At 38.5% G+C, this 121,896-nt stretch overlaps 1 protein-coding gene, 1 long non-coding RNA gene and 1 pseudogene across 3 annotated transcripts; 2 read left to right on the plus strand and 1 right to left on the minus strand.

Annotated features, from left to right (window-relative positions):
- The first annotated feature begins 45,554 nt into the window (after nt 1–45,554).
- LOC123833301 lies at nt 45,555–49,980 on the plus strand. Its single transcript, XR_006788199.1, has 3 exons — nt 45,555–45,602; nt 49,624–49,708; nt 49,793–49,980. It is a non-coding gene; the product is annotated as an uncharacterized LOC123833301 (long non-coding RNA).
- A 14,074-nt stretch (nt 49,981–64,054) lies between these two features.
- Nucleotides 64,055–64,287, minus strand: LOC123833378 (annotated as a pseudogene).
- Nucleotides 64,288–82,476: 18,189 nt separating this feature from the next.
- On the plus strand, nt 82,477–116,694 carry UBXN2B (UBX domain protein 2B). 2 transcript variants are annotated; one of them, XM_045861252.1, is made up of 8 exons: nt 82,477–82,570; nt 88,611–88,714; nt 95,086–95,236; nt 97,084–97,167; nt 97,981–98,090; nt 100,550–100,687; nt 107,762–107,923; nt 112,220–116,694. In XM_045861252.1, exons 1-8 carry the CDS (start codon nt 82,490–82,492, stop codon nt 112,380–112,382), a joined length of 993 nt encoding a protein of 330 aa, XP_045717208.1. In that variant the 5' UTR covers nt 82,477–82,489; the 3' UTR covers nt 112,383–116,694. The 2 variants fall into 2 exon arrangements, with proteins under 2 accessions (XP_045717208.1, XP_045717209.1); XM_045861253.1 differs by lacking the exons at nt 107,762–107,923; nt 112,220–116,694 and adding an exon at nt 98,417–98,507 and having other exon boundaries at nt 100,550–100,682.
- Nucleotides 116,695–121,896: the final 5,202 nt, after the last annotated feature.

Raw genomic sequence — 121,896 nt, forward strand, 5'->3', positions numbered from 1 at the left:
ATAAGAAAGTTTTGAAGAATGACTGGCAGTGTGGAGTAAGATGGCGACTGTCCTACCATATTTAAACAATTATTATAAAGCTATAGTAATTAAGAGATCATAATATTTGTAGTAGGATAAAAAAACACAAGCAAATAGGATAGAAATTTCCCTAAATGACACGCAGTAACAAAATTTAAGTGTTATTTAAACTGACAGATATGGAGTCCACACTAAACTCCTGATGATGTTGAGTTCCTGCTTGCCAGATCACACAGTTTTAACATTAATAAAACAAAGGCAAGGCAGGGAAACAGGCAGGAAACACAGTAGTGAGAGACAGGATTCAGCTTAACTAAATTTATTTTTGTTAGATGGGCACAACCAAAGGCATATAAGGTAAAAATATGTAGCTCTAATGTACTTGTGTATATAAATGTATATACAGGTATACACATATATATAACAAAAGGGAATTCTTTTTATAATATGTTTTATCTTTCTATAGATATATTTTTCTATATATTATATATTGAAATACTTATATATTGAATACATGTGTTGTAAAATATGTACATTATGTACTGAAAAGACAATTCTTACACCTGATAATACAATAAAACCAAAAGCAATTACAAAACTAGAGAACTAACAATCCAAAATGGATAATTTCCAGGAATAAGATAATTTACTAAAACTAATCTCATGATATATGGCAAAATATAAACCACTATTTTTTATAGAAGAATAAAGGAAATTTTCAAAGGGTTCCTCCCACCAGAAAATGCCAGGTTTGGATGTGTTCACAAGGCAATTTTTCAAACCCCATAGGTAATTGTAATGTGATTTTAAACTGCTTCTTCATATAATGTAAAAAATACTATTTCAGCTGTTTTAAGGAAAATATTTTTCTCAAATCTTGATACCTAAATTCAAAAAAAACAACACTGGATAAGAAATCTAGAAATCAAATTCTCCTACAAAGATTTATGAAAGAAATATCGATAAAATCTATTTCTCCAACAGAATCCATGCATACAATAAGAGAATATCACATCTGATTAGGTAGAGTTTATGCTAGTAATGGAAGGGTAGGTTAACAGTAGAAATCACCTCGATAGATCTTGGCCGTGAAATCATTTTTAAATTTAATATCCATTTTTAATTTTTTAAAAAGTCTTAATATCAATGAATATTTATTTAAAATAAATAACTGTTTCCAAAATGGCTGCAGAGTAGGTGGAAGCTACACTCACCTGCTCCAGGCCCCAAACTGGATTTACAGCTAAATTATAGAGCAATCAACCAGAACAACCGACTGAAGGCTAGCTGAACTGAAATATAATAACCAAGGATTTACAGAAGAAGTCACAGAAACTGGTCAGGAGGGTGGAGAAACTGAAAGGGCTGCCCCCACTCCTACCCCCCCCCCCTCCACACACCCAGGTACAACAGCTGAGAAGCTGGAGTGATATCATCGCTGCAAAACCCCCTCCCCCAGGAGCCTGGCTTCTCAACTCCACATAGGAATCCCCAACCCAGAGCGACAGAGATGGGGTGAGGAGCTGGTATAGCATCTGGTGTGGAAAATCAGTGAGGATTCAGTCTGCATGGGAGACCCAGATGCCACTTTCCCAGGGACAAGCACTTCCAAGATTACAGCACCAGCTTGGTGAGTGCCCTGCCAGGTTTCCCACTGCTGGTGAGGCCTCACCACCACACTGGACCTGCAGGGATGTCTGCTGGATGCTCCCAAAAGTGACTTTAAGGGGCCCTCTTTTTCTGGAGAGGCTTTCCATGGAGGCTCAGACAATAACTAAACTGTCTGGCTTGGGAAAAAGGGACAAACTCCCCCACCACGAGCACCCAGCTGGTGCCCATCCCCGACTTGTTGAATCACTGGGCAGGCCCTGACCCTGCCTACTGGGTTCAGCAGCACTGGAAACCAGAGTGCCCTGCAGTGGGACTTGGGGACAATGTCTCCCAAGGAAGCTTTTGTCTGAGAACCAAATGGGCAGGCACTATGGGGTGTGACTACCTCACGTGCAAATTTTCCTATTTTCCTAGTGAGCTCAGAGTTCCACACACTAGGAAGAGGAAGAAATGTCCAATACCCCCTCCTACAGGCTTGGAGGTACCACCCCCAACAGTAGACTGTTTAGATCTACCAAGTCAAGTCCTGGATACCAAACCCTCCCCTTAGTTCTGTGGGGGAAGGGAGAGAGGCTCAGAGCTGGGACATTCAAAGTGAGGCCCTTGAGAGCTATTGTCTGGGACCAGGTACTTAGCCCCCTCCTATGGGCTGGGCTGGCAACTCCCCCAAAGGGAGAGTCTTTAGATTTGCCCCCCAGAGCCTGGGGTGGCTGAGCTTGCTCCTGCAGAGGAAACTGACTGCTGGCTCCTGCAGAGGAAACTGAACCTGCAGCAAATCCCTCCAGGGGGAACTAGACTTGGAGACTTTGGTAGTGACTGGGTGGGTTAGCTCTAGAGCAGCGGCCATTTCCCCCTATCAAGTGCCTGACTTTGTGATCTCCAAGTAGGGGGCCCCCTAGCACTACCCTAAAAATCCTGAAACACTGATTTGAAAGAATATATGCACCCCTCTGTTCATTGCAATGCTATTTACAATAACCAAGATCTGGAAACAGCCCAAGGGCCCATCAGTAGATGAGTGAATAAAAAAGCTGTGGTATATCTACAGAATGGAATATTATGTGACCATAAAAAAGGAGATCTTACCTTTCATGACAGCATGGATGGACTTGGAGATTTTTAAGCTAAGTGAAATAAACCAGTCAGAGAAAGACAAATACCATATCATCTCACTTATATGTAGAATTTAATCAAGATAACCTGATAAACAAAATAGAAACAGAGAAGGAGAGGTATGGATACATGGAACAGACTGTCAGAGGGGAGGGGGTGGGGGGAATGGATGAAAGAAAGTGAAGGGATTAGCCAAAACACACACACACACACACACACACACACACACACACACACACACACACATATATATATATATATATATATATGTATATATATATATATATATATATATATATAACTCATAGACACAGACAACAGTGTGGGGATAGCAGAGTGATGGGGGCTGGGTGGAAGTGGGCAAAGTTGGGGGGAAGGAGACAGAGGATATCTGTAGTAGTGTCAATAATAAAAATAAAGTTTAAAAAAGTAAAATGAATAAATATATGTATATGAACATACACACAAATCTACAAAATGCTTACTGGAGAATAGCAGATACATTTTTATTACATCAGAAACAAGACTGAGGTGTCTACTACCTCATTAGTTAATATTGCTAGTAGATACTAGCTAAAGCAATAAAAAAGAAAACATATAAGATGTATAAAAACTGCAAAAAAGTAAATAAAAGTATCATTAGTTATACATGATGTGGTTGTATTAATGGAAAATACTAGAGAATAACTTTAAAACTATTACAAGTAATAAAAAAGTATGGCATCAGGGTACATAGTACGTGAAAATCAAGAACTGTCACATGTAAAAACAAAAATTAGAGGATCTAACAGAAGAAAGGATCTAATTTACAAAACTCTAGGGATAGGTTTAATAAGAATTATACAAGAACTGTATAAAAACATTCTAAAACACAACTAAAAGACAAAAAAAAAAAGAAAATGAATGAATAGAAAGGTCTACCATGATTTTGAATAGGAGAAACTCAACTAGACCTAAATTCTCTCTAAAGTTATGTGAAATTTTAATGTGATCTCCACAAATTAGTAATTGTTTCTTTTTTTATGTACATAAACTCATTCAAAAACCCGTACAATGATTCATTCAAATATGTCATGGAGATATTAATGAGTGAAACTATCGATAACTAGGTAAATCATGAACAAGAGAAGCATCTAGGGGAAACCAGCCCTATTGAATAATAAAACATATTACACATGAGTAAACAGATTGAGGTAACACAATAACAAGACCAGTAATACAACCAAAGTCATGTAGAAATTGAGCATATGATAAAGGTTGCATTTTACATTGCTGGTAAAAAAGATAAATTAGTCAATAAAGGACAATGGACAATTAGGCACCTGAAAAACTTTATGTTGAGTCAATATCTCACACTTTACCTCCCCCCACAAAGTCCAGATAAATAACACCTCATTGTTAAATATTTTAAAATACAACAAATACTAGAAAAGGATGATGAAAGATTTTTTTGTTCATTTTTCTTGTTTCTGTGTCTGTTTTGTTTGCAATGACTTTGAAATTAGAAAAGTCTGACACAAAAGCCAGAAACCATAAAATCAAAATTAAGATTAATCAAAAATTAATCAAAAATCAAAGTTAAACTCCATAAAAATAAAAAGATGTCTTCAAACAAAAAAATATGCAAAGTTAAAAGATAACAAACTGAGGATAACATTATATCTAATATAACAATTCAATTGTATTATATCAATAAGAAAAAGCCTAAAAATCCAGAGGAAAAGTAAAATTAGACTAACTAACATTTTTCTCTGAACAGACCAGCAGTAATCAACACGCTGGACCAGCTAGCACATTGGTAAGGTTATGGGGAATGGGCACTCCCACACTGTGCTGGTGGGAGTGGAAACTGGTACAATTTCTGCACATAAGAATTCGGTAACAGTTACTAAAGTTTAAATGTCGATGACCTTTGACCCAGAACTTTTGCTTCTGGAAATTTGTCCCTCAAATATCCAGGACATGTAGAAGGTTGTTCATTGATGAATTATTTGTGATGGTAAAACTTTGAAAGTAACTTAAGTATCCAATAATAGGGGATTATTGAAATAACCTTGCAAAGTTATAAAATAGACTATTTCAACCACTTAAAAGAATGAAATAGCTCTATATATTTTGTAATGGAACAGTCCCCAGGATATATTGTTAAGTTAAAAACCAAATGCTAGTTATTTGTGTAAAGTGAACAGAATACATTTGTAAAGGCTTGTATAAGCATTGACTATCTTAGAACAATATAAAAATTGACAGCCATAAATGGATCTAGAGAAGGATCCTGTGAGCTGGGGGTATGAGGGAGACGTTCTTTTTACCTTGTAAATTTTCACCATTCATAACACAGATATGTTGATAATCATGTTGGTGTAAGAAAGGACCACATATCTCAGTGATAATCACCACAAGTTGTTACAGTAAATGCTCTTGGTTCATCCAACTGGAAAAGAGCTAGAAAAAAATATCACTGAACTGTGAGAAATAGGATTATATTTTCCATGGATGCAAATTTTTACTTTTTGAATATAGTTTTTGGATTCTCTCACCAAAGGTACCAAACAAAAATATATTAAGAGAACAAAAATCTCTCTGTTATCCAAAATTATGATTAATGCAATGGTATTAGCAAACATTTAGTTTAATAATAAAAGATTTTTATAAAAGTATTAATAAAAGTATTAAATAAAAGTATTTAATATGAAATAAAATTAAGTACAGCAAACAGATACTGACCCACTGCTTAAGGGCCTTTGCTTTTCGATTACACAGAAAATGGAGCACACTTCTGTAAGAAAATGAATCATGGAGATGATAGGGGACTCAAAACTTGGGAAATTTTAATTTAAGGTAAAAAGCTGTAAGTCTAGCAAGTAATGTGTATGTTAAGCTTTTGTTTCAGAAACTAAAGATAAGGCCCATCCTGACTCCTGAGAAAAGCAGCCGACCTCCTGGGGCACTGGCTAGAGATTACCGCCTGGGGACATGTTGTAGGCATCTGGGCCTTTTGTGTGACCACCCCCGCCTCCTTGGGAACAGCTAACTGCAGAGAACAGGAAGGCTGCAGCTTCCTCACCTAATCCTGAATTTCAAAGCCCTCACCACACCTTGCTTATCTTCACCCCACCCACTTATAAAAGATCTGGCCAGGAAAGAGAAGGCAAGATGGCTTGGTAGGGTATGAACCGGCCATCTTCTCGGATCACCGGCCATCTGAATAAAGTGCCCATAAAAGAGTCAATCACTGTCATTGCTTATTGGATTTGGTAGTGACAGGCAGCCCGAACACCAGTGTCTTTTCCCGTTACAGAGAGAGTGGAGAATACGGTCCTGGACAGACCACACAACCAAAGACTTTGGGCCTCCATATATTCAAGTAAATACTCTCCGGTGTGTCTTATCGATCAGTTTGGAGTGGATAATCTGTTTCTATGGCCCAGTAAAGCTAATGAGATTGTGCCATTACAATACACAGGCTTTCACTAAAACTTCATGTGACACCATCTTCTGCCAAGTTTATGAAACCTGCAAACGCCCTATGCTAGGTAAATGCTCATCCTCCAGACATGAAGCCTCAGGGTTGAAAAAAGTTACACAGGAAGAAAAAATAAATTAAAAACCCCAACACATTAATCTTTTTATTTCATAAACAAGTGATAAATCCCAAATAACATTCAGTTACAAAACTCAGCCCTGGCCAAAGTCTCCTGCTTGCTGAGCCCTCCCACAGAGGTATTCTGCTAACAGCACACCACTCACAGCCAGACCATGGGGTTCTTTCTTCAACCATAAACAGTTTCACAGAACATCAACATCAGACAAGGTCACTTGATGACCATGACAAAGTAGTCAGAAAACAAGACTTCCCAATTTTGTCTAAGGACAGACAGAAACAAGGTCACTTGTTCCAACCACGGAACTATCAAACACACCCTCTCCTGACTAAAATAAGCAACTGTGACTTCATGACTAATTACAGCATTCACCTCACTTCCTGCCCTGTCAGTAAGATTTATTAAGACAGCCAGTTATCATTCCTGCTTCCAGGAAGCTTCCAATCAGAACAAAGATCCCACCAGTCTCACCTATGGACTTCTCAGGGGTCATCCTATTCACCAAGCCTCTGCCACAGCTTCCCAGAGACATGAGCAAATCCTCACCAGGTTAACTTCCAGGGTTTCATGTTTAATAGCTCCTTTGCCCCAAGACTTAATCTAGAAATCTTGAAATAAAATTTGCCAAGCAAAGCTTTCTATTTATTTAACAATGTCAGTTAAAAAAACAAGAATGATAAAGAATTGCAAACTGTTAGAACTTTGAGACAAGGTCTTAGATACTCTCTAGCACAAGGTTTTCTGTAAAGGGCCAGATAGAAACTACTTTAGGCTTTTGGGCCACACAGTGTCTACTGTACTATCTCAGCACTGCTGGTGTAGAGAAAAAAGAGCCACAGAACAGATGTTAAAAAATGAGTGTGGCTTTATTCAAATAAAACTTTATTTACAAAAATATGCATCAGGCTGAATATGGCCTATAGGCTATCAATTGCAGACCCTTGACCTAATTCCCACTCAGTCATTCATAAATGTAAACAACCAAGTAACTTGACACAAAGAGTAAACAGCGTGACCCGTGCACATACTGACCCAGACAGAGTCCTGTTGTCTTGGTATAATTATTAATATGCCCCGTTTCATTCCCAAATGCATCTGGGTTTTGATAATAAATTATATGGTCACCCTTCATAATGCCATGTCCTTTAACTTACATAAGTCCTTATATTTCTGGTGTATTAATAGTGACTCATGAATAATTCAAAATTGAGTAAATACATAGCACAGATGGCATTAATGTTTAAAAACTACCAAAGTTAGTTGAAGAGGACTATAATGTTACTTAAATTTTTAATAGCCCAATAGTAATCCATTTTCTAAAATTCAGTAAGTAATACTGGGTAATGAAACAAAAGATTCAACATATTGTTAGTTATATAAATATAACCCAATTATAATTATTGAAGAAAAACACTGAATAGTGTTCTTGTATATACAAGTAATCTCAAAAACACTAATAGCATGAAATATTTAGAAAACTGTAGTCCCAATATTTGCCAAGTTTTCCTAAGTTGTAACTTTGAAGTCTCTCCTTTGACATACTGCAAAAGTTTACTTCTTCCAAATTGGGTACTTTTCCTTGATGTTCTAACATTGTCTCAATGTCAGGCATAACCACATATAGATGGAAGTATTTTCTAGCCTTGAATGTTAAAACCAAGCAGCTAGCTCTGAGCATTAGAGGGAAGCAGGAGTCATCAGCCTGCACTTCTCTCTTGTGTCCCTGACTCTTCCTCCAGTCTGAGTCACGCCTTTAGATTGGCATCAGAGTCCCAAACACTCATGGGTAGTGATGCCTATACTCAACACAAGATGTGGTCAACCCACTGTTATAAATTGAATGTTTGTGGACCCCAGAATTTATATGTTGGTGCTCTACCTCAAATGTAATGTCATTGTAATGTCATTTACATTTGACATTATGAAATGTCAATGTAATGTCATTTCAAGATAGGAATTGGGGGAGTTAGTTGAGTTTAGATAACGTCACAAGGGTGGGGTCCTCATAATGGGATTAGTGCTCTTACAAAGAGATGCCAGAAAACCTCTCTCTTCTCTCTCTCACTCCCTCTCTCCTGCCAACCATGTCCATGTTAGGATACAACAAAAAGGAAGCAAGCACAGCAGAGAGCCCTCATCAAAAATCTGCTGCCACCTTGATCTTGGATTTCCCAGCCTCCAAAGCTGTGAAAAATAAATGTTTGCCACTTAAGCCCACCAGTCTATGGTATTTCGTTATGGCCACCTGAGCTGGCTGAGATACCCAGCATCGCACCAGCAGCATCTATGAATGAGTTTGCCGCAACCTGTTCTCCAGCAGAAATTGGATGGATTTGGCCCTTTACTGATGAAGCATAAGGTTTTAGTTGAGACTTTCAGTGATAACATGCCTGTGGGCATTTTTTTAATGTCAAGAGGATTTGCAGTTTTAAATAGCTTTGAAAAGTTTTGCTGAGTGTTAGATTTATGATTTTTAAAGCAATTATACTTGGGAAGTAATTTTACACCTAGATAAAAATTTTTTATTTTCATAACAGAGATGCTTGGAATAAGCTTAGGGGACCATTCCAAATGAAATGATAAAAGTTTATTGCCCAGTAAAAAAATATTGTCAACATTTTTAGCCTATCCTCTGAAACTTGAGCCTGAGGATTACAAGTCATTCAGCTGTCATGTGATCTGCCTGAAATGAAATCTTATCTTTTGAGACATCTGTGTAAGTGGCTGAAATGCTGAAGGACATACAATTATTCAGCACTATTGTTCCCAGTTTGAAAAGGAAAGTAGGAGCAAAATAGCCTTGATTAAGATCATCAAGCAGGATCAAATTATAGAATGTATAATTTTTTAAACAGGTTGTTTTTTTTTACATTTTCCATAGGTAACTTATTGTAGCTTAGACTTTAAGCTACTTGAGAAAAGGATCGGGATTTTGTTTAAAAGGTTTATAACAATCACATGGTTATTCCAAGAATCCTGGTGGGAATTGACTGTCCAGCACAGCTCTTAAAAATTCTTAACTATCCTAGTACACTGTTGGTGGGATTGCAGACTGGTACAACCACTGTGGAAAACAGTATGGAATTTTCTCAGAAAACTAAAAATGCATCTGCCTTTTGACCCAGCAATTCCACTGCTAGGATTATATCCTAAGAACCCTGAAACACCAATCCAAAAGAACCTATGCACCCCAATGTTAATAGCAGCACAATTTACAATAGCCAAGTGTTGAAAGCAACCTAGGTGCCCAACAGTAAATGAATGGATCAAAAAACTATGGTACATTCACACAATGGAATTCTATGCAGCAGAAAGAAAGAAGGAGCTCTTACCCTTTGCAACAGCATGGTTGGAACTGGAAAGCATTATGCTAAGTGAAATAAGCCAGACGGTGAAAGACAAATACCATATGATCTCACCTTTAACAGGAACATAATCAACAAAACAAACAAACAAGCAAAATATGGTCAAAGACACTGAAATAGAGGACAGGCTGACAGTGACAGAGGGGAGAGGGGAGGGAATTTCAGGGGAAAAGGGAAGGTTTACAGGAACAGGTATAAAGGACACATGGACAAAAACATTGGGGGGTTGGAAATGGGAGGGCCATGGGGAGGGCTGGGGGGTGGGCTGGGATGGGAGTAAAAGGCAGAAAACAGTACTTGAACAACAATTAAAATAAAAAAAATAAATTTTAAAAAATAATAAAAACTAGATGCAATCAGAAAAAAAATTCTTAACTACCAAAGGTTTCACCTAAATTATCTATCAGCACACGTGTTAGCATGCCTCAGTAAGCCAATGCACAATTCTCAGGACCTCCAGGAATTTTCATACCAAACAAATATGTCACAGACTAACTGCTAGGGGGCAGATGCAAATCTCTGAACACTTCTAGAGCACAGGTTGTGGGTCAAGGGGTAGAAAAACAAGAAAGGGCTTGCAGGCCAGTCAAATAAAACCTTTCACCTTCTAGCTCTAGACAGTAAAACAGGGCCATGATGCAGCAACAGCATGCTCCGGGTTACCTCATCCCCAGCCTAGAAGCAGCACGGACTCTATCTGAGACCCTGAGGATGAAAAAGCTGAAACATATTCTCTCCTAAATATATCTACTTACATGACTACCTTTTGTTTGATCTTTTTAGGCTGTTTCCAGGTCGCTTCACTGTCATAAATAATGCTGTAAGGACATCCTTGGACATGAACTGTTTTGTTTCTTCTCCCTGAATCCCCACTCTTGAGCAGGGAGTACTTACTGAAGGGAAATTCAGGAATGTAAATCAATGCTTTGAAAGGAAGGATGGAATCCACATTAAAGAGATGGAGACAGCTGAGCTCCCCCAAACCTGTTCTCACTGTAAGCACTTGGCCAGACTATATTATTGAGTCTCCCTCTCAGTTTCACGTGACATGTGACACCTCTGACAAAGTTCTCAACAGTTCAGCTGGAGAAAGTGAGATCTGCATTTCTACAGAGCTCAAGTCTCCTTCAGACAGGGCCCTGGCTTCCAGCACTCCCTTATTTTCTTTCTTGAAAACTGAAACCTACAGAAAGGATTACTGTGAGTGGAAGAAGAAATCAACCCCCACCTCAGCCCATAGACTTGGGACTTCTCCTTCGTGAGCTGTTAAAAAGGAAGCATCCACTCTGTCTCCACTTTGTCTCAGAAATTATTCCAAATGGAAGGAAGGTGATTTTGATTGTTGAAATTAAGCACAAGATTCACTCTTCACATCGGGCCTGTTCTGGTGGCCCTCATCTAACTACCATCTTGCGTTTAAGATGTACATCTCCTTTCTCATCACTTCTGCCCCTTGCTATAAATTTACCTGGAATCAGAGGTCAGGTTGACCTTTTGGGGGCAGATCTGGATTCTGTAAGTGCCCTTGCAAAATCTGCCTTTATAGCAGCAGGTCCCAGTCCAGATTGGGAGAGGGGGAGATAGTTAAAATCTCTTTTTTTACATCAGGCCCAATATAGTCTCTGTTCAAATCACCAGACTTACTGTATCATGATTCTTACCTGACTTCTGAGTGTATCTCTCAGTTTGCTTCAGAACCTTCAGAGAAAGAAGGACATAGCTGTTTGGCACCTTTATACCTAAATGAGACAGCAACACCACAAGGAGATACCATCACAAGGCCCAGTACATGTTTATTTAATTACAACAACTCTGCTTTGAGAAATGTGAATTTGGATTTATTAAGTAGAGCCTTTCTGGAGGATTGTTTGGCATAATCTATCAACAGTATTTAAACTGGGCTTTAGCTGAGACAGCTATAGGTGCTCCAACTGTCTATGCTTCCTCTCTAGTAGAGGACAGTGACTAAGCTGGCTGGGGTCACTTCCCAGCTCACCCACCATCAAAGTGAGGCCATGTGACTCATCCTCACCAGTGAAATAGGAGCAGCTGGAGGGGCATCATTTCTGTGCCACAGAGTTTAAGGGATATGCTTTCCTCACCCTTTGTTTCTCCTTCCACTGGCAGGATAAGCCTGAAGCAGACTGGTAGGATAAGCCCGGAGACCGAATCTTGGTGGTGGCAGAGCTCAGGACTGCCAGAGAAGAGGAGGTTAGCAGTGCCTGCCTTGCAACTGAAGAAATTAATCCTTGCTGTATTTGAGCCATTATACATTTTAAGTCTATTTGGTTACAGTAGTTTGCCCACCCTAATAATAGAAATGTGTAGAATTTTAACCATAATTCTATTTACAGGCATTGGTTCAAAGAAATAATTACAGGTAACAAAAAAGGTTATGTCTAGGAAAGTTATTACAGCATTATTGATGATAGTGAAGCAACCTGGAAACAATCTAAAGATCAAACAAAAGGTAGTTAGGTAAGTAAATACATTTATGATAGAATATTTTTAAACATTCAAAATAAATTTTTATTTTAAATCAAGGGATATAATCATAATTTTTAAAACATCTAGTTAACACTTGTGAACTAGTTATCACATTCCAAGCAATATTTTAACCACTTTTATCTTCACAATAACCCCATTTGCTGCATTTTATGGCTAAGAAAACTGAGGCCTAGAGGTTAAATAACTTACCAAATGTCACACAGCCAATAAATGGCAAAGCTCAGAAATGCAAATACAATGACATGTAAAAATGACTACTAGATCTGAAGATTAAAAGGAGAGTGCAAAATAGATACACATTCTTATCTCTTATTTTGCATGAGCGGGTCAGCTCCATCGGGAGTCATTCATGCAGTCATTCACTAATTTGCTCATCCAATCAAAAACATTTAGAGTGCTTCCTACATGGCAGACACTGCTGTTAAGAAGTAAAGAAGATCGACCCCAGAAGCCTTCTGTTTAAGTCAGAGAAACATTAAACACAAGTAAATATGTAACAAAATGTTGGCTTGAGAAGCTATGTAGTAAAGCCTTGTAAGGGACTAGAAATTGATGAAGGGCTGAGGGGGAAATACACCTCTGAAAGATCATCAGAAAAGGCCTTTGTAAGGTGGTGATGTTTGGACAGAGACAGGAAGCAGATCATGCTGAGTTCTGGGGAAGGATTCTGTCCCTGGCAGAGCCAAGTGCTTAAGCCATGAGGTAGGTGCAAGCTTGGAGTGTTTGTGGAACCAGCAGAAAAGCAGGATATCTGTGAAGGAATGCATGGAGGGGAGAGAGTGGGGTGACCAGGTTGGAAACAAGCAGGCCCAGTCCACAGGTTGACTTCCCTGGGACAGACTCTGAGGTGGAAATTTGTGGGCAAGAAGTCCCTGGGAAGGGTCTTCAGCATCTACTAAAGAATGAAAAAAGCAGGAGTAGGCAGAGGGAGGAGCTGAACTGTGATGTAGCATATGCATCTGGGAGCTCCAACACTAGAATGGCCAAGACAATGCAAACTCCATACTGCTGCATGACCCATCCATGGATGCAGGCTGCCAGGAGAATGGCCTTCATTTAGACAACTCTATTAAGCAGGATTTCTAAAGAGAGACTCATCTGAGGGCTGGTAACCCTCTCAGCATCTGGGGAAATTTGTGCTTCAGTCCCAGGGAGGGGTACCTGGGCAGTGCACCAGAGCATTCCTTACAGGAAGCTGTTAGAGGGTGTTGAGCAAGGAAGTGACATGACGGAAATCATGTATTTGATATCACACTGGCTGCTGTGTTGAGAAATTGCTGTGGGAACAACAGCAAAAGCAGACCAGTTTGAAGGTGAAGGGCCACTGTGGGCATCTGGCCTTGCACTGTTTAGAAAATAAGTCAGGGAGCACCATGGAGCATGGTAGGTATCCAGAGCAGTTTCTTGTTAGTCATATCAGAAAATCAGATAGTCTGCAGAGAATTTAATTTATTCTTTTAACATGAGCATGAATGTCTGCAGAAGGTTACATAGGTCCCAGAAGGCATCACCAGTCCCAATTCAGAAGAGACGTCATGATCACTTTCTACAATTACAAAAATAAATTGGTCTAATAAACTCATGATCTTAAAAAGAAGGACCTATCCTGGCTGATGTGGGTCAGTGGATTAAGTATCATCCTACAAACCAAAGTGTCACTGGTTCCATTCCCATCCAGGGCACATGTCTGGGTTACAGGCCAGGTCCCCAGTTAGGGGTGCACAAGAGGCAACCACCCATTGAAATTTCTCTCCTCCTTTCCTTCCCTCTCCCTCTCTCTAAAAATAAATAAATAAAATCTTAAAAAAAAAACAAACAAACTAGAAAGACCTGAACCATAGAGGCAACTCTGCTATCATCTCCCACTAAGAAAGGTGGGAAACAGTGGGTCTATTAATGGAAATGGACAATACAAATAAAACAAGAAATGCCAATTTTCCCACCCTGTGAGGAGCCATCTTTGACCCAGGCTACAGAAAACTTTAATGCAAGAAGCACAGCAATAGGTATACAGTCAAAATTCTATACCAAAAATTAACCCTAAAGCATCTGGCACATGAACTCGTGAGCTCATGGATTTAACTAGTAAATAGTTTGCCAGTTCAAATCTTAAAATATCTCCCTTCAAGAAAGTGGTTCTGAAACTTTTCTGTGGGATTCACCTTGAATGCTTATTTAAAATGCAGGTTCCAGGATACACTGAACTTCCAGCCAAGATGGAGGCATAGGTAGACACACTGTGCCTCCTTGCACAATCAAGATAGGGACAACAAGTTAGAAACAGAATAACAACCAGAACTGACAGAAAATTGAACTGTATGGAAGTCAGACAACCAAGGAGTTAAAATAGACGTGTTCATCCAGACCAGTAGGAGGGGCGGAGTCTGGCAGCTGGGCAGAGGAAGGTTGTGGAACAAAGAGCATTGGGACCAGGCGCATAAGATGGCTGCGGGCAGACCCTGGGCATGCAAGTGGGTGGCTGGCAGACCCCGACCAAGGAGTGGCAACTGACAGACCTAGCGAGGCAGCGAGTGTGAAACAAAGCACTACTCTCAACCCCAGATCCCAGCGCTGGGAAATAGAGCCTTGGGGCACTGATTGAAAACACCTGTGGGGGTTGAGGCACAGGGAGAGACTCCCAGCCTCACAGGAGAGGTTGTTGGAAAGTCCCACGGGGAGCACAAGCCCACCCACACAGGAATTGGCACCAGAGGGGCCCAGTTTGCTTGGGGGAAGTGGCAGAAGGGACTGAAATCTGACAGAGAGCAGAGCAAGTGCCATTGTTTCCTCTCAGACCATGCCCCCACATACAGCATCACAACCCAGCAACTGGGGTGCCCCGCCCTGGTGAACACCTAAGTCTCTGCCCCTCATACATATGCAACAGGCACGATCAGACCAAAAAAAGAAAAAAAAAAGAAAAAGAAAAAGAAAAAAAAGATGGCTCAAACAGAAGAACAAATGAAAGCCCCAGAACTAATCCTTTAAAGTGACTGAGAGATAGCCAACCTATCAGATGCACAGTTCAAAACACTGGTGATCAGGAAGGTCACAGAACTGGCTGATTTTTCTCGCAAATTAGATGAAAAAATGAAGGCTAAAATAAGTGAAATGAAGAAAATGCACATGGAACAAATAGTGATGGAAAGAAAGCTGGGTCTTACATCAATGGAGTGGACCAGAAGGAAGAAAGAAACATACAATCAGAAAAGAATGAAGAAATAAGAATTCAAAAAAATGAAGAGAGGCTTAGAAACCTCCAGGACATCTTGAAATGTTCCAACATCCGAATTATAGGGGTACCAGAAGGAGAAGAGGAAGAGCAACCAGTGGAAAACTTATTTGAACAAATAATAAAGGAGAACTTCCCCAATCTGGCAAAGGAAATAGACTTCCAGGAAGTCCAGGAAGCTCAGAGTCCCAAAGAAGTTGGACCCAAGGAGGAACACATCAAGGTACATCATAATTACATTAGCCAAGGTAAAAATGAAGGAGAGAATCCTAGAAGCAGCAAGAGATGAGGAGACAGTAACCTACAAAGGAGTTCCCATCAGACTGTCAGCTGATTTCTCAAAAGAGACCTTACAGGCAAGAAGGGGTTGGAAAGAAGTATTCCAAGTCATGAAAGGCAAGGACCTACATCTCAGATTGCTCTATCCAGCAAAGCTTTCATTTAGAATGGAAGGGCAGATAAAGCGCTTCTCAAATAAAGTCAAGTTAAAGGAGTTCATCATCACCAAGCCCTTATTATATGAAATGTTAAAGGGACTCATCTAAGAAAAAGAAGAAAAAAAACAGGTATAGTAAAATGACAGCAAAGTCATAATTATTAACAACCACATCTAAAGCAAAAACAAACTAAGCAAACAACTAGAACAGGAACAGAACCACAGAAATGGAGATCACATGGAGGGTTAGCAACAGGGGAGTGGGGCGGGGAAGAGGGGAAAATGTTGTGGAGAATAAGTAGCATAGATGGTAGGTAGAAAATAGGCAGGGGGAGGGTAAGAATAGTATGGGAAAGGTAGAAGCTAAAGAACTTATGACACATGGACATGAACTAAAGGTGGGGAATGTGGGTAGGAGAGGTAGTGCAGGGTGGAGGGGGATAGAGGAGGGTAATGGGATAACTGTAATAGCATAATCAATAAAATATATTTTTTTAAAAAGGATATGCTCAACAAATGTAGTTTGTGGACTTCTAGGAGAAAGGTAGAGTGAGAGACTGTGAACCTTCAAATTTTAAGTTCCATTTAAATGCCAAATAAATGAGTCTGAAGCAGAAGTTTCAGAAGTAGCAGTCTAATCATCATAAGAAACTCTGGGAAAGATGAATGTGGATGAAAAAAGGAGTTCTATGGAAAGTAACCTCACAGGGTGATCTGATCATAAATTGCTAACTGGGCAGGTCATGGTGGATAGTCATGCCCAGGAATATAACTGGGTTACTAAGTGGTTTATCTTTAAGCAAATCCTGCCCATTGTTTCAGTGCATCTAAATAAACACACATTGAAATCAGCTGTAACCACCCTCAACAGAGCATATAATCTTGTTAACCATCCTGTGATCCAGTCCCTGCCTTGCTTTCTCCCACCTCCATTATAATCTTCCTTCTTTTCACTCCTTAATTTCCAATGCATAAAAGAAGCTGCAAAACTGTTATTTTATGGGAACACTTGAGATTATACTCCCTGGCATATGTTATTAGTTTGACTCAAATAAACTGTTACAAAAATTCTCAAAAAATAAAATAAAATAAAATAAAATGCAGGTTCCAGGCCTCAACCACAAAGACTTGCTACAGGTCCAGCAGAGTGTGGCCCAAACCCTAGGAGAACTCTGATGGAGGTGGTTGATAAACAACCTTTCAGAAAGGTTATCAGCTGTCTGAGGGAACACTCCCCAGAAGCAAAGGGCAATTTGCACTCTAGCCGTGGACAACTGGTTATCTTGGGCAGTGAGCAATGCTATGCAATTGTGAGTGAATCTGTGGTGGTTTGTCACCATAAATTGCCTCTGCCCAATACAGTTGTGTGTTGCCTTTCAACACACCCAAGTTTAAAATATTCGTCATTCACAAAGGCCTGTAAATGCAAGTTCATAATGTTAGTGCTAGAAAAGAACTCAGCTGAAAGTGATTAATTGAAGAAAGTGCCACAGATGAAGTCACAGGAAGACAGGTAATCACTTGAACTTATTGCCACATCTGCTACATTGCATAAGAAAGTTTTGGTTTCACACCCAAAGTGAAAGAATAACTTAAAATCCCATAAATAATACATTGAAGTTGTTCTAATGCAGTATCTGGAGAGGCCCTGCTAAGATAAAAGGCTCTGTTCACTGTTTATCTTGCTGGCAGAGAACAAGGCAGGCAGTGAGGCAGACTTGTAATTGACCCAAAAGCATCTATAAGAAATGAATCAAGGGGAGTTTGGCTTTAAAAGCCTCATAACGGAAAGAGTACAGTAAGGTAAAAGTTGAGCAAATCTGCAATTCAAGTGGTATAAAAAAACATGTTTGATTCAATATACTCTGATGCACTGAATTTGTATGAAATTCAACCTTTCATTCTAATACATTTGGCAAGGTACAAAAATAAACTTGAGATTAAAACTTTAACATCCTGTCTCTCTTAAACACACAAAAAGACACAATTAACCAGAACAGCTGGTTACAAAGCTTTATTGAAATCTCTAGGAAACCAGTGCATTTCACTACTAAGCCTAGAAGATGAAATCTACAATAAATATTGAATTTGTAATCCAAGATTCTTATTAATTCTGATCAAGACAAAGTCTAGTCTTCTTAAAGGACCCACACAGTTAGTGTTAGGGCATTCATTTGATGCTTCTTACAGGAGCAGACATTTAAAACTGCCTTCTGACTAAAATGCTATCATCAAACATAAAAAGAGACAGAGATTGTCATTGGATAAAAGGCCTGACATTGAAAATTATATTTAGTATTGAAATAGTCAATTCTTAATTATCTCAAGAGCCAGGAAATAAAACAGACCAAGATAGTTAATACCTGACTTCAATATTTATAATATTTCATAGATTTGTTTTATCAACTGTTTTTCTTGGAAAACTACTGCATCTAAGATATTTTTTACTTTAGTATTCTGAGCACATTCACAATGAACGGGGCTGGGCTTGGCCCACAGAAGAAGGTGTCAGGATAAATCATTTTGAGATTTAAAGCTTACCCTTGATAGTCTGGAATCAGAATATGAAAGTTAAATATAGAACTTCCACTTTCATCTTTGATAGGGTAACTAGGAGACTGGCCCTCCCACCAAAAACAACTATAAAGCTAGACAAAATATATGAGGCAATTGCTTTCAGGAAATGAAAAAATATATAGTCAACACAGAACTATGATCTTGAGAGGAGGAAAACACACAAAATAAGTCCCACAGTAATCCCAATTATCTGCCTAGGGGCATATTCCTTCAGAGGCAGGGAGGTAGAGCCCAAGGAAAAAGCAGTTTCAATGAACTGAAAAGAACAGAACAGAGTTCTAGACTGATGAGGCAACAGGAATTTGCAGCGCAGGCTATTAGAGAAGCGGGCTTAGAGACACACAGAGGGTCACCCCATAAATCTGCATAAACCCTGATTCCTTGGCGAGGGGTTATTACATGATGCATCTGCAAGGTGTATCTGTGAGAAAGCCTAGTGAAGATCACAGGCCTCAGGGCCAAACCTGCACCGTGAGAGCAGAGGTTACAGAGTCCTGACTACACTGGAGCTCTAGCCCAGATAGATTTTGCTCATTAAGCAGCTACACCCTTGAATAAGAGTCAGCCCCCAAGACTACACCAAAATAGATTCTCCTAGTAAAGAATATAAAGAAGACTAACAGCACAAAAAGGACTGACCATTAATTTAACTGGCTAACAAAATAAAATTCAATACCCTTTAAACTCACTGTATGAGCTTAACAGCAGATTGTAAATGGCAAAAATAAGTACTTAAATTTATGACCGATCAATAGAACTTTTACAATATGAAGACAAAGAAAATTGGAAAAAGTAAATTTAGAGTCAGTGACCTGCAACAGCAAGCAGTCTAAATGTAATCAGAGTTTCAAAAAAAGAGAGAGAGGGAAAATGGGGCAGAAATATATTTGAAGAAATCAGAGTCACATGTATTTGGTGCAGAACATAAGCTTCCAGGTTGAAGAAGCGAGGGAATCCTACACAGAATGAAGATAAAGAACACACTTGGGCACATTGTATTCAAATTACTGAACACAGCAACAACAACAACAACAACAAATCTGAAAGTATTTAGAGTGAAAAAAGGCAGTTTTCTTAAGAGAAATAAAAATAAGAATCTACACAGACTTGTCAACAGAAATGATGAATGTCAGAAGAATTTTATGTATTCATAGTGCTTAAAAAACTGCTGATCTAGAAATCAACATTCAGTGAAAATATCCCTCAAAAGTGAAGACTACATAGAAATATTTTCAGAAAGAAAATAGCTGAAAGAACTAATTAGCAGCAGACCTGTGCTGCAACAATGAAATTGCTACCAAAGGGAATTATGATCTTCACCAAGAATGAAGAACACTGGAAATGGTAAACATGCATACGTGGGTAAACATAAACTCATGTTCTTTTCTTTCAACTTTTTCAAAGATAATTGAGGAAAATAAAAATAATAATAAACATGGATATATACCATGTAGAAATATAATGTGTGACAAAAATGGCAAAAACAATACAGTTGGAAAAATCGAAGTATAGCGTACTGTAATACACCCACTACATTATACATGTATGTGACACAATATATGTGACGTGATATACAAAGTTGGATGGTAATGTTAATGATGCATATTGTAAGCCTAGAGCAACCACTGGGAGAAAAAAACAGTGAGACTTAGTTAATATTCTAATAAAACAAATGAAATACATTATTGTCATTGCATGTTTACTATATGCTAGCCCCTTATGCTAAGTACTCTACATATAATACCTTATCTGTACTAAAAAAAAAAGCAATCCATGCCCATTTCAAAACTGAGCCTTAGAGAGATTTATTGCCTTTCCCATGATAACCTGAGGTGATCGCCATAAGTGGAACCTGAGTAGCTCTAAAAACAGAATATCCAACATCAGAGCCTGTACCATTTATAGCTTTATCTTCATTCTTACTTCTCTCATGCTGCTTCATTCTTTAGGAAGGGTTTCTATGAATATGGCCCTCCGAAATATATGGATTGTGAAACTAACAGGTTAGGTTTCAGCAAAAAGGGAAGTCTGTCACCCAAAGATTGAAATTAGGCTAAAAATTTGACAATGGAAGCACCACATGTTATTCTAATGACGCCTCTTTTGCCAAACTTAGGCCACAGGTGACCACCCAAAGCACCTTGGGAAGAAATGAATCAGGACGCAGAATATAATTTGCTGTTGTGCAGAATATCAGTTTTGGCAACTTCTTGTCTAAATGAGCTGTGTATCAAAGAAGTGCATTCACTGTTACATAAGTATTTTCTGTCATTTGTGTCTGTCCAAGCGTCCACCAACCTTGCTTGTTGAACAGAATGCCTCTCACAAGATCATCAGCAAAGTGTCCCTTAAGTGATTGGGCACAGGTGATTAGTATATAAGTCCTCCTGGCTGCCTGTGCAAATGCTGGAGGCTGGTGCACAATAAACAGTCTTAGAGACTGGATGCTTACAAATAGAAAATAATACCACATTTGTCCTATTGAGCAATCATTTTGTTGCCAACAGAATACATTTATCACCAGCCCAATAAAAATATTCTTGGAGAAGACAAGAATTACATTATAATTTCTTGCTTCTAACTACACTTTGATGATTCCATATTAGGGACTCAAACTAATGATCATACAGCTGTTCTCTGAATTAATACAGGTAGAATATAATCACATTTCCTTTAGAGTTACTTGATCACTGTGCAAGTAAGTGAAGCATGGATACACAATATAATTAACTGGCAAACAATTGTTATTTGAGTCTAAAAATATTATTTGTGAGAGTTTGAGGTATCCAAACAAAAATAATCACTTGCATTACATCATTTCACATATAACAAGTGGGAAAGGAACAAAGAAACTGTGATTCCTCAGTTTTTCAGCAGAGCTGACTGTGAACCACTCTTAGGAAATGCTTGCTGCATAAGAAATGCCAGCTTTGAAACTTCACTTCAAGGAATGAAAATGTTCTTTTGGTATCTATGGGACTCCGTTCTTCCAACTCACTAATCTCTAGTACTCAAGAGAATTCAGTGTCTACTCTTACTTGGAGAGGTGTAAAAGGAGTTGAGGACTAAAGTAACATTGTTTTTTTTCTCCCCATTATTTTTCAAGTTTGGCTTTCCTAAAAGGGTGGCACTTTCCTAAAAACAGGTGATCTACTTTCTCTATGCAGAATTGTTTTTGGGGAATTTATAAAAATGGAATCCAAAGTGTGCAGTCTCTTGAGTCTAGATTTCTTTACTTTGTATGATGTTTTTGGGTCCATCCCTATTGCAGCATGTATAAGTCGTTTGTTCCTTTTATTGGTAAATAGTATTCCACTGTATAAACATACCACATTTTGTTCTTCTAGTCACCAGTTGACAGACATTTGGATTTTCTCCACTTTGAGGCTTTTGTGGATAATGCTGCTATGAACACCGACACAAGACTTTCTGTGGACGTTAGTTTTCAGGTCTGTTGGGTAGACACGCAGGTGTGGAGTTGCTGGGTTGTATGGTAAATTTATGGTTCATTTTTGGGAAATATGTCAAAATGTTTTCTAGTTTGGTTATACAGTTTTCCATGCCCATTAGAAATATATGAAGGTTCTATATTTCCACATTTTCAGCAAGTGTTGTTATTGTTAGTCTTTCTTACTATAGCCATTTGTGGGGGTGTATGGTGATATCACAGTGTTGTTTAAAAGTGCAATTCCCTAATGACAAATGACACTGAGCATTTTTTCATATGCTTTTCCACCATTCATATATCTTCTATTGTAAAGTATCTGTTGGCATCTTTTGCCTTTTTGAAAAAATTGGATTCTATTACTGAGATGGTGAAAGTGAATGTACTTATCTTTATATATTCTGGGTATAAACCATTTGTTTGATATATGATATACAAATATTTTCTCTCAGTCTGTGGCTTGTCTTTTCACTTTCTTCATGGGAACTTTTAAAGAGCAAAAGGTTTTACTGTAATGAAGTCCAACATATCCATTTCCTTGTTTATGGATTTAGCTTTTGATATTATAACTAAGATATCTTTGCCTAGTCTGAAACCACAAAAATTTTCTCTGATATTTTCTTCTGGAACCTTTTGTTTTAGATATTTCATTTAGGTCTAGGGTCCATTTTAAGTTAAACTTCATGTATGATATGAGATAAAAGTCTAAGTTCATTTTTTTGCATACATATATCCAATTGTCACAGACCCATTTGTTGAAAATGCCATTTTTCCTCATTAAAGCACCTTTCCATTTCACAAACAGTAACTGACCAGCACCAAAGTAGCTAAAACAAATATTGAAAAAAAACCAGAATGAATTGGGAGAGATGAAAATATCCATCATTAACGCTTAGTACATGGTTATAATAATTAAGATAGGGTATATTAGTGTGCCAGACTCCAGCCAGCAGTCTGCACGTTATGGCTGAAGATGAGAACAAATGCACCCCGACTACAGCAGTCCTGTGGAAAAAATGGGACAGGACGGTACTCTCTCAAGATGAGAGACCTGCAGCCACTTCTTTCAAGGGGAGAGTGCACCAACACTCGCCTGGACAAGTTTGTATTGTTTTTGTCGGGTCCTACATCAAAGAAGGATTTATTATCAATTACATAGAATATTGTTGTCTACATTTTAGGTACCATAAAGAAAATGAAAATAACAAATGCAGAAGGGAAAGGTGGTGACCTGATTAACTCCATCCTTGGGAAAATTCACACAGGCTTTGGAAATTACCTTGAAGACAGGCAATAAACATCTACTGTTTCAGACCAGAGTGAGGGAGTTTTAGCAAGAGCAAGCCATAATGGTCTGAATGCATTTTCTAGGCTTGATCCCCACAGGAAAACTGTTTGAGGGTCTGGCTCCTGCCTACCACTTTGCCCCCGTAGGTTTTCCAGACAGGACTGAGTCACATTTGCCAGACTGAAACAAAACAGTTTCCTACATATTAGTATAGCCAGCAAGGAAGTGCAAATTAACACCACATTGAGATATCACTACATACCTTTCAGAATGGCTAAAATAAAAAATTGTGGGACATTAAATATTGACAAGCATGTAGAGAAGTTGGATCATTCATACGCTGCTGGCGGGACTGGAAAATTGTTCAATCAACTGTGGAAATGAAGGATACCACATATGACATTAAGAATAAACTGGAAGGAATAAAAAGTGGGTTGAGTGAAGCAGAGGATCAAATCAGTGATTTGGAAGGAAAAGTAGAATAAAACACCAAATCAGGGCAGAAAAAATAATAATTAGAATAAAGGAGGATAGGTTATGGAAACTTTGGGACAATACAAAATGTAAAAACATCTCCATCATAAAGGTACCAGAAGGAGAAGACACACAGCAATGGATTGAGAACCTATTTGAAGAAACAATGGCCAAAAACTTCCCTAACTTGGGAAAGGAAAAAGACATACAAGTCCAGAAAGCACAGAGAGTCCCAAACAAGATGATCCCAAAATGACCCATACCAAAACACATCATAATAAAAATGGAAAAGGTTAAAGACAAAGAGAGGATCTTAAAAGCAGCAAGAGAAAAGTAGTTAATTATCTACAAGAGAGCTCCCATAAGACTGTAAACTGATTTCTCAACTGAAACATTTCAGGCCAGAAGGAATTAGCATGAAATATTCAAAGTGATGAAAAGCAAGGACCTACAGTCAAGACTATTTCACCTTGCTATGTTATACTTATACTTGAAGGAGAAATAAAGAGCTTCCCAGATGAAGAAGAAGAAGGGGGAGGAGGAGAACGAGAACAAGAACAAGAACAAGAACAAGACCAACCAAACAAAAAAAGAGTTAAAAGAATAAAATGGCAATAAAATTGGTACATCTCAATAATCATTTTAATGTAAATGCCTTAAAATGCTCCAATCAAAAGACACAGGGTACCTGAAAATATAGAAAGTAAGACCCATATACATGCTGTCTTCAGGAAACCCATCTCAGAATAAAGGATACACACAGACTAAAATTAAAAATATGCAAAAAGATATTTTTTTGCAAATGGCAATGAAAAAAAAACTGGGGTAGCAATATTTAAATCTGACAATATAGACTTTTAAGCAAAGGCTTCAGTAAGAGACAAAAAGGACACTACATAATGACAAAAGGAGCAATCCAACAAGAAAATGTAACTCTGGTAAACATTTATGCTCAGAACATTGGATGACCTAAATACATAAAGCATATCATGACCCACATAAAGGGAAAGATTGATAGTAATAGTCATAGTAGGGGATTTTAATACCCAATTGACATCATTGGATAGATCTTCTAGGCAGAACATCAACAAGAAAATGGTAGCCTTAAATGACATACTAGATCAGATAGATTTAATTGATATCTTCACAGCATTTCACCTCAAGGGAGCATATATGGGACAATTTTTAGGATAGACAACATGTTAGGACACAAAACAGGAAGTCTCAACAAATTTGAAAATGTTGAAATCATATCAAGCATCTTCTCTAACCACAATGGTATAAAACTAGAAATCAACTACAAGAAACAAACTGAAAAACATGCAGAGTCATGGAGGCTAAATAACATGTTACTAAACAATGGATGGACTAACAATGGGATAATGGAATCAAGGAAAAAAATAAAAAGGTACTGTAAAACAAATGAAACAAATGAAACAGGGAAATTTATCATATTACAGGCCTACCTCAGGAAACAAGAAAAAATTCAAACAATGTAAATTTACACTTAAAGGAACTGGAAAAAAACAACAAACAAAGTCAAAAGCAAGTAGAAGGAAAGAAGAAATAACAGCTACAGCAGAAATAAATAAAATAGAATCTAAAAAAATTAATACAAAAGATCAATGGCTCTTTGAAAATATAAACAGGACTGACAAACCTTTAACCAGACTCATTAAGAAAAAAAGAGAGAGGACCAAAATAAATAAAATCAGAAACAGAAGTAACAACTGACACCAAAGAAATACAAAGGATTGTAAAAAAAATATTATGAACAAATTGAACAATCTGAAACAAATGGGTAAATTCCTAGAAAAATACAGTCTTCCAAAACTGAATCAAGAAGAATCAGAGAATCTGAATAGATGGATTAAAACTAGTACAATTGAAGCAGTAGCCAAAAAAGTCCCAACATATAAAAGCCTTGGACCAGTGCTGGCTGGTATGGGTCAGTGAATTGAGCACTGGCCTGCAAACCAAAAGGTCACTGGTTTGATTCCCAGTTAGGGCACATGCCTGGGTTGCAGGCCTACTCACAACCCATCGATGTTTACCTCATACATTGATGCTTCTCTACCTCTTTTACTTTCTCCTTTCCACTCTCTCTAAAAATAAACAAACAAAATCTTTTAAAAAACAGTCCTGGACCAGATACCTTCACAGGTGAATTTTACCAAACATTAAAGAAGCAATAACACCTATCCTTTGTTTGAAGATCATAGATGCTACAATCAACAACAAAATATTAGCAAACTGGATCCAACAATACATCTAAAAGATCATACAGCATGATCAACTGGGAATTATAACAAGGATGCAAGGTTGGTACAATATGTGCAAATCAATAAATATATACAACAAAGAAATGAAATGAAGGATAAAAAGTACATGACTACATCAATGGATGCAGAAAAAGCATTTGATAAAACCCAGTACACATTTATGACAAAAACACTCAGCAAAGTAGAAATAGAGGAAACATACCTCAATGCAATAAAGGCCATATGTGTAACAAGCACACAGCCAACATCATACCCAATGGCAAAGCCTAAAAGCATTCCCCTTAAGATCAGGAACAAGACAGGCTGTCCACTTTTACCACTCCCGTTGAACATAGTACTGGAAGTCCTAGCCACAGCAATCAGACAAGAAGAAATAAAGGCATCCAAATTGGAAAAGAAGAAGTAAAGCTGTTATTATTTGGACAAAGTTATATAATATTGGACATAGAAAATCCTAAAAACTTCACCAAAAAGCTACTACTTCAAATAAATGAATCTGGCAGAGTAGCAGTATACAAAATTAACATTCAGAAATAGGTGGCATGTCTGGCCAAGATGGAGAATTAGTAGACATCACTTCATCACACAACCAAAAGAAGGATAACAACAAATTTAAAAACAGAAAACAACCAGAAATGCCATAAAATCTAATTGTATGGAAGTCCAATATCCAAGGAGTTAAAAAAGAAATATTCATCCAGACTGGTAAGAGGGGCAGAGATGGGCAGCCAGAGAAGAGAGGATATGCAACAAAGCAGTAGCAGCTGGATCAGGCAGTCCCATATACATTTGCGGATAAGCTGGGAAGAACAACTGGGGAGTGAAACAAACTACACAATCCACAGTTCCATCCAATGCAGGGAAATAAAGCCTCAAAAACTCTGGCTGTGAAGACCTGTGTGGGTTGCAACAGCAGGAGGAATTCCCAGTCTCACAGGAGAGACCATTGGAGAGGTCCACAGGGTTGTACAACATACACAAAACTACCCACCTGGGAATCAGCAGCAGAAGGGCCCAATTTGCTTGTGGATAGCGGAGGAAATGACCAAAAGCCAACAAAGAGCCGAGCAAGCAGCATCATTCCCTCTCTGTCCCCTCCCCCACATGCAGCACAACAATGCAGTAAAGTGGATTGCTCCACCCTGGCATTTACATAAGGCTCTACCCCTTACAACATAACAAGTGCACCAAGACAAAGAAATATGACCCAAATGAAAGAACAGAGCAAAACTCTAGAAAAAGAACTAAGCAATGAAGAGATAGCCAGCCAATCAGATGCAGAGTTCAAAACACTGGTGATCACGATGCTCACAGATATGATTGAGTACATTCCCAAAATAAAGGGAGAAGCTATACAAAGTGAAATGAAAGAAAATATACAGGGAACCAACAGTGAAGGGAAGGAAGTCAAACTTCAAATCAATGATTTTGATCAAAAGGAAGAAATAAACATCCAACTGGAACAGAATGAAGAAACAAGAATTCAAAAAAATGAGGATAGACTGAGGAATCTCTGGGACAACTTGAAACATTCCAATATATGACTCATAGGGTGACAGAAGGAAAAGAGAAAAGGCAAGAAATTGAAAACTTATTTGAAAAAATAATGAAGGAAAACTTCCCCAATCTGGTGAAGGAACTAGACATTCAAGTCCAGGAAGCTCAGAGAGTCCCAAAGAAGTTGAATACAAGGAGAAGCACAGCAAGACGCATCATAATTAAGTTACACAAGATTAAAGATAATGAGAGAAACTTAAAAGCAGGAAAAGAAACGGAGACAATTACTCACAAAGGAGTTCCCATAAGACTGTCAGCTGATTTCTCAAAAGAAACCTTGCACAAAAGAAGGGGCTGGAAAGAAGTGTTCAAAGTCATGAAAGGCAAGGACCTACATCCAAGATTGCTTTATCCAGCAAAGCTATCATTTAGAATGGAGGTGCAGATAAAGTGTTCCCCAGATAAGATCAAGTTAAAAGAGTTCATCATCACCAAGCCCTTATTATAGGAAATGTTGAAGGGACTTATCAACAACAAAGAAGAAGAAAAAGAAGAAGATCAAAACTGTGAAGAGTAAAATGACAACAAACTCACAACTATCAACAATTGGATCCAAAAACAAAAACAAAAAGTACAAACAACTAGAACAGAAAGAGAATCACAGAAATGGAAATCACATAGAGGGTTATCAGTGGAGAAGGGTAGGAGAAGAATGAGGGGAAAATATACAGAGAATAAGAAGCATAAATGGTAGGCACAAAATAGACAGGGGGAGGTTAAGAATAGTACAGGAAATGGAGAAGCCAAAGGACTTACATGTATGACCCATGGACATGAACTAAGGCGGGCGCGGGGGGGTGCTGGTGGGAGGAGTTGTGCAGGGTGGAGGGGAATGAAGGGGGGGGGTGAGACAACTATAATAGCATAATCAATAAAATATACTTAAAAATAAAATACTATAACAGTAGAAAAGGAAATAGGTGGCATTTCTATACAACAATAATGAACTATCAGAAAAGAAAATTAAGAAAAAATCCCATTCACAACTGCAACAACAAAAAAATAAGGTAACTAGGAATAACTTTAACCAAAGAGACAAAAGATCTATACTCAGAAAACTATAGGACACTGAAGAAAGAAACTGAGGAAGATACAAATAAGTGGAAGTGTATACATGTTCATGGATTGGAAGAATTAACATTATTAAAATGTCTATACTACCCAAAGCAATCTATATATTCAATGCAATTCATATTTAAAATATCAATGACATATTTCACAGATCTAGATAAAGTACTCCAAAAATTTATATGGAACCAAAAATGACACTGAATAGCCTCAGCAATCTTGAGAAAGAACAGTGGAAGGGATCACAATACCTGGTATCAAACTATATTACAAGGCCACTGTAATCAAAACAGCCTGGTTCTAGCATAAGATCAGGCATATTGATCAGGATCACAATAGAGAACACAGAAATCAACCCACATTTTTATGGTCAATTAATATTTGACAAAAAAAGCAAAAATATACCATGGAGTAAAAACAGTCTCTTCAATAAATGGTGTTGGGAGAACTGAACTGAACTGGTATATGGTCCTTTTTTTTTTTAATGAAACTAGACCACCAACTTACACCATATACAAGAATAAATTCAAAATGGATAAAAAATTTAACTGTAAACCATGAACCACAAAAATCCTAGAAGAAAACATAGGCAGTAAAATCTCAGAAATCTTTCATAGCAATATTTTTGCTGATATGTTTTCTAAGGCAAGAAAAACAAAGGGAAAAATAAGCAAGTAAAACTGTATCAAACTGAAAAGCTTTTGCACAGCAAAAGAAACCATCAACAAAATGAAATGGCAATCCACTGCATGAGAGAAAATATTTGCCAATGATACATCTGATAAGTGGTTAATTTTCAGTATACACCTCTTATAAAGAACATATACAACTCAACCCCAGGTTGATTGTATATTCAAACAATCCAATTTAAAAATGGGTAAAGGACCTGAATAGACACCCCTCCACAGATGGCCAATAGACATATGAAAAAAATACTCAACGTCACTAAACATAAGAGACATGCAAATTAAAACCACAATGAGATACCACATCACACATGCCAGAATGGCTACCATCAGTAAATCAACAAACAAGTGCTGGGGAGGGTGTGGAGAAAAGGGAACTCTAGTACACTGTTGGTAGGAACTCAGACTGTTGCAGCTACTGTGGAAAATAGTAGGAGCTTCCTCAAAAAATTAAAAATGGAACTGCCTTTTGACCCAGTGATCCCACTTCAGGTTTGCTAAGAATCCCGAAACACAAATTAAAAAGACTATATGCACCCCTATGTTTATAGCAGCATTATTTACAATAGCCGAGATCTGGAAACAGCCCAAGTGCCCATCAGTAGATGAGTGGGTAAAAAATTATGAGGTACATTACACAATGGAATACTACACAGCCATAATAAATGAAGGAAATCTCACCTTTCAGAACAGTATGGATGGGTCAGAGACTATTATGCTAAGTGAAATAAGCTAGTTAGAGAAAGACAAATACCGTATGATCTCACTTATATGTGGAATCTAATGAGTAAAATAAACTTTGATGAACAAAATAGAGACAGAGCGTGGACACATGGAACAGACTGACAGCTGTCAGAGGGAAGGGGAGAGGGGGGACTGGGTGAAAGAAGGTGAACAGACTGGCCAGAGAACAGATGTGTATAACCCATGGACACAGAAACCCATGAACAGTGTGGTGAAGGCCAGAGGAAAGGGGGGGGTTGGGAGTTGGTAGGAAGGGGTCAAAAGGAAGGAAAATGAAGACATCTGCAGTAGTGTCAATAATAAAAATAAAGAAAAAATAAATAATAAACTGGATAAATTTAATTGCTGTATCTGCAACGTCAGTGATCCCTCCTTTCGCCATCTTAATTTTGCTGTTGACAGTATTTAGTGGCTTTTTAAAATTTCGATTAATACATTTTAGCTTTGGAATTTTCACTTGCTTCTTTTTTAAAAGTTTCCATTTTTATTGATCTTTGTTATTTGTTGAGACATTGCCTCATATTTTTAAATTCCTTAAGCATGGCTTTTTTTAGGGTTTTGAACATCTATATGATAGCTGCTTTGACATCTTGGTCTTCTAAATACAACGTGTGCGTCTACTCAAAGGTAATTTATGCAGCTTTCTTCCATGAGTGTGGGTTACACTTTCCTGTTTCTCTGTGTGACTCTGCATAATACTTTCTTGAATACTGAGCATTTTAGATAATATATTGTAGTAGGTATGAATTCTGATTTGTGGGGGTGGGGGACTGTGTAGAGATGGGTGTTGCTGGAATTTTATTTTCTGGTTTGGTTGGCTTGGTTTGTTTTTAGTAATTTTCTCCGGACTAAATCTGCCAGATCTGTACTCCCATGATGTGCATCTGCTGATGTCTCTGATTATTGTTTATGCTCTTGTTTTTACTTTTAGCTTGACTCTGCAGTGTTTGCGTGACTTAGTAGACAGCCAATGATTAAAGGCTGTGCTCAAACTTCTTACGCCCATTAGGTTTCTCCCTTGGGCCAGTGGATCCATGTGTGGTTTGAAAACATTCAAAGCTCAGGCAAGACTATGAAGTCTGTTGACCTCTACTTTCTGCTGGGCTTCTCACGTCTTCCCAGAGCATGCATGCAGCCTTCCAGTGAGTGAGGTGTGTATGGAGGGTATGCACTGTCTGGAGTCACTCTTGCACATGAATGCAGCCAGGTAGTAAGGAGAGCTTATCTACCACCTTTATGGCTCTTTGAGTTTTAAGATCTTCCTGTTAAGTTTCTGGAGAATCTATCAGTCTGCAGCTCCTGCAACTGGGACTGCAACCTTAAATATGCCTTGTTTATTTCTTACTAAGTTTACTACTTTTACTGACAATGCCACTGAGTGTGGATTTTTCTCCTTCCATTCAAAATCAAATCAGCCCCCACCAGTGGAGCTGCTGGTGTTCATGGTCAGCCCCATCCTGGTAGAACTGCTACCCCAACAGAGCTGGAGGAATGGGGGAAGAAGGCACCCTCCCTAGACAAGAATGCTGCAGACTTTTACTCTTCATGCATAATATTCACAAGTTGTTTATTTTTTAATCATAAAATGCATTTCAATGTATTATTTGCTCTTGGTCAATTTCCTAAGCCAAAAGTGGTTTTGACAATTCAGTCCAGTTTTGTAATTGCTTTTGTGGAAAGGATTTGCCAGCCACTTCAGTGGACCACTCATGTCAATTTATTTCAATTCACTATTATCTCCTCTTCATCCCTTCCCTTATCAACTTCCTACTTCTCAGCTTTTGTTTTGTTAATGTTTTCTAACCTCTTAGTTATATTTTCAGCTATTTACTGCATGTCTTTGGAAAAGCTGAAATGAAGGGAAGAGCGCCATCCATGGATGTTATACTACAATTATGATGACATAAAATGCGTAGTAAGAGAATGCACACAGGTAATATTCATATTAGTCATGGGATTACAGATAATTTCTTCCTAATTTTATTAATATTATCACATTATTCTTCTTGATAAATGGCTGCTATTGGGATATTATCTTCCACTAGAACTTGGAAATACAAAGAATCAGGCCACCACTCAAAAATTAAATGTACAATCAATGTGTAGTGGGTCAAAACCAAGATATGTAAAGTTAATATAAATGAGAGGTCAGTTCCCAGACCAGCTAGTTTGATGGTAACTGAATGGATGTGCCACTGTCTCCAAGGGGCAACTGATGAGAGCTGGGAACCAGGGAGGCATAGAAGTATGAGGACCACAGAGGCAGTGTTAGCAGTGTCCATCCAAGCACAGTCCAGAAAGAGGGATTCCTGGGACAAGGAGTACATCCGAGTAGTACATCTATTTTCTTTGCGGAGACAGCTGTATCCAGCTAACATCCCTTCATACTACAGGACAGCCCAATTCTGTGATGAAGGTCTCTGCCCTGCTGCCACACACACCAGTCATCCTTCGGATTACAATTTCACTCCTGCTGAAATATTTCCCAAGTTAGACTAGAACTGATCTCCAAAAAAAGACAGGGCAGAGATACCAAAGAAAGAGGCTGACAACTCCAAAATTAAACAAAGAGTTTATTAAGGAAATTTATAGACAGAAGCGGAGCTGCAGCAACAGCAGACAGTGGAACTTTTAGATCTCTACACCTGAAATGGGCCAGGGCTTTCTACCTGCAGCCTGTAGGAACACAGGTGGCTTCAGAGCTGTGTGGCACCTCCTTGTTAAGAACTGTATATCCCAACATACTAAACAACCAAACAGGCCCACTTATCTCTCTGTAAAAACATTCCTCTGGGGTAACACGGGCCCACCCATCCAGAGGTGAACTGGTGGTCACTGAGAGCAACTTACGTCTAAAGATGGTGTTGGTCACAGCCAGCACTAGAAACTATTTTGCCTAAGAGCTTGCCAAGTAGCTTGTCTTAAAGAAGTCTATTAGCTGGCCACAGTATGTGAGTGCCCCCTTGATAGAGAGCTTTCTCCTTTGAAATTAGAATGTTAGCACCCTGGTAAAAATGAAGCAGTAGGAGAGTGTGGGATAAATTTGAGTGGAGAGTCTGAATTCAGGGAGAGAAGGCAGACAGCTATGGCAGCTGTTATGATAAGTAAAAAGGACCTTACCGGTGCAATGGCAGTGAGATAGTAAGAATAAGAGATACAAGAGATGCTATGCAGAGAGAATTAGCAGGACAGTATCTTGTTGGACATAAGACAGAAAAGAGGTGGGAATCAAGGGTGACACTGAGATTTTTAACCCAGATGAATAAGAAAATTATAGTCATAAGTAGAAGCCACAGAGCCGAGGAGGGGAGCCAGTCTGGGGATACAGTAACCGGTGAGTTCATTTGAACAGGTTGAACTTGAGTGATGGTAAAACATACAGGAAAAAGCAGAAGTGAAGTCCAGGAAGTAAGATGATAACAAAGATCAGGTTCTGGATATGAGCCAATAATTGGGTCATGAAGCAGGGGCCTTAATATTTAGGTGGTTGCTGGGTGGGCTCTAGAAGAGAGCAGGGAGGGAGAGAAGTTCGAGGGCTGGGAGAGTGTAGCACAAGGAGGGTCAACATTATGTAAAAGAGACAGATGGGAAAATAGAGCTGCAAGTTCTGTAGCCCCGTGTTAAGCAACATGACTGACATTAAGTGCCTTGTTAAAATTATTCCTTGGTTCCAGCCCAAACATAATATACCGGAAACTTCCAAAGATGGACTCAGGAATTGACATTGTAACAGGTTCCTTTCCTTCCTTCCTTCCTTCCTTCCTTCCTCTCTTTCTCTCTTTCTCTCTTTTTTATTCTTGTGAACAGGTGAGTTTCATCAAAAATATCTAACAGTGGATTAAGTGTTTCTGGAAACTGCTGAAGGAGAAATGAGTGAGCGGATAGGAAGAAAAAGAACAGAAACTGGAATTGCTAAATGGGGCATCAGGGATAAGCAAAAAAAAAAATTTAATAGGAAAAATGTTAAGGCAGGGAGGGGAGAAGGGGTTAAAAAGGAAGTAAAAATGGAAACACTGGTATGGGTGATGATTGGAAGAATAATGTGCCAGGCAAGACCAGTAGCTCCACGGGGTGTGGGACCACCCCAAATTACTCACATTTGCCCTTTGCTTTCCAGCAAATCCCTAGCACATCCTAGGCTCCTTACAAATCATTGATAAATAAGTGATTCAGGCATGGGACCCAGTTTAACCCTTTTCTAAGGGTTAACCTTAGAATGGAAGATGGCAGTTTCTTACTCTCCTGCTACAGGAAAAGAGGAGAGGATATATGTAAATAGTTTAAAGGACAGGAACAAAATGAAGCTGATATTTAATGGACAAGATTTTTTTCAGTAATTGAAAAGGAGGGCCATGCGCTGAGAGAGACATGTAGGGAAAACGTGATGATACAACTGTAGACAAACATGTACATTTGTATTCCTTTTACATGTGGCTGGCTGCTCTCTCTCATACACTGTTTATATTTTTAAATGGTCGAAGTGGTAATTTTTTTTTACAAACAAAATCTTTGCCCAATCAGTAAAGGATTTCAGAGCCACAAATCAAATACTGGAACATTCTAAACCATGACTCCCTTGAGAGAGGGGAGGAATAATAGTACCTTGGCTGAAAGCAAGCATCAGCTGAGTCTGTGGAAAGAGAAGTAAATTCTGGCAATGATTAGGAGATAAATATCATGGAGTTGGATCAGGCTTCCCAACTTCCTTTTCTGACTAGAAAGAAAACCTGAGGGAAGTTCTGGTTCTTTGCCAGTGGTAGGGAGAACAGAAGGCAATATGAATTAAGGGTTGGCTGGAGCTGGCATTTCATTCAGGATGCGATGCCCAGAGAGAGAAGAAAGGAGCACTCCGGCATTTTAGGCGCGATGGAACAAGCCAGGATGGACAGCGGTGCTGAGCAGCCAGGGTTCCCAGGACGCCGAGTGAGAACAGCTGGCGGATACCTACTGTCAAAGCTGCAGAGGGAGCAGCGGAGGCAGCTGTGGCTCCTCAGCGCACACCGGAAGCGGCCAGCAGCTCAGACTCTAGAGTCCTAGCCCAGCTGGAATACATCCTAAAGGGGATTTGGCCCAGGAGAAAACGGATGGGGAAAATCATAACACATTGGGATATAGCTGCAGTTGGGCCTTGAGGGAGATAGGCTGCAATTTGAGGCAATGCTCTGGGTACCTATGTTACATATTTGTTACCAGTTTAAATGGGTTATCAATAAGCACAGCATTTTATGTTAGCTCATATACTTATATTTTCCCATTATAGCACCACAACCCCCTCCTGAAAAGAGAAGCATGTCACCATTGATTTATCTTCTGAGGAAACAAGAACAGCAGGGGTTCCTGAAAGCTGAAACAACTCAAAAGAAAAACAGTAGGGTGTCTTCTAAGTGTGTGGCTCCTAAGCAATTTCAGCTAATGGCAGAAAATATTACATTTTATTTATATGGTAATTAAGGTTATTGTGGTGGATCAGACACCCCCAAACAATTGTCACCCATCTCACAAAAGTATAACGTACAGCATAGCAAATATGTCAATTAATATTGTAATAACTTTGCATATAACAGATGGTCAGTAGACTTACCGTGATGATAACATTGTAAAGTATGTAAATGTCGAATCATTGTGTTGTACACTTGAAACTAATATAATATTGTATGCCAACTATACTTTAATATTTAAAAATTTAGAAAGTATAATAAATGTAAGCATGTTAGGCAGAAGGGAAGAAGGAAGGGAGGAAGGGAGGGAGGGAGAGAGAGAGAGAGAGAAAAGAAAGAGAGACATCCCCACCACTGCTCTTTAAAACTCAAAAAATATGCCATTTTGTTTGTAGATCATCTTTTCACATGAAAATAGAGATTGTTCTAGTTAATTATCCTCAGCACACTAAACCACTAGATATAATCCTCCACTTCATGTCAGAATTTTCCATTTTAGATGAGAGAGGAGATAAGTCATTTATTCTACTTTAAAAAAATAAGTATTTTATTTAGTGTAATATAGATATAACTGTTCTACATATGCCAAAGCAGGTATCATTCATCATTCAACCTAAATAATAATAATTTTTGAAGCATGTGATCATAGAAATGTGATTTCACACAGTGTATTTCTGAAAATTTTTATATTAATTAAATTTTTGTTAATCAAATTATGCTTAAAATGATGAGGAAATGTCTATGATGAACTTTTTTAGAAGTGAAAAACTGCTTTTGAAGAAAAATATTTGTTCCCTAATCAGTCTTTTATAAACATGAAAGTCTTGTAGACAGTGTATTTAAATCAGGGAAACATACGTTTTTGCCAAATGTTATTCCCTGGAGCTTTATCAAGTGTGGGCCACTAGTCCCCCACAGACTCTGCCAGTGGAGGCTGGCTTTCCTTGGCAGCCAGAAAGCACTGAAAGGTGAGGGTAGGTGTGAGAGATAGTTAAATGGGAGGAAGAGGCCTCAAGCTTCAGGTCTAAGGAACAAGCACAAGCTACAATAAGGAGAAAAAGCAAATGGTCAAGATGGAAGGAGCCCTGAGATATTTGGGAACAGAAACACAGGCAGGTCAAGCAAACAATTCCACATGTGGAGTATAATCCACATGAAGGTCTCTGTGTGTGTGCACACATTGTGTGTCATGGCCATAGGGAAGAAGATAGTATATATTTATGTACCAACATTAGACCACAGGAACTGAGTGGCTTATAAAGCTCAGAGATGGAACAAAGTTTGAACATTTTGACATTTTGACGTATTCCTGGAGGGTGAAAACAGTTGTTATAGATAACTTTGATAGGTTCTCCTACCAAACACCATCAGAATCTGGCATACTGAAACATGAAAGCCAGAAGTTTAACGTATCCCTAAAATGTTTGATAGAAACTCTATGATTATATCCAGATGATACTTAGATTGACTTTATCATTAACAAACATTGTGGCCATATAAAATTCTTGGAATACATGGGAGATAAAAGCTAACTTTCTAACTAGATAGAGCATTTTAAAAATGAAAACATGGGCTCAGCAATCACAAGGCATTCCTGACCAACCATCAGAAAAGAGCCTAAACAAGAAAGAAGTTATAGGGTGTAGGCATTGGGGTGCTGACAGTTGAGAAACAGTGTGGGAGCAAGGCTGGGAGCTGCCAGAGTTCCCCCCAAGCTGATGAGTCTGCAAACAGCCTCAGGAAGAAAGAGGATCCTTCCAGGAAGCCTGGTGCAGTGTTGGTGTTATGATTCAGGACCCACCCACGACCAACCCACCCACCAGAGCAAATGGCCATAGCCTCTTCCTACTTAAGGAAAATCCATGACAAAAAATATTTGGACTTTGAAGCCTGTCCTGACCAACCAAACTCAAGTTGTCCCCACTCTACTCACTATCTTGTTCCTCTTAATTATCTTTACAGCCTGTATTACAATCTAAAAATGTGGATTTGTTTTGTAAGTTTCTTTCTCATGTTCCTGAGGTGACATCTATTTGGCTTGCAATGTCTCAACTGTTTCCCCCATTCACCACTTTCACATAGTCCTCACTACAGGCTGTTTCTGGGGAGCCCCACACCCACATAGGAAGCCCTGTGAGGGTACCTAGGACTTGCTCACCACTGGGACCCCCCAGCCTAGTGTTTACTTCATGCTCCACAAATGTCTGACAAATGAACAAATTCTATCAACATTTGAGTGGGTTTCTCATAAAAGGCTTTGTTTTCTATGCCTTCTTTCAGAAGTTCAATAGACTATTTGTTTGTTCTGTTCTTTTTTTTCAAATAAAAGAAAAAAAATAGAATGAGAATAAAGCACTCTATTCTAGCCAAGTCAGTGGATGACATAATAGGAAACGATCAGCAGTCGTTTATTTTAACAGGACATATTACACTTCTGACTTTAGACTGGAACAAGAGGCCCGGAAACAGACAAGCCCAGGGTCGGAAGGGATGTTTGAACCGATATGAGAGAACAAAAGGCTTTCTTGAATATTGATAGAAAATGGGCTAAATTTCAAAATTTTATACCACAAGGAAAATATCCCAACGTCTTAAACCATGAGGGGAGTGCTGGGCAAGGCTAGTGGAGGACACGCAACTTGAGCACTGCACAGAGCACACTGTTCCTGAAACAGGGCTCCTAAAACCCTTGGAGTTTCCTCAGTGGTGAAAGGGACAAAGGTGCATTTTGTTGTGTTAATGAAGTGACTTTTACACTGGCCCCGGGTCACCTAAGGGTGGAGCTGACCACCAGAGGATCACAGGGCTGGAACTTTGTGTCTCGCCCCACCCGACCTCTGTGGAGTGGAAAGGTTGGAGAGTAAGCTCAATCACCAATGGCCAGTGACTTCATCAACAGTGCTTTTCTGAGGAAACCTCCGTAAAAACCTGAAAGGACAAGGTTCGGAGAGCTCCAGGTCAGCAGAGGTGCTATGCTCTGAGAGAAGGCATGGAAAGGTCAAACACTGTCTCCATACCTTGCCCTGTGTATCTCTTCATCTGGCTCCGGATTCATGTGCTTTAATATCCTTTGTTAAAAACCAGTAATCTAGTGAGGAAACAGATTTCCTAAGTTCTGTGAGCCACTGTAACAAATTCATCAAACTCTAAGAGGGGATTGGGGGAACCTCTAATCTGTAGTCAGTGGGTCAGAAGCACAAGCAAAAACCTGAACTTGTGCTTGGCATCTGAAGTGGAGATGATACTGAGCCCTTCAGCTGTGGGATCTGCTGCTATGTCTTGGTAGATAGTGTCAGAATTGAGCTGAATTGTAGGACACCCAGCTGGTGACAGAGAATTGTTTGGGACACCCCTGCCCACATTGGAGTTGATCAAAAAAACACATTTTAATTAGAATTTCTTTTTAAGGCTGCATAATAATCCATTGTGTATATATACAGCATTTTGTTTATCCATTCATCCATCGATCAAGAATTGGAGTGTTTCCAGCAACTTTTACTATTTCAGGCCATTTATTTTACTCCTTAGAAGTACATCTCCATCCTGACCCCATAACCTCAAACATGCGGTATGCCCACAGCTCCCGTTCCCCTGGGGTGTGTCTTCACCCCTCTTAGTCACCGGGCTGCTCCTGAAGGACTTTGAAGGCCCTCAGCACATCTATGTTCCTTCTCAACTCTGAATTTTGACTATGGCCTTGGTTATGGCAATACATTTCTCACACTTAAATATTAGATTCTCTCTGAAACTCTCTCTCTCTCTTCCCAGGGCTCTGCTGCTGTTCATAACGCCTGTGAGCACTGCAGTAGCCCCAGCTGTGATCAGCCGTGAGAGTTTTAGTTATGTGTATGTCTTCTCCAGCCTAGACTCCTTCTAAATATATCTTCAGGCCTCTGAAGATATATTAGCTCCAGGGCTTAATTCAGTAAATGCTACATACTTAGCATTCAGTAAATGTTCTTTGAATAAAGGAATAAAAATATAAATTCTTTCCAAAATTGAAAATAGTATATTGTGTGACTAATTTTCATTATCTGTCCTCTAAAATGGCCTATTATTTTTTTGTTTTGTTTTTTTCATGCATTATAATATAAACCTGTCAGTTAACATGACATACTAATCTCAAGTAAGGATTAGATTATTTAACAAAAGAAACATTTGAAAGAGATGTAAAAAGAGCATGACAGACTGGCATAGCAACATTGTCTTTTCATAATGCTGTCTGCTTCCTTCTGTCATCTGAAGGGGCACATGGGTATGCGCCTTCAACTCAGAGAATTGTAATGATTAGATATTTATGCACAGCTGGTCCACCAGGAGAATGTGTCACTTACTTTGCTGACTTCCAACTCCCAGTGGCTTCCAGTACAAACAGCATCTATCTGGAAAGATGGAGTTGGCATGATAACACATAGTAGCAGCATATCTAGAAATGGCTTCTGTCAAGCCATTTCTGTCACATTCTGTCAAGTGCTGCAAGGGAATGCTGCACTTTGAAATTCATAAAAATCCTGCAACTTATTTTGTGGAGAAAGCCTGGTAGCAACATATAATGAAGACTAAATAGAACTTTCAGCCTGTTGGTTACTGTAGAAACTCCTTCAGAGTTTTAATTGCTACTGGAAAATATTGCTGGTGTGCATACAATTTGCCATTCATAGTAAGAATCATGTATTAGAAGTGTTTAAAAAACAAATGAAATGCACTGGCATAAAAATATGGAGAAAGCACATACCATACCATGTCAATAATTTTCTTGTTTTATTTTCCTAAGTGACCAAATTTGCTTAGATATTGGAAAAAACTTTTTTATCATCAAACCACATGCAAATGTGTTTATAAGAATATGCATTTGCAACAACATGGATGGAACTGGAAGGCATCGTGCTCAGTGAAATAAGTCAGACAGAGAAAGACAAATACTGTATGACCTCACTTATATGTGTAATCTAAAACACACACACACACACACACACACACACACACACCCCAGACTTTTCCCCATTTCTGCAGAACTCTGGGTTACAAGAAGTGTCTTGGCTGCTCCTACTTGGGACAGAAAAGATAATTAAGATTCTAGCTCCTCAAACCTCTCCTGATATGGCAAGTCCAGCTTTCCCTGGTTTTGTAATCTGCATAAGGGACATGAGAGATTAATGAACATGATAAAGTTTGGAAAAAAACTATATTTAAAAACATAGAAATCCAAGGGCAGCATGGAAAGGACCCAGGGCTCAGGTTCAGAACAACCAGAATCCAGCCCAGGCTCAGCATTCACTAGACCTGTAAACCTGGACAAACCACAGAGACCTAATGGGCCTCGACTTCCGCCCTGAAAACTGATGCAATGGGTGAGAATCTATTGTCCATTTCAACTCAAAGTTTCTGAAATACAAATGAATTTTTTTGAATGATATCAATAATCACTTGTGGATATGTAAACACAGTCTTTGCTTCCAGTGTTTTAAAGGAATTTATTTCTTAATGCGGTGACATTTTATATAATAAACATAATGTGTGGGAGTCATCTATCTTTAGACTGTGTTTCCCATAACAAATACTTAGTCTCCATCCTTTCCTCGAAATTCCATCCCAGTTGTTTTTGGTTGCCTGCCTGGAAACTCTAAAATCTGAACCAGACCTGCTATTCAATGTTCTCAACTTATTAATTATGCAAATTATGTGGTTCAATTAAACTGAAACATCAATCCCTAGCACCCCAAGGTGATTAGAGAATATGAGTTCCATAATTCAAAAATTATAGAGATATGATTAGGTGAAAGACTCCTGCCCAGGAGCTCAAGGCTGCCCCATATGTCACAGCCAGTGTTTCTTGGTGACACCTAGAAAGTCGTGAATCTGCTGCTAAGCATGGACATACCCTACATAAGCCAGAGAAGCAAACATTACAAACCAACATATGCAGGATTTTTAGGTTTATTGTCCTTTGGTTTTCACAGCCCAGGAAGTTAACTACACTACCTAAGGTCACGCCTACTAAGGATTACAGATCTAGAATTAAACACAGGTTTTGAAATCTCCCTTGTTGTTCTATCCACTATGCTGTTCACCTGGGCAATAGAATGTTCCATCTAGGGTAGTGGCAATGGTCAGGCATTATAAAGTGTAATGCAAGTGCATTGTGGGAGAAGGCAAGTCCTTACCTGCAGGGCCCTGTCAAGCTGGTGAACAGACATGGGAGCACCACATGGCAAAGGTGGCATATACTGAAAAGCCCAATGAGCAGAACAACCCACAGGTGCTATGAAGACTCAGGGAAGGGGAAGCTATGGGATGCATGAAGAAAATAGTGCCTGACTGTTGCAGAACAACAAGGGGTCAAGGGAGGGTGGTGAAAGAGGTATACTATTACCCAAAAGGAACCCCCCAGGTTTGTTATGTCCGCCGCCTATAGGAAATATGTCTCTCAATGCCAGAGATTCATGAAAAGGAAAGGAAATGTTTATTTAATGCTGTACAGACTTAAAGTAGTGACCTAATGTCTTCATCAAAATCCCAAAGTCCCTTAAAACACCCACAAACACACACAGTCCTTCCTTCACCCTTTGCCCAGTCTGGGGTACCATATCTCAGGAAAAGAAATAGAGGTCTACGGCTCAGGCAGCCCCCAGTTCTTCCCAGAAATCTGTGCTTGGCTGGTAGGCCTCCCTCAGTTCCCGGCACCATCAGCTGTGTCCCCGGCATCTCTGCTAAAGCCGGGTGGTGGTTCCCCCTTCTAAAGCTGCGGGAGTCCCCCCTCTGGCAAAGCTATGAGGTTCTCTCTCCACTGCCCCAGCTGTGTGGTCCTCTCTGCACAATGGCTGCAGGAGTCCCCACTCTGCCAAAGTCGTGTGGTTCTCCCCACAGTGGATTCCACGTCTGGGTTTAAATCCCTGCGCCAATCTTCCTCTGCAACCCCATTCCAACTCCTCTTGTTACAGGGTGCAGCCAAGAGGGGGACCCCAAATGGGAATTTGAAATGGGGTCCAGAACTCAAGGTATCCAGGAGATTTTAAGATGTCTTCACCCCTTCCCCCACAGGTGTGAGTTGGGGGAAGGGGCACACAGAGCAAGAACATGCAGGGCAGCTTTGCAGCTAATCCATGGCATAGTCATTTAACATACCCATAGCCTTCAGCTAGTCACTTAGATATGCTAAATAACTATGGCCGTGCTCTGGGCCAGGGGGATAGAAAGGGACTGTCCCACCCAAGATGTGACTAGGGGGGCAGGTCCCCTGAGTTACAGTGCCTGCATGGGAGCTTGGAGATGATTGGTTCCATGACATGGGCCACACCTGCCCAGACTCATGATGGCAGCCCAGTAAAGCTGGAAGGATATGAGTTCTGTCATGTGAAGCTGAGTGTGGGAGGAGTCGGAAATGGGGCTGCAGAGGAAGATTGGCACAGGGATTTAAACCCAGACATGGCAGCCATTGGAGGGAGAACCACATGGCTTTGGCAGAGTAGAGACTCCCGAAGCCCTGCAAGAGAGAATCACCATGCGGCTTTAGCAGAGAACCACCACTCAGCTTTGGCAGTGTGGCGACCCTTCTTTCTGCAGTCATTGAGGGGAGAAGCACGTGGTTTTGGCTGAGTGGGGCTCCTGTGGCCCTGAGAGAGAGGACCATGTGGCTGGATCAGAGATCCTGGTGACACAGCTGAGGGTGCCGGGAACCGAGGGAGGTCTACCAGCCGAGATGGATTGCTGGGAAGAACTGGGGGCTGCCTGAGCCGTGGACTTCTATTTCCTTTCCTGAGATAACGTACCGCAGACTGGGCAAAAGGTGAAGGAAGGACTGTGTTTTTGGGTGTTTTAAGGGACTTTGGGATTTTGATGAAGACATTAGGTCACTACTTTAAGTCTGTACAGCATTAAATAAACATTTCCTTTCCTTTTCATGAATCTCTGGCATTGAGAGACATATTTCCTATAGGCGGCGGACATAACGGACCTGGGGGTTCTTTTCAGTAATAGTATATCGTCCCAGGCCCCCCTTGTATTGTTCTGTAACACTCTCACCATCAGCTACACTTGCTAGCCCTCTCATATCCCTCCACCTTTACTGGGCTGCCATCCTGAGTCTGGGCAGGTGTGGCCCCATATCATTGAGCCTATCTTCTCCAAGCTCCCACACAGGCGCTGTAACTCGGAGAACCTGCCCCCCAGTTACAGCTTGGTGGGGAAGTTACTTCCATTCCCCTGGCTCAGAGCATGGCTAAAGCTATTTAACATATCTATGCAACCAGTTAAAGGTTATAGATATGTTAAATGACCATGCCAGAGGTTAGCTGCAAGGCTGTTGCTGTGCAAAACAGCTCTCAATGGCCCTGCTCCATTTGTCCCTTCCCCCAACCCACACCTGTGGGGTGGGGGGGTGAGGACATCCTAACATTTCCTGAACACCTTGAGTTCTGGACCCCATTTCAAATCCCTATTTGGGGCTCCCCTCTTGACTGCACCCTGTTACATGACCAGAGCTTTGAAGGGTGAAGTCTTGAGAACAGAGGAGCAGGAGGCATTCCAGGCAGGGAGAGAGAGAACAACAAACAAAAGCTGAGAAACAAGAATGGAAAAGCAACAAACAGGTAGGGGCAATGGTAATGTTGTGAGGGAAAGGAGGAGAATCACTGTTCATTTTATTGTTATGCTTCAAAACACATACATATTATATATATATTTTATGTATGCAAATGTTACACAATAAAACTTGAGAAGATTTAGCAAGGCTTACAGGCAGGGAAAAATTAGTAGAGTCTTCTGGGAATATAGTGCCTTTAGATTGAGGGGATAGGGAGATTTGGCAGAAGGATTGAGGTCAAAATGAGAACTGACTTCAGTACAACATGGAAACAATGAACCTTTAAGGACAATTTTTACCATTGGGAAAAATAATACATTGCATGTAATAAAGTCATTTTTATAACTTTGCAAACATGAAAATGCTCTTTTGTTCACTGACTGCCACAAATATACTTAATGACTATTGCTGCGTAATCTTATATACCCCTCCAGTTCTTGTTCACACAGCTGTCACCAGCGGTGCCCATTAGATGGTGCTAACATTGTGGAAGCTCAGGTCAGGGGTTAGGGTGTATTTATGTGCCATCGACCATCTTAGCTCCAGATTGCCAGATACCTAAATCTCAGAGACACATAATCATCTAGCACACAAAGTGATTTAAACTACTTGATGTTTTAGAGGCTAGATATGCTGTTTGTCTACTTCACTACCATCTGCCTAGAGTGTAGGACATACACTGATGTATAGCTGTCACTCACTTAATGTTTATTGAATACAGAGATGAAAAAGAGAGCAAGGGAGGGGAAAAAGGAGAAGCTGTAACAGGGTGCAGCCAAGGGGGGACCCCTAAATGGGGATTTGTAATGGAGTCCAGAACTCAAGGTGTCTAGGAAATATTAGAAAAAATATATATAAGATGTCCTCACCCCCACTAGTGTGACCTGGGGGATGGGACACATGGAGCAGGGTCCTTCAGAGCTGTTTTGAATAGCAACAGTTTTGCAGATAACCTCTAGAATGGTCATTTAACCTTTAACTGGTTTCATAGATATGTTAAACAGCTGTGACCTTGCTTTGAGCCAGCTGGCTGGGAGTGACTTCAACCCAAGACATAACTGGGAGGCAACTCCCTCTGGGTATAGCACCTGCATGACAGCTTGGAGATGATTGGCTCCACACCATGGGGCCACACCTGCCCAGACTTACCTTGACAGTCTCTTAAAGCTGAAAGAAAAGGGGAATGCTGGCAGGTGTGACTGATTGTGGGAGGAGTCGGAAATGGGGCTGCAGAGGAAGTTTGGTGCTGGGATTTAAACCCAGGTGCAGCATCTCTGCCTGGTTTGGACCCTGAAAGCTTTGGTGAAAGTTGGGACTGTGCAGCTTCAGGGTGTGCCCTTTTTGCCACATGGCTTAGAAAGCAGGAGAAACTTTGCCTGGAAGAAAAGGGGTGAAAGGATTCTTGCTGGTGGGCCATGAGAAGGTGCCACATGGTTTTGGATTAACTGGAGATCGCAGCGGTGACACAGCTGATGGTGCCAGAACCGAGGGGCTGCCTGAACCACGGACTTCTTTTCCTGAAATACGGTACCCCGGACTGGGCAAAGGAAAGAAGGAAGGACTGTGCATTTGTAAGTATTCCAAAGGACTTGAGTATTTTTAATGAAGACATTAAGTCATTACTCTAAGGCTGTATAACCTTTAAATAAATAATCCCTTTCTTTTTTACCAATCTCTGGCATTGAGAGACATCTTCCCCTGGCAGAGGGCAAGGCGAATCTAGTACAAGGTGGGGGACTTCCTGGAGCATAAGGGTGGGTCCATTTGGTAATAGTATATTATTTGCCCCTCCCCCTAGGTCTGTTCTGTGACAAGGCCACTTACCTCCTCTCTCCTCTTTCCAAGTACATCTTTTCATTTTTTACTTAAGAAGTCATTCAACAAGTGTTTATTGAGTGCCTTTTATGAGCTAGTCACTACTGTACTTGCTGTGGATAAAGCAGTGATCAAAATAGATGAAAAAAAAATCTGCTCTTAATGGAATAGTTTCTAAGAATGCACACTCAGGAAAAAGCTCTTTTTCTTTCTGGGAGAAGATGGTTTCCATGTAATAGGCTTTAATTTTAATTATACAATGTGTGTGTAAAAGAATTTTAGTAGTTTTCAGTTAATAGGTATTTTAAAAATTCTATCAAGTTTATTAGATCTTCCTAAACTTTTGATTTGAAAATCTATACACCTAGATAATATTGCTCTAGTGTAGGAGTGGTATGTTTAAGGAAAGTAATAAAGAAATAAACTCAATTTGTAAAAATGATATATTCACTTTTTGCAAGGTAACTCTTCAAAATAATTGAAAATGATGTAAAAAAGTTACAGCCTAACAAGACTGGATGGAAACTAAGTCTCAGCCCTAATTTCATGTTTCTGGCTGAGGTTTATTTGTGTAAACCTTGGGTTTCTCTCCAACATGAATCAATTGGGAAGAGGTAATTGCAGTTGTACTTAATAATCTGACTCAGTCTTTCACCAATCAGTCAAAATTTTTTATTGATTAAAAAAAAGGAATCTCAGAGAGAGTGATTCAAAGTTACATGCTAATGTAAAACAAACTCCAATGAATTCCCCATGCACATACCAAACACTATTCAGAACTCTAGTTGCAGATATGTTTTACGTAACTCTAGTGCCAAGATAGCATTTCATTAATCTTAGTTTTTTCTCCACTGTAAGGGATCATTGTGTTGTAATAGAAGCCAGTCCCCATGCAAGATTAAGTCTCCAAAGCAAAGTCAATAATATTAGCATCCTGTAATCCTCAGGCAGCTTTTATCTCACAGCCACACACATGCACACACACACTTCATCAGAAGCCCCACAGCTTAGCTTGGGCTTTTTAATTAAACTGCTCTCTTCAAAATCCTGGCTGGGTTTTCATTCCTAGATCTGTTTTCCTTTTGCTAGATTACAAAGAAGAAAGTAATTTGTTACTATATTTGTCTTAATTTCTAAAATAATTTCATTAGTAATCTAATGGGTGTGTTACAGTTCAAACACAAGCACTCAGATAGGACCCCCAGACGACCATGAGATATTGGCTTACATTCCAAATTCCCACTGTCTCATATTAGAGAATTCTTCCTAGGGGCACAAAGGATAAATGCTTAAAAACTCACTCAATGCTAGTCTTGAAGTACAAGACAAAAACGTATTTTAATCACACAAAAAGGTCCAAATTATTTTCTTTTTAAAATATATTTTATTAATTATACTATTACAGTTGTCCCATTTTCCACCTTCATTCCCCTTCATCCTACACACCCTCTCCCACCCACATTCCTCCCCTTTAGTTCATGTCCATGTGTCATATTTATAAGTTCTTCGGCTTCTACATTTCCCATACTATTCTTATCCTCCCCCTGTCTATTTTCTACGAACCATCTATGCTACTTATTTTCCATACCTTTTCCCCCTCTCTCCTCCAAATTATTTTCTAACCAGAACTGTCTTGTACCTCCCCATCCTATTATTAATCACACATTATAGTAAACTTTGTAAATTGACCACTTCTGTGACACAGTTAAGGTCTATAATAATACAGAATGTGCCTGTCCTGCCTCCATGTCCCAAAACCACCAATGTGGGGCAGTTAGTGGATGCCGAGTAAATGTGCACACACAAATTAGCGTTTTACTGACTTGGGTTGAAAGCATAATTTCTAGTAAAAGACTTATGAATACATAAATATAAGCACACATACAACTTAATATCTAGGTGCAAATGTGTACATATATACACATATATATGTGTACATATATAATAGAAGACAGAATGGGTGTTATTCTGCTGAAAAAACAAACAGGAATCTCACATATATTTGAAACATTTCACTGTTTGACATGGCTGTGCATGTTTTGCAGGCATCAAAAAAATACGGTTTATTTTGTTGAAGAAAGGAATTCCAATGCACTATGGCAGGGAAGGAGCACAAAGCAAGCAAAATAGCTGTTTTCTAGGACTTGGTTGGCATAAGACCTTTCTACGTTAAAGTACAAAGCAGGAGGGGCGAGACATCTTCCTGCCATTTTGTCTCAGGGGAGGAAGGGGCTGCCTCTCTCGAGCCTCTTTGTTGTGGATTGGAAAGGGGAGGTAGGTCCCTACCACGGTGTTGCCAGATTTAGCAAAGAACAGTAGAAGTGTCTAGATAAATTAGAATTTTAGATAAAAGACAACATTTTTAAATCTATGTTCCAACTGTTATATTTGGGAGTCCTGTGTTTTCTTTGGCATTTCTACCCTGGTTGCAGGGTAATTTCCCAAGAAGGAAATTTCAAATCGATTGCAGGCTTCCTGGAGTTCCATTTTTTTTTTTTATGCTGTACCTGTCCCATCATGCCTCTCTCCATGCTGAGTCAATGACAACATAGGGGATTGTTTTAATTTCAGGATTTTGCATTTGATTTTGTTATGGTCACTTCCCAGCTTTTCCAAAGAGGGAAAGGTCCACTCAGGAACCAGCACCGTGAACTCTTGACAAAAGATTCAATTTCCTGGATATCGGCATAAATGGGAACCCCTGTTGACACCATTTCTCAGACAACAACAAATAGACTTCCTACTCTGAAAAAAGTCTGCATGGCCTCATGTCATTTGACATGAGAATGTGGCAACAGGGAGCTTGGGGAAACCTGGACTTCATTGCCAGAAGTGGACTCTGCACAGACAAGAAAGCAAGTCTTTTCAAGACTTTTGTGGCCCTGGCATTTCACCAGTTAGGGGCTGACAATTCCATCATCCCCTAACTGAAAACAATATGACAAGACTAAAATTAAAACTCTTTGAACAAACTGATATCTTATGGAAAAACGATACATCACTTGCTTAAAAAAATGCTTACTTCTCAGAATGATGCAGGACAGCATAGACTATGTATAAATATGAACTCTTTTTTTGAATAAAGTAATGTCTCATTTCCCTGGCATTTTCAGAGAGCGTTCCACAATAAGGCAAGACTTTAGAAAAATATTTCTAAATCTTGCATCTCTAAGCATTCTGAAGAAAAATTTGCATTTTCTTGATGAGCCTGAGGCAAGATTAAAAACCTTGGTTATTGTGTTGTCTGTGTTTGGTGAAACAAGAGAACAGGAAACAAATGCATAAAAAGAGTTTATACTTCAAGGACTTCCAGAGTCGTTGCAACGTGGAGCACAGTTTGCATTTACGCTAAATGGCCTGGCTGCTGGCTTTCACGGTCTCAGGCGGCAGTTGTTCCTCATCTCCGTCACAGGCAATCATTTCTCCTCGGGGCTGTTTCCCATCTTCTCCCTCACTTTCAATGAAATTGTATTGGGAAAGGCACATCTCCTATGACAAAGCCTTCGGAATTTGCCACTAAGAGGCATTTTTGCTTACCTCTGTGTCGCTGCCAAGTTTCCAAGTGGTTGAGATTGGCAGTTTCTGGAAAACTCTAACAGAAAGGTTCATGTCAAGCACAGGTCCTGAGTACACACAATCCTTGATATTTATATTAATTCTATTCTATTCTATTCTATTCTATTCTATTCTATTCTATTCTATTGAAATATTGAATGGTTAATATACCTCTAGATATATTAGTAATTTTGTGTTATTAAACCATATATCTATTACCAGAAAGGAATGAAATGCTATGCCTGGCAGCTGCTACACCCTCTCAGCCAGCTGAATTACCATACTCCTTCATTTGGAGCACACTTAAGTAAGCATTTTAATGTTTCTGACGTTGAGATAAGTCTTACCATTGATACGTGTTTTTAATGTGATAATGTTCTTTTGGTTCCAGAAAAGTTGCTATTAAGAACAATGCATTGTCAACTGACAAATTCATAAATTAGAGATATAGGAATCTTTTTTAGAGTTTTTCCATACACTATGCAAAGAAGCTAATGGTGCACGCTGTCAGAAAAGAAGTAACACTACGGATACTACTAATACAGCCTTTAATCAGTATCACACCTTCCCCCCATATGATTATCTCCTACCACACTCCAAAGGCAAGTATAACTCTGATGTATATCCATCTAGTCCATTTTCCACTTCAATATACAGAAATAATTCAAAATATCTGTTATTATATTGTATGTTTTTATACTATAGAATGATGTGACAATATTATCAGGTGATTTATTTGTATCACTCCACATTATGTTTTGAGAACTATCCCAATATGAGTAGACACAATTCTATAGTAATATATGTAGAAATATTGCAACTCAGCTTTTGACTGTAATACGATTTTATCACAAATGCTCACAATTCATATAATTATTCATCTACTGTTGGGTATTGAGTTTGCTTTAGATTTTTTTCTGCTACCGATGATCTTCAGTGAATATGCTTACTCATGTATCTTGTGCTCTTGCTCCAGAATGTGTCCTCACGGTGCACTGGGCCCAGCGCCAGTGATTCCTGAGAGCCAATGATGCACATCTTTCCTACTCTGCCTTCTGTCATGACCACAGCAGAAGCATTTACACCATGGAAAATGGCAAACCTACAAATCAAACTCCCTGTGCCCCAACCGGAAAGCCACTTATTAAACCTTTACCGGCACAGCACTGGATATACACTTCCTGAAGTAAAATTATGAAATATTAGGGTATGCTTCTTTTCATTTTTGTCTGGATGCAACCAAAATCTACTCCCACCTGACGGCATATTAATATATGGCCTTAAAATATCTTTAAAAAAGCTTGAGACTGTCACATCTGTTCCTTTATGCCTACTTGACAGATAAAAACTGCCATCTTAATTTGTCTCATTTGCATTTTTCTCCTAGTCAGTGATGTTGAGCATATTTTCATATGCATAGTAGACATTTGTGTTTCCTTGACTTTAAATTGCTTTGCTCCTTTTTGAATCAGCCAGTACTTTTCTTATTGAACTATAGGAGTTTTTTTTATACAGACTGCAAAATTAATTCTTGTCTGCACAATCTACAAATACCCTTTGTCCATCTGTTTCTTGTCTTTCAACCTTGCTTATGGTGTCTGCCATGGACTAACCACATAACCTCAAGGAAGTTACTTAACATCTGTATATGTCATATTTCCCATCTGTGAGACTGGAACAATCATTGAACCCACCTTACTGATTGGGTTGATACATGCTTATCAGTGCCTAGCAATTCTTCTTATTGTTGTTATCATTACATTGCTCTGTGAAAGTTCTTAGTTTTGATAGTTTTTTTTTCTTTATGGTTACTTATTGAAGAAGTTTTTTTCTAAATCCAAGAGGTAGGAAAAGAGACTGCTCTAATTTTTTTAGGTTTAGGTTATTTATACACTTGACTCTGCTTTTTCTCCCCTTTACTCTAAGCCCCTAGCCAGAATCCCTGGAGCCAGTGGGTGCTTAATACATGTTTACAGAAAGAAGAAAGGGAAGGAGGGAGACGGAAATTCACATTAATTTTTTAACTGACCCTGCTAAGAAATTCAAAGGGGAGAGAGATGAAAGGAGAGCGGGTAGGACAAATTACTATTAACTATACTTACAACCTTTTAGAATGGAAATCTCTTAATCCCTTGTCATATTTATGTCAAATCTTATGGAAGCTTTAAAAATTGATAGCTTCCAAGACAAGCAAGGGCACTCAGTACTCAGGCCTTGAGATGTTTTATCTTATACACAATAATGAACTCTCCCCTTATTTCTTTTCCAGATAATACCTAGGTAATTCTTAGACACTAAATTGTCTCTCCTTGAATCATGCATTTTCTCTACATGTATGGAGGAGATCCAGTTTCACTTTGCAGTCAAAAAGTAAGAGGAGGACACACTGGCTCTCAGGCCACTGCTCTTCTCATTGTGCACAGGTCATGGAATTAGCACACAAAACACTCGGATCCAGTATATCTATACCAGGTAGTGTCTACAGACTGAAGAGCCAAGGGTACCACCACTAGCAAATGAGAAATCCCATACTCAGAAGTTTGGGGACCACCAAACTAAATGACAGGCAATAGGACACAGGTGGCAAACACAAGGCCTGTGGACGGAATCCAGCCTAGCACCTTGTTTCTACCCAGCGGTAGCGCCAATCTCCTTGCCCCTAGTTAAGGAGTAGTTACATTTACACAGTCCTAAAATTACATTCGGCCCTTTGAAGGCAACTGTAAGACTGATGTGGCCTCCAGTGAAAATGAGTTTGACACCTCTGCAATAAGAAATATTGACTTCCAAATGCTTATGTGGAGCTGAGAATTTTTAATTCATGCCAAGTGGAAAAGCCTCAAAATTCATTATCAGGTGATTTTACTTTATTAGTGTGTTCTATTTGCACACCTTTTTATTAAATCATCAACCAATTAAATTATTCAGTTGTTAAATTCTATGAGATTATGGATTTTATTGTTTTTAATAACTTTCCCAATTCCATGAGCTATGCAACACACATTTCTAATGTCTACCTTACCACATTGGACAAATTAAAATGATCTAGTTTATAGGTGGTCCTCAACTCCACATTGTAAGCCTTTCTTACAACCAGAATTTTTGTAATTAATCATTGTGCCTAAAGCACTTTTTTTGCACCAATCTGGGTTTAAATGTATCTGCTCAAATGCACCATTCACTTCACAGTGCCGTGTATAATCTCTTGGACAACACTCCCACTTTTGTACAATTACCAGCTTCATGACTCAGCAGTCTGTGATGCAGTTACTAGAATATAGCTAAGGAGTTAATAAAAATAGGTGGGAATGGAGAAATAAGACTAATGGTACTAAAGTCAACTATACTTGAACAACAATAAAGAAAAAACAAAAAAATTAAAAATTAAAGTCTTTTTAAAAAGAGTAATGATACTAAGAAAATGGTAATTGTAACAAGAGTGAAGGGACTATCATGCTAAAATTAAACTATTCAAAGGTGATATGTAATGAATTTGAAGAAAGTATTTTATATGCAATTGGAGGATGGCGTTCTGGCTGCATCTGTCCTGTGGTCCTTATGAGGGAAGCTCTGTTTGATGGAGCTTTATGCCCAGCACCAAACACAGTGCTATACTATTTTTTAAAAAATTGAATTTATTTGGTAACATTGGTTAATAACATTGTATAAATTTCAGCTACAGAGGAGCAGGGTCCAGTGCACCACTATGACACATTCTGGTACAATAGCACAATTTTATAATACAACATCTGTATCCTTGCTCCTTTGGATGCTCCCCACCCAAAGTTTAGTCTCCTTCCATCACCATGTATTTGACCCTCTTCACCCTCTCCATCATTTTCCCACCTTCCTTTTGAGGCAACATCATAATGGCCAAGACATGGAAACAACCTAAGTGTCCTCTGACAGGTGATTTTGTATATCATCCATTACATTCCATTATCCTATATAATGGAATACTACTCAGCCATAAAAGAGATGAAATATTACAATCTGTGACAACATGGGTGCTAAGTAAGGATCATGTTAAGTAAAATAAACCAGACAAGAAGGGACAAGAACCATATGATTCCATTCACACATGGGATATAGAACAAAAAGCAATAAGCAAAACAAACTCACAGATAAGGACAAAAGAATGGTGGCTCTCAATGGCACTCAAGAGACATGTATGTTGAACCCTTTCATTTAATTGTGTGCAAGCCTCTCCAGTAAATTGTGTGCATTTACTCCAGATATCCGAGACTGCTCTCATTCTATAAAAATTTAAAGTACTTAGTGGTTCGAGTTTCCCTTGGTTTCTGTTCACCCACAAGAAAGCATTCCCCTCTACACTCCATGTATGACCATCACCAAGATTAAGCCTCTCATATGGTCTAAACAGATGCTGACTCATATAGAAGTGCCAAAATGCAGCTTTACACCATTCCTACTTCTTATCTCTCCACTATTTCCTTAACCAGCCATCTCATGACAAAAATAAATGCATGCCACATTTACATATGTGCAAAATGACTCTGTTTAAATGAATTACAGTCCTTCTGCCCTTTTGTGAAGCATTTCACAGCTGCCAGTGAGAACTTGGCTAAATAAAGCCTGAAGGGATTGGTCTGCTATTGGAGAATGGAGAGAAAGCAGCATTTTATGAGAATGGGGTCATTATAATGCTTCCCATTAAAATATTTTCAGTGTTTGCATTTCAAATTCAACACAGTCTACCCTGTAAGTTGGCAATATCCCAGACCTAAAAATCGATTAGCCACTCAGTGCTTCCTGAGATTTCTCTAGCAATGAAGCAGGCAGCTCTCTTTTCTCGTCACCATCAAAAGAATAAATTACTAAACAATAGACAATCCTGCTTTATTTAAAACATATGAAACACTTAACAATAGTATTGCTGCCTTTTTCGGTCAAATGGAACAGCTGTTTTAAAGGCATAGTATTAGACTTTAAAGATTATGAATCCAACTTAGAATGATTTAATTCATTAAAACACACACTTCACAGTAAGTGCAGGCTGTCAATTTCAATGAAGTTATAAAATTGCCTTACAAAATGGTCTTAGAAGAATCTATTTTTTGAGACATCATGATAAGATCTTTCAGAATATCAAAGACCTTGCTTAACAATTAGGTTTTTAAAGCTAACAGATCTTCATTTTTTAAACAAGAATGAATAGAGACTCCCTATAAAAGTAATCCTACTCCGAATTCTTATGAGGCTGTTGTCTGACCCCGCAGTTTTTCTCTGTTGGTAAGTCATGCATTCAATCAGAACTTTGCTTTGTCATCTTTACTACCTGTGTATTTTTTGCTGATACCACTGAGTTGAACATTGTCAGTCGGTGTAATGTGAGCTAAATTTATCTTCTGTTTCTGAAGTTTCATTTATTCTGCAATCTTGAAAAACAGAATGATGAATTTAGCTTTATCCTTGTTACTAAGCTAGTGGTTAGCAATTTCTAGAAATTTAAAAAGAGGTTGGAACCAATGGTTTCAAATTCAGATTAATATATGGTTATTTAAGCCACAAAGGAAATAACAACATCTAATCAGGATATTCTTGAAGTCAGTAGAGCCGTCTGCTTCCAATCAGTAATCCTATATGCCAAAACATTTTCTGAGAAGTGCATTTACAGATGTATTTTTGAACTTCCTGTGTGTCTTGCTATGAGAAGAAACATCCCTACAAGTGCAATCCTGCAAAACAAAAAGGTAAGAGAGCTGTGAGGCTAATGCATGCCATTCGTGACCCTCTGAGACTTCCATTTAGACTGTAGTTAGCAATATTGTGTCACATATGAGCTGGCAAAACAGGGAGTCACAAAATCTAATGTGTCAGCAAAGAAATCTGACATGAAAACAAAAAAAAAGATGTGTGTCTAGATGCATGTGTGTGTATCTGAGGACTCAAAAAAGTACAGTTTATTGTTAAAAATTTTACACTGTGGGATTCTATGATCAAAAGTTATTGACTAAGTTACAGCCAATATTTTTGAGCTACTACTTTTGGTGAAGAATTGATATAGACACCATAAAACATGCAAGAGAAGGAACTTATTAGGGACCCAACTTCAAGGAGCTTATTGCTTAATTAGACCAAAAAGACTAACACATAGAAAAATGACAACTTCAGAGGCAGAATATAAATGACCATGAAGTGACAGAAATAATAAACTTTCTGAAGTGCCTCAGAAAGATTACTTTGAGCCAAGGAGGTCAGTAAATATTTCCAAGAAGGGGGAGACATAAGTGACCCTCAGAATTGTTAGTCAAAAGCAATCCTTTACATTCTAGTGTTTGCCCTTGGGTAAATTCCTTGATCAAAAATATGTCTCTTTATTTTTTAACAGTTTATTTATATTGTATTTTTTTCCATTAACATTTATTCCCCTGATACTCTCCTTGCCCCCTCAATTACCACACTGTTGTCTGTGCCCATGAGTCCTTTTTCTTTTTCCCTCCGTCCCTCCCCTCCTCAACAAGCCCCCAGAACTGTCAGTCTGCTCTCCAACTATGACTCTGTCTCCATTTTGCTTGTTAGTTCAGTTTGTTCATTAAATTCCACAAATGAGTGAGATCATATGGTATTTGTCTTTCTCTGAATGGCTTATTTTACTTAGCACAATGTTCTCCAGGTCCATCCATACTGTCACAAAGAGTAAAATTTGGATCTTTGAAAACATAAACAAGATTGACAAACCTTTAACAAGACTCATCAAGAAAAAAGAGAGAGGAATCACCTAAATAAAATCAGAAATGAAAGAAGAGAACTAACAACTGACACCAAAGAAATACAAAGGATTGTTAGAAAATATTACAAACCACTATATGCCAACAAATTGGATAACCTGGACAAAATGGATAAATTCCTAGAAATATAATATCTTCCAAACTAAATCAAGAAGAATCAGAGGATCTGAATAGACATATTACACCTAGTGAATTGAAGCATTAATCAAAATTCCCCCCAAACTAAAGCCCTGGACCAGATGGCTTCACAGGTGAATTTAACCAAACATTCTGAGAACTAACAACTTTCCTTCTCAAACTATTACAAAAAAATTTAAGACAAGGGAAACCTCCCAAGTTCATTATCCAGGCCAGCATTATCCTAATTTCAAAACCAGATAAAGACACCACAAAAAAAGAAAATTACAGTCCAATATCCTTGATGAACAGAGATGCTAAAATCCTCCACAAAATATTAGCAAGCCAAGTACAGCAATACATCATAAAGGTCATACACCATGATCAAGTGGTATTTATTCTTGGGATGCAAGGTTGGTACAACATTCACAAATCAAATCAATGTATGTAATACACCACATTAAAAAATGAAGGGAAAAAAAACACATGATCATATCAATAGATGCAGAAAAAGTATCTGATAAAATCCAGCACCCATTTATGATAAAAAATCTCAGCTAAGTGGAAATAGAGAGAACATATCCAAACATTAAAAAAAGCCATATATGACAAACCCACAGCTAACACCATACTCAGTAGTCAAAAACTACAAACATTCCCCTTAAGATCAGGAACAAAACAGGGATATCTGCTTTCACCACTTTTATTCAACATAGTGCTAGAAGTCCTAGCCATAGAAATCAGACAAGAAGAAACAAAAAGCATCCAAATTGGAAAGGAAGAAGTAAAACTGCCATTATTTGCAGATGACATGATACTGTATATAGAAAACCCTAAATATTCCACCAAGAAACTAATAGAACTAATAAATGAAATCAGTAAAGTAGGAGACAAAATTAATGTCCAGAAATCAGTTGCATTTTTATATGCCAATAATGAACAGAAAGGGAAATTAAGAAAACAATCCCATTCACAATTGGCTCAGGAAGAATAAAATACCTAAGAATAAATTTAACCAAGGATGTAAAAGACCTTTACTTGAAAAATTATATAAGACACTGAAGAAAAAAAGTGAAGAAGAGAGAAATAAGTGAAAGCACATACTGCAGTCATGGACAGAAAGAATAACAATATTAAAATACCCATGTTACCCAAAGCAATCTATACATCCAATGCAATTCCTATCAAGATCCCAATGACTTATTTCACAGAACTAGAACATATATTTCAAAAATTTATATGAAACCTCAAAAGATCCCAAATAGCAACAGAGATCTTGAGGAAAGAACACGTTGGAGGAATCATTCTACCTAATATAAAACTATACTGTAAGGCCATAGAAATCAAAACAGTATAGCACTGGCATAACAACAGACACACAGATCAATGGAACAGAATAGAGTCCAGAAATAAACCCATGCCTTTATAGTCCATTAATATTTGACAGAGGAAACAAGCACATACAATGGACTAAAGCTAGCTCATTCAATAAATGGTGTTGGGGAAATTAGATAGATACATGCAGAAACATAAAACTAGGCCACCTTTCTTTTTAAACATTTTTTATTCATTATTTTTAGAGAGAGGGAAAGGGAAGGGAGAAAGAGAAGGAGAGAAACATCAATGTGTGGTTGCCTCTCAAGTGTGCCCTTACTGGTGACCTGGACCACAGCCCAGGCTTGTGTGCTGACTGGGAATCGAATCATAGAACACCACCTTTTAACACCACACACAAGAATAAACTCAAAAGGGATTAAAGACTTAAATTTTATATTTGAAATCATAAAAATCCTAGAAGAAAACATAGGCAGTAAACTCTTGGACACTGCTCATTGCAATATTTTTTCTGATATATCTCCTCATGCAAAGGAAATAAAATAAAAAATAAATTAATTGGACTACATCAAACTAAAAAGTTTTTGTATAGCAAAGGAAACCATCAACAAAATAAACAGACAACTCACTAAATGGGAAAAAATATTCACCAATACATCTGATAAGAGGTTAATACCCACAATCTATAAATATGATTCATTAAAAATCAATTAACAAACCACTCTACTCACATGACTTCAACATCTCCCATTTATTTTGCAAGGACCAAATGAAAACCTAATTCAATAACACACAGTAGCCATACTTCTGAACAGATTTTGAATTAATACTCATAGTGCTTATTCTGAGCTAAATACAATTAAAAGGAATAAAATCTAAATGTTTTATCAAACCATGACTACTTAAAAAGCAAACCAAGATTACATTAAAATCTTTGCCTTCCTGTCATAAAAAGATCAAAAAAGAGTAAAAGATTAGGAAATGAGTGAAGATCCTCTGATTGGTAGTATTTAGAATAGTGTTTAAGGTATACTAGCACAACCAAGTGAACTTTCAGCTGAATGACAAAAGCAGATATGACTCTGTGTGTGTGTGTGTGTGTGTGTGTGTGTGTGTGTGTGTGTGTGTGTGAGAGAGAGAGAGAGAGAGAGAGAGATGGAGCAATCCAACCATCAAGTAATAGAGATATTAGAGGAACTAGAGCCAGCAATACTAAAACAATACTCAAGGAATGAAGTTCAACAGGACACAAAGAGAATCCCAGTGTAGACATTCGAGAAGAAGCACCAGTTTCTATGAGAATAAGGCAGGCCTTGAGAGAATAGATGACATGAACCATTAGCTGCACTAACAAATATAGCAAGGCCAATGAGAGAAAAATTACTGGCAATGAAATGTCTGGAGTATTGGATATTGTTATGAAGAAGAAATAAATTAGATCCAAATGTCACATCATACACCATAATAAATGAAAGCGTAAAACACATACTCAAAACTATATATGTCAGAAAAAATAGAAAACACATTTGTAAAATGACATGGATAAATGTTTTTAAAAAAAAGCAATGAAATTCCAAACTGACAACATAACTAATGAAAGTTTCAAATTCTGAATATATAAAGAACAGATATAAATAATGTCAATGCTCACATTTCACTGGAATTAGAAAAGAAATATAAATCAAAATTCAGTTACCACTATACAGCTGTGAAAGCAGCCATAATAAATACTGTTAATAAGAGTCAAATGTTAAAGGAAAAAAAAACCTGCAGGGAAGGAAAGACATTCGCTGTAAACTACTTGACTTAATGTGAAACAATACTTACAAAGCCATAGTAAGGTAGTGTCCACCAGGTAATGAGCAGAGTGTGAGAGACAGCATAAGAGTTATGAAAGTTAAGTGGATGCAGTAGTTACTTTGTAACATTGTAACTAAAGAAATAGCAATTTCTCTGGTTGTATTTTGCTTGCTTGTTTGTTTTGTTGATTGGCAAGCAAAATACAACCAGAAACATTGAAATAAAAAACAAACTGATAGGTATCGGAGAGGAGGAGGGAGGGATAACAGGGGAAAGGCCATCAAGGAACATGTATAAAGGTCACATGGACAGAGCCGAAGGGGGAGGTTTGAGGGTGGGAAGTAAGGGTGGATAGGCTGAGGGGGGAATGGTGGGGTAAAAATGGAAACAATTGTACTTAAACAACAATTAAGAAATAGAAATAGCGATTGAAGCACTCAAAAATATGTATGGACCTAACTACCTGAGGAGATGGACAAAAAGAGTTGGAAGTCCTGACTGGAGACGGGACTTGTGGGGGAGAAATGTGGAGCAGAAGACTGCTGTTTTGTTTTTAAATAAAAGTTTTATTTCTAGTCAGCTTTGTGATAACTCTCCCTTTGAGAATAAATTGTTTTCTAGTGCAATTAATTAATTTGAGAACAACTTGAGCATACCATAAATTTCCCATTTCCTATGCCCTGGCTGGCGTAGCTCAGTGGATTGAGCACAGGCTGCGAACCAAAGTGTCACAGGTTTGATTCCCAGTCAAGGTACATCCTTGGGTTGCAGGCCATGACCCCCAGCAACTGCACATTGATGTTTCTCTCTCTCTCTATCTCCCTCCCTTCCCTCTCTAAAAATAAATAAATAAAATCTTTTTTAAAAAATTCCCATTTCCTTATTCTTGATTTTGTTTGCAACAAAAGCTAGGAACACTGCACCCAGCTGAGGCAGGAAGGAATGCACAACACCCTCACACCCCCAGATATCTACTGGCTCCCTCAGTGCACCATGGGTGTGAGCCACGCACACCCACATCCCTTACCATGTAGACACATTATTCATAATGATGAGCAGCAGTAATTAAGTAGAACAGTTTCTTCTTTGTCACACCAACATTGACAATTTTAGTTTTTATAAATTTTGATCTTAACTAAAGTATTCTTAAAATAGAATTTTTTCTGGTCATTGTGTGTCAAATCATTGTATGTTGTGAGTGTGGTATCCCTGACCCCATTTTTGTCTTGTGGTATTTGTTCATTTATAATTTAGTTTGTTTTTTCAATTAATACCTTTTTAGAGCAGTTTTAGTCTTAAAGAAAAATGTAGCAGAGAGTTCCCAAACAGTTTCCCGTTATTAATATCCTGCAAAAGTGTAATACATTTGTTACATTTGACTATCTGATATTGATACATGATTAACTGAAGTCCATTGTTCACTCTGTGTTGTACACTCTATGGATTCTGACCAAATGTATTCTGTCTATTCTTCCTTCCCTCTCCCCAACACCTGGAAACTACTAATCTTTCCACTGTCTCCATAGTTTTTCCTTTTATAGATTGTCACGTAGGTGGAATCATATAGTATGTAGCTTTTCCAAATCAACTTATGCCACTTAGTAATACGCATTTAAAGTTCTACGCATTTTTGTGACTTGATAGCTCATTTTATTTCATTGATGAATAAATTTCCCATTGCATGGATGTATAGTTTGCTTATCCATCACCTACTGAAGGACATCTTGGTGAATCTCAAGTTTTGGCAATTATGAATGAAACTGCTATAAACAATTGTGTGCAGATTTTTGTGTGAACATAGATTGTCAACTCATTTGAGTGCAACTAACTTTTCAACTCAAGGAGCATGATTGCTGGATCACATGGTAACAGTATGCTTGGTTTTGGGGGAAACTGCCAAAGTATCTTCCAAAGTGCTTTACCATTTTGCATTCCCATGAGCAGTGAGTGAGGGTTCCTGTTGCTCCACATCCATGCCAGCACTGGATGTTGTCAGCATTTTGGATTTTAGGCATTCTAATAGTTGTGCGGTATTGTAATTTTTTCCATTGCAGTTCCCTAATGACATCATGTTGAGCACTTTTCGTATGCTTCTTTGTCATGTGTATATCTTCTTTGGTGAGGTGCCTGTTCAGATCTTTTGCACACTTTTTTAAAAGATTTTATTTACTTATTTATAGAGAGGGAAAGGAAGAGAGAAAAAGAGAGAAACTTCAATGTGTTGTTGCCTCTCACATGCCCCCCAATGGGGACCTGGCCTGAAACCCAGACTGGGAATGGAACCTGCAACCCTTTGGTTTGCAGGGCAGCTCTCAATCCACTGAGCCACACCAGCCAGGGCTGCACACTTTTTAATTGGGTTGTTTCTTATTTTACTGATGCATTTTAAGAAATCTTTGTATATTTTAGAGACTAGTTCTCTACCAAATATATGTTTTTTAAGAAAAATCTATGTAAATAGATTTTAATTCTCTAAATAGTGTCTTTCATAGAGCAGAAGTTTTTGGTTTCAAATATATCCAACTTACCATTTTTTTCCTTCTGTGGATCATGCACAATTTTGCAGAACTCAGTGATTTTTAGGAATTCATAGAGTGTGTAATAGCCACTGACCGCATTTATCCTTTTCAACCATTCATTTACTTGACCAGATATTTTCATTTTCAGTCAAGTCCCCAAAATAATTGGTAGAGATACTCAGTAGCATAACTTATGGTGAAAAATTGGAAACCTAATGTCAAGCAGTTGAGAGTGGATAAGTAACACAAGAGGATATCAATAACATGAAATATATGGGAATAGTCTGCTAAAGATTGCTAACATGTCAACATCCTTTACATATAAAAATAAGTTCACAGAAATGTTAAGCAAAGAAAGTAGCATAATGATAGTAAAATATCATTATGAATTAATTTCAACTAAAAAAGTGTAATTTGATAAAAAAATTTAAAATTCATAACACAAACTATTAGAATAAGTAGCACTAGTTGCTGTAAAACAAATCCCACAATCTCACGGTAAAAGTTTATTTTTTCATTCATGCAAAGTTGAATACAAATGTTTCAGTTAAGAATCAGCCAAGGGACAAGCTCTCTCCACGTGTGGCTCTACCGTCTGCTTGGCCATGGAGTCCTTGGCCAATTCCTTCCGCCACACTTGGCTGGGAGAAGGACAAGAGTCTGAGGGAATTTTTATGGGTCAGGTTTGGAAGTCTGAACTCACATCTAAGTGGCCACACCTACCTTTAAGGCAGGCTGAGGTAAATGGTCTAGCTGAGTGCCTAGGAGACAGAGGAATGCTTTTGTGCCCACGTGGCACTCTCTGCACTTGACAAAATGAGACTGGTTTTCTTAGGCTCCTTTCTCCTTTCAATTTTGCTTAAGCTGTAATAACAAATAAGTGTCCCCTCTTATCTCACTCTACTTTTTTTCCTGGGACCTGAGTATGAGAGTTTAGCTATCACATATCCTAGTCTATTAGGTTTCTGTATTCAGATAGGAAGATTTTTGATAGCTAGAATTTATTCTTTCTTTAAAAAAAAGAAAATTGGAATTTGCAGTCTCTCTGAGCTCATACCCTATCCTTCATTCAAACACCTCCTAAATCAACTCAGAGTATTGTCTGTCCTATTTAAAATTTTTACAGCAAGTTACATATCTTGCCAAAGAAACAATGTGTGACAATCCTTTCTGTAAGTGATGCCTCCTTCCTAACCTGAATCTTTTTGGTTTTTTAAGATAAAGCAAAATGTCAAGATTTTTCTAAGTAACACCAAATAGCCCTACTTAAATCTTCTAACCTGTACATTAATAACATTTGTTTATGCATTTTGTAGCATTCATTAGTGTCAATTCTTATAGAAGTGTTTCTACATTAACACAGATATTTCATATAAGAATCTGTAAACATGCTACATTTTGACAGTAAAACATCTTTATCATAATAATCCATTCTAAAATGATTTTTTTTCTATTTTAATGATCTTCTGAACATTGTTCTCCAGTTATGTCATTTCTACAAAGTTTTGTAAAGCATTTGGGAATTGTAAAGCATAGAGTAAGTTAATTATCATTATCTTTTTTATAGATTTTTTTTCCTGTTTTATTTCACCAAATTTGTTCACAAATCCATGCTCGAACATTACCTATTTAGCACTTACTATCAGGAAGATGTAGCCAAAGAAGAGTCTATCAAGTTTTAATCAAGATTAAATTAAATAACTTTTTTTGTTCAGTATACTCTCCTCAGAAATAAACCAGTATTTTGAAATAAACCAATATTTTCCATAGTTTTTCTGAAATGTGCAACACAGCACTATCTCACAGACGTCTGTAAATTTCAGGGCAGAGACTGCTAACCCAGAAGTGTCGGCGACCTGGCTTGGGGTAAATGTGCGCCTGTAAAACTGCTTAAATTAAGTACCAAAACAGAGCAAAACAAAACCTGATCTATTTTGGTTGCGAACAACAGGAGTCCAAAAAACGATTTTCAATTCCTGGAGCTTCGGAAAGGCTGAGAGGCTTTCTTCACGTACTTTTTCACCCAAGTTGCTTCCATTTGAAGAACTGAGAAAACACTACATTTCATATTGTATTATTTTCGATGATTCTATAAACCTTAGGTTCCACATCATAGCATAAGGGTGTACGCTATAGAGTAAATAAAGCCTGTAAAAACGAGACCACCATCACACAAAACATCTGTCCCAGGCCCAAGGAGAGGGCTTCAAACGGTATCATTTCTTTTCCTGCTGCTGCTCAGCACACTCCAGCAACCGCTGCACCGTATTTGTGACGTCTGAGGGTAAACAGGTCAGAAGTTCAGCGTGGACATGAACAAGGAGAGAGGACACCAGCACCCACGGAAACACACCATACCACATCTCTCGGAAGGAGCAGAGGGAAGTGGAGTCGGATCGCAGGGTTCCATTGCCCGTTTGCGGCTTGAGCTTCAGGCTGAGAATATGACCCAGGATCTCTACCGCCCACCCCCCCAACTCCCTTCCCAACCCTGCCGCTGCTGCGCTCCCCTGCTGCACCACCACCCTGTGGTCATTCACCACAGCGAGGTGTATGAGGAACAGCACCGCCTGATGTGTCACCGTGCCTCGCTGTCACTCACAGCCCGCTCCTTTCCCTATCTCCACCGCCTCAGCCTCACCTTCTGCCCGGGCCTTCTTCCCATTATTACTATCCTAAAAAAATTGTTTTATGTACTAGCTTCCTGTTTCTTCCAGATTTTTACTCTTGTCAATTTGTATAAAATGTTTCATATAATCTTTTAATGTGTGTGTACATGTCATCTATGCATGACATAGACAGTATTTTTATGTTTACTATATTTAATCTCTGTAATTGTGTCTTCCCTAATTTTTCCTGCTGTTTTTATATTTTGTTAATATATATTTTATGCTCCAAGATAAATCACTACTTATGTATGCAAGACTTTTATTACTAAATTATTGTATTTATCTCTCCATTTTCTAATTCCATGTCATTAATGTTAGCATGCAATTGATTTTTGGAAGATCACATTAACTCTTGCAACTTTGTGAACTTCCAATTTTTTGGTTGGTGTCCTGAGTTTTCTGTATAATTACACATGTAGTAAAAGTTGACTTTCTAACAAGATATCCAGAGACTTTATTTGAGGCTCCCCTTCAACTATCTTATTGCAGTGTTTTTAATGTTTTAATTAAACAAAGTTTAATTTATATCTACTCTTAGTCTCTAGTTAAAAACAAAACTGTTTATGAAATTAACTGAATCAAAGAAACTATGAGATTGAAAATCATGTCATCTGAAGTAATTGGATTTGAAATGTGATTTTTATACACACAAAAATTAACAATCAATATCCTAAGTGAATATGTTGAATATAACATAATACATTTTATAAATGTACTCTTTGTATAACATTAAATGTTACTATAATGTCAAAGACTATTTCTAAAAAATTCTGGAGAGTTGCTGTCAGTTACTAGATCAGCAACTGTTTTGAATGTTTTAATATCGCCACCTACTGGAGAATTAAAATCAGAAGGGTTTATTTTGGAAATCCTCATCAATGGCAATATTGATTGCATTTAGACATTTCTAGGTTCATAATATTTTTAAAGTGTTGAGGTCCTAACTTTTTTCTTTATAAACATGAGAAAATATATACAGAAAGACTAGATGGTTCAATGATTTGCCCCAAATCACACCATCAGGGGTGTCCGAATTTTTGGCCTCTCCAGGACAAATTGGAAAGAGAGTTGTCTTGGGCCCTACATTAAATACATTGTGACACACAATCACAAAAACATCTCATAATATTTTAAGTTCATTTACAATTTTGTGTCAGGTCGCATTCATAGCCATCCTGAGTCGCATGCGGCCCGTGGGCTGCAGATTGGATACCCCTGTTCATAAAGACCCATGATATAGAAGCCTGTACTCCTGGCCTGCTAGTTCTCACTCCCAGGATCTGTGGGCTGCAGTTTTCCCTTTGAGGGTGACAGACACCAGTTCATTGTCAGTGTTCGCTATGGTATTAGATAAAACACTCTCAAAGTGAAGGCAAAGTTGGTTTACCTACCAAAATTATTGATCATAATTTCCCATTTTTTACTGCCTCATGGAATAGTTAAGAGCTAAATTGCTTTTCAGTTTTTATGTTTTATCTTACAAATGACCATGATAAAATTATTTAGTATGAACAATCTAGTTTCTCCTATCTCCCATTTATTTTCTCACCCATAAAGAGGATTGCACTTTCCAGCTCTCTGACTGACAATTCAAAAGGCTATTGCAAATTGTGTAGGAAAACAGGCTACCTCTTAAACTGCAAGTTAGAGAATAAATGGGTGCTAAAGTATGATAATAATTTCAGAATATGTATCAAAAATTTAAATCACATGGCCTTGGACACCACAATTCCACTTTTAGAAATTTATTCTGCTAATATGAATTATAACATTATTGGTGATAGGAAAAATAAAACAAGTCTGACAATCCAGCTGTTATTACTAGGAAACTGATAAAATAAATTACAGGTCATCAACATAGCCATACTAAGTGGAATACTCTGCAGCAATTTTTCAAAATGACGTAGCACTATGAATACTTGTAAGAAGAGTAAACTGTGTCTTTAAAGAAAAAAGCCAGTTTTTGTACTATATGTGTACTACTACTCCACTTATGTAAAATTATATAATTTTTTAAATTTTACAATAAATATATTTTAAAATGTGGTTTTACGTATTTCTCACACATTTTTACAGTTACACAGTTACCTACAGTATAAATGTGTGATTACATACATGTATACACATAAACAAAAATGCATTTGTTTGTGCATGGAGAGGTCTTTCAGGCATGTTACAGCTTTTCAAGTTATGGTTCACAGCAAAAACATGGCCCTGCACTCTGTGGTGAACTGGAAGGGATTCAGGAGCATCTATGCGCAAACTGGTACCAAAAAACCATGATTTCTTCTATGTTTCAAAATTAACTAAAATCTATACAGTATTTGGAAAGATATTAAATATTGAACTTAAGCTTCAAAATTTGCTTTCAAATATTTAATGTATTTGTAAGTTTGCTGCAACTAATATAATTTTAATACATATGTGATTTTACACTTGAAATGGCTGTATGTAATTCCTAACCAAGACATTTTAAAAATGATTTAATATAATTTTTGATGGCCACCATTGATGAACAACTTTATTGCACTAATACACAAAAAAAAGAATTTTACAACCATGGAAAGATTGTCACATAGGTGAGAGCCTATTTTTAATGGAATAGCTTTTCCTTTTCTTTCATTGATAACTGTAATGTTAAAATTGTCTTGACAATGTGAATGGATTGCCAACTTAACATTTCCATACCATTTATTTCACAGGCTAAATAACCTCTAATTTGTAAAAGTACATGTGCCTTGTTAAAGCAGTCACCCTCCAAGTTGTCTGGATGCCTCAAAAACGATGCATCAGCCCCAAGTAGACAGAACTATGTATTTGGTGTATTAGGTTGAATAGTGTCCTCTTAAAATTCATGTCCACCTAGAACATGAGAAGGTGATTTTACTTGAAGTAATGTTCTATGGAGATATAAAGTTCAAGATCAGATCATCCTAGATTAAGATGGGACCAAAATCCAATTGAGTTTCCTTCAAAGAGACAGAAAAGGAGAAGACATAGGGACACAAAGAAGAATGTGATGTGAATGTAGAGGCAGTGGTTGGAGTGAGGTACCTATAAACCAAGAGATGCCAAGGATTGAGGGCCACCACCTGTAGCTCAGAGGAAGGCAGGGAATGTATTCTCCCTCAGAGCCACCAGAAAGAACCACCCAGGCAATACATTGACTTCAGACTTCTGGCCTCCAGAAATGTGAGAGAATAAATCACTATTTTAAGCCACCTAGTTTGCAATGATTTGTCATGGCAGCCCTGGAACACTGAGGTACATGGATGTCACTTGCATCTGGGATATGACTTCTCAGGACCTGGCCGCTGCCCACACTTTCTGTAGTCAGGGGATACTGGAGGGAAATGGATGTCAGGCAGCCGGACTTCCCCAGGGTCAGCTGTGGCTCCAGAGTACAGAGTTCCCTTTCCTTGAGGTAAACCAAGATTTTATTTTCAAGATGAAAAGTCCATTGGACTGGGCTGTGACTTTACCCCACACTCCACAGGTCTGTTCCAGTCCATCATCTTCCGATACAAATAATCAAGAAAACAACCTATGAGTGCAACACTTAGAGCACAATTAAGGAAAACAAGACCTTTATTCAATCCTGTTACAGTGTGATAAAACGTGTTAAAATGGAAAATGAAGGAAACAATCAGAACCTTTCAGAAAAACCAGCATCGTCAACAAAAGAAAACTGGAATTTCACAAAAGTTTAAACACATAGATAGTGAACTTGACAAAAGGACATATTTGGAAAATTACCTTCAAGGTTGCGGCATGGATGGAACTGGAGAAAATTATGCTAAGTGAAATAGGCCAGTTGGTGAAAAGCAAATACCATATGGTCTCACCTATAAGAGGAATCTAATGAACAAAATAAGCTAACAAGCAAAATAGAACCAGAGGCATGGAAACATGGAACAGAATGATGGCGACAAGAGGGGAGTGGGGAGGGGGATAATGGTGGAAAGAAGGAGAAGGGACTAGACAAAGAACATGTGTGAATGACCCATGGACATGGACAACAGTGTGGGGGTTGACTATAGGAGTGGAGGGTGGACTAGGGAAAGGAGGACATAGGGGTAAAATGGGTAAAATTGGGACAACCATAATATAATAACAATAACTTTCTTTAAAATAAAATATGATTGCATATGAATCTCAATCACTTGATATTGGGTCCTGAAGGTGGTCTCCAAAATGGTTTTGTGAATGAGAACCTTCCCAAATGAAGATTAAAAGCAAAAGCAAAATGGTGAAGTAGGTACAGGAGAAAAAAGACCTTCAGACACTAGTCAAAATGTTGAGCTCAAAGAACAGCTTGCAGCAGCTACACTCGTTATAAAGCCGTGAAGCAACCACAGCCAGCTGTCACTTTGAAAGGTGCCGTTGGTCATGTCTGAAGAGAACAAGAAACCCTTACTCAGTAGATTTGCCACTGCTGGTTACAAGATGGATTTGCTCCACGATAACAGAAATGAGGAAGAATTTATAAGTACTTCATCAATATTTTTTTCTCCAGAATATATGACAAGTAAGTTTAAAAGAAGATACAAACCATTAGGGCTTAGAGGAAGGTATCCTTGTGAACATCAAATTTAGAGCACTCTGTTATATAAATATAAACTAAGTTCTATAGTGAGAATTTGGTATTTTGGGTAAATTTGTCGAAAATTTGACAGTGAAAGAAACATGACAAAAATAACTCATGTTAAAAATATTTTGGGTAATTCTGGAAGTGAGTTTTAATGTGTTGTTTTGTTCACTGTGGTAAGTAAAAAGTAATGTCAAATCTTACAAAATACCCCAGCCTAGTAAATGCCAAAACCTAAATGGGTCTGAAAATGCCTGCATCTCTTTTAAGTTTGTGACCCTTGTTTCCATGTATCTACCACATATCTCCATGTGGATGATCTAGCAGGTAATTACACTCATGTGTCCAAAATTTTTAAATAATAATATACATGGAGATAAAAATGGGGGGCCACTGCACAAGCCACAAGCCTTTGCTCCTTTCCAGCCTCCAAAGCTGCTTCCTGTGTCCTGCTTCAGGCCTCACCCTAGTCAGGTGTCCTGAAAAAAGTGACAATTTGGGGGTCCTGGCTGCCCCCTGAGCTGAGGGAGCAATGGCCTGAGGCATATCTGCAAGCTCTCTGGGAAGCTCAGCAGTGAAGCTCAGGAGTGTGCATTTGGTGTGCCCCGCATGGGAAAAGAGTTTCATGTTTGCTTTATACCCTGGTTGAATGATTTTTATCCATCTCCATGTATTTCATAGTTGTTTTTAAACTAGTTTACACAGAATACTAAAAAATAGATACATACAACAAATAAGAGAATATTTTCACAGGGGAAAACACTCTCCCCTTCCACTGTGTTCTCATGTCCCCTTGACTTCTGGATGTCCTAAAGCATGCACAGTGCCCTCAGAGCTTCCTGCTCTCTGCCCCCTCTGAGATCTGCTCAGGAACCAGCTGTGCTGCAGGAGATTGGAAGGGCAGGGTGTGCTATGTTGACGCAATATCTGAAAACAAGTACCAGCATCTGTAGCCAGTGACTTCTTATCAAACTTGCCTCTTCCACATAACCAGCGAGGTAACATGGCCACATATTCACCTGCTCTGAGCATGTGTGTTCGTGTGTGCGTGTGTTCGTGGGGACAATAATGCCCATCTCTCAAGGAAGAATTCCATGCAGAGAGACCTGACACAAAGTTAATGGAGCAGGCAGTGACAGATGTCAGAAACCCAGAAGGTACTCACACATCACCTCTGCTTTTATCTGGAAGTCTGCTTCCTTCTGTTATTTCTCTCTGCCTAAGAGTTCTTTGTGATTCTTGCCTCTATGGCTGCCTATGGTTTGCATGTTTCCATTCCAGCTTCTCGAGCAGCCTAAGCAAGTCTGAGTCCCATCTCCACGTTCCAGGAGGAAACAAGATTGGCCAAGCCAGAGTGACTAACGTGAACCCATTTATCCATGTTCAAGGGTCAGGGTCACACAAGTGGCTGCCAGGCCTCATCTCTGTTGATGAAGTGCGATCATAACTAGGGGACACCCAAAACCTTAGCTCTGTCACTCACCATCTGTGCTGTTTGAGTCTTCTTACATCTTCATTTTCCTCAACTGTTAAATGAAAGAAAGGAGCTACAATTGCTGAAGTTCCTTTGAGTTCTAAAACTCAATGGTCTAGTGATTCAAATGAAAGGAATTTTAGGAAGCATGACTGATTAGTAGAGGTTGGGAGTGGGGAGAATAGAGACTGTCAATCCCCAGCCTTCCTTGGATGATAATCTAGCCACTCTGTTCCATCTGTGAGTAAAGTCAGTCTCCCTTTAAGATATACTGAAGCACATTTGTTAAGGGTCCAAGCTGTCTTAGGACATAGATAGATATATGTAGCAGGTCCTCAAATAACATCATTTCATTGAATGTTGTCTTATAATGTGGATGAGATGTAATAGGAACTTAACTTGTGTTTATTTCCATTGGCTTATGGTACAATTGATTTTGCTATACATCATTTCACATAAATTGATAGAACCTAGCCACAATGTGAAGTGAGGACTCATCGTATTTTTAAGGCCTTTGGTGCTTTAATGGCTGCAGTCCAGTGTCAATCAACCTAATATCCATGATGCACTTAGAATGGGGCTTGATATAGAGGTTCAAAAAAATATAATGTTCAGAATATAAAAATATTTACACAGTGTCACTTCTTTAACAATACTTATATCCCTAAAATGTACACAAAGTTTTATAATTATAATATAAATAAACATTCAATAGAATTGTTTTATTTATAAAAGCTACCAAAAAAACTACAACCTTTTGGAAAGTAAACAAAAAGTCCTGAAATAAAAATAATTATTCCTTATTTATGTCTCCTGTTTATATGGACTTTGGTACTTAAACATCCTTAAAGTAAAGGAATCCTTTGAATGTGTTTTCTGGCATAAATTTTTATCTGTTTGTTTTCAGAGCTTTATTAAGGGGTAATTGACAAACAAAATTTTAAGATATTTAAAGTGTATCTGATGCTTGGGTATATATTTTACATAGTCTGCCTACAAAAAGTTCAGCCATTGTTAATGGCTGTAACCTAGAAGCAAGGAGAGTGGACTGGAATGCATGTGCATGAACAATGATGACCTCACTGTACTAGTCAGTGGGGGCAGTAGAACTGTTGAATGAGCATGTGTACCATGTGGCCATCACATTCAAAATGACTGAGCAAGTAGAGCAATGAAACTGCATCAAATTTTGCATTAAGCTTGAACATTCCTCTGTGGAAGCTATTTGGATGATGCAGAAGGCTGCAGCTGTGGGCAATTAGCAGCTTCATCACAATAATGCACCCACTCACATGTCACGTCTTATGCAGAGTTTTTTGGCAAAACATCAAATCACCCAGGTCACTCAGCTCCCCCCACTGCAGCCCAGATTTGGTGCCCTGAGACTCTTGGCTTTTCCCAAAACTAAAATCACCATTGAAAAAGAAGAGATTTCAGACTGTCAGTGAGATTCAGGAAAATATGATAGGGCAGCTGATGGCAATTGGGAGAACTGTGTGAAGGTGCCTACTTTGAAGGGGACTGAGGTGTTGTTGTCCTATGTACAATGTTTCTTGTATCTTGTAGCTCCTCCAAAAATGTCTCTATTTTTTAAAAAGATTTTATTTATTTATTTTTAGGGAGGGGAAGGAAGGGAGAAAGAGACAGAAACATTAATCTGTGGTTGCCTCTTGTGCACTTCCCACTGGGTACCTGGCCCACAACTCAGGCATGTGCCCTGACTGGGAATCAAACTGGTGACTCTTTTGTTTGCAGGCTGGCGCTGAATCCACTGAGCAACACCAGCCAGGGCTCTATTTTTTATATTACATAGCTGGATACCTGCTGGACAGACTCTCTGTGTGTGTGTGCATATATATGTATGTATGTATATATATGGTATGCATATATATGTATATATATATATATAGTGCAAAAATTCCCACAATGAAGTTAACACATCCATGATCTTACATATTTTCTTTTTTTTTCTTGGAGAGAACACTTCAGATCTATTCTCTTAGAAAATTTCAATTATACAATATAGTATTATCAACTATATTCACCATGTTGTTCATTAGATACTCAGTCCTTATTCATCTTACAGCTGAAAGTTGGTGCCCCTTTGTTAGCCTCTCTCCATTTCCCTCACCCCCAGCATCTGGCCACTGCCATCAATTCTGTTTCTATGAATTCCACTTCTTCTTTTTTAAAAATTTCTACGTATAAATGATACCAAGCAGTATTTGTCTTTTAAATTTCCCTGGCATATTTCATTTACCTTAATGGCCTTAATGAATTATTTACCCCTGGGCTCCCTAGGTGATATGTCATTGTAGTCAGTGATGCTCTTTGAACATCTCTGACTTGTGCCTGGGCAACAACAATGGAAATACCCATTGCTGCTGCTTCATGCAGCCTTAAATGCATCCACTTACTTTGGCTATACTTACTTATTTAATAGACATGTTCCTTTAATCCCTCTGTCTAAGCTGTTACTCCCAGGAGCAGACACTGTTTATATAGCTGTGCTTAGTCTGAAGAAACTCGCTGATGCTTTTGTTGATGGCTGGAGAACAATGAGAGCCTGAAGTCAAGCCTTTTGATCAGATTTATTCATGTTACTTGGCAAGAAGTTGAAGACAAATAAAAAGTTGAAAGAGGGAACCAGCAAGAGATTCCCCCTATCTTTTCTACTGTAAAGCGCAAAGAAACGTAAACAGGAATAATATCTAAGCTGTTTAACTTTGACCTCGTCCTTTCCTGGCTGTAGTCAGAGCCGAACAGCAACAGGCCCAAGCAAGTCTCACCCAGTTTCAAAAGCCAGACAGTTCTTTTTATTCCAAACACAATTTTTGTTTTAGTCTCATAGCTCAAAAATCTCAAGACTTTCCTTTTTTCAGATTTATGCTGCATTATGACAATGAGGAATAACCTGTTGGTTCTACGAAATGTAAATTCAACTCCCAGGCTCACTTTCTGGGCACGGAGGATCCCGCTGTCAGAGGAGGAATGTAGGGTGAAATGTCATATATTGCGTTATGTTATTCACGTGTGCTGCCCTAATTCTGGTCCTTGCTCTGACAGTGGGGAATGGGAGTGTCTATCTTGAGGTTAAGAGACAGGGATGAAGGATGGGAGTTGGTGGGCGGGGGCGGATTGGGGAGGAGGTGCCTGGGGTAATGGAGAAACAAAGCTTGGGTTGTTTGTTAAAGCTCCAGAGAGAGAGTGTGCTTTTCCCAAAAAGACGAAAGTTTCAGGAATAGTTTAGCTAAAATTTGCAATCACATCAATTAATAAAATTTAGTTACACTAGGTGCTTTAAATTATTTTTTCAACTTTCTTTCTCGAGCTATTATGAAATGAATGGAAACAACAACTAAGAACTTCACATCAGTAATTCATGCTCTCTTTCTATCTCATTTTCTCACTTGTACCAAATTTGATTTTAATTTGATTTCTATATAATAACAATCACAGTAATATATTTATCCTGTCTTGGAAAGAATGTGAAGCAGGAGGGGATTCTCAAATTACAACTGAAATCTGTGAGCTAGTGCTCCCTCTGGTGAACTTTCTTTGCATTGCACATGCCTTTCTTTTTCCCTTTTCTCTTCTTCCTTTTTTTTTTTTTTAAATACAAGAACACCTCATTTATAGGCCAAGAAACATTTCACAAAGCCAAGAACAATCAGGAAGTAAACTCAAAGGTCACTACATGATAAAAAAAATGCATGAATCTGATAAGATTGAACTGATTGGATTCGCCAGGATTCTTCTAAGGGAATTTGTTAAAAAGTAATGGCTTGATAATAGACCTGAAAACCACAAGGGACTTCTCAGGTATAATTATTTTGAAACAACTGTTCTGGTTAATAAAGGAGGGGGAATTTGGATTTGGGGATTGGAGAGGGAGAAATCCCACCTTTACCCTGGGGGCAGTGCTGCACAGCGGAGCGGGAGCCACAGAAGACACAGGCTAACTAGTGTCCCAGTGAACCTCTCTGAGTAACCTCAGATGCCAAAACCTCCCTGGACTCTAAAAACCCTTAGCAGATAATACAGAAAAATAGAGGCCTTTGTAATGAACCTAATAAAATACAGCAGACATAAACCTCAAGCTTGGACATCAGCCTCTGACATTTTTGAGGAGTGAGGATGGTAAGGTGTAAGTCAGAGAGGATGACATCGCTTTTGGCATAGTCAGTCATCGACCTGGGGAGCTTAGAGAAGATCTCTTTTGTATTATACAGAGTTGGAGCTTTCTGAATACATTCTGCTAAAAAACAAGTTTCGATCCTGACCTAAGAGGAAGTCTTGGGAAATTAATTTACAACTTTATATATAAGAAGAGATCCAGAGAGAGAAACCCAGAAGTTCTCATGGTATGTGTCTACATGGTGAGGGAAAAAGAGGCCCAGGACTGTGGAGACACCTCCAGGTTGTAAAAGAGACACCGGAGAACCTGTGGCCTTGGACATATAGTTACATTCCACAGGATTTGAGTGAAAACCCAGCACCTTTCTATCCCATCTCCAGGAACAAAGGTTGTCTCCCTCCTTTCAGGCAGTTGCCTCTTTGTCCTATATATAAGCCGAGAAAGTCCATTTTTCTCTTTCCCTCACCTTTGGAACATTCAGGGAAATGGACTGGAGGAGGGGAAAAAGCTTGGTTTAAGATATCCAAATAAAAATAACAGTTAAAAGAACACTATGAAATGTAATGGTAAAAAGTAAGTATTGGAAAATAGATTTGGAAGTCCTAAAAGCAGAAATCCTCTATTCGTGTAACTGAGGCAGTGGGCACATCCATGTTGCCTCAGTGGATGACCCAATGATCAGTATTGGAAGGAACAAGTTTTAATTTACAATATTCCGATGCTGGGGGGACTCAGAGCACTGATGCTCTGAACCCTCCTTTCCCAGAAGACCCAGCACTTCCCTTGGTCCCTAAAAGGCTATAAGACAAAAGCCCCAAAAGTTTCCCATCTCCTTATCTTAAGTCAGCTGCACAAAGTCTCACAGCAGCTCTCTCCTCCAGTATCTGGGGTATGGTGTCATTAGCCTCCATATTACGATCCAGGAAAGCAGGTGCCATGGTGCACTGGATCATGGTGAAGTTCGGGAAAGACATAAGTACCAAGAGTCTAGAGAGAGTCCGGGTTTGCAAGGTCAATGTCTTGCAGGGGAGAGTCTTCGGAGTCAGCTAGAGCAGGCATGATCAGAGCAGCAGTATGTCTTGTCCATTACCACACCAGGCTGCATGACCCAGTCCCCGACTACAAACTACATAGTTGCTTGGTTACTTCTCCCTTCACACGGCTGCTACATCATTCCTCCCTCAAGGCTGTTCCACTCCCTTCCAAGTCGCATGACCAAATCCCCTCATGGCTGCCTGCCCTTAGTTTGACTCCTGATCTGGAGCCTCCTGTGTGACCTCATCTCTGACTCCTCCCACAGTGAGCTACATTTGTCAGTTCTCCTGTATTGTTTACCTTTATTCAACTGCCATCCCCAGTCAGGGTAAGAGCCACTCAATAATGCGGGGAGACCCACCTCCTTTGCTATTTCACAAGTCAAGATATATCCTGAAACTAACACCCATCCTGCTCCAAGGCAGTAGCTCAGCTGTTACACCAGCTGATACTTTTCTGTTATGAAAAGTATCTTAAGTCATATTGTCCACTTCCCCTATCCTCCAAACCATGGGCTGTGTGGGTTTGCTCCTATTTTCCCCAGGCACCCCTTGTCCTATACCCCATTTCATCCATAGATTCCATGTTTGCAAGTTCACCTACTCAATAAAATGTATTTGTAACCCCAAATCAATACTCATGGGTTCGTGTGGTCATTCACAGACTTGCACACAAAAGCAAAATAACTGAGCTGCCCAATGAGCATGTTCCCATTTGTGCATAAATGGTAGGTATGAGAGTGAAGGATACTGTGTAGTGACAGCATATACAGTGAGAACATAGGAGGCTGAAGGCAGAACTCTAGGGAACATAATTTAGAAGGTGGACAGGAGATGAAATGTTAGGGGAAGCTCAAAAGGGATGGTCAGGTAGGTAAGGAGAGAATGATGAGGATTATCCTGAGGAAATTTCAGGATGGGAACAGTCACCAATGTAAGGAGATTCAAAAAAGCTCCCAGATGACACATAGATCGTACAGAGAAAAAGCATATACTTTAAGTGTAATTGGGCCTGAATTTAAAACTTATTTCTGCCACTTCATAGCTGGATAATATAAGGAAATTCATCTTATTTCTCTGGTCCGCAGTTACTTCTGTAGAATGAAGATAATCCTAACCCAGAATGTAGATTCCATGAAATAACATACCATGAAAATAAGCAACTATGAATATTCTATATTCCATAAACATTAAAAAGCCAAGCTTTCCCCAGGCACTGTGGCTCAGTTGTTTGGACATCGCCCCGCAAACCAAAAGGTCACCAGTTGGATTCCCAGTCAGGGCACACGTCTGGATTGCAGGTTTGGTCCCCAGTTGAGGTGCGTATGAAAGGCAGCCAATCAGCGTTCCTCTCTCACATTGATGTTTCTCTCTCTCTCTCTATCTCTCTCCCTTCCCCTCTGCCTAAAATCTAAAACAGAAATAAAAAATCAAGATTAAAATATTTTAAAGGATGAAATAAAGCCACTGTATACCATAGTGACCTCTGATCATGCCTTCCATTAAGTAAAATTATGTGAGTTTCATTTATATTGGGAAGTTGAAATTGAATACAGTTTATTAGTCCAAGATGAATAGGCCTGTTTTTTATTATCTCTCCTACCCATATATGGTGAAGATCTCTGTTGATATATTTTGTTATAGCTTGACTTTCAATGAATGGAAAATGGACTTTAAGAAAGTCAAACCTGGATTTGAGTTATGGACCCCTTCTTCCTTCATTCATTCATTATTAAAAGGACATATTATGTTCCAGGATATATATTAAGGCACAAGAGATAAAGACATGGCCCAGGGCCTCTATGATCTTACAGTCTAATGAAGGAAAATAAGTAAGTGTAACAAGGCATTAAAATTAAGTGTCTCGTTTAAGCATCCCAAAGAATAATACACATTATATGTCAAAGCAAATACGAGACAGAAGCTCCTGGAAGGTAATCCCTACAGAATAAATTCCATGATTTTGAACCCCTCAACTGCCTTGAGAATATAAAATAGAGAATAAAAAGGGAATGAGGTACTTGTGATCATACTTCTTTGGAGAAGAATGGAAAAAGGTACCATAGCTTTCATCACAAGCTAAGAGAAAGAGGAGTTCAAAGGGGCCATGCGAGTGTTGGTTGACATTTTTATTCACATTAACAAGATGTGAGTGAAGCAATGCAAACATATACAGTAACTCAATCATGTGACATAAGCAGCTTCTTTCTTCAGTTGGCTAATAATTTTCAAATTCTGGAAGAAAATTTCTTTTTTTCTCTTTTTTGTTTTGTTTTGTTTTGTTTTGCTATTCACAATATAATAGCTATAGACACAGCACACTCTTAAGTTTTAACTGCATTATAAACATTTTTCCCACCACATTCTTAAATCCAAAGTAGACAATCAACAAAACACTATATCAAATTGCTAGTTGTGGTTCTTAGCCAGTTGTGGAGGTGTCAATATTCCCATCATAGTGAGTTTCAAGCTGCCACCAGATTGTCACTGAATGTGGAGTAAGAAGCAGGTGTGCAGTAGCATGCCCTCATATGGCACCTCCATATAGCCTCAAGAGCATAGATAATAATAACAAGTATTTAAATAATCAGGAAATGATTTTTGAGTATGTATTACATTAGTTTTTAGTGTGATTTCATTGTAAGTTTATATAATTTAATGTTTAATAATAGCTGTGTTTAACAACTGTCTATAAAATTCCTGAAAATTTAACAATAGGCTCTCATGAGCCAGTATAAGCCACCTCCTGTACACCGCTGACTTTAAGTACATTGAAAATGTAGTCTTTACTGTCCGAGCTGTCACTCTGAAATCACTAAAATGTAGATTTTCATCCCTGTGAAATTAGGAGGGGCCTTTGCAACAGCAATCTCCTCTTTCCTTAGTCTAGTGGATACTTTTCAGTCCTAACTTTACTTAATTATCTGTAAGAAATGACACTGCCAGTCTCTTCCTTGAGACCTCCCTGTCATTAATGTTTTTCAGTTTGTTCCCTTCATCTTACCTCTGAGTATTCCTTAGTCTATTTCATATGTCCTTTCTCCATTGAGCCCTTCATTGTTGACATTTCTGAGCATTCTCAGTCCTTGCATCTTCTCATACACCTCATCGCCCTTGGAAGCCTCATCTACTCTGCTATCACTTCTATGCAGTCAACATCAAATCTGTATCCCCAATCCAAAATTCTCTCCTAGCTTCCTCATAGCTACACCCAAATTTACAATTGCACCATGAAGTTATTTTTACCCTAGATCCCACATAAATTTCAAATTCAAAATGGCCATAGCATATGGTTTTTTCTTTTGAAGTTTATTTTTCTCTTTCAACTCAGTAATTTACAGGTTGTTCCATTAAAAAAATTATCTAACCAAAACCCCTGATGTCATTCTTTATTCTTCTTTCTTTCATATATTTCCCACATGTCAGACACTAGCACCTTTAGGTCTGACCCTAACATCTCTACCAAATATTACTTCTCTCTATATTCACTGCCACTGATAAAATTTAGGTCCAAATCATGCCTCACTGTTGCAATAACCTTTGAATTTACTAAAGCTGACTCAATTAACAGTGATGCATCATCCATGATCTTTCTAAATTAAAAATCCATTAATAGCTCTCAATTGCCTTAGATTGGTGGTTCTTAACCATGGCAGGACAACAGAATTATCTGGGGAGGTTTTTTCAACCAACTTTATAAATGTATGGTTTACATATAATAAAATGCATTAATTTTAAGTAAATAGCTCACTGTGGTTTTAACAATGTATATACCTGTGTGATTGCTACCACAATCAAGATATAAAAGATTTTCATTACCTCAAGAGGCTCCCTATGTCCCTTTTTAGGTCAAACTTCCCAAGCTTATTCTTCTCCAAAGAAACAATGTCAAGCAACTGATAAGAGAAAAATTCTAAGGTGTTCTTAATTTAATGACAGCAGGCTTGTCAGGGGAAGAGAGACAGGGGGGTTAACCAGTTAACCTCTGAGGGCAGAAACAAAAGACTGTTTACATTCCTAATGTAAGCTGAAACTTTGAGGCAACTTTCAGCTGGCTATTTCAGCTATTATCTAGAGGAAATAGTTAAACATCAGAGGCCACCACATCTTGCTTGTGCATGAACTTCCCAGACTGTTGCCCACAGGCAATCCAAAAGTAGCAAATATTTCTTCCTTAAGGGCGATGCACCTATCCCAGAACTGTCTCCATTCCACCTTTTCCCAACCACATTATCTACAGCCAATGTAAATTCTTTCAAAAGGACTTACATCTTTCTTCCCCAAACTCCCTTGACAAGAAAACACTGATAGCTGCAGTACAGCAGACAGGTTTGGCTTTCCCAGCTAGCCTTTGCTGGTGGCTCAGACTGCATGCCCCAGTGCCTGGTCCTTTTCCTGGATAGCATGTGGCACAATAAAACCTTTTTTTTTTCCAGAAAAGCTCTTGGCCAAGAAGTTTTTTGTTTAACACAACTACCAGCTTTCTGGCAGTAAAGTTTAGTCTTGTCTATTCTAGCATTTCATATAAATCAAATCAGAAAATATTTACCTTTTTGCATGTGGCTTCTTTTACTCAGCATAATGTCTTTAAGATTCATCCATGGTGTAAGATTTCTTCCTTTTTACTGTTGAATAGTATTCCATTGTGTGAATTTATCAAAATGTTATCTATTGTTTGTTGATTGGTTATTTCTATTTTGGGGCTATTATGAGTAAAGCTTCTATGAACATTTGGGTGCAAATATTTTTGTAAATATATATTTTGATTTTTCTTGGGCTTGTACTTAAGAGTGGAAATACTGGATCTTATGCCATATTTAACTTTAACTCTGAATATTTAACTTTAGAATACACTAACTATTTTCCAATGTAGCTACACCATTCTTCATTCCCACTGCATCGTGGGAGAGTTCCAGGCAGAAAACCACAGCAAACACAGCTCATCCTGCTTGTGTCCCTTCCCTGGAAAATCACAGACCTGTACTGCCTATTACTCAAATGTCTGAACATAGATGTTTCATATTTTATTATTTTGGGAGAGTGGGATGGCAAGTTCAGTTCCATTTGCACTGCCTTTGCCAGAACTGAAGTCCACTTGGAGAGGATTTTAAATAATATAATGCTTGTGTTTCACCACATGCTAATTAAATCTGAGTACATGGGGTAAAGGAAGAGGGAAGTGTGTTCTAATGTACAGCAACAACCTTTGAGAATCACTGGCCCGAAGGTAATGTTTAATTTCTTCACTAAGGCAACATCCCTCTGAATCTGTCTAGCCTACTCTGCAGTCTGGATCCACACACCCCATCCCCAAACCATCTTTTATGATTTCTCCTAAGCTTCAACCACACAGTTGTTTATTAACACACATTATATTTCAAATCTATGCTTTTTCCTATGGTGCATTTTGGTCCACAGTCTACTGGAAGTATTTATCCTTTAAGATAAAGCAAAAATATCATTGGCTCTATGGGACATAAAAAAGCTCCAGGTAGGGCAGAATGTTGTATTAAACGTATTAAAAAGAATGTTGGGACAAGAAATGCAAGTTTTACTATCTGGTACCGCCATTTACAGCAGGTTGAAATTTAGTCATCATCTGGTTTCCTCAGGTACAACACAATAATAACAATACTAATACTTACCTGGGCCGATGAATGAGCCCCTATGAATGAGATTACACACAGAATGCACCTAGCCAGCCTGGTGCACATAGTAGGCACCAACAGAATACTTCTCTTTACACCCACATTTCCCGCAAAGCTCTTGCAAATTGCATTTTATTATCTGTTCACGTCCCTCCCCACGAGATGGTAAGGTTGTCAAGATGAGTTTTTGAGTTTTTGTATTTCTATTGAGCGAGACTACTTATCCTAGAGAGGAGGGGAAGGGAGGGAGAAAGAGAGGGAGAGAAACATCAATGTGGGGTCGCCTTTCGTGTGCCCTTTGTTGGGGACCTGGCCTGCAACCCGGGCATGTACCCTACTGATTGGGCTTCGAACCGTCATTTCCCTGGCCCGCAGGCCAGCACTCAATCCACCGAGCCACAGTAGCCAGGGCTAGCGGGACTACTCTACCTTTGCATCCAGGGGGCATAAAGTGCCTGGGATAAGACACGAGTTTAAATAAACCTCAGATCACTGAAGATTTTAGCATTCTTTAGTTCTGATTGCATAAACCTCAGATCAATGAGGAGAATTTAGTAGTCTCTAGTTCTGATTGCAAAGAGCTTTTTACGAGGTTCTTTATTCTCAACATCAATCACGCTTTGTGGCCACCCAGTCCTTGGTAGGAAACATGAGAGAATTTGAACTAGAAAAGTAAAGCAGCAATCTTACTGAGATAAACATGCAAAGGACGTTCCCACTGTTAAAAGAACCAGCCAGTCTACGGTGCCCCCTAGGGCGGCCTACATCACTTTCAGACGCTCCGCAGAGGAATCAAGAGACTCAAGTAGAGACTTCTCTGTGGAGAGATTCTCTGAGCCAATTATTTCCCGTTAAGAAGGGAAAAAAGGGTTTAGGACAGGTGGGCTGGCGCGGAAAAAGAAGGGCGAGCGCGAGCTCGGGAGGAAGCTGAAGGAGCTCGGGGACCGCCTCCCCCAGTTGCCAAGCAACCGTCCCCGGAAGTTGCGGCTGTGGACGCAGAAGAGCGGGTCAAATATGGCGGAAGGCGGCCACGCAGAGCCGGGCGAGCGCGACAGGTCCTCTGGGTCCCGGCCTCCGAGCGCGAGGGACTTGCAGGTGCGGTGAGCCCCGGGGGACGAGGGCTTGGAGGCAGATGCGGGCGGGGGCGTGTGCGAGGCTGTCTCTGGCCTCGGCTGAGCCTTCCCCAGATCCGATCTGGGGACGGAATTACGACCCAGGGCGGCGGAGCGTAACGTCGTGTTCCTGGAAACTAGTGTCCGTTTCCCCTCCACCCCACTGTCACTTTAAAAACCATTTGTTCATTTTGAATGTCATTTTGTGGGGTCGGTTGCGCGGCTCACAGGTCGCTGCTTCGGGAGACTAGCTGCGGAGGAAAGCTTTACTGTGGCCGTGGGGAAATTAGCGATCACTTTAAAAAGTAGTAACAGGTGTGCCGGTTTGATCTTTGTCTTGGATGGTATTTCTGTCTTGACTTCTTGTATATAAAAATGTGTTTTTTTTAAAGTCAAGTAGCTTTTCCCTTTTAAAAGAGAGAACTTAAGTATTTCATCTTACAGCTGCACAGCCTAGATGTAAAGGCTACGGTCTATGAAACATTGCAACTAAAAATCCAGGAAATAAAACTTTATGATGTTATAGGACACTGACATTAGGTAGCTACTAAATATGAATGCACCAACTTTGGCTTTAGCAGATTTTTAACACTACTTGGCTCATTTTAGGTTTTCTTTCTGTCTCCTTATAAGGTCATTAATAAAATTCAATAAGTGACTATGTATAGTAGCGATATGGTTAAACATAAGTGACTCTAATTCCACATTTTCCTTGGTAGAAAAGTTCTGTTAACGTTATAGCCACACCTTCTTTCTATACGTCTCTGAACCGACATCCCGATCACCTGCCGTGTAGCACACTGCTGAGCTCCGGGGGATGCTGAGATACATAGGGCGTCAAACCCACAGTTGGGTCTGGACACTGCTGGATACCTATTTTTTGTTGCTGCAGATATAAGATATGAATGTATTTAACATTTAAGATAGCATATGATTGAGTGCCAAAATAAACAGTGCATAGTGGGTGGGCTGGAATGGGAATAAAAGGGAGAATACTGTACTTGAACAATGATTAAAGTAAAATTTTAAAAAATAAAATAAAATATAATAAACAGTGCATAAAATGAGGGATTTGGAGAATGGGAAGATCCGTGTAGAACAGGTCCAGTGCCCATCAAGTCAACCCAGTAGTAGTAAAGACAATCACGGAACAGGACGCCATCACTTTTCACTTTTGTATTGTAGACCACCGTCACTGAGAGGCAACCTGGGATGCTGGGGGGAAAATGAAGTTTCTGGGTGACCAACTTCAGTTAGCACCTTAGCCCTGCCACTTCATAGTTGTGTGAACATAGGAGAAATGTCTTAACCTCTGTCATCCTCAGTGTCTTTCTTTATAAACTAGAGGTGACAGTGGTGGTGTCATGGGTGAAATGACATCTGTAAAATGCCTGTGCAGAACTCCCATATTATCCTGGCCCAGTACTTGCTTGATAAATATTTGATTCCTTTTCCCTTAAAGGAGAAAAATTACAACTTTTCACTGGTTAGTCCATTCTAGTGTCATTCAAGTTAAAACTATGTAACTTAATATCCTTTCTCTAGTTTAAGTCCATTTCTTTTTATGTGATCAGTGAGAACAGCTTGGTTGTTGATCACCTGATTCTTGGCAAATTTACCAACAATCCAGTGGATTAATATGTGATTAATGATCAGAGGTATACTGGTGATGCCACTAATTGTGAGAATGCCTTCGTTTCCACCACCAGTTAGAAGAGGAGGTTTTGGGGGGAGGTTTTTTTTTTCTCTTTAATGAACACAAGTTGGTATATCAAATACACTAAGTATTGGTAATCTTTCCTTTTAGAATTTAGTAAGAATGTGAAGAAATTGCAAAGAAACCTGAAAACAACAAGTGATGACATGTGAAGAAATAGAGTATGTATCAAAGGTTTAAAAGAATTGGATAATGTTCTTTTCCCTGACTGGTTTCTTGAATATTAATTATGTTTGGATTATTTTATATTTTAATCTAGCCATGCTTATTTTAAGAGCTACCTAATTAGCAGTTTTCTGTAGACACTTTTTTGCTTTCCCTACAGCTTGCTTTAAGAGTCTGTCACAGTATTATAGAGGAAAAGAGTGATATATTACTAATGGAACAAGCAAATGTACCCCTCAGTACATATATCTTAGCTGCCACATAGTGCAGGGTTTGTCAGCACCAAAATTGGGAGAGGTTTCTCACAAGGAGAAAGATGAATAGTTGTTTCCCAGATAACCTCCCAGCACTATGGCCTCTGACTTACAAACCACAGAAATCTCCCGTAGATATCAAACCAAGAGTGCTTATCTGTTAGCTTTCTTCTCCCAAATTTGGAAACATTCTGGGGAAAAGTTTGGGGCAGGTTTGTTAGTAATAGTACTAACCCTAAAAACCTCACCTCAGCATTCTTTATTTTTTAATATTTTCAGAGACCTTTGTAACTTCAGGTGCCCCTCAGTCAAGCCACATGTGTGGATTTCACTGTAGCTGAAAGTATCAGATTACTTTATGCATGCTTCTGTCCCAGTTTTTGCAGAATTAATATAAAAAGAAAATGCTTTCTGTTCTTAATTCTGTATTTCCATATACATTGGAGTTGAAAGGAATTTGGGATAACTTTAGGGTTAAGATTCAGCTTTGGATGGGACAAAGGGGAAGTTCTGTAAGTAAGAGAAGAATAAGATTGATACTTTGTTATAACTGCCACAAGTATCCTATTCCTGTTTGATCTCAGTATTCTGTATCATTAAACCTTAATTTTAGTGCGCATCAGAACCACCTGGAAAGAAGGGTTGTTAAAACGCAGATTGCTGGGCCCCACCCCAGAGTTTCTTTAGATCTAGGGTGGGCTTGGGCATCTGCATTTTCAAGGTTGCTAGGTGATGCTGATATTGTTATTCTATATAAAAAATGTCTGTATTATATCTTCTGGTCTTTGTTACTCTAAGACTGACAATTCTAGTACTTTTAATCTTTTGTCATTTTCAGTAACTTTGCTTTCAGGTTTCTTTTTATGTTCTTCACATTGCAAATTATAAAAAAAAAGATTATCAATGGTTACATACTTTATTATCTCTGTGTATTTGAAATACCTTCATAATCAAATTGTTTCACTTGTGGAGCAGTCCATCCTGATAATTCACAATCCATTATTATGTTTTATCTCTTTATTTGGCTGAGATTTTGTTGTTGTTGTTCTGTTAGTTTTGACCAGAACTTCACTTTATTTTGATCAGTTTAAATAATTATTTCCTCTGCTGATGTGATGTCATTTGTTATGTCAAATAATATAAATTAAATTTCTTTGAATATTTACTCATGAATTTATGCCCTATTATGCTACAAGGACATCATGAATCATGGCATTAATTCCCTCTGAATATCATTTCTTCTAAGTTAATGAGGTACCATTAATAACTAGGACCTTTCAGCAAGGTGGACTCTCTGGTCTTATATAATTTTCTCTGTATTCCTATTTTGTTAATATATATTCCATATTCCATGGTGTCAAAAGGCATTGCTTATTTTATTTACTTCATAGAAGAAATTATTTGATTGACAGGATTATTCAGATCCTTTTACAGCAAAAACCTAACAAGATACAAGACTGTAGCAAATATTTAAATTTTAAAATCTATAACTTTATTTCTCTCTCTTATGATTTATGTTGTGTTCATACTCTACATAATTCAGCATGAATTTGTTGGGTGCCTATTAAGTACTAAATTAGAAACAATTTAGGAAGCCTAAAATGTAGCTGGGAAAATAAAATAGTAAGAAAATTATACAAGTGATGGCAATATAATGTTTAATATAAATGTCAATAATAAGATAGCATATACCATGAGGATTTAGAAAAGAAATATCTTTAGTTGAGAAAAATTAGGAAAGGCTTTTTGAAGGGTGGATGAAATGAGCTTATGAAATACAGATAACATTTCCACTGATGGGAAAGGGGATGCTGTAAAGTAATTCACAGGGCCAGAATAATGTAATCAGCTCAGGAGGAAATTCGTAAAGAAATATTGTGTTTAAAGAGATTTCAGGGAGGTAAAATTTCCAAAAAGTTTGGGCCCAACTTGTCAGTCAGAGTGTCTGCCCCTGGTTCTGTCCCTGTCTCGCACACTCTCTCACGTTCTTGTTGTTGTTTTTAAGGGTTAAGGTAGGAAATGGCCATAGCAGATATACAGACAACTCTGCAGAAAGAAAAGAGATCTTGGGGAGCATAAAATATTTTTATATAAGGAAAATAATGATGTAATCATTATTAAACATTTAAATAATATCTTTTAGTAAAGGAACACTTGTGTTTCACATCCACTATGTACTTCATAAAAGAACCCTCTAAGGCAATTTTTTAATAGACATTTAAAGGTGAGGGAACTAGTACTCAGAGAGAAGCTAAGAAAATTGCCCAATGTCACAGTAAGAGCCTAAGTTAGAACCTAATTAGTTCTTCTCAGTTGCAAAGCATTTCTATGATTAGGATGTGTAGCAAATTGCTATGTTAGAAATATGAAAGTTGATGTGTATGTGGGTAGGTGAAGGTAAAAATTTAGGGAGGAAAAAATAAAGCCTTTTATTTTGGTTTTGTTGCGTGCATATTTTAAAAGTTGATTAATAGAAATTTCTTCGGAAGAATTAATTTTGCCCCAATTCCTTGTTTCTCTTTTCCTACTGCGGAAAGAAGCTCTTGAGGTAATTTTCTTATCTCTTGTGTTTCTAGAAGGATCACTTTATCTTGTTTTTTTTTGTTTTTTGTTTTCATTTTCCCAAGGTCATCCCAATTACAATTGAATAGCCAGGAGCATTAAGGAAAGTTTATGAGCTGTTGTCCAAAGATATCAAAAGTGGGAACAAAGTAACTTAATATTAAAATATTTGGATAACTTTTTAGATTCCAATTTTAAGAATTATGTTTGTTTATTTAGTTTTGAAGATAACCATTCACATATCTATAATGCATAATTTGGTAGTATTACTTTCTAAAAGTTGTACAATCTGTATATGTAATTCATTGTCTTTCAGTTTTCAGAGGCTCGTTTTCCTAAACTTTACGAAAGTTACAAGGGAGGAGCCCCCCCAAAATGGAATTTATTTATAAAAATTGTGTATATATTCTTACATGTTTAAACATCAAACCTGCAAAAGTACACTCCATTTGATGTAATACACCTCTTGAGAAAATGCCTTTTAGTGCTCCTGCCATTTTTTCTTTCATCTCTACCACATCAACAAAACTCACTCCCTTTAAGGACTTTTTTCATCTGGGGAAACAAAAAAAGAATCCCTGGGGCAAGATCAGGTGAATAGGGAGGGTGGGGTATGGGGGTTATGCCATTTTTGGGTCAAAACTGCTAGGCGTGGGCAGGTGCAATGGTAAATCACCCATTGTAAAATTGGCAGACACAATGAGAATTCCGAAACAATTTACCGAAGCTGAACTCAGCCTCCCAGAATTGCCAGTTGATACACTGATACAGATGGGTTTCTAGAACACTCTCCTAGTGGGGGAAGCCTGTCCTACAATGGACCCACTCTCCAGAAGATAATTCCAGTTATTTTTGGGTCCCCCTTGCGTATGTCTGGTAGACTTCTAAATAGAAAAATTTTTAAATTATTTTATGTGTTTGGATTTTGAAAAGTTGAACAGCTAAATAAAATAATTTTTGAGATCTGATGAAAGCAAGTTTTGAAACATCCTCAAGTGGTTTTGAAAGAATTGCAGAATTGTAGGTTCAACTTTAAAAATGATCTGTTACTGAACACAGTTTTTGGACTGTTGAAATAATTATTTGAAAATAACTAAATAATTATTGTAACTTTAATTTATCCTAATATATGTGGCATTTTGTTTTATAAAATGAGGGATGTGATGGTTTTGTTTTGAAAGGGATTCATCATCTGATGCAGCAGCCTTCATGTTTCATTAGAAACCTTTATTATGCAATTACAAGTTAATGTTCTACTCACAATTTCTCATATAGAAGAGTTTATTTCTGGTGTTACACTGAATAATGGGTCTGTCATTTTATAGTTGGCCTTGGCAGAATTGTGTGAGGATGAAGTGAAATGCAAATCTTCCAAATCTGATAGACCTAAAGCTTCAGTCTTTAAAAGCCCACGAACACCACCTCAACGGTAAGTTTTTTCTGGATCGAGCAAAAAGGAAAAAAAACTCATGGACATGGATAGTGTGGTGATCTCAGGGGTGGTAGGGTATATAAGGGGATTAAATGGTAATGGAAAAAATACAATAAAAATTAAAAGGAAAATAATTGTATCCCTTTTTAGTTTTCTAATCCCAAATTACTTTAAATGGCCTTGGACATTTTTTTCAATCTGTAATTTGTGAAAATAAATATTATTTAGGTACTGTTTCTAAAACTGTAATATTCAGAAAGCTGGAAGAAACTTATGGAAACATAATCTTAAATACATACAACATAGAATTGTGATTCTGTGTGGAGACATAGGACTCATTGAGGATCTAATGAAAGCTATAGCTCCTCTCCTCTCAAAATATTTATGGACAATTTTGTCAATTATTTTTAAGTGTTTCTGTGTTTCTTAAAGACTATCCAGCCCTGGCTGGGTAGCTCAGTTGGTTAGAGCATCATCCCTAGATACCAAGGTCACAGGTTTGATCCCCAGTCAGGGCACGTACAAGAATCAACCAATGAATGCATAAATAACTGGAACAAATTAATGTTTCTTTCTTTCTACCTATCTCTTTCCCTGTTCTCTCTCCTTAAAATCAGTAAATAAAAAAAATTTTAAAGCCCATCCATTGAGTCCCTTATGTGTTTATTGTTCTCCATTTAAAAATCTATAACTTCAGGAATCTGTCTTCGCTTCTCTTGGATGAATATCCATCTATAAGTGAACTTCTAGATAGTATTTACTATTGCTAAAATCCCTGAACTATAAAAAGAACCAACCGTGAAGATTTAAGAGATGAAAGTCAGGTACATTATATTGCCACAAGTTTTCGTCTTTCTAGGAATCTTTATTATCATTTTTTTAGTACTGCAGATATCATTACTGGGGAGACACTTGAATTTTCTCATTATATCTCAGTGTCAGAAAGTCTGTAATTTTACCAGTAGCTAAAATATTCACTGAAACTGTTTCATCTTTTCCTTTTGTTTGTTTGTTGTTGTTGCTACTCTGCATCGTTCTTTCTGTGGGGAAGCTAAAAATGACATCTCTTTCCGGACCTGAATGAGAAGAAAGGATAATATTTAAAATTTTCCCCCAACTTTTTATTTTACAAATTTTCAAACCCATAAGATAATTAAAACATTGTACCGTGAGCATATGCTCTGTGTGCTTCATCGGTGGTTAACATGTCTTGGCACTACACTCACACAAGCGCTATCTTACTCAGCTGTTTGAGAGTAAATTGCAGCCGGTGTTACACTCGCCCCTACACACCTCAGTGTGCATCCTCTTATGAGAAGCACACACTCCTTCATAACCTTGATCACATATCATACCTTAGGCAGCGAACAGTAATTTCACTAAATCACTGAACAACCCGCTGTCAGACACCTCTTAGAGCCAAGAGCTGTGCATTCCATTTGATTATGCTTGTTTTGAATCTGAATGAGTCATCCTCCCCACCGTTTTGTTGTTTTCTCTTTTTTTTTAGATTTTATTTATTTATTTTTAGAGAGGGAAGGGAGGGAGATAGGGAGAGAGAGAAACATCAATGTGCATCAATGTGCGGTTGCTGGGGTCTGTGGCCTGCAACCCAGGCACGTGCCCTGACTGGGAATCGAATCTGCGATGCTTTGGTTCGCAGCCCGCACTCAATCCACTGAGCCACGCCAGCCAGGGCTTGTTGTTTTTTTTTAAGCTTATCTGTATAATCTAAAATTTATAGGGTTGGCCAGAAAGTTCATATAGTCTTTTCTGTACATATTATCGGCATATTATCTTGGCACTATTTGAATATCCTACCTTTCATTTAATTCTTATTTGACATGTATGTGTCTATATACTTTGTGTCCAATGGCTCTAGTAACAGTTAGTTGTCTTTAACTGCATTCAAAACAATTTTCTTAGATTGTATTGTGACAGCATTTTTTAAAAAATACTAAAATTGGTGAATTTTTGTATGGCTATTTTAATATTGAAGATGGAAGAAAATATGCAACATTTCCGGCATATTATGCTTTATTATTTTAAGAAAGGTAAAAACACAACTGAAATGCAAAAAAAAAGATTTGTGCAGGATATGTAGTAGGTTCTGTGACTGATCAAATGTGTCAAAAGTGGTTTGCGAAGATTCTTGGTACTACTGACATTTTGGCCAAATAGTTCGTTGCTGTTAGGCTGTCTTACATACTAGAAGATGTTTAGCAGCACCCCTGGCCTCTACCCACTGGAAGCCAATAGCAGGAGACAGCAGACATACTCAAAATGTCCAAATCAATAAAATTGTTGGTAAAAATGAAAGATGTGTCTTTTATTTTATGGAAAAAACTATATGGACCTTTTGGACAACCCAATACATTGACTTTTTTGAAGAGTCTAGGCCAGATGTATTATATAATGTCCCGCATTCAAAGTTACTGTTTTCTCATGATTAGATTCTTGTTTAACATGTTTGTCCAGAATACTAGTAAGTCATATTGTCTGGTATTTATTATATCACATAAAGAGCCAGATAATTTCAGTTCACTTGGTTAAGGTGCTGACCACCACATCACTTCATTGTAAGGTACAGCTTTTCCTTTGTAATATGTAGGTTGGTATCTTGGCACTATTTGAATATCCTACCTTTCATTTAATTCTTATTTGACATGTATGTGTCTATATACATACAAGATGTATACATATATTTGTATATTATATATTTTAATTGCTTCCTTAGTTTATACATTCTCCAAAGTTTTGAAAATACTTAAAATATTTATGTACAAAAGTTTTATTCTTTAACTCTTTGCCCATTGTTTTCCCAATGTGGGTATATTTTGAGTGACTTAACTCATTCACTATGTAATAAATCAAAATACTTGACTTATAAGATTAGTATATAAATATTTTCTTTACCGTTCATGTATAATCATTAAGACATTTTAATGAATGTTCTTTTCTCTTGTGTGCTACACATGTTTGGATAGGCTATCTGAAAGAATGTTGTTATTAGTCATAGTAATTTGATAATGCAGTTTTTAAGGACAGCATGCCTCAGATTTGATGTCTAGGATTATTTACATATCCAAAAGGAGGAGCTGCCTTAAATATTGGTTGAGGCTTAAGCTATGTTTAATCTGCTTAAAATACAATGTGAAACACATTATTAGCAATATTTTCTTTTTTGCTAAGTATATTTTTAATACTAAGTATACAGTTCTTTTGAGTTCATATTCAATATTGACATTTCCTCAGTTTAACTATATGCCTACCGCTTCGTTTAGTACAGAAAATAGTGCTCATTTCCATATTCTACATTTTTAGACATTATTAGATATCAAGACATGTATCTGTTTATTGTCATTTAAGCTAATATATTTTTACTGTCTGAACAGTAATTACTTGACATAATGTGGTCTGTGTTTGCAAGAGGAAGAACAGAATTTACAGAAACACTTTCAGAATATATCCTGACACCTGTTGTAACACATTTATCCACAAAAGAGTATATATCACATGTAGAACTTTAAAGATAATTTGAATATCTTTCTTCAAAAATGTGAGAACTTAAAAAAATGTCCTCTACAAGTAATTAGATTAGAGTATTGGCATGAGAATTAAATTAGATAAAGTGTTTAAGTTGTTTAGCAGAGTGTTGGTACTTAGTTGGGTCTTAAAAATTATTAGGATATTGATTAGCACAGAAGACGAGACAAAATTCCAGCAACACATAGGCACAAAGGAAAAAATTAATGACAGTGACAGGAAGGGCCTTGAAAAGGACCCAGCAGGACTTTAATAGACTAGTGGCAAATAAGGTGGGACAGGGGGCATGCTTCCACCGCACGCCTCGTAGACGTGTGATATGCGCTGACACACAGCTCATGCTGAGAATGGACCAGGCTGGGTTCATGTTTTGCTGTTACCGTCAGTTATAATTTTTTTCTATGTTTTGCCAGTGAAAAAGTATTTTAAATTCCATAGCTTCCATAAGCTTCAGTTTCCCTATTCATAAAATGGGGAGAGTATCATTGTTGAGGAATAAAAGAGCACAAATTACCTTGACAAATGTTAGCTATTATTATATACTTTTAAAGAAATACAATATAACATTAATAGTAATGGGAGAACAGGATAAGGAGACAAATCACAAGGAAAGCAACTGTGGTAATCTAAGGAATGTAAAAATTTTGGATTTGGGTGGAGTCAGTAGAATGAAGGAGAAAGGCTGAAATCCATATAGGATACCTTCAAAAGAACCATGTTGAAACTGGATGACATGGGATATAGGGAATAAGTGAATGGTAAAGACAAAAGTCTTTAAAGATTTCTGAGAGTCTTTTTTTCCTATATTCTGAGAGTATTTCTGAGATACAGGAAAAATGTGATTATTAATGGGAAGATTTATGTGTGGCCATTTTAATATTGAAAATGGAAGAAAATATGCAACATAAGTTTAGTTTGGGAGAAATGAACTTGATTCAAGTAGGGAGCTTTTAAATTTATCACTGTACCGTAAGTAAGAGGGTACTGAAAACATTTGAGAGTCATCTTTATAGAAGATGTTGTTATTTATGGGAGTGGACAAATATTTTGATGATCAGATGAGTTTAAACAGAACAAGGGTCAAGGATATAGTCATACTTAATTTTGAAAGAGGAAAGATGGATAGATTGTGGATCTAAATATAAAAGGAAAACAAAACTTAATGTCTTCATGACTTTGAGGTAGGCAAAGATTTCTTAAACAGGTAATAAAAAGAATTAACCATAAAGGAGCTAGTAAGTCTTTTTCCAACGTCTGATTCTCCAGTAAAGTCTTTCTCCAAGACAGTGATAAAAAGGAGCTACATACAGTACTTGTACTTCCCAGATGAGAGGTGTGGTAGGGAGCGAAGGACCTGCAGCAGGAGATAGCTATATCCGGAAGCCTTGCTTTTCCTTTCTTTTCTTTTTTCTTTCCTCTTCTCTTTCTTTTTTCTCCGTCCCCTTCCTTCCTTTATCATTTTCTTTCCCTTTCTCTTCCTTCCCCTTAGCTACCTAAAATCGTCTGCTGTCCAGCTCCTAATACTAACACTTATCTTAAGAGCCAGCTATGTATGGTGCCAGGTGGGTACTTGAAATATGGAAGATCACTTTGTACAGTATATGGACTGTCTAACCACTGTGCTGTACACCTGAAACTAATACAAAATAATATTGAATATAAATAGTAATTTAAAAATTAAGAGAAGAGAAAAAAGAGCCAGCTACGGCAGCATATGGACTCTCTTGAGTATAGGCTTGGCAGGAAGGCTTCCATTGGCTCTGGGTAACCAGGGGCCCCAGTGTATTCCCCAGAGCTCTAGCCGGACAGGCAAACCCACCTCCACTCGCAGTCCCACCCTCAGCTGGTGTGATCCAGCCTTATGTTAGCTTCTGTAGTGGATTGTGCTTGCTGGTGTCTACTTGTTCTCCAGGTAGACTTTTTTCTTGTAGTGAACTGAGAGCTGGTTTGCCCTTCCCTCTTTCTGTTCAGTTTTGCACATACTAATTTTGGGGAAAGTATTGAAGGCAACCTCTATTCTTAGTCTCCAGTGCTGATTTAATTTGCCCCCCTCCTTTCGTTTTGTGAGTTGGTTCAGTGCAAATTTGAAACTGGTTTGGAGGGATTGGGTAGGTGGTGAAAACATGAGTGTCATCTTACACTAGAAGTGTCTCATTGGTTGTATTAATATTTCATTAGTTCATTTTCTGTTATCCTTGATTGAAAAAATCTTGAAAGATAAAATAGGACAATAATGTAAAGGAAATTCTTATGTTCTGAAGTTGGAGTGAGAGTATAAATCAGTTTCAACATACTAGTTTATACACCGAAAAAAAACTTGTTTATGGTCTAAATTATTTACCTTTAACACAGGAGGTTATAATTTTTCAATCCAAAAAATTAAGTACACCGTCTATGTGTAGCCCTGTGGTCTAGATTTAAGTGTTCACACTGTTTGAATCTAGAGGTCCCTTCACTAACTAAGTCTGTACTGAGTGTGGATTCCTCAGGGAAAAGATTTAGCTTCTGATGGTCAGCACTTCTTCCCCGCACACCAAACATGCATTTGATAACCATTGCCCAGCATGAGGGAGGAAAAACAAGCAGGTTCTCACACCACATGCTGAGCTTGCTACAAAAATCTCCACACACTCCATGAGAAACTATATGAACTGTTCACTATTTAATTCTTTAATCCTACATTTTAAAATTAAGTATTTCCACAGACGGCATATACATTTTTCCTTTTAAATAAAAATTTTGTTCTAAGACTGTGTAGCTTTTTACTTTAAAATAGTTTGTTTGTATTCTAAGTTTTTATTCATGAACTGTGATATTTAAAGGTTCTATTCAAGTGAGCATGAATACAGTGGGTTACATATAGCTCGACCTTCAACTGGGAAAATTGTGAATGAACTTTTCAAAGAGGCAAGGGAACATGGGGCTGTCCCTCTGAATGAAGCCACAAGAGCTTCAGGTGATGACAAATCTAAGGTAATGCTCAATTTTAAAACTAAGTATGCTATTTATATTTTTGATGTCCTGTATAGTTTTTTATATTATGGAACATTCTTTTTTTCTAACTATATAGTTCTCTCTTAAATATTTGATTCCTTTTCATGTGATTATAATCTTTCTATTAATGATTGAAAGTTGAGGCAGTTTCTTACATTTTTATGTAAATCTCTACTTGTGTTTTTATTTTGAAATAATTACAGACTCATGGGAATTTACAAAATGTACACAAAAGGTCCTGTGTGCCTTTTACACATTTCCCCCTTTACCCTAATGGCTAATGTTACTTGCATTTTCCTAACAGTTGTATGTTGAATATCGCTTCATGTGCTTATTTGCCACTAGCTTTATTATCCTCGTTAGTAAAGTGTCTCTTCATGACTGTGGCCCATTTTCAAATTGGATTGTTTTGTTACAAACAAAATGAGTTATTTATTTTAATAGATGTGGATTCTTTATAAGATGTATTTTTTGCATATATTTCCTCCTAGACTATAGCTTGTCTTTTCATTCTCTTACCAGGATTTTTCATAGAGCAAAGGTTTTGGTAAAGTCCAATTTATCTTTTTTTTAATAGGTTATGCTTTTAGTGTCTTGTCTAAGAACTCCTAACTTAATATTAGGCCAGAAAATTTTCTCTGTGTTATCTAGAGAAATTCCATAGCTTTACATTTTCCATTTAAACGTGTGACCTATTTTGAGTTAATTTTACATAAAGTTTAAGTCAAGGTTTATATTTTGACATAGTGAAGGACCAGTTGCTCTACCATTATTGAAAAGACTCTTTTTCCTTCATTGGATTATTTTTGTACCTTCTTCAATTTCTGCAAAACTATAGACACAGTATTGGTATATTAAAGACAACTTGTAGTATATTTCTATGTGTTAATTATCATATGTCTTCATAGTTAACATTTCTCCACCTGATTTTCCCTGTCAAATCGTTTGGGGTATTTTCTAAACTACCGCATCGTCTCAGATACTACAGATCAGTAGCTTCCCCTGTGCTTGGATGGACGTGTGTCGTTGGCAAACATCGCTGTTGAGAGACACTATTTTAAATGAAAAATAAATTTTTAGTTTTTGTTATTTACCAATAGCTTGAATTTTCTTTTTTAGTGAAATCTAAGGTAATTTTGGTTCTTGAAAATTCTCTAATTCTGTAATAAAAATGTGAAATTGGTATAATTTAGTGTATAGAAAAGAAACCAATCTGATAATTAAAAGCTCATTTATGATATAAATGGTGGTTAAAAGGAATGGAGATTTTAACCTCATAAGCTATCCTTCTTGAAAAACAGAAGACCTTGTGGTCAGTGTAGCAAAATAAAAAGCACAGTCATAGTTGACTTGTTAAAGTTGAATAAAAAGCAACATGTAAAATAAGTATAGAGCTTTTCTTCAGGGTAATTTATACCCGCTTATAAAATTTTTTCTTTATGATTCTCTTACTTTGTGAAATATGATTTAAACATTATAGTTTTTATTAAAGGACTTGTCATAAAATACTAGGATGGCTTTTAAAAATCTGTTTATACTTCAAATTTTATATTTCAGTGTATATATGTGTTTTTTAGTTTAAGACTGGCTTAAGTTATTTCTGCTCCTAAATTACTAATGTTTTTATGGAAAGAAACATAATTTCTTATTTTAATACATTCTCTGTAACATAAGACTTTAATTTTATTATAACATTTTCCTCGAAATTACAAACCAGTTTGACTAATTACAGTTTTATCTAGTTTTAAAATATATATCACACATTATTGTAAGATTTTGCTTAATAAGCCTTAGTGAATTTTTGGCTTACTCACTGTGTATTTTAGTCTTTTACAGGTGGAGGGTACAGGTTGGGTAATTCCTTTTGTGAGCAGTCTGAGTACATCTATGGAGAAAGCCAGCTGCAAGATGTAGGTACAGTAATCCAAATGAGAAATTACAGATACTGGCCTCTAGTTACTACTGTTTGTTTTAAAATAAAAAATTGTTTATAGAAATATCTTTTTGTTTTCTTAATTTGTGAAACATGGATTAAAATGTTAATGTGTATGTGCTCAGTCTCAAATTTTCTTTTGTATCCCAAATGTGCCATACAAAATTAGACATATAACTATTTGTTGAAAGAATATATGATTCAGTAAAATGAGCTTATGTATATATGATAATTACTATAAATGGCATACTGTCATAATATAGAGTGAGCTAAGTTATAAAGATAACAACACCTTAAGTCATTATTTCTATTACCTTGTGAAATTTTGTAGTTATAACTTCATTTCAAATGTGTAGGTTAGCCTTGGAGGGTCACTAGAAATTCTCTCTTGCCTCTTGGAATGAATATGTAAGCTCTGTACCAGAAAATTGGGCACAGAAAGAGAAGGATGGGTGTGGAGTAGCAACTAGATGCTCTTATTGCTTTCCTTTTCTCAATGAACTAGAAATAATTTTACTTCAAGGCCAGAGTCCAGGTATAGGACCTGTGGGATCTTCATTATTTCAGCCATTGTCTGTTTGTTAAGCTAAATACAAATCGGTTTAGCAAACACACATCGTTTCATTTATGTCTTTACTTTTACTGTGGATAAAGAATAGTGTAAATAACTCCATATTTTAAATTAAGTAAGTGATTTAATATTTTGAGAAATACCACATTTGAAAGTTAAAATTGTTTGATGCCGATGGATTTTTTAATTACTTTATATTTTTTTTCCTTTGCTCAAAAGGTTCAGGTTTTGCTTAAATTGTGGAGCAATGGGTTCAGTTTAGATGATGGAGAATTGAGACCTTACAATGACCCAACAAATGCTCAATTTCTGGAGTCTGTTAAAAGAGGGTAAGCCTTATTGTTTGTGTTCTATTTGTTACTTAGAGTAGAATTTTTTTTTTTTTTTTAGCAAAATGCTGTTCACTAGGGCACTACTGGTTAAGAGTTATATTATGTGAGTAGTTCCTGGGGAAGGGTCTTTTTAAGTAGATAAAGGATATATTGCTGGCTTTTAACTCTGAGGGGTGGGGAGGCAGTAAGACTTTGGTCCCTTTAAAAGTCTGATGAAGCTATGCTCCCAACTCTAAGAAGAAGCATCTCAATATGATAAGTCAGTGATTGATTAGCATGTAGCTGCCCATCCACTAAGCCACTGTCCTGCTTACTGTTGACAGGGTGACTCTCATTGCATGTATGCCTGAAACTCAGCAGCTTATATTAGAAATCTTTTAAAGTGGCATTACTCCTCGCAGAAGATTTCAAAAGGTTAGTTTGAAGTTAAAATTTATGAAAGTAAACTGGATATACAGTACTCTGACCCATCTAAAGATCATCATAACTCACTAGCTCTTGTTTCTGAAGGATAAGATATTTTGCTGAGATATTGGTGAGGAACTGGGAGATTTAAGTAGCAGTGAAGGGCCTGGCGTCGGAGGTTCTACTCCACCCAGGAACTGAAGGAGGGGCTTCTCCACCCATCCAAGTAATGAAATAGGTCCGAGGAGAGTGGCTTCAGTGGAATGAAGATAAAACTTACTGGAGTTGAAATAGTGAAGGAACTTCGAAGGAAAGGTATTTTAGAACACAAATTAGCATGAATTGTCAACTTGAATTCTACAAAGATAATATCAGGATACAAAGACAAAACAAAAAATAACACAGGAGATGCTATTAACGATATGCTGAAGTCATTGAGAAGGGATGCTGTCCTGGGTGCAGGGAAGTATATGGTGAGTGATAAATACAAGGATATAATAGTTTAAGTCAATGCTATGGACATGGAACCCTGCAGAATCGCTGGGAAGACTGGGAGTGACTGAGTAGGCAAAGTGTTCATCTGCTAAGTGAAGAACAATAATACTGTTAAAATTGATGCTTATTTCAAGATGGTGGAAGAAAACATTGATGGTGAATGTACTATACTGTAGATCAAAACTAATGTATTAAATGAAAATAATCCCTGAACTTTGTAGGCTACTGTTCACACAATCATGGTATACTAATTTTTTTTATAATTTAAACCACATCATGTCCTCAAGTGCAAATTATGATTAAGAACAGTTTTGAAAGAGACTCCTTGAAAACAATGAATGATGTCAGATAATGATTATCTACTGGGTAGTCATTATTCCCTTTTAATAACAAATATTTTGTAACACCATCTCTATCATCATCAAAGGAGCACTCAAAAATAATATCATCTGCCCAGCTAGTATAGCTCAGTGGATTGAGCACAGGCCTATGAACCAAAGGGTTGCTGGTTCAGTTCCCAGCCAGGGCACATCCCTGGGTTGCAGGCCAGGTCCCTGGTAGGGGGCATGCGAGAAGCAACCACACATTGATGTTTCTCTTCCTCCCTTCCTTAAATAAAATCTTTTTAAAAAAATCATCTATCTATATATATCATTTCAAAAAATAATGTAAATTATATCTTTAAAATATTCAGGGAATAAAAGAAAGTAATTTACCATAAAAGTATAACTATTTCAATTTCTAAATGCCTGGACATGACCACACCAGAAGATACAACAAAGCAGTCAGATAGTTTGCACCTGTGTACAGTCTAGCACTCTCATATAACTGTGAAAGACCTAAAAACAGAATAATAAGGTATGTGAAGTTGGCAAGTTCATTACTATAAGTGGCATCGCAGTCATGGACTTGGTCCAGTTCTAAATAAAACAAGTTGTAATCTTCCCTCAGTTTATATGGAAGATAGAAATTTCAAAGCATATTAATACAGTACCCCCAAAAACCCAGTTTTTGAGTTTTTGCTTATAGGTAAGACAGAGCCTAAGCCTTAGGTTTTAGGCTCACACATAGTGTTGGCATCGTATGACTCTCTGACAGAGCATTCAGCGGGTCAGTGGAACTTGAGACAAGTCTTAATTGTGCAAGACAATTCCCCCATGCCAGAACATCTTTCGTCCCCGCCCTGACTGAACAGCAGCTCTCAGGAATCATACAATAATAAAAAATATCCCTATCATTTTGCAAACTTCCTTCAGGGAGTTTAGAAAGAAATATCTACATTAACTGTATGTCCTCACAGGAGTTTTCTAGTGTTAATTTAGGTAAGAACTGCTGTCTCACAATTTGTCAGAACCACTCCAAGATGACTATGACGACAAAAAAAAAACCCTTGTTGAGAATCACTAAGGAAAAATCTATGAAATATTTGTAGGTAAATATCTAACCAATCATCACAGAGATTTTTGTGTTATAAAAAAGTGTGGTTTTCCAGTATAGCTCACAATTTGATTCATTTTTTTCAAAAGTTAACTAAAACCCTCTTTCTCCTTTTTAAGAGAAATTCCTCCAGAGCTTCAGCGACTGGTTCATGGTGGCCAAGTGAACTTGGACATGGAGGACCATCAGGATCAAGAATATATCAAACCCAGATGGAGGTTCAAGGCTTTTAGTGGAGAAGGACAAAAACTTGGAAGGTACAATTCTAAAATGAGAAAAAGACTTGTCTTTGTTCAACATGAATTTCTTTTGAGGATTAAAAAAAAATCAAAATAACCTAGAAAGTGAAAACTAAGACTTTGCTGATAGAATCAGATATGCAGATTTGGTGATTAGTTGCTAATAGATAGCAATTATCATGGGCCTGGCCCTCTAAGCACTTTACATACATTAACTAAGTCTTCATAACAGCTCTTCACATGCTGATCCTATTATTTCATTTGCAAATGCAGTATTTTGCCCACATTGATTGAGCTGTGAAGTGATTAGTATGTGGGATTCAAACCAGGCACTCTGGCTCTAGAGTCTGCTTTTACCATTATGCCACCCTGCCTCTTTCTGATTACCTGGGTTCAAAGAGGGATATTGTAAGGGTTATTGATTAGATAAAACAATAGATAACTTAGATGATAGCTTTAAGCATGCCTGTCTCCCATTAAGCTCTTGTAGCTAGAGCAATGTATTTAAGTTGGTTGTTTTCAATATATTTTAAGTGGCCAAACTTTTACTCAAGTTGTGGGAGCCCAAGATATAAAACACATATAAAACCTGAGCTTCTCTGGTTGCAGGAGAAGAAGGAATTATCTTTTGAGACATTTCCAAAGAATCCCTAGGGCTTTGACAATCACAGGTTAAAAATCAGTGTGCATAGTATAATATACAAGTGGAATCCTTTATGACACCTGGCCTAAAAGACTCTGCATAAACTTTGTAAAATAAGTTGGTAAAAGTTGCCCTCTATTTATCCATATATCACTACAGGTGACCCTGGAATTGTGGCATTGGCCATGTGTCCAGTGTACCCTTTTGTACATGTTTCATTTCTCCTCATCTGAGTCCTTCCCTTCCAAGGTCTTTTCAGTTGCCTTATGCATCCTGGTTCTCTATTCCCCACACAATATTGGTTCTTAATTCCTGTCTTTCATATCTCAGGCCCCCATTTCTGTATCCTTTTCTGCTTTTAGAGGCTGATTTCTGAGACATTTAGGAAATTCAGGAACATGTATTAACCTGGCTTTTTTTGGCACCCAAGTCCTTCAGTGCCTGGTCCCAGGTCTTCCTCATCTATCTTTACTACCAACACAGGTCAGACTTCTCCTGAATTGTTTTCTTTCTTCTCTCCTTTTGTTTTTATAACTCTGACCCACAGATATATTTTTAAAGTACTTTCTAGCACTTCTCATTTTTACTTAATATTTATTGAGATTATTATTTTAATTAGAATATAGGTAAATGCCCAGTCATCTCTTTGCTTTGTACATATTCTTTTTCTATTATATAAATTCATGACCAAGAATTAAAGTTAGAATGCATGTCTTTTGTTAGTAGAAGTACAATAAACCTAGATTTGAAGAAGTTAGCTGAAGGAAAGTTAGCTGATTATAACCAGTAATTTTCACTAATGAAAATTAGGATATTATGTGGTTATAGTATCTTACAAAGGCCAGCCTTTTTCTTATTATGTAGATAGCTAGAAAAAAATGACCAAAAAAGGAGAAAATGATGGGGGAGAATGACAAAGATTAGAGATGGTAATGCTGCAATAACCATTAACCATACTGGTCAGGATTTTTGATTGCAGAAAACAAAATCTAGTTGCTATATTAAATAGTGAAGTGCTTCTTACAGAGCCTCGGAGAGTTTGTAGAATTTCTGAAAGAAATAGCAAACCAAGCATTCGTTAGTCAGAAATAAGCCAACAGGGAACTTTGTACAGAAAACACCTCCCCATCAGTTTGCTCAGTGCTCATGAATCTAGGGACCAGACACTAAAACATTCCATCATGGTTGCTCTAGAAGAATGAAATGCCTGCAGCACCTTGGTAACAAGAAGTGTCGCATAGCCTCCACTTCAAGTGCTTACTTTCACCATTGGTTTGCTCAGTAAAGGTGGAATTGTATAACATCCTAGCTGCAGAGGAATCTGAGAAATGTAGCCTTTAGAATTTTCAGCTTTTCATGTGTAGGAAATTTAGCGTAGTATTGTGAGCCTGTATGATGCACATGAATCCAAATACTGAATAATTGAATATATGTGTATATTGCAAGAAAGCAAAGAATTGCATAGAAAGTGTTGAAGACTGTACATTAAGAAATTCATTGGTACCTCAGTATTTATTGTTAATTCATTCTGGAAGTTGTAACAAGGGCCAAAACCGACGAGTACTGAACAAGTGACAAGTGATAAAGCATTTTCTCTTGTCGGGCGACAGTGTAACTCATACAAGTTCTAGCAAGTGCAACAAGTCCCAAGCAAGTACCAGGTGCCAACACATTTTTTTTGTTGTTGTCAAAATGTGGTGAGTATAGGGCTTGATGAGTGAGTGGGGTTCCAGGGGTTGTTGTTTGTTGTATTTTGCTCCCTTCTGGTCCACTCTATTGTGGAAGTTGAAGGCCGCCACAGATAAGAATAAGTCTACCAAGACTTGATCTGCGGACTTCCGACAAGATGGAGGCATAGGTGGACACACCGTACCTCCACGCACAACCAAGATTAGAACAACAACAATTTACAGCCAGAATAACACCCAGAACTGATAGAGAATTTATCTGAATGGAAGTCGGACAGCCAAGAAGTTGAAGTAGACCTGTTCATCCAGACCAGTAGGAGGGGCGGAGCGGGGCGGCGCAGGTCGGCAGCAGTGCGTGGTGATCAGGGAGAACTCGGCTCGAACTCGGCGCGTAAGCCATCCGGGACATGCAAGATCGCAGCGGTGGACCCTGAGTACGCAAGCAGCAGCTGGCGGACCCGGTGAAGCAGCGATTGTGGACCAGGGCAGAGCGTGCAACCCAGGATCCCAGAGAAGGGACTGTGATCCCAGGAGAACGGAACTACTGCCATTGTTCCCTCCCAGCCCCGCACCCGTCCCCACATACAACGTCACAATCTAGCGACTGGGGTGCCCAGCCCAGGTAAACTCCTAAGGCTCCACCCCTCACCGTAACAAGAGCGACCAGACGGGAAAAAAAGGAGAGACAGAGAGAGACATGTCTCCAACAGAAGAACAGATCAGTCCCCCAGAACTCATCCTTTTGAGCGACCAAGAAATAGCCAATCTATCAGATGCACAGTTCAAAACACTGGTGATCAGGAAGCTCACAGAATTGGTTGATTTGGGGCACAAATTAGATGAAAAAATGCAGATTACCATAAAAGAGATGAAGGAAGATGCACGGAGAGCCAATAGTGATGGGAAGGAAACTGGGACTCAAAACAATAGAGTGGACCAGAAGGGAGCAAAAAACAACAAAGCAGGAAAACATGAAGAAATAAGAATTCAAAATAACGAGGAGAAGCTTAGGAGCCTCCAGGACATCTTTAAACGTTCCAACATCCAAATTATAGGGGTGCCAGAAGGAGAAGAGAAAGAACAACAAGTGGAAAAGTTATTTGTACAAATAATAAAGGAGAACTTCCCCAATCTTGCAAAGGGAATAGACTTCAAAGAAATCCAGGAAGCACAGAGAGCCCCAAAGAAGTTGGACCCAAGAAGAAACACACTAAGGCACATCATAATTACATTAGCCAAGGTAAAAATGAAGGAGAGAATCCTAGAAGCAGCAAGAGATAAGGGGACAGTCACCTACAAAGGAGTTCCCATCAGACTGTCAGCTGATTTCTCAAAAGAGACCTTACAGGCAAGAAGGGGCTGGAAAGAAATATTCCAAGTCACGAAAGACAAGGACCTACATCCCAGAATGCTCTATCCAGCAAAGCTGTCATTTAGAATGGAAGGGCAGATAAAGTGCTTCTCAGATAAGGTCAAGTTAAAGGAGTTCATCACCACCAAGCCTTTATTTTATGAAATGTTAAAGGGACGTATCTAAGAAAAGAAGATAAAGAAAAAACATGTATAGTAAAAGGACAGCAAACTCACAATTATGAACAACCACACCTAAAGCAAAACCAAAAGAAACTAAGCAAACAACTAGAACAGGAACAAAACCACAGAAATGGAGATCACATGGAGGGTTAGCAACAGGGGAGTGGGAGGAGGAGAGGGGGAAAAGGTACAGAGAATAAGTAGCATAGAATGTAGGTTGAAAATAGATAGGGGGAGGGTAAGAATAGTATAGGAAATGTAGAAGCTAAAGAACTCATAAGTATGACACATGGACATGAACTAAAGGGGGGATATGGGTGGGAGAGGGCGTACAGGGTGGAGGAGGGTGAAGGGGAGAAAATGGGACAACTGTAATAGCATAATCAATAAAATATATAAAAAAAAAGACGTGATCTGCTTATGGGGGAAAGGTGACCAATCTCTCAAAGAAGGGCCAGGAGCCTGTTCCTCAATGGGCTTTTATTGGATTTAAATTGCACAGGAATACAGGTAAATCTCATCAATCATTGTCAGTCAGTAATGATCAAATAATAAATAACATTCAAAGAACTACGAGGGCTTATTCTGAGTGAGAGTCAGTTAGCTAAAGAGCCATAAAACTTTGGTGAAACAAACTCATTTCATGCTTGGACCCTTATCATTTAAATTGAGGGTATTAGCAAATCAGGTTTCACAGGATTTTATGCATTCTTTCTTAGTCCTGATCCCCCAGTGAACCCGCTCTCTCCAGCACAGGGCCGCATAACACCTCCAGCATTGTTTCAGGCTTAAGTCAGGCAGTGAAAGTAATGCAGCCAAGAGGTTAGGAGACTTACTGCAGACAGAGTGTGGATTCAGGCTGTGTGAAAGCCAAGGGGTGAGGGTCCATCACCCCCTTTTTCTATAGCCCCCCAAGTCCTTACCTGAGGGCCCCTTCATGACCATGTATGTCTTAGGTCATCCCTCCTTTGAGGAGTCTTACCCATCATTGGCTAACTAGCTATCTGCCCAGGGCCAAGCAGGGTGAAGTGAAAGCGGGCAGAGGCAATGCCCCTACCAGGAAGATAAGCTTTGTCTGCTTAATGGCTTTGGGTCCCAACTTCCTTTACTCAGCCTTAGTCACAGGGGTTACGGTCTCTGAAACCAGGCAAGGCAGTTCCCAATAAATGAGTACCAACGTATAATTGTATGTTGAAATATAAAAGTTCTGACAGTTACAATAGTAACTTTTTAAAGTAGCTCTTTTCCCCATAGTTCCAGGCAGCTATTTATTGAAAAGAAAAATAATTTAAAAGAAGCAGGAAAAAGAAACGCCCAGAAATGGAAATAATTCTATTGTCCTCTACAGCTGGCAGTCTAATTGCAAACAGAAGACTACATCGATGAAAACTAACCTAATTTTTTATTGTGACATACAGATAATTGTGGGCTAAACCTAAACATAAAGGAAAACATTAACCAATACCTTTAGGTAATATAATAGGAGCATAAATCATAGATATAGAACTGCACAGTTACAGTGGTAGAACAGATGGTATTATTTAATAAAAATAAGTTTAGTGAGCCAGATCAGGACAAGTGGAAGACCATGATGTGAAGCAGATCTCTCTTTCTACTTAATAATCACTGCGTGTTTGTCACACTGTTCAATCCAAAATATTACATTTGCTACCCTCACTCATTCCAGCCACTACCTGAAGTTTGACTTCACCTTGTTCTCTGGACCCTGAGGGCTGTTTTCTCTAAAATCTAACAGCCAGCCTCTTCTTTCCTCCCTTTTCCACATTTCCTTAACCCAGCAGTTCTGCAGCCCCCTTGCCATACTGTGCAGCCATGGGATTTGTGTGGCCCTGTGCTGTTCAGTGCTGCTGGGGGCAACTGCACACCGGTGCTGGGCAGGCACCTCTCCCATTGTCAAAGAACTTCCCACATAGTCCCTGCTTTCCCTAACCTCCCGTTCTCTCCCTTCCACCACAGCACATGTCTTCGCTTCCAGCTTTATTGAGAAAATAGAGCCCAATAAGAATTAACTTTGTTCATATATTCCCCTTAACCTCTGACTTTATTAAATTTATCTTCTTTTCAGCTGGAAGACGTTTCTCCTGTTCAAGGGAATAAGTATGCTTACAACCTACATCCTTTCCTCCAATTTGCCTGGAAACCTGTTTTATCAATTAACTTCACTATTCCCCTTTTTAAAATTTTTCTTTTTAATGTAATACTTGAAACATACAAACAATATATTAATAATGTCACTATCATTTGATTAATTGGAAGATAAGAAAGTTTTTTTAAATATATTTTATTGATTATGCTATTACAGTCGTCCCATTTTTTTCTGCCCTTTGTTCCTCTCCACCCTGCACCCTTCCTCCTTCTAGCATCGCCCCCCCCTTAGTTCAAGTCCATGGTCGTACATATAAGTTCTCTGGCTTCTCCATTTCCTATACTATTTGATAAAGAGAAAGTTTTAATTGGCAAATAGATGAGACTTTGAAGGCTAAACATTAAGTTAACATAACTTTTAAAAACATTTTATTTCATATTAAGTTAATTTATGATATGTGCAAAAGTAGCTGGCACCTGTTGATACACTGTCCTAAGATTACTGGTACAGGCATAACTTGTTTTATTGCACCTCATCTCGTTGTGCTTCAGAGATGCTGCATTTTTGACAAATTGAAGGCAAACCCCTTTACCAGCAAAAAGATTACCACTTGCTTTATTGTGATATTCACTCATTGTGGTGTTCTGGAACCAAGCCTCAATATCTTTGGGTTATGCCTGTGTAACATACCTTCATACCATAACATTCCCCCATTTTATAAATGATAGAACTGTGATTCAAAGAGATTAAGTTTACGCAATGCCTGTCTGTGCTCTTAGCCATTATTTGATGTTAACTCTAAGTTGCTCAGATTTCTGACTAAAGGTTGGTGCTCGTTAAACAGTTTCATGAAATTTCAAAGGGATAAAAGGAGGAATGAATACACAGATAGGCTTTTGAAAGAGATTGGAAAACTAAATCAAAATCATAGGATCCAAAATAATGTATAATATTATGAAAGAAGTTGGAAGAAGTGTAGGAGACACAAAGGAAGCCATGTTCTTGCTAGTCCAGAAGCCATGGAGGAAGGGGATAGCTTGAGAGTCAGGTATAGGACTAAGTGGTTATTCCACTTCTTCTGTTTGGATTTATGTTCTAATTCTTGCATTCTTCTTTCATAGTCTTACACCTGAAATTGTCAGTACACCTTCATCACCAGAAGAGGAGGAGAAGTCAATACTTAATGCAGTTGTTCTTATTGACGATTCAGTGCCAACAACAAAGATTCAAATCAGGCTGGTAGATGGGAGTCGTTTGATACAAAGATTCAATAGTACACACAGGTAAGCTTCTAGTTAGCTGACAGGCACATGGTTATTTATGTAAATTGTATATGACAAGTAATGCAGAATATTAAATTCTTTAGATTTGCAGTAAGTTTTTAACAAAAGAAAGAAAAACTTGAAAAGGGTAATAGCTTTGTGTAAGAAGTGAAATACTTAGTAATTAAATATCTTTTGTAAACCATCCAAATATTAATGCAAATCCAGGTATCACTCCAAAGAAATAAAGAAAAAAGTTAAAAGCTACAGTTTTGCACTGTTGCCGAAACCACGTGAAGTGGAATCAGATTTAATTTAATATAATAAAACCTTATTTGAACTTTACTCATATAAAAATTTATGGTAATTCTAATCGGGATTAATTTTTACATGGCAAATTCTTCATAATAAATTTGTAGTGTAAAGTTTAATTGTGCTATTATCAAATACTTCATATAAACTGTTATAAATGCCATTTTAACATTTATTTGGATATCAATATTTGTGTTAATATTTTTGTTCATTGCATCCCTCTGGGGGATACATTTATGTTCTTAGTTAAGTTGCTATCTATATGTGAAAGTAATCTTTTTTACTTTAAATCATTTTAATTTTTCAGTTGCAGTTGATGTACAATATTGTATTAGCTTCAGGTGTATAACCCAGTGATAAGACATTATATAACTTAATAAGTGCTCATCTTGGTAAATCTCTTACCCAGCTGACACCATGCATACTTATTAGCATAGTGTTGACTGTATTCCCTATGGTGTATTTTAGATGTCCCTGACTATTCTGTAACTACCAATTTGTATTTCTTAACTCCTCCACCTTTTTCACCCATCCCCGCCTGCATGTGGCAACTGTCAAAATGTTCTCTGTATCTGAGTTTGTTTCTGTTCTGTTTGTTTGTTTCTTAGATTCAATTGTTGATAGATTGCCATTTTATTGTTCATATTTCATCTTCCCTTCTCCTCCTCCTCCTCCTCCCCTTCCTCTTTCTCTTCCTCCTCATCCTCTTCCTCCTCCTCCCTCTTCTCCTCCTCCTCCTTCTTCTTCCTCCTTTTAACATTTCATGTAATACTGGTATGAACTCTTTTAGCTTTTTGTTGTCTGGGAAGCTCTTTATAGTCCTTCATTTCTAAATAATAGCTTTTCTGAGTAATCTTTGTTGCATTTCTTGCTTTTCATCACTTTGGATATTTCTTGCCAGTACCTTCTGGCCTGCAAAGTTCCTATTGAGAAACTTATGGGAGCTCCCCTGTAGGTAACTGATTTTCTCTTGCTGCTTTTAAGATTCTTTCTTTGTCTTTACCCTTTGGCATTTTAGTTATAGTGTGTCTTGGTGTGGGCCTCTTTGAGTTCATCTTTTTGGGACTCTCTGTGTTTCCTGGATTTGTATGTCTATTTCCTTCACCAGGTTAGAGTAGTTTTCTGTCATTTTCTTTCAAATATGTTTTCAAGTTCTTTCTCTCTCTTCTCCTTCTAGCATCCCTATAGTGCAACTGTTGGTACGCTTGAAGTTGTCCCAGAGGCTCCTTACACAATCCTCATGTTTTTGGATTCTTTTTTTTTTTTCTGTTCTGATCAGGTATTTTTTGCTTCCTTACATTCCAAATCACTGATTTGATTTTCACCTTCATCCATTCTACTGTTGATTCCCTGTACGTTATTATTTTTCAGTTAGTGTATCCTTCATTTCTGACTGGTTCTTTTTTATGGTTTCCGTGTCATTTTTATGCTGATGAAGTTCTCTCTAAGTTCATCTACTCTTCCCATAAGTTCATTGAGCGTCCTTATAACCAGTGTTTTAAACTCTGTATCTAGTAGATTGCTTGTGTCCATTTTGTTCAGTTCTTTTTCTGGAGTTCTGATCTGTTTTTTCAGTTGGTACATGTTTCTTTGTCTCGTCATTTTGGCAGCCTCTCTGTGTTTGTTTCTGTGTATTAGGTAGAACTTTTACATGTCCCAGTCTTCGAAGAGTGGCCTTATATAGTAGGTGTCCTATAGAGTCCAGTGGCACAGTCTCCCCATGACCCAAGTTAGTTACTTGAGGTGGGCCCCACCCCCCGTGTGAGCTGTGTACACCCTACTGCTCTAGTCATTGAGCCTTGATTGCCATTGGCATGTCAGTGGGAGGGATTTACCCCCAGGCCAGTCAGCTGCAAGGACTGACTGCAGCTACCACCATGCAGAATCAGCTGTGCAGGGGATCATCCCACAGAGCAAGACTTACTTCAGCAGGGCTCTGGTGTCTGCCGAGTCTGCCTCTTGAGTGTATCACTTGTGGAGGTAGTTGGGTAGTGCTTTGATATGGTTTGAAGCCGTCCACTGGGTGCGCTGGCTCTGGGTCCTCCAAGGGTATGCAGGCCAAGGTCAGCCACCACATGTGTTCTGCCTGGGACACCCGGCATGAGCCACAAAGTGATCTGCAGTTGTCTGCTACTTGTGCTGGGCTTGGTGGTACCAGGGAAAGGCCGTGCTGTGAACCAAGGCAGGCTGCCACTCATGCTGGGCCTAGGGCCACTTAGCAAGAGATATGGGGCACGCCAAGACCAGATGCTGCTTGTTTTAGAGATTTGGGGAACATCTGAATCATAAGCCAAGACAGGCCATTTGTATGGAAAAGGCACTGGAAACAGCTTGGTGGGCCCATAAGTTGGGTGGGGCAGGGTCTCAGGGAGTCCCCCTGGCAAGTGGAACAGTGTTAGCCAGGTTGATGGAGACTCAGATATGGTGCCCACCTGCCAGCTCTGTGTAGGAGGATTCAGAAAAGGAACAATGACCTCTACCAGCATTTCTGCCTGGGCAAAAGCTGCCCCTCCTGCCCCACCCCCAGATGCTAGATATTCAGTTCCTTCCTGTGTGTCCCTGGTACCTTTTGAGCTGTTGCCCCAGTGCTGGAGCTCAAGTAATTGAGTCCAAGTAAGTCCATGCATGGGCCCTTTAGAAGGAATGCCTAGGACTACAGAACCCTCTGTCTCACTTAGCCACAATCCCTGCTGGTTTGCATAGCCAGAAGTTATGGGGACCTCTCTTCCTGGCGCTGGAACCCTGGGCTGCAGGGCCTTGTGTGGGGCTGGGACCCATTATTCTCAGGGGGACTTCTGCAGCCTAGATGTTCCTCCCAATTTTTATCTGCCACACATGGGTATGGGACCAACCAACTCTGCATCTTCATGTTGGTTCCTCCTACCAGTCTCAGTGTGGCTTATTTATATCCTTAGTTGTAGAACTTCAGCTAGATTTCAGAGAGTTCTGAATGATGGTTATTCGCTAGTTTAGTTGTAATTTTGATGTGGTTGTGGGTGGAGTTGAGTACTTCATTTACCTATGCCACCATCGTGACTGGCAGCCCTGTGTCAAAATAATTTTTGAAAATTATTCTTATGACTTACACTTTTTATAGTCTCAGACTCACTCTGACACAGGCCAAATTGAGGTAGCTTTTTCTAGGTCATATGCTGCTAACATATTTTATACTCTGTAAAAACTAGGACCTGCACTTTCATGGTTAACAACATGGTTGAACCCTAGCTGGTGTGGCTCAGTGGATTGAGTGCCAGCCTGCCAACCACAGGGTTGCCGGTTTGTTTCCCATTATTCAGAGCACATGCCTGGGTTGCAAGCCAGGTCTCCAGTAGGGGGCGCTCAAGAAACAGCTGCACATTGATGTTTCCCTCTCTTTCTCCCTACCTTCCCCTCTCTAAAAATAAATTAATAAAATCTTAAAAAAAAAAAAACCATGGTTGACATTGTGTGCATAACTCACATGAAGATTGTCTCTGTTTTACAGTAAAAGTAGACTACGTATACTCCAAAGTTATTCCTCACATTTTATCTTAAAGCTAAGTCCATCTGAGCTGGAAAGCATTATGCTAAGCGAAATAAGCCAGGCAGTGAAAGACATATACCATATAATCTCACCTTTAACAGGAACCTAAACAATAAAACAAAGAAACAAGCAAAATATAACCAAAGTCACTGAAATACAGGACAGGCTGATAGTGACCAGAGGGGAGAGGAGAGGGAATTTCAGGGGAGAATGGGTAGGGTTTACAGGAACAAATTTAAAGAACACATGGACAAAAACTAGGGGGAGGGTGGTAATGGGAATAAAAGGGAGAAAACTACTTGAACAAAGATTAAAAAAAAAAAAAAGCTAAGTCTATCCACTGAAATAGTATTAATTAAAGAAAGTTACAATACATTTTAAAAAGGGTTAGAACTGTGTAATTTTTATTATCTAATTTTAGCTAAAGGCTTTCATGGCCATACAACTTCTGTATCACAAATTATTTTTATCTTGTTTTTCAGGATCCTGGATGTTCGGGACTTCATTGTACAGTCCCGCCCTGAATTTGCAACTCTTGACTTTATTCTTGTGACTTCATTTCCAAACAAAGAGCTAACAGATGAAAGCCTGACGCTACAAGATGCAGATATTCTTAACACTGTGCTACTCCAGCAACTAAAATAATACTGCTGCTCCTATTTGTGCAGTAACATAGAAGAGAGATAATGTGCCATATTTAATAAGGAAAACTTTCTTATAAAAATACCAAATTGTTTTTATTATTTATACAGATACTTTTTGGTTTTACTCTTATTCTGTCCTCCAACCTTAGCATAGAGGAATTTGGACTGGGAAAAGATCTCAAGATAAATGTGTTTGAGTTTTTGCCAGCTTATATTCATAGATTTTAAATATCCAGTCAAACCAATTTGTTACATGCTCAGTGTTGATGTAACAACATTTCTTGGCAGCGAAAATGAACAAAACTCCATTTTGATAAATTTAGTGAAATTTGCACTAAAGTTTCTTCATGCTGCATTGATCAAGAGCCATTAAGGAATCTTCTGATCAAGTATTTTGAAAACTTTTCTGTAATATATACTAAAGAGTATCTGTATTCTGATTTTTGAAATGCTTTGATGATATGATGATTATTTCTCCTATTAAGATATTATGCATCCTTTTTACTGATTGATTTAACTATATTACTGTATCAAGAAAATACAGTTTGGCCTTGTATTTTACAGAACTATGAACATCCTAACCTAGAAACAGACATAACAGTGAGCAGTCTTGAGATGTGGTCAATAGCACTTTAACACAGAGAAATTACAGTCCCTCTCAGAGCCTGCCTGATCACATGCATTTACTTGTTCAACATGTGTTTCTGGGTCAGGGGTCCCCAACCCCCATGCTGCAGACCGGGCCCAGACCATGGTCTGCTAGGAACCAGGCCCCACAGTGGGAGGTGAGCGGCAGGCAAATGAGTGAAGCTTTGTCGTGTTACCACCTGAGCTTTTCACCTCCTGTCCCAGCCCACCCCCACCCCCCACCCCATCTTCCACAAGCCTAGTTCCTGGTGCCAAAACGGTTGGAGTCCGCTGTTCTAGGGGACCCACTGTAGATATCAAACATTATTCGAAGTGTCAAAACCAGAATGTATTCTACTCCAGAACAAAACAAGTGTAGAAATATAGGAATGTCAATTCTGTCAGGCTTAGATCCAATTCTAGATCTGAAGAACAGCCAGCAGGAATGTTTGCATTTCTGTTGAAGCCAGGCACTTCCTGAGTAAGGCAGGCTATGTCAGGAATGATAGAAAAGCTTTGTTTTCTTCCTAGACACCAGTTCATCTTAGGTCACCACTCCTGATTAGTTTTCTATTGCTGCTCTTAACAGGTGACTACAAACTTGGTGGCCCATAACAGCAAAGGCTCATTGTCTTCCAATTCTTCAGGTTAAACCAGCCTCACTGGGCTAATATTAAGGTGCTGACAGGACTGCGTTTCTTTCTGGAGACTCTGGGAGATGCATTTCCTGGCCTTTTCAGCTTCTAGAGGCCACTTGTGTTCCTTGACCTGTGGCCGTCTGTTCCCGTCTTCAGAGCCAGCAACAATGTATCTTTCTGACTTCTCTGTCATTATATTTCTCTGACAATAGCCATGAAAGGTTCTCTGCTTTCAAGGACTCATGTGATTAGATTGGGTCCATTAGGTCATCCAGGCTTATTTTCCCATCACAAAGTCTGTAGGAACCTTAACCACATCTTTAAATTCTCTTTTACCATGAAAACTAACATAGCACAGCTTCCTTCTGAAGGCTGCAGGAGTGAAGCTGCACTTTGCCTCTTCCAGCTTGTAGAGGCTGCTGGCGTCCCTCACCGAGGTGTGTATCCCTGCCCCTCCCGTGTGCTTCTGTTCTTCCTCTTTTACCAGGACTTTAGTTCTGCTTTTCTCTTTTAAGGATCTTTGTGATTACATTTAGTTTACATGGATAATCCAGGATAATCTCATTTCAAAATGCTTAAGATAATGACATCTGCAAAACTCACAGGTTTGGAGATTAGAACATGAGTATTTTAGAGGCCAGGGCTGGGGGCACGCTATTCACCACAGTTTACTCCTGCCTCAAAAATTCACATCCATCCCAAAAATTCATCCCAAGCAGAGGTGCTCAAAAATCTCAGACCATTACAGCATTAGTTTCAAATGCAATATCTTATCTGAATCTCACTGAAAAATCCCAAATCTCATTTAAATCATCTAAATCGGGTATGAGTGAGGACCTGTGTATGACTCCTGAAACACAGTTCCCCTCCACCTGAGAACCTAGAACCAGCGATTTTCTCCCAAATATGAAGATAGGGCAGGCACAGGATAACAGTTACAGATATTCCTGTTCAAAAAGTCAGAAAACGGAATGAAAAAAGGATGCACCAGTGCCAAGCAACACAGCAATCTAGTTAGGCACACTCTGTTGGGCCTCAGCCTGGAACTGGGGTTCTGTGGCAACCAGCACCATCCTCTGGGCTTAAGGCTTCTCCTCAGAGTCCTGGAGTTTTTCGTGAAAGGTAGCACATGTTTCTAGCCAAATAGTTTCATCAACTTGTTTCTTGTCTGGAAATCTGGGAGGTCCAGTCCCCTTCCATTTCATATACCCTGTACCTTTTAGTGTAGGAGGGCACTGTCTGCTGGTACAACATTATCAAAACACTGGGGGGTCTTCTGTGTGTGTTACAGGATTCACTGTAGACTGGCGGCTCCTCCATATACTTTTCTAAAATAAGGAACTCCATCTCTGATTTGGTTCCGAGATGGCTGAGAGGATCTGTAAGTCACACTCCTAATCTCTTCAAAGAGCCTTTTGTGTGACTGCACACTCAGGCCTTTTATCTTTCTAAAGGGGTATTAACAAAAGTTGTACAGCTGCCCTCTTGCCTCTTTCCCTAGAGCAGGCTTTCCTGAATCTCGTAATTTTCATGTCTCTTGCCCTTAGGGTAAGCTAAGAATTTTCAAGTCATCAAGTCCTATTTTCCTTATATATAACAGTTGTTCCCTCAGTGTATCTCCCCTCACATTTTACTGTAATCTGCAAGAAGGAAGCAGTCCTCACCTTCTGCACTTTGCTTAGAAATCTCTTTATCTAAACATACTAAATTCATCACTTAAAATGTTTGTTTTCCACATAACTGCAGGACACACAATTCAGCTAAGCTTTTTGCCACTAACTCTTTTCCTGTAGTTTCCAACAGCTTGCTCCTCACTCTCCTTGGAGCTCTCACAGGCAGCACCTTTCATGTCCTTATTTCTCCTCACAGTCTATTCTCAGCAACTTAGATGTTTTCTGTGGTGATTCTCTGCCATGCTCCTAAAGTGTCTTCCATCCTCTACTCACTGACCGGTTTCAAAGCCACTTCTGTAATTTCAGGGGGCTGTCGTGGCAGCACCCCACTTCCAGGTATCTAGGAAACTCTTGCCTACTTGCTGCCAGTTGATGTGAATGTGCCAATAAGAGATTTAAAATTCTTCACCTTTCTCAGGAGTTCTGGTGGTTTTAAGGCAGCAGATTTACCTGTGTGGGGGGTTTTAGTGCTGCGAGTGCTACCAGAAATTCCACTGAGAGAAGTGTTGATCACACCACTACAAAGAAAGCTTTTTCTGAGTGTCATGATAGAGTAAGAAGATTATCCCTAAGTCTTCTCAGGATAGGACACCCTGTTTCTTCCCACTCATTGCAAACAACTTGGAGAATATATAAACAATCGTTTAAGGAATCAGTCTCAGTTCAGAAAGTTGACAAGAGATACACTACATTTTCTCAGGAGCAAAATCATCTTCCTAAGGAAATATGCTATTGAAACAAATCAGCATTTTGAAACAAAAGGGCATTGTTCTGCTTTGAATTAACAAAATGGGGGTGGGGGTGGGGAATAGCCAAACCCTGTAAAATTACTGGAAATTTTATTCTTGTAGTTTACTTTTATCAGTCAATTATGTGCACATACAGAACAACTGCCATTTTTGTATACAGTAGTCTTCCAAGACACAGAGATTTACATTAGGAGAATTAAACATCCAGGAGGGATGAACAAGACTTTTACATGAACTATATAGTACTTTGCTTCAGAGTCATTTTCCTGGTTTCTTTTTACTTCCGCAGTCATGGTAACTTTGAAAATCTGTAATCCTCTCAGAAAAGAGTCTGTCACAGTGAGCGGTGAGGCGACCGTGTGTGGAGTCGGATGTTTTGCATGACATATGTAATGACAAACTTCGAGTGTCTGCTTACCAATAAAGAATGTTTTCACGGAAACTCACTGAAAATCCTTTTCAAAATTTTCTTTGATTTGCAGTTTTATTCGAGTTGCTTAATAAAGTATTTTAAGCAGTGCATCTTTTTAATGGGCAGAGAAAAAACTAAGCTGAAGCAATGTAATCTCAATTTCCCATTACTGTTTCTGTTTTTATTCCATCAAAATAAAGGTGCAAATTTTTCTCAACTTTTCGCCACAGTGGATTTCTGAAAACCTTGTCACAACATATATTGTTAATAAAGTGCAGCCTGTTTTCCCCTTGAGTTTTTGTCCCTGCTCCGTGATGCAAAAAATTCAGTGGAGTAAATTTGAAGATCTGATTGGCTTTATTGAGCAATTCATGAATTGGGCAGCATCTCACCTAGCAAGTAGAGAGGAGTGCCAAAGGGTACAGAAAGGGAAAAGTTTTTAAAGGTAAGACAAGGAAGTTTATTTCAGGTCAAGGTACCCTGCCTGTGGCGGTGGAAGGAGTCTATGTGGCAGATTACTTCATCCTCCTGTGGGCAGAAGGAAGGGCTGTGTAATGAACCTGGCAGGCTCAGGAGGTCACATGGCAGGCAGGCCTGACAACTGAGTAACCAAAAGTAACCACGCAGGGTGCTCTGATCCCAAATTCCAAGCTGGTCAGGTCATAGCTGGTAGTTAACTGCCCAGGCCTATCACTTTCTTACAAAGATCAACCCTTTGTTAAGTGAGCCCTTTCCATTGTTCTTGTGAATTGAAGATAATATACCTTAGATATGTCAAAGTCATTTCCTTTTACAGACTCCTCAGGGCACAACCTCCCACCAGAGCCTGAGACCACAGAACCCCTCATTGTTGTCTTGTTCCCCCAAATTCCATCTCTGTGTGCTGTAAATGTTAGTTATTAACTGCCCTGTACCACCAATGTAGAAGTAGTGTGTGTTTCTCCATTTTGCTTTTTCTCCAGTCCTAGAGATTTCCCTGCTTTGCTTTCTCATGACATAAATGTACCATCAGTGGATTTCACGTGCCTTCTTTAATGTTTTCTTTTTTTATTTTAAATGTGTAAAAGAGACTGTAGAGCTATAATTCTCTGAACCATATTCTCAATATGTTGAGATCTTGCTTCCAGGCATATCCTCAAATTTTGGCTCAAATAAATTTTTTCTAAATTTCTTCTATAGGTTTGGATGTTCTGTTATCTATATTCCTTTGAGGAAGGGAAAGGCCTGTGTGGCAGGTTACTTTATAGATGATGACCAAAAACTTTCACCCTGACCAGTTGCTCTTGCATTCCCCGGGCAAAGTGTAACAGCAGGTAGTTTAGGTATTACGTCTTCCTTTGCTTAGCACAAGTGACTCCGTTTGGAGCTTGCCATTTCTTTTTAACAGTGGTATGGCCTTGTTTCTTCTTCTATTAACAGATTTTATTTTTCCTAGAATCAGGAATGGTGAAAAGTATAATTTTTGGTTTTCTATAAGAATTTATGTTGATTAAAAAGTAACAATAATACAAATATTCACAACATCAGTAGGCTTAACAATGGAAGCATGAACATGGTTGAGTTCAAGTGGAGTCCTGCTTTCACCAACATGGAATTTTAAATTGGGCCTGGGCTTTTGAGCATACTAGGTGGTAGGATGAAGTAACATCTAATAGAAAGAAATGTTCATTCTTTCTACAAATCGATGTCAGATTTGACATTTTCCAAGGTCAGGTGGTCATTTTTATTAATGTGGTAAAACTATATGTAAACATCTTTCATACATGCATTATATAAAATATGTGGTGATAACATCAAGGCTAGGAGGTCTTTTTCCCCTTGAAAACCTATTTTAAATGTTTATAGTGTGAGTAAATGTAACTTTGAAATATTGTATACATAGGTGTTCTAGGGCAACTCAAACTGTTCTAACTTTATATCTTTAATATTAAGCATTGTGTGATTTATTTCCAATAAGGGGTACATACCTTAGAGATAACTATTTGTGTTGGATATTTATTGAAGGCTTACAAAGAGCAGATCCTATATTTGGCAGCAGCCTGTTGCATATGGTCAGTGTCACAGTTGTCCTCTGACCTCAACTTACATATGATTTCTTCAGAGAAGCCTTTCCTGATGCCCCAACCTAAAATCATCCCCTTGTCTCTCTCAGTACACCACTCTGTTTACTGTATAGCATTAGCAATACCTGATATTTTGTTGTTGATCTGCTTGAATTTTTTCTTTTTTACATTTTTATATTATATTTTATTGATTATGCTATTACAGTTCTCCTGATTTCCCTTTTGTCCTCCTCCACCCAGTACCCTCAACTCCCTCAGGCAATCCCCCACCATTGTTCATGTCCATGGGTCACGTGTATAAGTTCTTTAGCTACTCCATTTTCTATACCATACTTTATATCCCCATGATTATTCCGTAACTATATATTTGTACTTCTTAATCCCCTCACCTCCGCACCCATTTCCCTACACCCCCTCCCATTTGGCAACCATCAAAACACTCTCCATATCCATGATTTTGTCTCTGTTCTTGTTTGCTTAGTTGTTTTTATTCAATTGTTGATAAATATGTATTTTTGCCATTTTATTGTTCATTGTTTTGATCTTTATTTTTCTTAAATAATCCCTTTAACATTTCATATAATAATGGTTTGGTGATGATGAACTCCTTTAGTTTTTTCTTATCTGGGTAGCTCTTTATCTACCCTTCAATTCTAAATGATAGCTTTGTTGGGCAGAGCAACCTTGGCTATAGGTCCCTGCTTTTCATGACTTTGAATATTTCTTGCCCATCCTTTCTAGCCTGCAAAGTTTCCTTTGGGAAATCAGCTGACAGTCTTATGGGAGCTCTCCTGTAGGTAGCTAATTGCTTTTCTCTTGCTGCTTTTAAAATTTTCTCTTTAAAATTATCTTTAACCTTTAGCATTTCAATTATGATGTGTCCTAGAGTGGATCTCTTTGCAACCATTTTGTTTGGGGCCCTGTGCTTCTTGGACTTGCATGTCTATTTCCTTCACTAAATGAGGGAAGTTTTCTTTCATTATTTTTTCCAATAGATTTCCAATATCTTGTTCTTTCTCTTCTCCTTCTGGCATCCCTCTGATGTCAATGCTGGACCTCTTTAAGTTGTCCCAGAGGCTGCTTATATTCTCCTCATTATTTGGATTCTTTTTTCTTGTTCTAATTGTCTGTTTTTTGCTTTTTTATGTTGCAAATCATTGATTTGATTTTTGGCCTCACCCACTTTACTGTTGTTTCCCTGTAGATTGTTCTTTATTTCAATTAGTGTATCCTTTGTTTCTGACCAGATCTTTTTTATCCTGCTGAGGTCCTCACTAAGTTCCTTGAGCATCCTTATAACCAATGCTTTGAACTCTGCATCTGATAGATTGCTTATCTCCATTTTGTTTGGCTCTTTTTCTGGAGTTTTGATCTGTTCTTTAATTGGGCCATGTTTCTTTGTCTCCTTATTTTGGCAGCCTCCCTGCATTTGTTTCTATTTATTAGGTAGAGCTGCTTTGACTCCGTATCTTGGTAGTATGGCCTAATATAGTAGGTGTTCTCTCGGGTCTGGTGCCACAGCAACCCCTATCACCCAAGCTGCGTATTCAAGGTGTGCCCTTTGGGTGGGCTGAGTATACCTTCCTCTTGTAGTTGAGACTTGGTTCCTATTAGCAGGTCAATGGGAGGGATTTACTCAGGCCAGTCAGCTGCAAGGATTGGCTGTGACCACTGACCACTAACCTCTGCCCTCCTTGGTAGATCAGCTGTGCAAGGGCAGGGTGGTGGTGCTCAGATGTGGTATGTAGCTGTGCACTGGCTGTGCTGGCCCTGTGGTTTCCAGGGTGGTATAGGCCAAGGTCAGCCCCCACCTGTGTTTTGCCTGGAACCACCCTGCCTGAGCTATAAAGCAATCTGAGATGGCTGCTACTTGTTCTGGGCTAGGAAATTCTCAGGCGAAGCCAAGCTGTGAATCTAGGCTGGCTGCTGCTCGTGCCAGGCCTGGGGCTCACTGAGGCCAGCTGTTGCTTGTTTAAGAGGATTTAGGAATTTGTGCTTCAAGAGCCAAGACCAGCCATTCATATGGAAAAGCAGCTTGTGTTGGCCCATAAGTTGGGTGGGTTGGAGTCTCTATGGATCTCCCTGGTGGGTCAGTGTTAGCCAGGTTGATGGAATCTCAGATATGGCACCTGCTTGCCATCTCAGTGGCTCTGTGGGGGAAGGGTTTAAGAAAAGGAAAATGGCCTCTGCCTGTTTCTATCTGGGAAGAAGCTGTCCATAGCTCTTTCCTTGATGCCAGATACTTTAGTTCTTCCCTTTATGCCACTGGTGCCTTTCAAGCTGCTACCCTGGTGCTGGAGCTCAGAGAGAGTGAATCTGAGTAGGTGAGTCCACGTATGGGTTCTTTAAGAAAAACTGCTTGGGGCTACAGGAGTTTCTTCCACTGACTCAATTCCCAAACATTTTTGCAGCCAGAAGTTGTGGGGACTTATCTTCCTGGCACTGGAACCCTGGGCTGGGGGGCATGGTGGGTGTGGTGTAGGACAGGGACTTCTTGCTCCCAAGATATTCCTCCCACATTTTTATCCACCATGCATGGGTGTGGGACCAGCCTGTTTTGTGTCTCTACCCCTCCTACCTGTCTGGATGGATGTGGTTTCTTTAATTCTATAGTTGTCAGACTTCCATTCAACTTGATATCTGATGGTTCTAAGTGATGGTTCTACATTTTAGTTATGATTTTAATGTGGTTGTGTGAAGTGGTGAGCCATGTCTGCAACACCGCCATCTTGACTTGGAGATCTGCTTGACATTTACCCCATCTCCTACCACAGAGGCAATCTTTCCCACTCTTACTTCCTGTCACATGCCAAAACAATTTAGTGATGCCATTAATGTTCTTTATTTGAGGTGGGGAAATCCATTGATTGATGAGTAAGTGGGAAGATACAGTGCTTCACAAGCAGTGGAGCAAGGGATTTGGGCAAGAGTGAGTTTTAGAATAGCCACCTGAAACAGGCCATGATTGGCTAGAAGGGCAAGGATTTCCTTGTAAAGATAGCAGGTCCTATTTCCCGTAAGTGCAGCTGACTTAGGTTTAGATTTGTGATGTGGGACAGCCTCCATTTGTGAGTCCTGGTATATGAATTAACTTTATCACCCCAGATTCTCAGAATGACTTTGTGAGGGCAGGGGTTTTCTTTTGCACTGCTGTATCCTTACAGCCCAGAGCAGTATCTTAAATGGAGGAGTCACTCAGTAAATGGCTAACAAGTAATAAATCCATGAATTAAGAATGGGATCCTCTGAACATTGGAATATATGCTTCGATGGTTTAAAAATGGGAGATTCAGAATAGTATCGACAGAATTAATAATGGTGATAGAAAACGCTTGTACATTTTGATTGGGTTT

The sequence above is a fragment of the Phyllostomus hastatus genome, unplaced genomic scaffold (genome assembly GCF_019186645.2).
Source record: "Phyllostomus hastatus isolate PE091 unplaced genomic scaffold, TTU_PhHast_1.1 phas_scaffold_21, whole genome shotgun sequence".
Classification (NCBI taxonomy): domain Eukaryota; kingdom Metazoa; phylum Chordata; class Mammalia; order Chiroptera; family Phyllostomidae; genus Phyllostomus; species Phyllostomus hastatus.

Coding starts and splice junctions, on each gene's coding strand:
- UBXN2B (XM_045861252.1), top strand. CDS start 82,490: ATGGCGGAAGGCGGCCACGCAGAGCCGGGCGAGCGCGACAGGTCCTCT. Junction 82,571..88,610: donor CGAGCGCGAGGGACTTGCAG/GTGCGGTGAGCC, acceptor GTCATTTTATAG/TTGGCCTTGGCAGAATTGTG. Junction 107,924..112,219: donor AGATTCAATAGTACACACAG/GTAAGCTTCTAG, acceptor CTTGTTTTTCAG/GATCCTGGATGTTCGGGACT.